The sequence below is a fragment of the Brachyistius frenatus genome, unplaced genomic scaffold, assembly GCF_029030835.1.
Source record: "Brachyistius frenatus isolate BFR_SWC_R1_liver_20210118 unplaced genomic scaffold, ASM2903083v1 Contig_5, whole genome shotgun sequence".
NCBI lineage: Eukaryota > Metazoa > Chordata > Actinopteri > Embiotocidae > Brachyistius > Brachyistius frenatus.
The window spans coordinates 1014920-1159098 of record NW_027210604.1 but is presented as its reverse complement, the minus strand read 5'-3'; the positions used below and the strand labels follow the sequence as shown (position 1 = coordinate 1159098).

Sequence of the window (144179 nt, the reverse complement as noted above, 5' to 3'; positions counted from 1 at the left end):
AAAACATACAAGGAAAATCGACTTGCTGAGGCGTCATCGCTGGGGTTGGGTGTTTGTTTAAAAGTTGGCAATACCATAAATTCCAGAATTAACCCTTTAAAAACACACCTATTTTTTTAGGCCTGTGCTCGAAAATTGCAAAAAGAGTTTATTTACTGCTGTTGCTCATTGACACAATAAGATTTATCCCTGCATGAATGGAGCAAAAGTTTTACGTTTTAAAGCAAAAATATGTTGGTGTGGATGTAGCGCAGGTATTAAAATGTTTTATCAAATGACAAGGCATTTTTTTTAATGCTTGATACAACCGAACCAATTCAGTCAGTGCCATAAAAGTATCAACATTCGGTGCCTAACCTAAATCATGACACAGAATGATTTGTTTGTTTTGTGATGTTGGAACTGCAGTTGACAGCAGGAACCATTTTTTAACTGACCTTGGTCGTGCACTTGGTGGATTATACTCTGGAATAGAAGACATTTTAAGGCCAGTTCAGGCCAAAGATTTGCAATGAGATGATTTTACTCGCAGTTCGCCAGTCTGCAAGATTCTGAAATGTGCCAGTTTCCACCAAAGCAACTAGATAAAACAATTCAACATCCCCATAGCAATGACTCCCTTTCCTTACATTTTAACTGCCGGCTGTTCAACAATAAAAAAACGACAAGGTCGAAAATGTTGAGCCATCCATTGGAGCTTCAATAGAACACCCAGGGGTTTATGCAAATGTCTGCCATGACCTTAAGACGGGAGATCTCTCTCATCTTTTTCCTGGAGCAATTCCGTCGTTTTGAGGAGTTGTTGTCTCCTCTAATAAGCAGAAAACAAACACTACCCAGCCTCACAGTCTAAAACGTAAAAAAAGATCAATCGCAGCCGATAGTAATCTGACCTGAGACGACCTGAGACGGGCCGTTTCAAAATGCTGCAACTTTTTTGTCTCGCTATGAATCTTTGGTTCTGAACTAGGCTTCACAAAATTATTCAGCTAGTTACTATACTGTATTTGAGATCTCAAGAGGTTGTAAATGTATGATCTTAACGCTGACTTTCTGTACATATTTGACACATTTTCAGACTCAATAGAATTTTTTATATTTATATGTAACGACCAGGTGGAAAGAGAGGCGGAAAGTTTGGTTTTACTGCCAGATAAACTGGCTGACAAAAGAAACAGATCATTTAAACTGTGTATTAAATCTTATATATCAGAGCTTGAACAGTCATCCTGCTGCGCTACCATGGGACAAAAATGTAATGGCGACAAGCTAGATGATTTTTGTTCGGCAAGTTCCAAGTTTTTAAGTCCTAACATACCAGATGCTTGGAATTCCAAAGCTTAGTCTGAAAACTCATTCTATTATTAGCAAAACGGGAAGAAAAAAAAAAGCACGGCAATCCTGCAATGATATGCAGTTAATTAGCCAAAGTAATAACCACCTGTATGCCTTGTCCTGACCTCTAAACTCTGCTTAACTCTCAGGTGGCTCTGTAACTCTATAACCACACAATCAGACAAGATAAGTGATTGTGTCAGAGACCAAAGAGATAATTGTGTGCTGCAAGTTAAACTTTTTAAGTTAAAATTAAAATGAAAAGCTTTAATGCTAAAAAAAAAAAAAAAAAAAAATCAGGCAAAGTCGATCATTATCTGCAAATTGAATCCTATAAAGTTTTAATTTCAATTTTAAGTACAGGAAATAAATTAAATATTTAGCAGAGTTGTTGTGACTCTTATTCTGCAATGAGGCTGAAGTGACTCGACAGAGCGACTTTTTCATTTGCAAAAACAGCTTAAGGTTTATCAGGATACGTAACGGTTTTGAACTGATACACCTTGAAACTTTAATGGATTAGTCTCATTCATTACGATGTCTGTCTGCTCTACTTAGCAAGACACGTGTTTATCTTCGAAAAAGGAGAGAAGGTTATCAAGCTCGTGGTAAATATTTTTTTTCTGTGACACTGCAGCTTTATGGTGATATTCAAGGTAAGGGAAAATTGAAATTTTAATGAATTAGTTCTACATGCTGCATTATGGCTGGTTTATGCACATAGATGGGTCAGGCGGGGGTTATCAAGATGATGATAAATCACGGGGTGTGAAGACACTCAAGGTGAGGGCACCACTGCTGTCCTCTGAGGAGAAGTATGGGGCTGAAACTTGGCTTTTAAATCCTCACAGCATCCAATCTGATGCACCGACACTCAGCTGTGAACACACTCTCGATGAAACATGCAACACCTGCGTTCCCAGAGGGACTGGGACAAACAAAGGGATTGGACAAATGGATGAAACAACGAGGGGGAATAGACGTCCCACTTTAGTTAAAGCTGTGTGTCTGGCGAAGCTGCAGCTCTTCTCTCGTAAGCAGAAAGCTGTGTAATCTGGGCGAAAAAGGGACTAGTTTATTTTTAAAATAGGCGCTGTCTCACAATGAAACACAACATGTGTCGGCACGATGAGGCAGCTTCAGCTCCTCGGGAGGTTATGGACAGGACGTAAACAGCAGTGAGTTGTAGCTGTCAGGGAACTGAAGGTCAGCCCCGCCGTGCTTTTATGTGTCCATCATCCAAATGCACCTTTTTATACATCAGTTAATGTCACTCGGAAAATAGTGTGAAGTCAATTTTCTGATCCATCAACTTAAAGGTTAATTCCATTAAGGCTGCGAGAGGAAGCGATCCATACATGTTTATACAGTCCAATCTTTTAAAACAATGTCTTCAGTGCCACAGGGTTGCAGTAAACAGCTTTTACAGACTAGATCTATTAAATGTTGAATGCTGAACTGCTTTAATTCCTTTTTGCACTCTGAAGTACAAAACGTCAAAACAGGATATCATAAATCAGCAGCTTAGAACGCTGTTTCTGCTGACATTTGCTTACTCACACGTAGAGTAACCATGGAGCAACATCGTCAGTATTTTGAAGTCGTGTTTGTGGCCACCTGGTGAATGTAAGTCCAATACGAGAGTGAATCAGAAAGTTCAGAGATTGCTCCTGTTGCGCGTGAACGGTACGCAGCACTGTGACGTGCACGGAGAACAGATAAGCGATGATATTCATGAGAGAGCATTCCAAGTTGAATCACTTGACCAACACCAGCACCGGAGTTACACACATTTTTGTGAGAGCTGCTCTGGTGCATCTGTGATTTTTTAAAAAAAAATTTAGGCACCCGAAACTCGAAACAGAGAGCGCACGTCAAAGTGTGACAAATTATTGGAGAACAGAAAGAACTTTCAGAGAGTCAAATTGAGTAGGGGTGTCGGCAACGATTGTGTTGTTGTGGGCAAGAAACTTGTGAGTTTTCAAGCGGGCGAGTTGCCTTGTTGTGCCATCGCGAGGTGACCCGTAGAATGTTTCCCCTCAGATGCCTCAGAGTGTAACAGTAGAACTCGGTATTGACAGTCTGACCCAGAGGGAAAAATCTATGGTGCACCACCTCACGAATGTCAAAGACAACTCAACTGGATGTGCGCCTGACCTAATGTGCCTTTTGGACAGTGACCTTCCGCCTCTTGGAAACACGAATGTCACTCAGAACACTCCTCCAGGCTCATTGCTTCATAGCCGTTGGCTTTCTGAAGCTTTTCAAGGATCTCCGTTGCCGATTGCAAGAGGTTGACACAAAATTTGATGTGGGTCCCCTGGTCGTGTTCACGGAAAAATCACAGACACCACTCGTAGCATTCCTCTCAAAATCATCTGTAACTAAAGTGCTGATTTTGATCAAGCGATGAAACTTGGAATACTTAGTCACGAAGGTTATAGCCTCCCTGTGCTCTGTGCACGTCACAATGCTACACATCATTAACTTGGTCATTTGGTTCTGGACAAGCAGCAACTTGATTGTTGAAAACAGCTGCACCCTTCTGCTGGAATGGAACTGAAAAAAGTTTTGATATTGAACCGATTGCTAAAATTGCAATAAAACCACAAGTAAAAGCTAAAAGAGGCTAAAAAGCTTCTGAAAAGCTGAAAAGATTTGGTGACTGTTTCACCTTCTGTGATGAAAGTAAAAAAAAAAATTGTCTTTCCCGATATACAAAGCCATTCAAAGCTAATAGTCTGTTACAAAGCTTAAGGATATACAAAGCCATTCAAAGCTAATAGTCTGTTACAAAGCTTAAGGATGGATGTAATAGCTCAGAAAGGGGCGTCGCAGTAAACCACAGTTGACAGCACCCAAGAGAAAATCGTAAATATTGATGAATCATGAGTGAGGTCATAAAAATGTAAAGATGACCAAATGTAAATGATGGTTAGAGTAATTTGCATAACCTGCATTGTCCTTGATTCATCTACAAAATACTTGGCCTTCTGCCAAGAGACAAGATGCCGTCTCAAAAAGGAAAATACCGACAAGTCCCCCAGATATTGAAATTACAGTTAAAGTTTGAGATGACCACACTGAAATGTCTATTGCTCAATCAAGGTGTCATTAGGACACCTTTAAACCCTGCAAAAGGTATTTTATATTCTAAAGTTTTTGTGTTGAGTATCCCTTTAAATAGTGCATTATTTGGGCCGGTAGGTCTGAGTACAGACCTTATGGGTTTTCCCAGCTGGTATTATTACTTTTTGGGGGTTGGATATTTATTTGATAGTTATCCCATGCCTCCTACACAGGAGACATGGGAGGGAGGAGCGAAAGAGAAGGGTACTGCTCCCACTTAGCGATACAACCAGGTTTCCTCACTCGTATTTTTCTTTCCCTTTTTGTTACATTTCATTACATTACATTTGTTACAATTTCCTATCACGTTAGACCCTCAAAGACTTGATCACTGAAATCCCTTTTAACCATCAACAAGACTGTATTGCATCATGTGCATGAGTGCTCTGAAGCAACATCTGGTACCATTGGTGGTACCAGAGAGCCCCTGCAGCTGCTTGAAGTGAGGTAGCAGCTGTTTAGGTCTGAGGTAAACCATCTAAAGCCTAAACTCCACTTCTCAGTTGGGTAACCGAAACATCGTCCAACCCTTTATATTAAACAACTCTGCTGTCCGACGTCAGGAGGAGCCAACTCCCCGGCCTGTCAGTTGTAATCAGGCAACCCCCCGTTGTACTCCGCTTCCCTGCTCCACCCGGACAGTGGTGGTTGTCAGCGGTAGAAGGGAAATGTAATCGACATTCAGCTGCGATTGAAACGTCGCCACAGTCGCTCTCGCCCTCCAATTGCTTTCTCCCCCTGGTAAATAATTGGGATCGGCCTTCAAGCCGTGCTACTGCAGCCAAAATGAACCCGCGGTCAACACCGTTGTTCATCTCGTCTCCCGGCTGCGTCGCCCGCACTCTGGGCCCCGACCGCCTACATGACGGCGGAGGCATCTGACGTCCGCTCCAGTCGGAGGTCGATCGAGTTCAACTGGACGACATGGATTAAAAACCTCCATTCAAAAAGTATCCCTCGGTCGTAATTATATTTCGTTCAATTTCAATGGATCAGTCATGTCACTCAAATCCTGTTTGGTTTTCAGGGCCAAATGAACCTCCTAGGGGGCCCCACGGTAACAATTGGATATTAGGCCCATACTGACCCCCAGTAAACATGTCAGTTTGATTATTTCTTCCAGACTCCCAGAAACCAACCAATTCTCTGAGTGGAGCTGAAATGATTTGTTGATTAATCAGTTAGCTGACTGACAGAAAATTCATATTGTGATTAAGTGTTTGTTGTCTTTGAAGTAGAAATATTTGTTTGTCTGTCTTAATTTGCGTCTTTCCTGATTTCCGATCATAGTAAACCCACAATTTGAAGGGGTTTTTGTCTGTTGACCAGAAAAAACTTAAACAACTTGCATGTTTAGCTGAATTTAAACAGTAATGGCAGGATTATTTTAGTATTTTTTTGACATTTTAAACACCAAATCAACTATTTATTCAAGAAAGTAGCTGCAAGATTTATTCATAATTAAAATAATTGCTGGTTGCAGCCGCACAGCAGGTCTAGGATCAAGTAGTACCAGCTTTCCCGAGGTTTTGTGTTAATTACTTGACACGTTGAAAAAATGAAAACACTTTGATATAACTCAATTTATAACAAGTGACCTCAACATGCACTAAACAATTTAGCTCAGTGATGACGCCCATAGTTGATTTCAGTAGAAGCTGCTGACAAATTTGCAAAAGGAAAGTGAGAATTGTGTGTTAAAGAGTTCAAATAAATCGGCAACTCACTGTGTCGTCATCTGTTAGTGTGTATTGTTTTGTCTTGACTCGCCATCTTGGTTGTTTTAAAGCCAGTATTGACCATATTTGGACAAGCTGGGGAAAACCAGGAGTGAATTTGACTGAGAATTCAAGGACACAATGCCCAACCACCTATACTGTCAGCCTGACAGCACCCCTGGCATTTGAAAATGTATAATATAATGCCTTTGAATTCCATCGGAGAATTAGACGCTTTTTGAATGGGAGTCCATTGGACTCAGCTGCCCTCGGTCATATTGCACTCTATGGCACTTCTGCATTGGTTTCATTTTTCCGACCTGAGGCCTAAATCCATTTATATAAACGGTCTATGGTTAAAACGTTGTTTTCTCTGTAATTGTGCTGGTGCTGCGGTCGCAGGGTGTTTTATTACCTCAAAGCTCTTCATATTAAGTCGCAGAAAACGTGTTTAATGAGAGGGAGTCGAGTCTTCCAATCTGTTTTTCCTTAAATTGTCTTGCTATTGATTTTTGGAATGAAAGTAAGCTTTCATTCCCTTCGGGTTTAAACTTCAAATCAGGCACAAGCAGTACCATCACCTTCACAGGAATACAATCATCTCACAGACGAGAGACAGCAGCTCAATGCAGCCCTTATTTTCACATTGTTGCCACAACAACAACAACAAACTTTTCTCCATACTCTGAGACTGCTCATCCCTGGAGATCTGTGTGGACTCCCGCTGTTGCTCTCTGCCTCTACCTTTCTATTTTCCTTCTCTCTCTGCAGTTACAGTCGGATGGGATGTGGCTCTCGGCTCTCAGAGACCCTCTGGCTCCCAGTTATCATAAAGGCTCTAATCTCTACGTCCAGGAGCAGCCTTGGTATGTGAGCTGGTCCTTTTTATCACAGCACAGAGAACAGGCAGGTTACACACCTGCTGTAACATACAGCGAAAGATCAGCATACAGTAAGCTTGCAGTGGATTTATACACATCACTGTGTAACAAATTTTTGATGCAGTTAGCATTTTGTAATAAGCAATGTTGAGTCTGCTGAGGACACGTGTGAACCCAGAAAGGGCTGTTTAAAGTATCCCAAAGTCCAATCTATCATCGTGTAAATCCTGTTACAACCTAAAGAGTTTGACTAACGTGTCTTTAGGTCACTGTTGTCCTTGTTTCTGCTGAATTCTGCAGATATGTTAACTATAACCTGTATGAAATGGTACCCTATATGTCAGTATCCTTTGTAACGCCGTAACCACTGACTGATACTAAACATTCAGACCATTTTTAGCATAGCTCATGAGAAAATTTCCAAATTTGGACAAATGTCCTTAAATTATGAAAAACAACAATCTTATTTTAAAACATTATTATTGTACATATTTGGGTGAAGATGTTACTTTAAATGGAACATCTCTTTTGTTTTATTTTATTTTGTAAGTCCTCTATCTCTGGTGTTATTTGGACTTTTACTTCCTGCCATTGTTCAGTTTCCCGCCAATTTCTGTGCTTCCATGTGCCGTGTTATCCTATCAATTATAGTGTGCACATATAGCTCAACTTACCATTGTCTTGGCACACCTTGCAGTCAAGTCTTCCAGAAAGTCCTTTGAAGAAAGCAAGAAAAGTCTTTACTGCTTTGAGCCTAAAATTTTCATCATGAAATATAACTTTGTTTTAAAATGGTTTATAAATACCGTTTGAATGATGAGAATTTGTGCTTTCAATCAGTCTATAATTTGGATGCCATCCAACATATTGAAATATATATATTTATTATTATTATTATTATTATTATTATTGGCCTCTTTTCACCCCGGTGAACACAAATCTAATGAAAATAAGTCACAGAAAAAAAAAAAAAAGTGCTTTATTTTTACTGACTGGAAACTACAGTATTTTGTGAAATAATATAGGTTTTTTTTTTTAAGTGACACAAGCTTGTTAACCACTGACTTCATGGAAAATAAATCTCATGCATTTCCCCAATGCAGGACTCTCCAGGAGTTAAACTCTTCCTTCTCATTTCTTCTTACGAGAGTCGTGTTTTGATTCTGCTGAAGCAGGGAGTTTGAGTTTCGCCTCAGACGTTTCCTCCTGTTCAAACCATCAGACTGTGTAAACAACAGTCTGTGGGCGATTAATTATGCCTGGTGGGGCAACGCACAGATGAATGGAAAAGGGGCCCAAGATGGAGAGAAGAGTATTCTGGGGTATAAATAAAAATAATGTGCGAATGTGTTTGATAGCAGATGAAGAAGACGGAGTGTGAGGAGAAGATAACATTTGAACAGGTTTGTGTCCTCTGAGCACCACCTGCTTGTCTTTCCAATTAGTACGAAATAATCAAAATATTTAAAAGTAAAATACTAAGTGTTTCAAATCGAGGTACTATTTTTTTTATTAGTCAATAAAAGTAATACAAATGTGTTAAGATCAGGATATTAAATTCCTCTGATATCCTATCGAACAAGCTGCAACTAAACAAATCTCAGGACAAATGAATGAAGAAATAAAGCTCTTATTAGTTGGTGTTACTTCCAAAATATTAGGAAGTTCTAAGAGAAAAAGACACACTTTCTGCAAAAGTAAAATAAGCAAATTTTAGGGGAGTCCTGTTATGAGCCCTCAAATTCCTCTGCTTTTTATCTTGAAGCAGAACATCCTGATAAATGAGCTTAAAAATGTTTGATCTCAAGTCTGGGGTTTTGTGAATTTTACTCAAATCCGTTGTCCTCAGGATTTATGTCTTTTGCATATAAACATGTATTAACCAGAACACATGAATCATAAATACAAATGAATTCATGAATAAGACATATTTCATGTACCTCTTTATTTTTTTCTTGCTTTTCTTTTGGCACTCGGTGCGCAGTAATCAGATAGCTGTTTCGAGTGTTTGACATTCAAGTGTAATCACAGCAAACAGCGAATTGTGCCTCTGAAACGCTCCATTTCACAGTGACATATTCACCATCTGAAAATGAGCTGCCTTTTCCAACAAAATCATTTTTTGGCATGAAAGTGGAACTGTCTGTGGTGGGGGTATTGAAGTGATTTGCAAAGTGGGACGCTTTAGTCACAAAGTAGTAGCATTTTCAAAGACACAATCCACTGCTGCGCTGGACTATTGAGTCTTGAGCAGCGCATTTCTCCCCTTAAATTGAAGTGCAGCGTTTTGTGGTGAACCCATGAGTTATTCATGACTGTGGTTATCCGTACCTCCGCTGGAAGGTTCGGGTGATTAGGGGAAGTATACGGCGGGAGGCTTCTCGCTGTTGTGATGTATGTTTGAGAAAGACATCGAAAAATATAATCACCAGTTTTGGTTTTGCTTTATGTTGCCGTGTTGTCCTTCTGCCATCACAGGAACCGTTCAAGGAACGGTGTTTGAGGAACTTTTGGGAAAAGTTATCTGCAGTTTTTAAAAGGAAAAAAAGCTCATGTTCTGGTTCTTTGGGTATCGTTCTGTGAAATATAGATATGTTGATTGGCAGACTGGAAGCAGAAATGTGCGCCTTGTGCGAGATGAAAAAACTGGCCGTGACTAGTTTCAACATCTCGTGAGATGCACTGTTGTAGGCCATGGCAAGATTTGAGAGACAATACTTCCCAGTATGGTGTGAATGCTTGCTTATAAGAAAATGCTTAACCTTGCTCGGGGTCCATTTATTCTCACAAGCTGTTAGTCCAACATATGTGCATTAATAACAGCCAGAAAAACAACCTCTCTTTGTGAATCTTCATTTTATTGCAGACTTTCCACAACAGAAGACCTTTTAAAATTGCAGAGGAGCTGTTGGGAGGAATTCTTTCAGCCCTTTGCTCAACTTTTAGCATGCTTTGGAAGTGTAAAAGCAGTACTGGTTGATATTTGGATAACAGATAGGAGTTTTTTTTTTTTTTAGGGAATTAGTGTTTAAACAATAGACATGTAGCTGACTTTTGGACTAGTCTAAAAAACAAACAAAAAAAAAACAGTATTTATACACATTTGAAAAATCCAAAGATTATTCAAATTCAAATAATTTTGCGTATTCTATAACGTTTATTTGTATTGTGTGTCACCAATGGCGACGACAACATGGACAACAAAAAACTCCTTGTTGTCGCCATCCAGAAGCCACCGAGGCCAAACGTTTTGTGAGCCAGCAGGCAGGCAACATAATGTGGAAAAGATGAGGCTGTTGGGGACATCATTTTAAATTACACAGAAAAATTCATTGTGCCTAAAATTACAACATATCAATTTACTATCCAATGAAAAATGAACTCCCACGACTACAGCCTTTTCTGAAAAAATGTCAGAAAACACATCTGTGAATACCACAAGAGGTTTGCATTCATATGGACTCTTCTCGTGAATTTAAAGGCAGCAAGAGACTGTATCAACATGTCAATAAGGTGATATACAAAAAAACTGAGCAAGCAGTTGCTTATTTATACATCCTGAGGGGAAATATTTGGCTCACTTGGCTTCTTATAAGGTTCTGATCGTGTGAAAATAAAGATGACCCGTTAATGGAGCAGCAACAAGGTATTTCTTTATGCTAATGATCAAGGGTCACATTTACTGACGCTCTTCAACGCACGTTTACTCATGCACAGGTTGCATTAATGAAGTGTAAAAAAGCAATTTACGACAAGTGTGTTCAGCTGAGATGGTTCGGTGAACCCGACGGGAAGAAGAAGCCTCGAGACTCAGCTTCATCGGTTCAGGTTGAGAGTACGTAAACGTTCTTGCATGAAGGCCGATGTGTTTGGTATCACACGCCACTAACGCACACCGTCGCTAAATGATGAAGCGGCGTGTTACACCTGTTGTTGGTTTGCACACTTGGATTCCAGTGTCTGACTCTTCTATTTATGCCTGGACTTGCCTCGGTCACGAAGGATTCTGTGTTTTCCATCATGGTTTTTGGTCTTCGTCCCTCACAACTGCCGGTCAGGTCAGACCACAGCTGGCTGGAGGAGCCGAACTGTCCGTTATCCCTCATTATCATCATACATCAGCAGCAGTTATTGTCACAGAGGTCCCCTACTTTTTCACTTGTGTAACGCTCAGTTCATCACTTAAATCTGACAATGGATGCTGACGCTCAACTAGAAGGGATTTGATGCCATAATGGTGCACGGTGTGTGGTCTATGCGAGTGAATGAAAAGCCATTAGAAATTTTTCATACCAAATCAAATGCCTGAAATTGTTTGTCTGTATTAATCCTGCAATTTTCCCCTGAAATGAATTCAATCATTTTTAACCAATGATATCGCTGTTGTCTCTAAAATAATGATGCTTTAATGTGGTTGCGTGGGTGTTTCCTTGCTATTATTCATATAGTTAACTCCAGAAAAGCTAAACGGCGTATTCCGCATAAATCTGAACTGTTTCAGATTATATTACACTTGATAAAAAATGGAAAGGCAACACGTTTCTTTTTGCTCCTTTTTGTTTTTGTACAAGTTGATGTTCAACTATGTTTTCAGTAAAATGTGAACAATATTCTCCTGGTTCCACCTAATTCTTTCTGAGAGATAGAGACGGTTATAATCACCTAATGATACGAAATTACAAAAAAACTGTTGAAGATTCAAGACGTTCAAACAACAATTTTAAACGCCATCTTTGATCTCTGTTAGTGGTTTTTACGCCGATCAATAGTGTATGATTTCTTTCATGTAATTCCCTTTTTACTCAACCACCAACAACTGCATTAATATGCCAAGTGTTTATATGTTTATGCTCTCTCGCCGACTCGATCTCGAAATCTCGCTGCATGAGAGGGAATTATTAATCAGATACTCGTTTCTCTTGCTGCGTCCCACTGTTGTACATTAACTGATTCATCACGGGCTCTTGGTGCAGCTTACGAGTCGAGGATGTGGTCTCCTCGGTGTATTGCTTCTACATGTGGGAGGAGGAGAAGGAATACCCTTCAAACAGGAAAAAAAAAAAAAAACTCCACACATCCCGAACGGAATGACATCCTCTCGTCTTTGTAGTAATTTGTAAACAGCAACTGTACAGAAGCTGGATTTATTTTTGCCCAGAAATAAGAGCTAAAAATATTGATGGTTTTAAGAAGTGTCCGGGTGAGTTATTGACATATTTGAAGTCGATAGTCATTTTTGTGTCTCAAAGTTTTACATTTAAAAGTCAGTTTGTTTGTTTAAAATTTGATTTTTGATTTAGAAGTGTTTGAAATATTCTCCCAAAACGGACACATACATAATTAACTAAGTCCAATTGCGAAGCAGTTTGATTGAAAAATGTTATCTTCTTTCAAGAACATGTTACGTCAGATAATACTGATTGCAGATAAATGTGTACTATAATATCACAGGGATGATGTCCTAGTCCAGTTTGCGAGTGTCTATTTGTAGATTTCCACACAGAATCTGTTTGGTGCGATTTAGGCGAATTCTGGTGCTCCTCTTTATCATCTAATTTGTCAACAAGGCAATTTCTATAAACCCTGTATGTATTTGTGCATCATCTAGTAGCCATGGTAACGTGGATTAGCATGTGAGTGCAGGTCTTTCCTCTCATCCGTCAGAGATAAAGAGTTAAAGTAGAGCGTCATGGTCCTTCTGTCTCATTCTAGATATTTTGTAAACAAAGTGATCAGACAGCAACTGTGATATCATGGGACACATTTATCTTTTTTGTTAGTATTTACGACGTATGACGTCTAGTTATTAATTCTTATCTCGTATATCATCGTAGGTTTTTGTTTCTCTGAGCTCTTTGAGAACACCAGGAAGAGATACAAAAAAAATACAGTACTCTAAAGTTAGATTTCTCTTCGTGCATCCATTTGCTGTTGATAATGCAGGTTTACAGTCACTTTACTGCCCAATAAATGAGTCAAAACTGGTCGGAGCACTTACGTTTCTGTTTTTTTTTGCCATTTGAAGTGTTTTAAAGCATATTTTTGTACGATCGAGAGGTGGACAGTAAAAAGGCGGGATCACATATATGTAGATCCCTGGCTGGATTTGATTTTTGGGGTGTTGCAACATATAAGGTAAACATTTGAGTCCATATAGGTCATACTACAGGTCATAACTTCAAATTTGCAGGTCTTGATTTATTTGTATTTCTGAACATGAAACATCAGAACTGTAAGGCAATGTTGTGTTTTTTCCATTGTATAAATGAACCTAACTTCAGGTTGCGCAACAGTTCTTTGTTTGCAATTGTCTTTGTTTTGACACGTCAACTTCTTACCTGTTAAAACCTGACAATAAAAATGACTGACTTTGCACCTGTAGACGAGCTTGTTGGCTTCAGATTCTTATCGTTAACCAGCTGGAAGTGCAGGATCACATTCAGATGGATTGAGATTTCTTTGACTTTAATTCGTCAAAAACTCTGATTTCAATCTTGAATCATCCAGTTGGTGACAGGAAATGAAACCATTTTGTGGCAGCTTTGAAGTGATGAGCCAATAAATAAGTTGTAAAAGTTGCAGGATCAGCAGCTTGTGAGGGTGATGATAATGACGCTGAGGAGGATGCTGTGGGCTTCAACGTTTTGATTATTGCTTATGCAGTCGGCTGTCAGCTCTTTTTTCCTGCCTCAGCAGCCTTTTGGCATCTGACAAAGCCCCGGGTTTAAAATTTTGAGTGAAGCATTGTTTCCATCGACATAAAACTCACTGATTCTCATTGGACTGCCGTGTTCCCGTTGATCTGCTGGACTTCCTCCCAGGGGGGCTTCCCCTCAGTGTTGTCATCGTGGTGCCGTCCTCGTGAACGTGATATCTCAGGAATGCCTGAATGGAATTCATTCAAATCTGACACAATCGTTCACTTGGCCTCAAGAGTAAATCGATTAGAGTTTGGTGGTCAAAGGTCAAAGTTCAAGGTCCTCATGACCTCTTGTCCCTCTCATCCGTCTGTCCTGTTCTCGTGAATGCAGTATCTCAAGAATGCTTTGAGGGAATTTCTTTAAACTTGGCAAAAGCATGTGTTTGGTACCAACGATGAAGTGATTCAGTTTTTGTGGTCAAAGGTCAAAGGTCAAGGTCACTATCCCATAACATTGGCTCATGCTCGTGAATGCAATATTTCAGGAACGTCCGCAGGGAATTTCTTGAAATTTGACTCAAATTTTTACTTTTGCTCAAGGATGAACTGATAAAATTTTGCTGCTCAAAGGTCAAAGACATAAACTGCATGGACGCTAAAACTTGAGATGTTAGTGCAGGCATACAGCTGACAGGTGTAATTCAAGTTTGCACCTTATTTCAGCCCCAAAATGACTTTGAAATTATGCACAGATTTGCTACTTTTTGAGGGGATGAATTGTTATTTTTGCAGCTTGCAATTCAGCTGGAAATACTTAACTGACTGAATAACGTATTGACAAACCCCATGACATAATCCATCTTGTACAAAGGAAACGTTTTTAATTGCCTGCTCCTTCGTGGAGGACAAAAGCTCTAAGCACCTCAAATTCCCAGCATTTCTAATAATGCTGTTCATAGAGATTGGTGATAGAATTTCCACAGACACGTCCCGCGTTATATCCACTTTTATAGTTTGTCTGTATTCCAGCTATTTTGTAAACATATTAGATGACCCTTACCATCAAACATACACAGTTCCCTCCGCCCACAGACACTCGCTGCTTCCGCACTGACACCTCGTACTGTAGTCTTGCCCTGTCTATACAAAAGACCAGTGAGATGATGAATGTTGTTGTCATTTCTCCACAACGCTGCAGTTCTGGCGAGAGGAGGAATCAATGTGAACCCCCCCCCCCCCCCAACCCCAGGGACCAATCCGGCTCTCTATATCCCTGCCACAGCACACACACACACACACACACACACACACACAGACAGCGTGACAGTCCCAACAGCAGCTCATTCATCATTCAGTCTTTCGGTGTCAAGCCTGTGTGAAAGACAATGATCAGACATTTTTCACCTTGAATTACAGTGTGCGACTCATGTGCTTAGTTCTGTCTTGTAAGTTTGAAAGCATACCCTGCGCTCACGGTCGGGCAGTAAAATGACACTGTGGTTACTGCTTCCTGATTATGATGTCTCAAAACTGTATTAGAAACACTTAATGGTCTTTTGATAGTTTACTACGGAAGCCAAGGTCTGCAGTACATCAAAATCACAGGCTAATTATATTATTTTGAACGAAAACCAGCTTTGTTATCTCTCCATTAATGACTCGTTATCACAAGAAAAACAAAACGTCTCCTTTTATTTCATATGATGTTGGCTGAAGCAGACAGATGGAAGTTGGTCAACTTCTCATCTCTGGCTACTATAAAAAAAAAAAAAAAAAAATTAATCTTCTGTAATACTTTCTGCTCTAATTGTGCAGAAACAAAATTTCACATTTATACTTTGGCTTACTGTTCAGTTCTTCCCCAAGCGTCGTGATGTCCAACATAATTCCTGTTCTCTTTGTGTTTGCCTTGTCTGCTTGCATTGTGGCTCTACATTACTTTACATTACACATTACAGGGCTTTGTCGTCACCGTTGACTTCCAACCGACTGCTTGAATACTCTCCTCTAACTTTTAACTCTTGGTTCAACTTACTTTCTCCAGATTTTCCTCATTTTGATTTCAAGTTGCCTGTTTTATTATTAGTGTCGAATCTAAAGGATTTGTTTGAATATCCTTGTTCGCTTTCTTTTCAAGAGTTAGATGAAAAAGTCGATACAGCTCTCATGCCATTGTGCTAAATGTGTAGCTACAGCAACCAGGTTCGCCTACCACTAAGACTGGATGGAGGCAGGAAGGATTCATTTAAAGCAAGTATATCTCTGGCTTAACTCTCTCTGCATTGTGTCAAGCTGTTCCTTTATAGGCTCTACCCCACTATGTATTTATTCTGGTAAATTAGATCTCTGGTTGAGGGTAGAAGAAGCTATTTTAGGAATAACACGTCACTCCTTGGACTGCTAAGAACAATAAAAATGCCAATTCTAAACAGGTGCGACAAGTACAAGAAGCCACACCCACAAAGCACAGAGGAGATGTCGCACCCTGTTTGGACTGTTTTATTTTAGCAGTCGGGTATCAGGTAGTTGTGTCGAGCCCCGCCTGTTTCACTTCCCAGCTTGAGTCTTCCTGACTTCACTTCTTTATCTGCCTGTTTGTTTGTGTTTTTGTGGGGGGTTTTGAGATTCTGCTCCAGCCTGCATCCTGTTTTCATAATCCTGCCTTCTTTCTAGTAGACCAGCCTTTTTGTGAGTAAAGCTTGCTTTCCCCTTTTCATGACTGGCTCAGCTTTGTGCATGTGAGTCCTCCTTCTTCTTCTTGTGAAGCGAACAGTCGAGGCCTTATCAGGGAATAAGTGACAATGCCTGCCTGAGTGGACTACACGTGTGCAGGGGCTTTTAATATATGCAGACATCAGCATGAAAGTATATTTTCAAGCGAAGAAAATTCTTGTGGTATTCTTCTGAAGGTCAGCTGGAAGTCTGCGCACTGTCGCTGCCAAGCTTGTGACTAAATGTACAATTTTGTCTTGTCTTCCACACTGTGGGATCTTTTTCTCTGGTGTCTCCCCCCTTTACAGTGTCCTGTTCAGACTTCATAAAAGAACAGAAACACCTCAGATGAATAAAAGAAAACAACTTTTCCTCGGCACAGAAGCACCCTGAGCTCATGGCGGCTGGCAGAAATCAGTGTGATATCAGGCAACGCGACATGATTCCTCTTTTATCGTAACGGTAATATTCTCTGAAATGTGAGACCTGCGGTTCAGTTCTCACCTTTGATCTCATTAAAGACGATTCTCCTGTGATGCTGCTGTTTTTTATTTTCCCACGCTGTGAGCGAGACGTGGTCTGGAGTTTTATTGACATCTGACGGCGTAGCCTGTTTGTTTTGTGGTGAGGGATTGTCGGCAGGCGGTCTGTTATCTTTTCTGACTGAGCCTTGTATCGTCATTCACTGACCAAAGAAACAAGACGTAAGAGTCAGAGGAGTCACCTGCCTGCCGTTCCACGTCCTCAGAGACAAACACTTTCCCCAAACCGGAGGAAACAGCCGAAACGCAAACACACTGCAGCTGGAGAATCCTCTTTACAGTTGCTTCACATTATTGCAGATCCAAATCGCACCGAGATATTTTTTTTTTGCCGGAGAATCTTGCTCAGGATTCCTGCAGTGTCTCATTATAAAGGGCACTGAGCTAACTTCTGTTTACTATCGCACCCTCTGTGTTGCTTTATAGCAGAGACAAAGGGAAGGGAAAGATTTGATTTTGTTTAGTGCAGCTTTCACAGTGCTGTTATGGTGCGCCCATGAGCAATTGGGAAAAGGGAACGTTCCAACCTCCGAGTGGGAAAATACACCGGAAACGTCTGTCGAACTCGGACTATCCCAGTTGCTTGGAAATGACTAGGAAAGTGGGAGCTTTTGAGAGTTTTAAGAAGTAGATTCGATGTCACTTGACATTGAAACGTTTTTTTGTGTGGTGGTAGGAACCTACAAAGTTTGCTAGCTGTGTCAAAACGTGTAGAAATATATTTTACAGATAATATGGACCTCCTTTTGAACTCCATTTCGAACTTGTGTTGGTTTATATGGATGATAACGAGACTGTTATTCACTTTTCTGTAGACTGACAGCAGACATCCTCGGGGCGACCATATTGCCTGTTGTGTCAGTGTGTGTGGAGGAGAAGGGGTGAGGGTAGGGCAGTAATCATGGATAAGTAAATAAGTATCTGACTTGTTATCGTAGCAAAACTGCAAAGCATGTCCCTGAGCTATGACATATGCTATAGGTATTAAAAGTAAGTGCTACAAGATGAATAGATAATAGAGTAAAAACACACACACAGTTCCTCGTGCAAAGAGGTTCATGTGGTGCATGTAGTGCAGACATGAGTTCGTATACAACTCTATAGTGTTTTATCCCAACGACGTGCTGCTAAGGTTGTTAAATTCTTCACCATCGAGGGCCAATCAAGTTCCATTTTTTTTTATTTTTTTGCCAGATAAAGCTTCATAGATAACGGATTCAGTAGTTTAGGAGATCAGTTGTCATTGATTTTGGTCAGAAAGAACCTTTTGGTGGCATCAGAGGAAAGTCAGCGGGTCACCCAACTTAATAACTTAATAAACAGCCTCTATTGTGACAATCCATAGTAATTTAATTCCATCCTGACCAGTGATTTTCCTCATCTTATTGTTACGTTTTGGGTGGATGAAGTGCCATTTCTACTTTCAGTAGCAATGTAAAGATCTTACCAGGCCGTAGACATTACACTGCACTGGCAAATTAGATATCCTAACAGCAGAGGGAATAAAATGGGCACTTGGTTCTTTTTACTGCCTGAAAATGTGTTGGGTTTTTTTTGCACTTCAGAGTTTTATATCCTCCAGGACGCATGTCCAGGCTCCAAAATCATCTGGAATATAATGTGGTCTCCTTAATATATCCACAGTCCTTCTCCCGCTCCTTAGAGCTGGTGTGACAAGTTGAGCATTATATGACATCCCACGAGACTCCGGGAAATGGGCCACACTGCAAAAAAACGCAATATCACTCCAGCTATGAAGACATCACTGATAGCTACGGACTATCAGAGTTTATAGCACGCCAAGGGAAATGATTATGGGATTAACATTTAGAGAAACTGTGCCTGAGCTTCATCAGTGAGGGAGACGATTAAAGTAATATAAAACCAACAACAAGGAGTGACAAGGGAAGGAAATTAGAAAAGCTGTGGGCAGTAAATGTTCCCAGAGAATTTATTTAAAAACAACAATCACGTCTGGAGTGATGGAAGAGAGCGGAAGGAGGAGAGAAAGACGATAAATATTTGCCTGTGAGAGAGCAAATTCGAAAAGGACAATAGAGGAGCGGATGTTAGAAGCAGTTCTGATCCAATATTCAGCTGTTACATCTGTTTGTATTGTTGTATGATATATTTATCTCATGGGAAATTAATTATGTCTAAATCTAGCCTTATAGGTTGTTGTTTTTTTTATGATGAGAGAGAAATGCTCTGCATTACTACCAGATCCAATGCAGATATTTAATTTAATTATTCATTCAATTATAATGGGAATCCCAGAGTATACATGTACTTTATTTTGCAGTCAACTGTGGAAATGTAGTTCTTAGTTGTAGTTCAAATACATTGAGAGATTCACAGATACATATTATCACAAAAATGGAGAAAAGACCAAAACAGAAAGCAATCAGGAAATCAAAGCTTTTGAAAATTTTAACTAACTAACTTGCTGTAATTGCAATTAATTAGAATTGTGTGATGAAAAATGATTGTAAAAAAAAAACCAACAACAACAAAGTAAACACACATCTGACTATGAAATGTAGAACATTATGTTAGAATTTTGAATTCACCGTCATGTAGAAATGGTGAAAATTATATTTTTTTTGTTTCTTAATTGATACTCGTACCAGGAATATTTTTTTTTTATAAACGAAGAGCAACAGACAAACATCGGTATCTGTGAATTCTGCATTTTGCTGAGGAGAGAGATGGAACAGCGCTGACTGACCCTGGCAGAATTTAAGTATTGATCACTGAGACAGTTTCCCCGAGGAGGAGATAAGTACCAACGAGACCAGCGTCACAGCTCTACTTGTTCACTCTCTGCCAACAAGCTCTGCATCTTTCACCTTTTACTCTGCTCAGTAGAGAAATAAAATCAAAGTCAGCAGAATTTTTTTTTATTAATGCATTTCATTGAATTCTGTGAGACATATTCTTGGAAATGCCTGAAGTGATTTTCGAGTTGTAAACGTTCTCGGAACAAAGCAAAGCAGTTTATCCAAAACTAAATTCATCCAAAACAAATGTGACCTCTGACATCATCCTTTGGCTTCAATGATGAAATGATTAAACTGCAGAGATCTGTAGTTTGAGTTGTAGTGAGTCACCAGAAAGCGACTGTAGCCCGTCTCCACAGGAATTCACCGTTTAAGGATTCAAATGGGCCCTTTATCGATCAATATATAAAAAACTAAAATGGCAAAACATCGATATTATACCTTCAAACTGTCCGAAAGCCGCCGAGCCACTGCAGCTCAAAAATCTGTGCCCGAAAGTGTCACGAGGGAGCCAAAGTGCACCGACTGTTAAATCAAACAGCTCAGCCACTGGCAGGAAGCTGCACATGTCTGTGTTTGCATTTCATTTAAGATCAATTTGTATTTCGGTATTTGTTTTAAGTGCTCGCTCATCCTATATAAATACAGACACTGCTGGCATGATATTTCTCAGTCTGCTTCAAGGATTGTAATGTTTTCTGTTTTGAAGCATTACCATCTGGAAACCCATACTGTATCGTGAGAAGGTGCATTGATAAGGTATAATGTAGAAACCCTTGAATCCCATTTAGATTCTGCAGACGGACAAAGTTAGTGACTTGTAAAAAGTGGAGCATCCAGCCGCTAAAGAGATAAATATCAGAGAGGCATAGTGAATAAAACAGCAGAAGGATGTGCAAATACATAAAATGCTTTTCAACCTGTTAACCATGACAGATTGCAAAAAGTTATATAGTCAAGGTTGTCAGTCTGCAGCTTGTTGTGAAGTTAATCTGCCACCAAATGGTCACAAATATCAATGCAACTTCATTAAGTACAGAAAGACAACTTCCACACACTGTTTTTTTTTATTTTTATTTAGTTGGGTGTTTTTTTTAAATATTCTGTTCTTGCTTGTCATCAAACTGAGCATTAGATGAAGAGATCAATATCAATCAATGTGTTTCATTTACTGAAACATGTTATATCACAATTTGAAGTGCAGAACTAGCCTTCCCACCTGACTATGTGTAGGAGCGTAAAAAAAAAAAATCATAATTCCCCATATTTTCCTCGCCAGGATTCCTGTTTGACTAAAACATCAACAACGTGTTCAATAAATCCAGACAACATGATTAAACGGTAAATTAATTTTTGCTGCTATGGCGATAAATCCATCAGAATCACTCTGGGTTTGTCCAGCCACGTAAACCCCAACACGCATTTCCTTGCACCATGCCATCAAAAAACAGGTAGTCCAGATGCCAACTGTAAACCTGAGTCGCTAGCTTCAGTGGCGACTGCTGTGTTACATTCAGACTGTGAAGGCGCAGGATGGCGTACATGCCAAGCCGGGGCACACGGAGCAGATGTTTCAATCTAATCAGGCGCTTCTACTGAGGCCTTTTTATTACATCAATACCAAGCAGATTATATGGGTTTAATGAGCAGGTGGCCACAGGGTAGCACATGTGGGAGGTTTAAAATGCCTGGCTCCGGGCCACGGGCGTTATTTGGAACGGTTCATGAAGAAAGAAGAAACGGTCTTTGGACGGCTAGTGTCAGTCTACAGTTTCTTTATCCTTTTTAAATGTGTTAACTTGAGATAACACATTTCAGTCTCATGTCACTCTCCATCAACCCATCAGATGCTCCAAGTCACGTGACTACTACACCCACCACACCTGTTTCCCATTTCCCAAACACCCCTCAATAGTATACACAGTACCGGACATCTATCACTTGTTCTTTTCCTGTGCGGTAAATAATCTACTTTTCTTTGACCTTGTATTTTTTACAGGTTAAGAGTTCTAACTTTGACTTTTTTTCCCATGTTACTCAACGCAGTCAGCCTTTCTTGCAGCGTTCGGGTGCAGCGGCTGCATGCTCCACATGCAGGACATCACTTTCCTTTATATGCTGGGTCAGTAACACGCTTTGCATTATACTGCAGTGCAGTGTCAATCATGGAGTTCTCATTGATTGGTTTCATGGCGGGAGAAAGCAGAATCCCCGCTCCTCACCGGGGAATCAAAATGATAGATGTAACTCACACGTTCAGTCACTCATACAGACCAGCGTATCGTATGGGATTGACGCTTTAGCACGTATCGGTCTTCATATGGGTTTAATGGGGACAGTGGCAACAACATCTGGGAGTCTGGGTAATGAAGGTCCGTGTACACACACACACACACACACACACACACACACACACACACACACACACACACACAGTCAAACACTTTAAGCCTTGAGGGATAGCTGTAGGAGTTTAATGGGATTATAAGCAGATGCTGCAGTCTGTAAAAGTCATATGAAACCTGTAAAGCTGAAAGAAGGTCAAGAATTTCATTAAATTATATTTTGTGAAGATTACTTTTGTTCTATTTTAAATTTGTCATAATTTCCTTATAAAAAAGAACCAAAGTACAAGAGAAAAATAAAATGTGTTTCGGGCTCATTATTCTGATCAGGCCTCGGAGACCGTGAACTGCTCGCGTCCTTTTGAATACATTATATTACACAGCAGATTAATGATGCTTTGAGCACATGTAAACATACCTTAAACCTGAGCCTTTCTGCTTTTTTTATTACATTGAACAATTTTTTTACAACTGTAAACCAGACTTACGACAAATCAGCACCATTTTCAGAACCGCATAAGCAACCTGGAAAACAGAGAATAAATCAATATAATAAACTAATAAATAATAATAATAAAAAAACTACTCTAAATAGCTGATATTTTGAGTTTCACAGATTTTTGGAGACAGTTTTTGGGGCCAGAAATAAGTGTCCTATTATTTAATTAATCCTGATGTCCAAACCAGCCCAGAAATGTCCAGCCAAATAACCCAACTGTTGAATTCATCCTATGACAAAATTCCCTCCCTGATTTTGGCATTACAAAAAAGCCAGCTGTATCTCTTGGCCTGTATCAATACTCCTGTTTTACATGCTGCAGACATGTATCGGGTTGTCCGTGGGCAAAGATTAGTCACATTAAGAGAGTGGCCACGAAGTCCAGATGTCTTGGAATCACTCTCCACACTAATCCCGTTCTCTGTATTCCTGCTCAGGACTCGTAGAGAGATAATGGCTCATTCCTCCCTCGTTCTTCCTCGTCTCTACCAGCCTGAGTTGTGACAATTCAATCTGTTCGGCTTCTTCCAGCATGAATTATGGATGAACGCTGCAACCTCTGAGTGTGGTGGGGATTTACGTGGATCGAGCAGCCCTTCGTTTTATGACTCCTCCTGTTCGTGTCACGGGGCTCAGTGTGGATTTGAAAAGGGTCAGAAAAAAAAAGAAAAATTAAGGTAATTTGCGCAGCATCAAAGCACAGCATCGTGTTAGCATGCAGTCATTCCCCAGGTGGCTGAGCAACAATTGACTATAGTGAGCTGAAACCCATTAACTGTGTTCATCCTGCCATCAAGCCCCCTCTGATAAACAATTAGTAAGTGTCGGTCCACTTAAGCAGACAATGCTGTGATGGTGCTGCCCTGGTCAGGTAAATAAAAGCCACTGATTTGTAAAGAGATGCTTTTATGTTTTAATCTAGTCGAGTGCAATTACAAAACATTTTGAAAGTGAAAACCGCGGTTATAACGACACTCAAAGACATCAAAGCAAAAAGTTGTAAGGGAGTGCTTGTTTCCAGAACAGCAAGCCTTTCATTGCTTCTGTGTTTCAGCCTTGCTTGTGCAATGTTCTCCAGAGATGGAAATGTTGATCTGTTGGTTAGTCAGTCGGCCCACCACTCTGCTTTGCAACATGAAAATGTTTGACTGGAAGTACAGACGATGAAGACCAGTGGCTGAAAGCTATGGTGATACCTGTCCTTTCTTGTTTTACCACCAGCTGGTGATAGTTTTCAGTGATTCCAAAAATATTTCTATGTTTACTTCACAGGTTGGCACAAAATGTGGAGCAAAAAATTAATGCTTCCTAGCGGATGTCTCCTCATGACTTTGGTGATCCCCTAACTTTTCCTTTTACAGCACCACAACAAAGTTCAGCCATTAAGCCTATTGGATAGATTGCCATGAAATTCAGCAGTTACATTCACACTTCAATGGCCTTTCTGTAAACGCCAACAAATACGTCGCAACTCGTGAACTCGAAGGCTTATGGAAGAAATTGAGTTCCTTCATCGTGAATACTACAAGAGGGCGCCGTTCATATGCACTTTTCTCGCGTACAAAATAAATACTTATTTAATAAAAACTCAATCAACTTCAGAAAATAAATGTCCATATTATTATCAGTTGATAACCTTTTCCTGCAGACCAGCAACATAAATCTAAATTTATTTTACACATAGCAGCTTACAGAAAATTTCCAAACTGTTGTGTTAAGGCAGCAGCTACTGTTTATCGTGGTAGCGTAGCCAGAAATAGAGTAGGTGGACCCATCGTTATGCAAACAATCTAGAAAAGAACGACTTGCACCGGAGAAGCCACGGAGAGTGTAAATCCAGAATAAATGTACACACACAGACAAAAGACCAACACATCCACAATTATATGTACAGAAGGGCAACAAAACACTAGCAGTAAAACAAATCAATGAGTTTGCCAGACAAAAACACCACACAGTCAGACACCTGTAGAAGCAGCGACATTTATGCCTAATAAATTCACTGAAACAGCAGCATAAATCTGCACCCATGTGCAGAATAAACTACCGTTTGATAGTAAACTCGACCCACCTGTAAATAGCCCACGTGTGATGATCGCACTGAAATGATTTCACTATTGTGATGCAGGGAAGTACAGAAAGAGGTCAGTCTGTGAGTCATTACCGACGATCCAATGCCAGGTCTTCATTAGACTGACACTGGAGACAAGTGACATCACCGTGCAGTTTGTCATGTAGGTTGACCAGGGCCTTTAGGACACTATTCATCTTGACAAATATGTCACTGGGGCTTAACTTTATGTTCGGGGCTTAGAGTGATGAAGAGCATGAGCTGACAGGTTGATTAAAGGATAAGTTCAAATTTTTTTCATGCCTTTGTGAAATACAACACTCCCGTGACCATATGTAGTGCAAGTTTTTGCCGCTGTGATTGTTCACGTTGGCTGTGATGCGATTCTGACACACTTCTAGTGTAAGAAATCTTCATTGTGTGCCAAAATACATTTTTGCGTTGTAGTTCAGGGGCTTCATCGATCTGTTTTAGACAAAAGAAAGGGATGTCTTACAAATTCACAGTCTATTCTGACAACCCAGTATAACGTGGGAGGAGGGGTGGCTTGGTGGAATTAGTCACTGACTGCCATGTGGGAGGTGACATACTTTTTCTTTACTTGTTTTTTTTTGTTTGTCTTACCCCAACTATGTTCTTTTTTATTTTATTTTTTTTAAACCCTAACCATAGCTCCCCCCTGCCCCCCTACACCAAACCTGCTGTGATCGGCTGTGTCTATTTCACGCTTTGCCACGATACCGTGTTGGTTCTCAGGTGCAGTGGAGGGAGCAGGCGTTAAACGGCACAATAATCACAGGATCAAACATTAAAAAGTATTTATTGGGTTTTTTATTTTATTTGTTCGGTATTGTCACTGTGTGTTACAAGGCCTGCTCTTACAGAAAGAAAAAAACATGTGGGGTACATGTGATCACATGAATGACACATGTTTACCACATGTTGCAACATATAGTAACATGGGGAAAATATATGGAAAAGGTTTCACGTGGAAAATGAAAATGTTCCAAAACCAGATGTTTTCCATGGGCCAAATACACATTTCACACGTGTACACATACAGACGCGTACGTGGGCACATGTGATCACGGGTTTTTGCACATGTGAAATTCATGTGCTTCTGGTGATTTTGTTCAGTTTGCACTTCAGTGTGAGCTTACTCTTACCCACATGAATCCTTCATGTGATTCCACCCAAAACCTTTTGTGGGCATTAAAAAAAATTCTTCGCTCGTCTTCGAGTAGCTTTGTCTACGTTTTCAAACCAAAATGGCTTATTTATTAAATCATCATTATCTAACATTTCCATATGCAAACAGGGAATAATGGCTTGCCCATTTCATGCTACTCTCCCATAATCCAATTCTGGTAGAGCAATGTAATCTTCGCATAATACAGTAATGAACCTCCATTTGAGATTTTGTGCTCAGGTTCGCATGCCAGCACGCTCGCTGCCGTGTGGTTTTCTAAAAATGCTCTCAGAGAAGGTTCTTTTTCACGTTTTCGTTCCTGCTCCTGCATTTGATGCCTTTTGTTGTGTCAGCCACACTCCTCTGTCTCGACTCCCATTGATTTTTGCCAAGCACTTTTTAAATCCATAACTCTGCAGCTTGCATACAGAGACACAGAGGCAGCGGCGGTGTGGTGCTCGCAGGCACCAGGTATAACACTGATGCAACAAACAACGAAGAAAAGAGAGTCAGTAGGCGTGGAGAAGAACATCACCATACAGAATGAAAGGCTCTTCTTCTCCCCTCTTTCTGTGCTGGTTTTCTTTAGTAAAACCAACATCAAAATCCTCATTTATTTCCTGGACGTCTACTTATACAGTATCTAAGAGTGGTACTTAGTAGTGTGTGGCCTAACTACCCCCCAGTCACCTACCAGTAAAAGCCCATGCAAAGACATCCAGCATGCAACCTTGAACCTTTGCATGGAGCCAAGAGGAAAAGTTTGACTTGCAAGGCATTTTGGGATTCCAGATTTAGACCACCTATCCCCCCAAAAAGGGAAGATTTGGATGCTAGAAGACGAGAAATATTTTATTTCAGTGCGAACTTTGTCAACTTTTTCTTTTGGACCAAAAAACTGACAACAGTGATGCAGTGGTGGGTCAGGAAGTTCATTCATTACTTCCTGCGGATACATAGCCATTGAGGAGAAGATCATTATTGTATGGTGTTAATTTTACGCCCGAACGTCCAACTTGGCCAACTCATAGAATCAATGTTAATTAGCTGTAGCTGAATTAGCTGTCATTAAAGCTGGCTAAATCAATGGTAGCTGAAAAATTTCACGTCGGATGCTTATGAATACACTTATAATTACTGTGAGGCTGCACGCAAGGCTTTGTTATTTGAAAAACTGCACTTTGCTAGAGACTTTGATGGAAAATAGTTAATCATTCAGCTCTGCTATTCTCCTTTGAATACAAAACTTTTCCCCACTAACAAGGCGAATTTTGGAAAATCTACACTAACACGTGCTTTCATTCAGCTCACAACAAATACAGGCTTTGTTCTGTGCCTGAAGTGTTGCGGCTGCTTGGATTTCCATCAGAGACAAAATTAGCTTCATTTCTTCCAACCGCTGGCTCCGGCTCAACTGCAGGACAAACCTGATGAACAGATGCTTGTTATTTTGGACCATATTGAAGCGGTAAATACCTTCTTCAGCGTGCAGTACGACGGCTTTCTTTTGATAGCATTTCCAACAGCAGTGAGAATTTGTCATGAATGAGTGAGATATTTTCAGTAGTTTGTCATTACAAAGTTGGATTTATATCCACTGAAGTGTCAAACATTTTAAAGCAGATTAGATGAATCAATACTTACAGATTTTTACTATTTATTGTAACATTCGCCAAGCTTTTTTAAGAGCAGTTTCTCAGCTGCATTTATCTTGTACACCACAAAGTGAAAGCTTTATGTGCATCTCAAATCCACCAAGATGGAGACACAAATTCTGGGAGGTATCAGCTAACCATCCCGAGCGCTGAACTACTGTTTGTCAGATTTTGTACAGTGTATATATATATATATATATATATATATATATATATATATCTTGCGCGCAGTGTTCTGCCGTGACATCGCTGAATAAAGAAGTCACCACAGTTATTCCCTGCTGAGTGGCAAACACAAAACAGCGAGCGTCTGCCATTGTGGATTCCCAAATGCTGCATAAAACGATAAGAGCTGCCTGTGCAGTACAACAGCACAAACATATTCAGAAAGATCCAATTTGAACTCATTGGCAAACTACTGCAGGGTTTTCCCCGTGGTTTCTGGAGGGGTTAAGTGCTGTGGACTTTGGACTATTATCATCACCAAACACTGGTAAAACAAAGCTTATAGTGAAGCTGTAGTGGTTTGGGTGTTGTGAAAAACGCTTGAGTGCTGCACTGAAGTGTTGCGTAATGAAGCGATATCTAAACATTTTTCGAATCCCTCTGCAGACAACCACGAAATGCTTTAAATTCTCTGCAGTTTTGATCCAGCTGATAAATCCCAGGTAGGTGTATACGTCATAAGTTCATGGGCGCCAAGCCACACATCGTCTGTGTGCTAATGGGTGACAAATGAAATGAAAAAGAAACAACATGAAGTGTCGTTCCACCATGGATCTTTAGAACTGCTTCGGCACTGTTTGGCATTAATTGTCCAATCTGAAACGTTACTTGAAGGACGGACACTTTTTTCTTCCAAAGGATACCTCATTTAATGTTGCTTCAAAAATCTCCCGGTGGCGGTCAGCTGAGGAGGAGACTCACGAGGTCGTAACTCATGATTCACATCATTTTATTTTTATTTTTTACTCTCTCGGTCCTGTACGATAGCATCTGGACAATATTAACTGTGTTTAGACAGCCCATTTATCCATATTTTTCTGGTCACATTTCAGCTTCCACAGACGAGTGACTGATGTCCAATGCAGGGATCATTGCCAAACTTTATTGGCCATTACTTTTTCTAGTTTCCTCTCACAAAACTGGAAATCCCTTTTTTACTTCTGTAGTTTTCAGACCCTACATGGAAATTAGTGAACAGATTCAGTGTCACTGCAAATTTAGTAGTGACAGGGAAGCACATTCAAAAAGATCTGACAACAGGATGTGAAGGTTTGTACCTCAATTAAAAAACTTTATTACAGACTCCAGATAAAAGACAAAACCATCACATAAACCAAAAGATATAAAAGTATCTTAATAAGATACAGCTGTCCTCGTCAGTGTCTTCACAGCTGAGATTGGCAGTACTAAACCATATGTGTGATTTCATTTTATGAGTCATTTAGCCGACAAATAAACAAGTAATACTCTCATGGCATCAATATACGCTATTTGAAATCTGTGAAAGCTTGCGTCACTGTAGTTTGCCCACAAAAGTGCAGTGTAAAGCGGTCTACAATATGCTCTGAACAGAGAAGTCTTCACTCCATCTGGGCACAAACCACATTTGTGTGAGAACATGTTTGCTTGTGCAAACATCATATGGGCATGCCTATGAATACCATCATCACGTGTTCATTGTTCTGTTATAAAAACGACCAAGATGTTTTACCTCATGGCAGAAACCGAGGTTATTATAAGACCTTATTATAAAGTCAGGAAAAAGTCTGTACGTGCCATTTTATATATTAGTCAGGCAATACCGTCAACTGAGTCTAACCAAATCAAATCAACTGGTTTCATTCGTATGGTAGCACATTTTTTTAATACAAGTTCTTTCCTAAAGTGAATTTTCAATAGCAAACAGCGTTTGTCTAATTTCCGAGGCGCATTTGAAGGCAGCACAAGTCGTCAGCTGGTCAAATAACTTTACGTGGTGATTTAGTTACGCTCGGCGGGGCTGTGATTACACAAGGGGAACTCAATGTATCTCAGAGTCCTGACATCCCATTAAAAAACAAAAAAAAACAAAATAATCCTCCCAAAAAAAAAAAAAAAAAAAAAAAAAAAAGAGTCCTCTAATGTCTGTTGTCCTCCTCCTCCTCCTCCTCCGGTTTTTACTGCTCCCTCTAGCGGCAAAGCTCGCCGCCGCGGAGCGTCACAGCGCCGGTGCCCAGTCAGAGTGAAAGTTGTCTCCGCTTGGCGAAGCGGGGGTTCGGGACTCGCCAGTTTAGCACCGCCGCTGCTTCGCTCGCTTTCCTGCCGGAGAGATGAGGCGGAAGGAGAAGAGGCTGCTGCAGTTCGCCGGGCTGCTCATAGCGGCTCTTCTTTTCCTCCCCAACGTCGGACTGTGGTCTTTGTACAGGGACCGAGTGTTCGACAACTCGCCCGACACGGTGGACGGACCGGGCGGTATCCCCCCGATACAGGTAAAGGGAGGAGGAGGAGGAGGAGGAGGAGGAGGGGGGGGTGTCGTCTCCTCAGCGTCGCGGCCGTTTTGCTGGGTTTTCAGACGGCTGTCTTGGTGGTGAAACGGCGGAGACGACATGCGGTCGGGAACACTTCACGCGTTTAGTTTGGTCGCGGTCGTTGTTATTCGGCCGTTTAACCCCCCGGCGCGTCAACCTGGCGCTACATTCCCATACTGTGTTGCGTATTGTGTGTGCGTAAGAGAGAGAGAGAGACACAGAGATTCACGGGGTGTTTCAAGCTCAAGCGTGGCGGGTCAACTGCCTTTTGCCGCCACCGGGATGAACAGGGGAGCCACGTAGCTCTGCTAACCCGGAGCTAAGCGTCGCAGCGAAGTTACAACCACACGCACTTCAGGAAGTTGTCCGAAAAGTGTGGAGCGGGCGGTGCTGCGTTCACAGGTTGACAGCGCGCAGTTAAAGGTCACGCGGTCTCGGTTATGTGTTCACATGGCCGCACGCTCACGTTAAAGAGACATATGCTTTATTTTTAATTTTTTTTTTTTTTTTTTTTTTAAAGAAAATAATGTGCAGGATCATCTTTGTTTTTGGAAATTACTAAAAAAGTTTTACCAAAAAAACAAAACAACAACAAAAAAAAAGCCACCGTGTTGTGTAAGCATTACGGCGAGGTGACTTTCTTTGAATTTTTAAAAAATATCTGCCAATAAGAAAATGAAATTTAGCACAGCACAAGGTGGCAACTTTAAATTGCTTGTGAGCCCCAAAGGTACTTCAATTACAGTCAGCTAAAACATAAAAGCAGCAGCAATGTTTTGCATTTCAGATGCTGGAAAACCAATGGATTCTTGGCATTTTTCCATAGTAAACTATAACTAGTAGCTACCTCGTTATAACCTTCGAATGATTCTGGCCACACGTGTTATCGTGTGTTGAGAGATGAAAGAAGAAATGAAATGTTGCCGTCATCGTGGTACCGAAGTCCCAAATTTTGAAATCCCACTAAGACGCAAGCTCCTGCAAGTTTTTACTTTGGTTATCGAGAAATAAGAAACGTCTTAAGATCTTGTAACACGTTTACCGCCGGCACAAAAACTACACCGTAGTTTATAGAGTCGATGAGAGGTTTAAAATTGTGTCACGAGTTGTGATTTGATCTCGAGCTGAATCGGCATCCGAAGCATTTCATGTATTTGCTGATCTGATGCTTCAAAGTTTGACTTTCAGGTTCATTAATGCGCATAAATGCTTTTTCTTACGGCATTCATCAGGATTTTGCAGCGCTGTCTTGTTTTGTCACTTCCTGTTTTGCAGTTTTTTTTTGGCATGTGGTTTGTTTTGAGGGTGAATGGAGAGGTTGAAGAGCCTCGAAGACTGTAAATGAGGAGTTCTTTTGGTTAATAAAGCTGTTTTTTTTTGTTTGGAAAGGTTTCCCTCGTGCCCTAGTTTCTTCCACAGAGCCTGCGTTGAGTACTTTAACGTGGAGAAATCCCGACAATTCAGCAAAATTTGTGGAAACTGGAAGAATTTGCGTTAAATTCTTTGCGATCGCGGGACAGCGATGTCCTGGAGTCACGTTTTGATCTTGAAAAGGAGATAGACCGTTACCGGTTGCTATCTTTTGTTTATTTGAAGGGATAGATTTAGGAAAAAGATTTCAGAAATAAGGTCGGATTTTCATGCTCCGACGGCTGTTTATCTTTGGAGGGAAGCTTGTTTGTGGCTCGAGCTAAAATCAATGCAAAAGTCTTTGGAAATTAAAAAAAAAAAAAATACAAAAATGAGAGGCCCAAGCTGGTGCTGGGTGTGTTGTTGTGATGTTGGCCCACACAAAACCCTATATTTTTTTTTGTTTTTTTTGAGGAAATTGAAAGACCCCACCACAAACAGACCCCATTTGGCAGACAATAGCAGCTTCTCTAATTCAAATGAGGCAAAATCTGCTGAATGGAGGCTTTCATGGGTGGTGTGTGTGTGTGTGTGTGTGTGTTAGTGTGAGTTTTTGGGTGATGGTGGTGTTTGTCCAAATCCAGCAAACTTGCTTGGCCCGAGTTAGACAGAAGGGGGGTGGGGGGGTGGGGGGTGGCAACTGACGGCAGAGTTCACTTTTTGATGCATTAGCTGGAGCTGGTTTGCATGTTGTTTTTCTTCGAAGAAGAATAAGACCGCATCAGATAGCTCCTTCAACAATTATTGTCTTTGTCGGTTCATTGTTCGGTCCGTGAATGTTGATGAATCCGCAGAGGTTTCCTCTGTGTCCCGTCGTTATCATGGAATTACACCAAATAACGCCATCTTATTTTGCACCGATCTCCTCCAAGGATTACGTTTCCTCACTCTCGGTGTGTGTTTCTATATCTTAAACGACAACGAGATGTTTATGAATGGGAGATTTAAAGAATATCCGCGAGGAAGGGAAACGCGTGGGAACGTGGGAGCAAACTGCGCGATAACAGCTGTCAACGTCCGGAGCGGGTTTGATAACGTCGAGGCCAACTTTCCTCGAGAACAGAGCAGCTTTTAAAGGGACCAGAAAGTCCATTAAGGTGTGTCTCCAATAAAGAGGCCAACTGGCAGCGACTACTTACTTTTTTTTTTTTTTTTTCACAGCTCGCTGATTTAAAAAAAGAAAAAGAAACCAAAAAAAAACAAACGGCGTGATGTTTCTCAAAGGCGTTGATTCCCCCCCCCGCCCCCCCACCGTGCTAACGCGGTGATACCCGACGCCCCGTACGAGCAGCGTAAGCTGCGATCGCGTGCCCGTGCACACGGCGCCTCGGTGAGAATTTCATACCTGCTCTGGCAAAGACAAAGCCGGCTCGGCGCTTCCCCGCAGTGACAGTGACAGAAAGGTAATTTGCACATTTCCTGTCTTTTATTAGGGGGTGCCTGTCGAAGCAGAGGCGGCTCGGCGTCCTCCCGCCTGCTCCAGCAGCTCAGGTTAAGTGCAGGTTAGAGAAGATGAGAGCGGCGGCTGGAATTAAAAAAAAAGAGGCTGCCGCCCCGGCTACGTGTCCGACTGACTGGACAGGTCGGCATAAAAAAAAAAAAAAAAAAAAAAAGGCATTCATGCTAAACCCGCCTGCCCGATTTTAGTGGAACCGACGTAGCAAATTAAATTATTTATTTATTTATTTTTCAAACTTATTCAAAATGATCCGCCGCGATGGATGGGAGAGCTTCGAGGTTTGAACTGGTCCGCCAAAGTTGAGGCCCAATTTGACGCTCGCGGCATAAATCTGGGTATTAGCCAGCCTGTGCCGTCACTGATGTCATTACGTCAGTGGAGGTCGGAGCCTCTCTTCCTCAAGTTCATTTTGCAAATGTGATGTACATTGTGCAGCACTTGAGTGTAACTAAATAAAGCTGGTGTTACTAAGCAGCCTCCTGTGACTGTAACTCAACATTTCCTGAAGCTGCTTCACTGGCAGAGTCTTTGAAACGAGACGGCAGTCTCCGAAAGGAAACCGACGTCTTTTGGCATCAAGCACTGGCTGATGAAACTGCATGAATTATGGATTGATTAACTCGAAAACATTATTAGCATCTACTGTTTTTATCCCCCACCGTCTCGGACGTGAGAAGGTGCAATTCTATGCTAATTAAAACCAATTCGAAGCCAGGAAACAAGCATTAGTTTTGGCTTTGATTTACTCGATAGTTGTTTGTTACCGCGTTTATGCGGTTACAACGAAACGGTAATCAATTCTTTTTTTTAAATGATCTGTAGGTTAAAATTGTGATAACTACTTCAGCCTGCCCTGTTCAAGTCCTGTGGGAAACAAAGCTAGAACATGACTGATACTGGATCCTGGGTTGATGCCAATACCAATATTAGAAGGAAGCACATGTTGATATATCGACCAGGATGTGTTTATCAAACACTGGTGACAAAGAGAGAGGAGACAGGTTATTTTACAGCTTTAATGATATTCCTTTAACACCAGGTCACTGAAACGATTATGTAATTTAATTATGTAATAATTACACATAACTTTACTGTAAATAGTACCTCCCCCCCCACCCCAATTTTTTTTTTTTTCCTGCATTATATTCTACATAAATACATCATGTATAAAGTTTTCACAAAGTATGTGGCCAGTGCCCGAAGCAGAAATCCTTGAGGGGGCGAGGCGCGTCGTCACTGGATGTAACTGCAGTTCTATGAGTACGTCCACATTTGGTTTCTTTCCCAGGACAACAGTAGGCGAAACGCTGATGCCAATACCACATATTTGTGATAAAAAAAAAAATGTGTTGGTGCTCTTGAAAAAAAACTAGATCAGACTTCTATACGTTTTTATATCCGCATACTTTTATTTTTCTTTACGTATCCACAGGTCAGGTTCCATTTCTGTGCCGTCTCCCTCCGGTGGATTTTCCTCCCGCTAACTGGATGTAATCAGTTCTGATAAAAGTCCAGAAGATAAACTGCGCTCTCCAAAAGAAAGTTGGCCGAGACTCACGGCCTCCGTCGCAGAGAAATGAGAATCGCACCGGCTTCTGTACACTGGAGGCTGCACTTATGAACCGCGCACGCACACACACACACACACACACACACACACACACACACACACACACACACACACACACACACACACACACACACACACACTGAATTACTGTTCATTCATCACTGCGGGACCTTGTGTGTTTCTGCTTCTGACATGTACAGTACAGTGAGTCAGACATCTGAGAGACACACACACACACACTCTTGCATATACTGCTTTTATAGCCTGCAGAAGGTCAGTCTGCGACAGTCTGGTCTTATTAATGAGCACAACTCAAAGTAAACAAGGACGTTCATGAAGAACATCTCAGGAAAAAGGAAAAAAAAATAACAGAGCTGAAGAAAAATACTGCGAGAACCAGATTTTTTTTTAAAATTTCTTCCTACGAAGCTGTGGATTTTTGAACCAGATCCTACTGGACAAATTATTCGAGAACAATCTGGTTTTCCGAATAAAACCCCCCCAGTGCTCCAGTGTGATTTTGAATTCCCCCGCTGTCTGCTCGTGATGTATTCCTTGCCCACAGTCAGAATGCAAATCAGCTATTTGTTTGACCCCTCTGTCCGCCAGGCCTCCCCGGGGCCTTAAAAAACATTGAAAGTCTGACATTTGTCCTATTGAGGAAAATAAACAAACCTTTAATGCTTTATTCATTTACTTGTTATGTATTCAAAACCTTTTGAAGAACTCGCGTTGGCTGCAGCTGCGTGGAGGCGTGATAGAACCCAACGTCGGTTAATCGCAATTTAGTTTTCATTCCACATCGTTATAAGAAGACAAGCTGATATTTTCGTAGCGGGATATCGTAAAGAAAAAGAACTCGGTCTGTACGTATTAACATAATGTTGGTGTTAATTATGCCGCCACTTGACAAACAGTACGACCTGTCAAATTAAAGATTTCTCCTTCGGCAGCTGGACCCGCAAAAGCGTGTGTGGTGTTGCAAGAAGGAGTTGACATTTTTCTCATTTCTAAAACTAAATTCCAGGAACTGGGCCAGCTCGACGTATAGAGTCATCAAAATGCCCCAGATTCTGATGCGTCGGTACGATCGTCTTTAAAACCCGGTCGCCTTCCTTTTTTTTTTTTTTTTTTTTTTTTTTTCTTCGTCCCTGCGGCGGCATCGAACCGTTTGACCCGCGGCTCTTCTGTTTCCTTTTCTGTTGCTATTCTGATAAACGTTGAAGTGGAATAAGAGTTTAGCCCGTGGTCCTGTGAAAAAAAACTCTCCTCGCCGCTCTATTGACATAACGTGGGAGAGCGGGAAGGATGCTTCATGCCAATAGCGAGCGGCGTTTTCAGAGCGCTCGGGAACCTCGAGGCTGAGCCGGCAGGAAAAATGAATCCAAAGTGCCCGAGGGAAAAAAAAAAAAAAAAAAAAAGGTAAATTGAGTGGATTGAAGTTGCTCTCGCAAAACAACACTCCCAGATTGCACGCAGATCGGCTTCCTTGAGGCACTTTTTTTTTTTTTTTTTTAAATTGGGAGTAATTTCAGGCTGCAATGAATTTCCTCGTGTGACAGCAAACAAGGACATAGAGGCTTCTCTGCAATTAAGGGAATCACATCAGCGCTGTGGATCCAGCGAGGTGGGTTGCAATTAGAGAGGCTGTGAGAGCCGGATTAAGACAGTTTAACGTGGTTTCTGAAAACTGTTGTGGGTTCTTTACGCCGCACACGTCTGCTTTGTTGTGTTTTAGTGAAAGATAATCGTTTATCACGGCCTCAACGTTGCACGCGCCAACTTCAGCTTCGAGGACGGTCCTTGTGGGTGTCGTCCGTGGACGCCCGTTTCCTTTGCGGTTCTGGATTTTATACCGACTTTCGCTCAAACGGAAAGGTTTTACACGAACCCGACTAAACTGTCGGCTCCTTCGCGACCCAACTCGTCGCCCGGCTGCGTTCGTCAGGATTTGCTTTGGAAATGTTGGTGTGCCGGAACATTTTGAGCACCTTCAGTGAGCACCGTGTTTCCGTTTTGTTGGCCGGAAGTTGTAGCGTTTGGATTTATCTTTGAACTCCAACGCGCACAAGCTGGATTTAGATTTGAAGTACCCTGGAAGATTTAACATAAAGACGCGTGGAGCCCATTTCTTCTTTTGGGTTTTTGAATTGATTAATAGAGAAGTTAATTGGAAGATCAATCGGCTAAGGTCAAAAAGGTCACCGCGACCTTCCAAAAACACGTTTGTGTCCATAGCTCGGGAATGAATTCGCTAGTTGTGACAACATATGGTACTAATGTCTGACAGGATAATGTTGTGGTGTATCTAAAAGGTCAAAGGTCACTGTGACACGCTAACGATTTGCACATCCACTTTCCTGAACATTATTCGATGCCATAACGCGGGAACAGAAAGGCGAAGCTGTGACTATATTTCACAATCGGTCCGATACTGAATCGGTGACGCTAATTTTGAAAATGATTATTATTACGTCGACGTTGCGCGCCGTCGGGTTGAAGATGCGCGCGAAGCATTTGTAGCCCCTTCGCTGCAACAACCCGCATTCGAAGCGTCGTCCGCCGTCGTGGCTCCAACAGTGTGTTCGACTGGAGTCGGCTTTACCCCTTCAAAGTGAACCTCCGTACCTGATGGCGTCTCGCCGAGCTGTGGGCTAGCTGTGCTGCAGGACTGGGAAATGAGATTTTATCTTTAATGTGCTAAGCCTCTGGAAACGAGGGAGACTGAGGGGTGAAAGTCATTTGCAAAGACAAGTGGAGTTACTCGCTGCAGACTTAAGTCGTTGCACTTTATCACTCCGTGCTGAGAGAGAGAGAGAGCGAGAGAGAGAGAGAGAGAGAGAGCGAGGGAGGGGGGATGAAAACACCTCGGGAGGAAAAAAAAAAAAAAAAAAAAGGCAGAGCGAGCGGGTAAAAAAGAGGTGTTTGTTCACGGGGCCGACTTTGTTGGAGAGCGTTTCCTCCCCAGGTTCACCACACAAGGCAGACGTTGACTCGCTGCTGGCTGCGGCACAGACTGAGCGCGTGCAGGAGCTGCTCTGTATGCCTGTCGGGGATCCGCTGCCCCAGATCAGAGCGAGGAGCCAATTGAGGGACAGGTGCAGCAGACAGCCCGTGGATACAGAGCGACGAGTCGGGCTTTTAATTACAGCCACGCGGGTTATGAAGCCGCTTTTTTTTTTTCCTTTTTTTTTTTTAATGTTCGGATGATTAAGTTAATCCCTGGATGCTAATTTAAGGCCCCGCTCCGTACTTCGCTGTGCCGAGCCTCGCAGAGAATAAGATGCACTCTGATGTTTTATGCAGAGTTTCGATTTTGTTTTTGTACGGTGCAGTCGCGGGATTGTGGAGTCTTGTCTGTTTTGAGCAGGGGGCTATTTTCGGCGTAGAGCTGCTTGAAATATACACACAGTCACACTAACCCGGGTTCAGATGTGAACTTTTCCGGCCTCCCGATCGACTCTTCATGAAGCCCCGCGTGTGCGTTGTTCAGCAGATTTACGGAGTAGTTCACAGAAATGATGTCCTCATTATGACGTGACATAAAAACACCAGAGTGTCCTTGATAACTTCAAATGCCAAAGTTGTATGTCAATTTTAAGCAGGACGCCTGTGTTACTAAGTTTGAAAGATGTGAGCATTTAACAGGTGAAGTCTCGCATAGCCAGAAGACCATTCTCCGCTGTGCCGGAAAACGCTCTGACTGCACCCTTATACATCACAGGGGAAAAAGGGCTTCTGACTTGTTTGTGTTTCTTTAAATCGATCACAATCGCCTCGGGCCGAGCTGAGTCCAGGATGCAGTGATGGTGCCGTGCAGAATAGTGTTAGAGGGGAACGACCCTGCAAAAGACTGAAAAGAACCGAGCGGGCCGGCCTTACCGCATTAACCAAATGTTTGTCAAAACGTCCTGTTTTCAGGGTCTAGGCTGCTCGCTCGCACACTCGTGCTGTCGCTTCCTGTTGCTACGGCGATTTTGAAAATATAACGGTTGACCAATGGCAGGTTTTTTTTTTTTTTTTTTACAAAAAAAAATGTATCAGTAGAGACTAGGGAATGTCCAAAATGAAAGATGCTATTGTAGCAAATGAGATACATCAGTGTAAACTAACCAAGCATCTAAATCTGATTCATCGTGCCAATGGCATAACAAATTTATGATTATAAGAAACATAACAACTGGTAACAATCTAGTTTGTTTGCAGTTCCTTTCACAGATATCTTTATAATGGTGGTCAATGGGGAAAAGGTTTTTTTCGGGCCCCCTGGCAGCTTTTTTTGTTGTTGCAGGTTTTTTTTTTTTTTTTTTTTTCACACTGCAGATTATTTCTTCTATTTATACAAATCTTGTGCTGTGGATTTTCTGTTTCTCTTGCAGCTCTCCCCGTTTATTATATTTACTATCTGTGCACCAATCGGGGCCCTTTGTCCTCCTCATTACCAGCTGCTAGTAATTGTAATGATGAAATAGGAATTAAAGGTCACCTACTGGTAACTGCGTTGGCCATCGCTATTACCCGTCAGCTGAACTGTGAAATGTCCCTGATTAACTCGTAGCATTGACAATACGTTATTAACTGCTGGTAAATGGACCGGAGCTGCTCCTGTTGGCGTCAGCTCGTCCTTCGCTGATGATGTACGTGCTCGGAGAATTGTGTCTCCTCCCCTGGCCCACGACGAGTTGATCTTTCTCGAGGGAAACGCACCAGTGTCGTTTTTTCCAGCGAGATTATTGTGTTCATGTTCTTTGCTTTGATGCGTGACGCGTGTTTCTTTTCTGGAGCTCGTACTCTCGAAGTCTGCGGCGTTTAAAGGCACTCCGCTGTGGGCTTTGTGCATACGAGATGAAAGTGCTTCGTGTGTGTGTGTGTGTGTGTGTGTGTGCGTGCGTGTGCGCGTACAAAAGACAAAGCAGTATCTTTTTCACATCACCTGCATGGCTGAACAGCACTAAAGATCAGCTGATAAGGCGAACCGCAGTCATTGGAGTTAAACCAGCCAAGCAACACCAGTGAGTGTTGCTACTCAAGTACGCCGTTTGGAACAACATCACTTTTTGCAGGTTCAAGTATTCAGTAAAAAAACAAACATCTGGCGTTACGCACGCACTTTAAAGTGGCTGCAGATACGTGCTCCTAATGTAACGTCTCAGGCACGAGGCCTGCATCACCCCCAGGTTACCCACGAGACCACCTTCCGAAAGGCGAAGCCTCGAACTGCAGCAAATGTTTCTGCACGTTTATTGTAAGGTCTCCGATAAGGTGGAGTTTGAGGGTTTTGTCTTTCTTCCTGCAATAAAAAGACTCGGTAAAAACTTGGTCGACTTTTATTTCGGTGTTCCCCGCTGATTACCCAGAATAATCTCCTCTTCCTTTCATGTCTGAGTGAGTGTAAACGCGGCGATGAAGGCATCGGCTCGCTCCTCGGCAGCGCGAGCTTTGTTCGACCTCCCCTCTCGCCCACGCACCCACCGTCGCGATTCAAAACTGACCCAAGTTTCCCCGGAATGAAACCTTTCTTCTCGCACCATTATGCTCCCGCCGTCCTGTTTTGCTGTGAAGTGTGCGACGACTTTGTTTCATCTCTGACAGTTCACGGGGTGCGATAGATGTTTCCTTTGGCGCAGACGGGCTTCAGGGGGAAAGGTGTGAACCGAGGCAGTCGGCCTCGTTTTCTGGGCTTAAAGTACTTTTCGGCACAAAGACCGGCGCCACGCTGCCGCTTCTTGAACAGCTGTTTGAAGATTGACGCGCTGTCTCCACAAGAAATTGCTGCATTTTTTTTTTTTTTGCTCTGCTAGACCGTGGCCTTCCTTGCCGACCTACTCGAAGGAACAGCAGGTGATGTCACCGTCACATATATTTATGAGGCTTGGATCGTAAACCCCCCCCTCCCGACCTGACTTCACTTTGGATCATTGTCAAGGGAAATCTCTAATTATTTTTTTTTTCTTGGCTTGTAAAATATTTTCATTGGCATCGATCGGGGACACAAAATTATGTGTCCAAAAATTCAAGCCGTGTGCATGAGCAGAAGGGAAAAAAAAGCTATTGTGAATGCTGGGATTAATTTTATTTTTTTTCTAAGCTCAGGAAATGGTTGAGGTGGCAGCTGATGAAATGTAGGAAAAGTCCAATTTAATGTCAGCACTTCTGTCACTCAACAGCTGGTTTGCTGAATACACTGGATGGATTTTTGCAGAGTTGCACTGGATAACACGCCGACCCCCCTTTAATTCAGCGGGGTCAAATTGATCCAACCATCGCTGTTAGAAATGGCTCTGTAACCGTGGTGATGAGTTGATAATGTTTGGGGTGTGCAGAGGCTAATGTCGTCATGGTTTTCGGTGCTTTTTTATGACTGAAAAGTTCAGCTTATTGATAGCAAACCTGAATGGAGAAAGGTCCTCCTTTTATTTACTCTGCATTATGTTAGTTTAATTGCTTAAATGGATCTTTTTTTTTTTTTTTAAAGCTAGTTTTCAGGGTTGCAAGGTTTCCTGATAGTTGAAACATTCACTTTTGTGTGACAACTCGAAGCAGGTAAATATTATTTAGAGAGAGCAACACCAGTCAAGTATACAGCTGCACTTTCACCATTTAAAGTCAATAAAACTGAAGTGGCTAAAATGTCCAACACCAACTGTTGAATTATGTTAGGAAAGAACATAGAACATAAAATCCAGCCAGAAGTTAGAAGTACAAAGTACAAATATTAAGATACGGTACCGGGCAAACTAAGATAAACAGATTATATACACGCACAGCTTCTGTTTTAGTTTGTTCATAACTATTAGTTTAACTGGTGTTAGGTCAGACCCTGCAAGCAAAACTGATGAAAATCACTTTTTCTACATGTTTCGGCTTTTTTGAATTCGTGATTTTTAAAGTTCTTATTGGCTTTTTGCGCTCGAGGGTTTTATTGCACTTCCAGAAACAAATCGTATCTACAAATCGTTTGATTGTTTCCAGTGAATATCGAGTAGTATTTTTGCTTAAAATTCCCATTCCTCGTCTGAAATAGGTCGTTTTAATGGAAGATTTACACATTTTGAAATCAAAGGACGTTATACACCTTGGCAGGCTGCCAGAGTAGAGCCTATGTGTGGAAAACCCTGCGGGAAACACCAACTTTCCAGTGTGTCTCTCTGCACATTCAAGGTCAACAAGGTCAGGACAGTTTGCTGTTGGTCGACTGCACAAATTCTCATGTCACTGTTCACTGAAGTAGAAACTGCATGGATTTCTGAAGAGAGGTGACAGGCTTATTATTGTTTTGAAGCGTAAAGAAAGTTATATTCTGTCATCAGCACTATTCGTACTAAGGTTTTAATGTTGTTTTGACGTTAATTCTTTGTCCCGTACAGAGAAAAGAAAAGGGATTTTTAAGTCAAGTCAGGTGTTGATTCAACTCTTTGTCCATTTTTGGAGCTTTAGTTTGTCAAATTGTTAGTTAGCTTGTAGACTTTTCCCGTTCCTGTATAACATTACATGTATTTTCACTGCAACCATACATACTGTTTGCAAATGATGTTTAGGTGATGCTTCAGATTATTTGGTGTCTTTTTACAGCCATAAATTTTAACTGCCAATGTGTGACTGACAGGTGAATTAAGATCATGACGAATATGTCAGGCCGTGAGAAAAATAACTCGCCTCCTTAACTGTCATCAAATTCTATCATACTTCCTCTTGGGAGACTTCAGATGTCACCAATATCAACAAGTTTCTAATTGTGGGGACTGAAAGGGGTTCGCTGATATACAGTGGGTACGGAAAGTATTCAGACCCCTTTACATTTTTCACTCTTTGTTTCATTGCAGCCATTTGCTAAAATCAAAAAGTTCATTTTATTTCTCATTAATGTACACTCAGCACCCCATCTTGACAGAAAAAAACAGAAATGTAGAAATTTGTGAAAATTTATTAAAAAGACAAACTGAAATATCACATGGTCGTAAGTATTCAGACCCTTTGCTGTGACACTCATATTTAACTCACATGCTGTCCATTTCTTCTGATCCTCCTTGAGATGGTTCTACTCCTTCATTGGAGTCCAGCTGTGTTTAATTAAACTGATTGGACTTGATAAGGAAAGGCACACACCTGTCTATATAAGACCTTACAGCTCACAGTGCATGTCAGAGCAAATGAGAATCATGAGGTCGAAGGAACTGTCCAAGGAGCTCAGAGACAGAATTGTGGCAAGGCACAGATCTGGCCAAGGTTCTGGTATCAATTGCTTCCTTTTTTGAGGTGTTGAGCTGCTGAATCACTGTTATTGAGACAGTTGAGCACCCTTTCGGTTCTGTGAAACTGTGGCACAAAATTTGATGTACGTTTTCAAACATGTTAATTGTTCTGCACAGCTGTGGACCACAAGGGCTGTTCCACAGATGTAAAAACCTTACAAGCTGATAGCAATACATGTCCTATTTCTTTAAAAAAAAATATATATATATTATTAAAACAACGAAACGACAACGTCAAACATTTTTTTATTTTTTTAAACAAAACATTAATTTGGCTCTAATGATGTGCCATGCGGAGAGTTTCTGATTTGTGTTCAAGTCTTAAAGAATCAACCTCTGAAACATCAGGAAGTGAATTGGGTTTCAACTGTGCAGCTCAAAACCACAACTTTGTCCTGGTCAATAAAAAAAGAAACACCTGACATTACAATGACGTAAAGATTAATTGCTGGTCATTTAAATATTTTAGAAATAAAATGTGCCCGTGCTAGGCCACATAGGCTGACATCACATCATGTCCGACATAATGTTGGCTTGACATAGTTGAAAATATCTTTTGTGGGAAATGGCCCCCTGGGAAATTTGGTTTGTTACATAGTCGTAGACAAAAGGTCTGATCTTTAATCTCTAAGAGTTGTTGTGGATTGCAGATTAATCCGTTGTGTATATATATATATTTTTGTATTTACTGAAATGCCTGAAAAATAAGGACAAATGTTCACCAAGTACTGAAAGACAAAGGCGACGTTTTCTAATGGATATTTTGTCTCAAGTTCAAGTTACATAATTTGCTTTGGAAGCCTACGAGAAGCAGTTCACATATCAGGGAAGCGTGACGATTGAGATTTGATAAGTCTCGTATGTATTTAAAACAAAACATTAATTTGGCTCTAATGATGTGCCATGCGGAGAGTTTCTGATTTGTGTTCAAGTCTTAAAGAATCAACCTCTGAAACATCAGGAAGTGAATTGGGTTTCAACTGTGCAGCTCAAAACCACAACTTTGTCCTGGTCAATAAAAACAAAAGAAACACCTGACGTTACATTAATTGTTGATCATTTAAATATTTTAGCAATAAAATGTGCCCGTGCTAGGCCACATAGGCTGACATCACATCATGTCCGACATAATGTTGGCTTGACATAGTTGAAAATATCTTTCGTGGGAAATGGCCCCTGGGACATTTGGTTTGTTACATAGTCGTAGATAAAAGGTCTGATCTTTAATCTCTAAGAGTTGTTGTGGATTGCAGATTAATCCGTTGTGTGTATATATATATTTTTGTATTTACTGAAATGCCTGAAAAATAAGGACAAATGTTCACCAAGTACTGAAAGACAAAGGCGACGTTTTCTAATGGATATTTTGTCTCAAGTTCAAGTTACATAATTTGCTTTGGAAGCCTACGAGAAGCAGTTCACATATCAGGGAAGCGTGACGATTGAGATTTGATAAGTCTCGTATGTATTTAAAACAAAACATTAATTTGGCTCTAATGATGTGCCATGCGGAGAGTTTCTGATTTGTGTTTAAGTCTTAAAGAATCAACCTCTGAAACATCAGGAAGTGAATTGGGTTTCAACTGTGCAGCTCAAAACCACAACTTTGTCCTGGTCAATAAAAACAAAAGAAACACCTGACGTTACATTAATTGTTGATCATTTAAATATTTTAGAAATAAAATGTGCCCGTGCTAGGCCACATAGGCTGACATCACATCATGTCCGACATAATGTTGGCTTGACATAGTTGAAAATATCTTTCGTGGGAAATGGCCCCTGGGACATTTGGTTTGTTACATAGTCGTAGATAAAAGGTCTGATCTTTAATCTCTAAGAGTTGTTGTGGATTGCAGATTAATCCGTTGGGTATATATATATATATATTTGTATTTACTGAAATGCCTGAAAAATAAGGACAAATGTTCACCAAGTACTGAAAGACAAAGGCGACGTTTTCTAATGGATATTTTGTCCCAAGTTACATAATTTGCTTTGGAAGCCTACGAGAAGCAGTTCAAATATCAGGGAAGCGTGACGATTGAGATTTGATAAGTCTCTTGTAAAGAGAACTGACTTAACAGACTTTTACTGACGTTAAGCAACGCAAACACATGTCCACTTCCTGCATTGACCTGAGGTAGCAGGACACCCGTCAAAAGACAAACACCAAAAAACCTGGACAAATATACTGTGTTCTGTAGCTACAGGCCACCGGAGTTACAGCGAGAGTGAAACTATGAACAGATTTTCTTGAAGCATCGTGGCTTCTTTTCGTATCTTTTGAGTCTGATTCACCATTTCTGCTTCCACTGTTTCCTTTATTGCTCAGGTGAACCGGTGCTTGTCATGAGTCTTTGTTCCCAGCGCCGATGTGCGCGGCGGGCTGAAACGAGTGGGTGGATGTACAGCTTGTTATTGTATTATGAACCAGCTAATGAATGTGGGTCTTTCTAAAAGCTCACAAAGCGTCGCCTCTCCTTGCTTTGTTTCACGTTACACTCTCTTATTGGACTGTTGAACCCCGAGCCGTCATCCGGTGGCCTGATTGGCCCCTTACTGACAAATGTTGATAATTGCCTTCCAGTGGAGCTGTAACTGCCCCCTCTCCCCCTGAGCCCATTGATTCACTCTTCCTAACCAGTGGTGGGAAGGAGCAATGCGCCTCGGGCTCTCCGGATCGGCACGGCACAGTAAAGCTTGGCGCAGCGTGACGAGGCAGCCGCGGGGAGATGTGCGGAGGGATGCTAGCAGGATTAGGGCCGCCGACACGACTGATTTGCTGATCATTATGTAAACCACATCTGTCCTCCGTCCCCTCGGTGGCACCCGGCCTCCCACGCTGAACGCAGCCAAAAACCCAGCAGCAACACGAGGAGACGAGGTGCCGAGGTGCTGCTTACAGAGTGGAAGCTATGGGATGGCGTTGGGGGGAGGAGGAGGAGGAGAAGGAGGGGCTGAACATACTCTTGGCTGCAGGTCGTGAAAACATGAAGCAGATGATGAGGGTAACCAGAAAAATGATGTTCATGTAATGACAGAAAGTGGGACCAGCCAATTGCCTTCAATTCCAGTAAAGAAGCCCACAGACAGATACAGTAATTCACTTTTTTCTGGATATAGTGATGCAAGACAGTTGTTTTCTGCAGGGATTAGTCTGTTTTGTTTATCATTTATTCTGGAATTTGCAGTTTTCCCAGAATCCGAGGCTCACATTTGAAAAGTGTCGGTCCTGGGAAATTTTGCAATTTAGCTTGATACATGACTCACATTTCGTGTTATTGTACTATTACCTTGTGTCTGAATTTTTGCTCTTTCAACACAATGTATTCTCCACAGTGTTGTAATAGTTCATTTTTATTTCATTTCTGGGCTGTCTGGAGTGGTGTTCAGGTAATAGGTTCATTTCCATCACACAAAACGATGTTCTTTCTTCTCCAACACAAGAAAAGCTATTATTTTTTTCTGTGAAAATTCCATTCAATTGCATTGTGTCTGGTATTGAATAGTCAGAACTGAAATTTTTATATAACTTAGTAATAATAACGTTAACTGCGTTTGAACAAATGTTCGAATTTCGCCTAAAACGTGACAGCCCTCGTCTCTGTTGGACTTCTTGGGGGGTGAATGACATGTAGCGTCATACAGAGGTGTCCGTGAGAGGCATCAATGGACAGAGCCAAGGATCCATCGGTGCACATGGTTTCTACCTCTCTACCTCGACTCCGCTACTCTACTCAAGCTACGAGGATCACAAAACGACGACATCAAACGGCTCCAAAAGATGCTCTTTGAGCTAGCAGCTTCATGGCTCAGCACTTAATGGCCACCGTACATTATTTCCCTGCTTCCTCTCCCTCAGATGTGATAATAAGGGGCTTGTCTGACTGACAGTTTGCTCAGATCGGTTTGGACTAGAGCCAGGTGAGGCCGCGATCACGGCCACGCCAACAAGTTACCAGTGAAACCCCTTAAACATCCATCAGACCACGTCTCCTCTTAAAATTAAATTTCGTACTAAGTGGCGTGAGGGAATCTCTTGCACATTGTTGGCTCCAGTTTTGATTCTACTCTATTGCTTTTATCCTTCTCATAGCCTCTTAATTAAGGGACGTTATGATTTTTCTTTCTGCTCTTTTGATTGATTTCCCCACGTTATTTATTCTCCAGTGCTTAACGTTTGTTTGCGTGGTGATGAATTGGTCTAGGACAAATGTTGTGCTGCTGAACAAAGTCTCATAAATCCTGCAAGAACAGTTGATGGACTGCTTTCCTTTTGTTTGGCAGCAGATTGGTTTAGATACGGCGAGCACTCGGATAATCACTGACTCGCCGGTTGTGCTGCAGAATAAACACCCGGCAAAAGGGGGTGAAACCGTTCACACGACATGAAAGTCTCCAAATTACCGTTTATTTGTGTCATGCATCCAAGAATTAAGCACAGCCCCGCGCCTGCAGAAGCCAGAGACGCCGCCATCTGCCATGGCCTTTGTCCAGTGCTCTGCTCGGTATCTCCGGTTGCAGCAGAGCTGTGGATAATGACTCCCGTTGGTGGACGAGTTTGTGTGGCAGCGCTGCTGGGTTCCTCTTCCAGGGAGCTCTCAGTGCCTCGATCTTCGCCCAGAGGTATTAAGCTTCAGCAGCAAAGAGCAGTGGAAGCCGGATGCCAGGGGACGAGTGGACATTTGGAGAAGGTCCCCAGTCAAAACTCCCGACTGGCTTCTCTGTAACTCACTATTTTCCTGCTGATTGAGAAAACTGCAAATGAGAATTAGTTAAGAGATGCTCTCACTGCTCTCCTTAATGTTGTCAATGTTGTTGTTTTTTGGAGGGGGGGGTGGAAGGAAGGACTTTTTTTTCCTTTTCGTTTTCTTTGCCATTTGTCTAAGATTTTACTGCTTGTCTTGTTTTTTTTCTCTCGGTACTCCCACTCTTCATCGCCTGAGTCTCAACACCTGTAGGACGCTATTTGTCTGGAAACAAGATTTTATTTTCCTTTTTTACATGGATTCGTTGAACATCTTTGTCGAAGGGATGTTATCAGGGATGATGATGAATTCCACCGCATTTTGGCATTTTCCAAACTACAATAGTTTACGGCACATAAGGAGACCGTTTGCCAGCCAACCAGGTGATGTGATTCACCTCTGTTTTACAGCTGTAGCAACAGCTCGTTGGATGTGTAACTGGAGGACGTGCAGGCTGCTGCTGGGTACAGTGGTACGGTGTCCTATTTTTAGAAAGTGTGGTTTGGTAGCTGCTTATGTTCCAGTGTGATGAGGTAGGACAGCGAGGGGCAAATTGACTCGCCTGTGAAGTGGTTGAGGAAGAGGAAGAGGTGGAGGAGGGAGGAGGAGGAGCAGAGGGTGAGCTGAAACAGGAGAGACAGGTAATTGTGTCTCTCGGGGGTTGAGGTGGGTCTGCCTGTGATCTCACAAAACAGGAAGGGGTAGGAGGAAAAGAACAGGCAAGTTTCTTCTCCTCACTCCCAGCTTCTGTCAGCTCACAGCGGGAGGAGAGGAAACGGAAAAGGGAAGTATTGACCCAAGGTGGTCTGATTCGCCGTCCTCAGAGAATGAAGGGGCACCTCTGTTCTTATCAGACACACCGCACTGCCGGTAAGTCTTCCTTCTACTTCAAAGGTAGTCCAACATTACCCCAAAAACAAGAATATGGGTTTTTAATTTCTTTTTCCACGAAACCCTGAAGAGCTCTTTACAAACTGAGGATATCTTTCTGTCTTTCTACTGTGGGATCCTGCGTTGGCCTCAGAAGGTAGTCACACTCCTTCACTTTCTGCCCACTTTATTTTGGGATACATTACTGTTTTAAATTGATAGAATTGCCATTTTACCCCCTCAATTTACACTTGGGAGTCCATAATGATGAAGTAAAAACATAGTTTTAGAAATTTTGGCAAATTTATTACCGTAAACAAATAAATCAAACTTACAAAAGTATTCCGATCCCTAAATCGGTACTTTGTAGAAAAAAAAAACCTTGGTGGCAACTCCAAGCAGGCTGTCATAGCTTTTACTCAAGAGTGGCTTCCTTTTTTCTTCTTTTTTTTAAGACTATTTTTTGGGTATTTTGCAGTAGAAACCAAAAGGAAATGTCGTAATGGCCCAGCCAGCCGGGATTCGAACCGAGGACTTAGTGTTGATGGTCATTACGATAAAGGCCCGATTGATGAAGTGCTGAGATGCTGAACTAGTCGTGTTTCTGAATTCTCTGTTGGAGTGACGGTTCGTCTCCTGGTCACCTTCCTAAACCGAAGCTATTCTCGCTCTGTTCCTCAGTTTGGCCAGATGGTAGGAACCGTCCTGCTGGTCCATTTCACAGTCAGCGAGGCCACGGAGCTCTGGGAAACATTCGAAGCTTTGGAAATGGTTTTATAACGGGGCCTCAGTTTTATCCTGGCGGTCTAGAGGTTCTGTGGTCTTGGGGTTTGGCCTGCCATGCAGTGTGAATCATTTATGTACATGTACAAAGGTGTGAGCCTTTCTAAACGATCTCCAATTGGTACAGTTTGCACAGATATCCCGTTCTAGACATGATTATTTCCACATCGACGGGTCTAGCTGCCCTCACTTTGTCATTATTAGGTACTGTATGTAGACTGTCGGGCAAATGTTTTCATCTAAAATTAAATCACAAGTCTGAATACTTCCTGAAGCGACTGTTTTTCCAGCTGCAGGTTTGGATATTTCCTTCTTGCTCCTGAAGTACTAAGTATAAGAACCGCATTGATCATCACTGACTGTCTGAGCACAAGCCTGGAGACTTCATTCACATTCATTTGACTGTGACTGAGCATTTGTTGTTGTAATAGCCGAACTGAGGAATGTTCTTTGTTTGTTTTTATGCTTCACTGTGGTTTTAGTACCAGAAAACATGTAACCAATTGTTGTGAACTCGGCAAGAAGCTTCCAGCTTTTCTGACATTTTCATTGAACTTACTCAACACGTTAACTTAGTGTTGCTGTATCACCACATGCAAAAATACACGCATGTCATTTAAATGGGATTTGTAGTGCTACCATCCAACAATAACAATATCAACTCAAATCAGTTATATGATATGGTGTTTGCTTGTTTGTTTGTTTGTTTGGTTCTGCATGATAATCAATAGTTTAAGACTAATTAAAGACATGTTTAAAAGTATTATGAACGCTATGTGGTGCCACGAACAGAACCGATACCGGCAGAAAACCACAGTTGTGTGTTGCTGGTGTCGACTTCACACCTCAGGTCTTCAGTCAAGTCTAAAGGCTGAAGGTGTCAGGCAACCGGCGAGAAAATGAATTTGTAAATGAGAAGAGAAGAAGAAGGAAAAAAAAAATAAAAAATGAAGCTTTGTATTACTCTCCGGAGTTCTTATTTTTTTTCTCCTTCCTTTCAGCAGCACCTTTAAGGTGATCATTCATGGGTGACGGCAGTATTACCTGGCCACTGTACCTCTAAAAATGAAAGACCACTCTGAAAACATTCTAGCAGCCGGCCTTCTATTCGCAGCGGTTTTCTGCCTTCGATGGTGCCGTGACCTCAGAGCAGGGGGCCTGAATGCAGGGAAAGTAAAGCCAAGGACAGGGTTTTGTCCAACGTTCCAGACAGATACATCAAATAAGGACGATAATACAAAATCTCAACTTCAGTGACAAGGCTGCAATAAATAAAAACATCAATAGTCCTTCCCTGACATTAAAGACTACCCCCAGGCAGGTTTTCCAGCCGAGGATGGATGGTGAACGTGGTGAAGTCGGGGGAGAAAGGAATGTCTGCCAAACACGACCTAAACTCCTGAGCGAATCGAAAGAAGAAGAAGAAAAAAAAAAAAAATAAAAAAAAAATTGCGACTTTCGACAGCGTCTCTCTGGCATGATGATGCTGCATTACTGTGTAATGTCCCGCATCAGCTGCTGACGGCCTAAACTCCCAGCAGCAGCATCAATCCCACTCTATCTGACCGAATAGCAAACATAATCTGCTGTTGAGCAGATTAGCAGAAGACCACAGCAGCATGGAAATGAGGTTATGCAGCCATCGTTTCCAAGAGGCTCGCCGTAATCTGCAAATCCCTCCATCGAGGTCAGCCGGAGGAAAAAGTACGGACGGACCAATGACTTCGATTTCAGTCGAAATGATGTCCGTGATGTCCAAATTCAGGTGGTGCCCACAGTGTAAGGCCGTGTATGTCATCGTGACTGCAATTCTGTCCCGTTCCATTTCCTGGTATTTACAGAGAAATGATGACTTTTGCCTGATTGCAGGAGGCAGAAGAATCAGCGTCCTCCTTGATCTCTGCGATATTGGATGTAGGTCACGAGAGACCACTGCTACATTAAATTACACCCACGGCCATGGAAAAATACTTGTTTCTGATTGGCTGGAAGATTAAGTCCTTTAAGAGGACTCCTCACCTCTCCATTTTGGCTCCAATTGAACTCCATTTTAAGCATATGTTTGCTGACATTTTGGCAAATTGGTGTTCATAAAAGTCTCCCAAACTAGGTCTGAAAACCCGCGATGATCTGTGGAACGTTCTGGCGTGATAAGGATCCTCCTTTTGTCTGTGATTCCTTGGTGGATTTACGGTTTATTTATATTCCTTGGGAAGTGTGTATCACACCGAATCTAAGTCTACAGCGTCATTGGACGGAGCTGAGTCTCTGAGGAAACAGTTTTGACGCACCTGTCCCTTCTCAGCTCACGCAATTGGTCCCTTTCTTTCCCACCTGTCCTTACTTACCCCACGTGCCGAGGTGCACTTCATGGTCTTAGTTAAAGCGATGGAAAAAAAAAAAAACTTTCAAGAACTTGATGCTTTGAACACAGCTGCTGTTTTGACCAGCGTTTAAACATGATAATACACTCGGACGTGTTGTGAGACAGAAACTAATGAACCTGTCCAGGATGTGAAAAACAGAAGCCAGCACACACTTTCTGTTTTTTGTCGTTGCTTGTTAACCGTGTGAACATGTTCATCACCGCACTACGATGAAAACCAACCTGGTGCTTTGTGTGTTCGTGAAATTTGACAATTTGTAGTGTTAAACTCAGCCAGAACGTACCCAAGATATTTAGAATACGTTGTTGGCTTTTTCGAGGCAGCCACCTGATGGGTAGATCTGCAAATATTAGTTTTTTACAAGCTGTATGGGACCACCTGAACGCACCATCTGCCCCTGCCTGTGTGAACTTGCCGCAAAGCTGTTGAATGTTCTGCAAGTCTGATTTTGGGAGGGGGGGAGTTGCAGCTGTGATATGCTCAGTATTTCAAAGGACACGCCTCAATAGACTGGTGTACCCTTAAAGAGATAGGTCCTGAAGTTTGGACAGAGCTGATGAGTCATTTTTACTCAGATTAAGTGACGCCCTCGTGTGTTCCGCGAACATGGACACACATTTGCGAACCGACGCTCTCAGTGTGTCTTTTATGAATGTGAGTGAAAACACTGACTGACGTGTGGCCTTTTGTCATCAGCTGAATAGACCACTAAAAGGCTACATTAAATTTAAAGAGGGATCCTGCTGCCAGGTGACAGGAGCTACAGCGCTGTCCTTTCTCTCACTGTGCTTTCCCCCTCGTTCTTTAGCAGAACATGTGCTCCTTTTTCTACCCCCCCCCCCACAAATAAAAAATAAAACATACATTTTGGGGGTCCGTCAGTTTAATGGCAGAAGGCTCAATGGAGACAATACACCCGCGTGTGGATCGAATCGTCCCCCCTCCTTCGATGTCCTATCAGGCGTGTTTCTGCTAACTCCGTCTTGAATATTAATAGAGCAGAAAAGTGCCCAGAGTGGATTGGCAGCATGGAGCTGAGCCTTCTGATGGTGGTGATTAGTGGAGTAGAGGAAGGCAATACGCCGCTGTGTAGTACAGCAGTGTGGCGCTGCCGTATTTTCAGCTCCCTTTTCACGGTGTGTGTGTGTGTGTGTGTGTGTGTGTGTGTGTGTGTGTGTGTGTGTGTGTGTGTGTGTGTGTGTGTGTGTGTCGACACTGAAAATGCATTCTTATGAGCTAGTCTGAGATGAAACTAAAGCCTGCTTGCAATTACTTTTTTGCATCACATTTACCACACTTGTATTAAATATATTGAAAGGTACTCGGTGGGGTTTTATTAGAAACAAATTACTTTTTCTTTTTTTTCTTCTTTTTTTTCTTTTTACATTCAACTTACCTCACTATAAAGTTCTGCTTCCTGATAGGAAATGAGACTCAGCCGACATCCTGTGAGAATGAAACGCAAACATACAGCATATCCCATGATTGTATATCACAATGCGTAATGTTTATTGATACCGATTTGGCTCCAAATGCATTATAAAGATTCGGCGCATTTTGACATCAATCAAAAGGCCTGTTACTATTATTAGATAACCGCTGTAATCATTTCTATTCATTTGTATAAAAACAGCTGGATGAAACTCACAGATAGTCATATTTACATCACTTGATGTTTTACTGGTGTTCATTTAATGATGTCATCTTGGTGCGCCCCGTTTTTTTCTGCTATTGTTTTTGATGGCACGTGACTGGGAGAAGTAGCGCCACCAACTGTTTATCTCGGGATGCTTAACTTCTAATATTGGCACATATTGACATTAACATCACGGACTTAGCTGCAAATAATGTCTCCTCTTTATGAGTTGTATGTGTCTTATTAAACTCTGATGAGGTTTTATTATAATAGTGAATTGAAGCCAGAGCTGCTTGACGCTACACACAGCGTGACTCGGTGTGAGAAAAAAAAAAAAAGAAGCCTACGAGGCTTCAGATTCAGAGTCCTTCTACTTGTCTCATCCTACTTTCATCACACACGTGCGATCGCATCCTCCATCTGGTCCTCATGATTATTCTGTCTTCTCTGTACTCATCCTCTCTCCGCTGTCTGTCTCAATTGCCTTTCTTTTATTTCAGCACCCGCCCACGGTCTGCTTCCACAAAACTAAACATGTGCACACATTAGCTGGAAAAAAAAAAAAAAAGTTTTCCTCTCTCCTTGGCTTGTTTTTCAAGGTCTCGTCGAGCGGCGAGAGAAAAAAAGCCCCAGAGGAATATCGCGGTGACGTGCGCTGAAATTTTAATCGGGAGGAAATGGGGCGGCACAATCTCCCAACTTCTTTTTTTTTCGTATAAATTTGCACAGATGGACTCTCGCTGCTTGTCAGGTCCTCGTGTGATGCGCTGAGGCTGTCTGCCGGTGATAGGGAGAGGGGAGGTGGCGTCGAAGGGTTCGAGGAGGAGGAGGAAAGAAGGAGCAGAGAGCTGAAGGGATTTTTTTATTTTTTTATTATTATTGGGCTCCTTACACACCAATTCTCTGTCCAAGTGGAGGCCAGTCATTCGTCACAAAAGGAGGATGAAGGTTTTCTATTTGAAATGCACAGCTGGATGCTGTATGGAGGGATGGTGTCGAGACGCACATGCTATGAAAGCTCACAGAGTCAGACGTAAACATTGAGTCGTGAATGATTAAACGCTTCCTTTAAACTGATGTGAAACAGCAGGAAGCATCATCATAAAGGTATATTTTTTTCATATTTATTCCACTAGAGCAGACCATCTATGCAAATTGCCCCTTAGAGTTGGAAATGTGAATACTTCACAGCATGTGGTGGCGAGGAGCGACATTCAGGATTAGCATAATAAAATGGAAGGCTAAATCTGCCACTTGTGATATTGTCTTTGCCATTTTATTACCAGATGTTAGAGGGATACTATTACATCCATCTGGCAAAGGTTTTTTTTTTTTTCTCCCAAAGTTGCTTACTTGCTACAGTAGAAAACTTTGGGGGAAAATATCACTTCTTTCCCCACGTAGACATGAGGAGTAATTTGGTACTCCCGCTCGAAGACAGTTTGACAGTCCAGGGTTCAACCATCAATCCTGAGAATAAAGGCCAACATCATGTACTTCTTGAGCTGCTTTTTGCCTCCAAAACTGAAACATACAGCATTTAAGCAGCAACCACCCACTGGCTGGTTAACTGCCGTTTGCATGGCATTTTTGGTTGTCGCCATCTTGTTTTTTTTGCTACCAGAAGTGGCCATACTTGGACTGGTTTGGGAGGAGTAAGGGGGGTGCACTTATTGGGAATACGAGGACACGACACCCGCCCACCTGTACTGGAAACCTGACTGCACCAGTCACCATATGACACCATATTGACTCGTGGAAAAAATGTATTGATTTATTATTTCATTAGAGGAGAAGTTTAATCTTTTTGAAAGGGACTTTGCTAGAGCCGAAGGTTTTTTGGAGCCAGCCCCTACTGGCCCTCAGTGGTATTGCACTTCTGCATATGCGTCACTTTTAGGACCTTGAAACTACGTCCAACTTTACACACAGTCCATGCGCTAAATTTGTTTGTAATATTTAGTTGATTTTACCTTTCATACATTTTGTTTGTTTGTTTTTAGTATAGTTGATATCAAACCCTCTGTAATTTCTGAAAATATTTTGTTAATCTTGTGAAGCTTTTTTTTTTTTAACAGATATTTGTACCTACCGAGTGATACTGTAAACCTTTAACCCATAAAACCTCAACTTTAATTATCAGATTGATGAAGTGAGAACCACTACAAAATGGCCTCACTTTCCAAAAGAATTTTCACAGTCAGCGTCTAAAAACTTGATCCACATTAAGACCCACGACACTCCCGCCTGTACCAACAGCCCTCAAACCCAACCTCTCTGGTGATATACTGTACGTTAGTTTGTTATTCAGGGTCATATTCCTCTAAGGCAGCAGTCTGATTAATAATTCATGGTATTTCATGCAGTCAGTGGTGCCATTTGTATTTAAAGTGTTTCACTAATTGCCCCCTCCCATCGAGCTAATTATTTCTCCATTGTGCTGTGATCCTGTAATTCACGATGCAGGAGTCACTGAAAGTCACCGAGTGTGTAGAATGACTAAGTACAAGAAAACAGCCTCTACCTTTGTATGCTGCAGTATATCTGTCCGTGCGGTTGTGTATATAAAGCCTCCATAGAGTTGTGTGTGTGTGTGTGTGTGTGTGTGTGTGTGTGCGTGTGCGTGTGCGCGTGTGTCAATCTATTGATATTCTCCTCACAGGGTTGTCAAGCATGAAATAGAAGAGTACACTTTCTGTGGATAAACTCTCGGCAGAGCGCTGTTAGATAGCGAGAGCTGATTCTCTGGAGAAATCTGTTAGCCGACACGGATACCGGCAGAGCGCGAAAAAAAAAAAAAAAAAAAAATTCATATTGTAGGTGGCGCACCGTCGTATAACCATGGAGAAGGCTTTAAAGGTGCACACGGCTGGTTGTGTGCTAACAGATGCTGCACTTGAAATTCAGCTGTAGACAATTTTCCAAACAATTGTCGATGATTGTTTAAAAACAGCATTCATGCACTTACTTTAAAAAAATAAAAATAAAATAAAATTATTGTTTCTATTGAAAAGAAAATGTAAATAAAAAAAAATAAAAAATGCATTCATGCACTTCAACGAATCTACAGTTTTAACTTTTTACTTCCAGACAGATCGCTGAGATCTATTTGAGGGATATCAGAGACACTTGTAATCAATCGCCCTCACCTTTCCATTATGATGTATGTATTTACTTAATGGAGCTATCGCCATGTTATCATTAAAAATGGCAAACAAGAACTTTTATAAAAAAAAAAAATTCCTGAGGTGCATTTATAGACGCGCTGACATCCGAGCGTATAATCGGCTGCCAAACGTGACTTTTCTCCATTCAAGAGATGGCGAAAAATAGATGAACTGTTTCACAGTGTTCATGTGTGCTGGGTTTTGTACTCGTTGCGTTTGTTTTCACAGCACAGCTCATTCATTTTTTATTCACTGCTGATAACGAGCTCTTAAGTGTCAGATGTTTGGATGTCATTGAACGCACCAGGACAGCTGTTTTTTTTCTTTTTTAAACATTTGCTCTGCTTTACCATTCGGTCATAACGCAGCTTGAACCCCAACATGTGAAGATCCGTTAAATCAGCCTGAAAACTTTTGGTCTATCCGAGGTTATAACGGAGGGAAACTTAATATGTATTTAGTTTGCAGGTTATTGGCATTACGGCATCGATAAATGATCATTTTAGACCAGCTTTCAGAGCAGAACAAAGGCAGAAGTGTGTCCATGTGTATGACCGCCTCAGTCTGTGTTTGTGTTTTTGCTCAGGTGAACCGGATGGGGAAGGACTCTCAGGTGGGACGCGATGGCGTGCGGAGGAAAGACTGGCACGACTATGATGCGATCAAAAGAGACGCGTCTCGAGCCGGTAGGTCCAAAAACCTCCTCTTCGTCCCTCCTCATAAATATTCTCCCAAATGTAGACGAGACCTGCACGACATATTCATCGTGTACTCAGTGTTCACTTGTGCAAAAATATAATTTACTAAAGAAACACTGATTTACGGTATACACACTTTATGTTCTCACACACACACACACACACACACACACACACACACACACACACACACACACACACACACACACACACACACACACACACACACACACACACCGCCCTGCTCTGAAAGGTCTCACAGCACCACTCTCCAGATCTGCAGGCAGTGCTGTAAATCTGTGCTTTTCAATGCACTTCTGGCGTCGTAAATACAGTTTATATTCGACTATAATCACCAACTGGGTTTAATTTTCTGTTCAGGAAAATCAGCTTTCATACACACTATAAATATCCCCGAAATGAGCCGTTAAATGCTACGAGATATTTTCCACACTTGTTACCTTTAGGAGGAAATGTGGATAATTTCTGCCTAATGAAACGTGTATTTTTGTTGATGATGTGGGTTGTTTTTGTTCTCTGTGAATCCACAGGCCACCGCCAAGTCTTCTTTAATGAAACTTCACAATGTGATGCTATAAAAATGTGAAAAGTTCAGCCATTACAGTTCAATCATGAGGGGATTTTTTTTTTTTTTTTACTCCGAAAGGCCAAGCTTTGATTTATGCAGACAAAGGTAGCAAACAAATATATTTAATTTAGTTATTTTTTACTTTAGTGGACACCGTGTTTGGTTTTAGTCCTTTTTTTTTTTAGTGTATAAAAAGCTGATTAAAACATATAAACAGGAACTAGAAGATGCAATGGGTTTGTTATATAGCTATGAAAAAGAAAGAAAAATCAGTCAGCCCACCATCTTATTCTTTTTTTTTTTTTTTCATAATGAAATTTGCCCAATTTTACAGGGATATTGACTTTAAAACATCTTGAAACGTGTCTGACCTCCACGCCACAGCTTTGGTGTGGCAGCACTGACGGTAAATGATGAGATTTCTGTTGAGTTCCTGATGTTTGTCGAGTCTTAGAGCAGAAACACACCCAGTCTCGAGTCAAACTATTTTTCCAGACCGTTTGTAGAAGCATTACGGTGTGGCGCAATTCGGTTTTTGCACGTGTCTTCATTGTATAATGTTTTTTTTTTAAATGGGTCTCACGTAGGTAACGGCGAACAGGGGAAGCCGTTCCCCCTGACCGACGCTGACCGGGTCGACCAGGCCTACCGGGAGAACGGCTTCAATATTTATGTCAGCGACCGGATCTCCCTCAACCGCTCTGTCCCCGACATCCGCCATCCAAAGTGAGTCCTCACGTGTGTGTGTGTGTGTGTGTGTGTGTGTGTGTGTGTGTGTGTGTGTGTGTGTGTGTGTGTGTGTGTGTGTGTGTGTGTGTGTGTGTGTGTGTGTGTGTGTGAGACTCAAAGAGCAGAACTGAACTTATTCTCCAACACGTTTTTATGTTTATGGAGATATAAGCAGCTCAAAGGCTCTAACATCACTGTGGATCATAAGGATGGATGTTCCTTCAGAGTTAATGCACACAGTATATATTGCTGTACAACTGAGCTACTGTGCGTCACAATTGACAGCAATACACAGATTTAGCGACTCAACTAGATTAATTGACGATTAAGGTGTTTCTGCAGGGTTATGTTGGTAATTTCCATCCCATCTCAATTTGCCGTCTCAGTCATCTTTATGGACTGTGAAACGGTGACTCGATGAAAAAAACCTCTTCCCTTCCTAAAAAACGGACATTTTTCTATAAAATAGAGGGTAGCTGGGAGGGGGGAGTGGGTGGGGGATCAGAATCGGGACCTCAGCGGGGCCAGGAGTCTGCAGGTTTTTCATTCCAGCCAAAGACCGCAGAAGGTTATTTCACAGATTGGCACTCCATCAACCGGAGAGGAAAAATGAATCACCTGCTGCAGTCTTTAGTTGGATTGAAAACCTGCAGACTCTCTCGGTCCTTCGTGGCAGATGGTTGTCGTCCCTCTCCGAAAAAAAAAAAAAAAAAAAGGGTGGACTGTTGGATGTGAGGGTGGCCAGCAGGACGGACATGGCAAATCTGATGCTACGGGAAGGAGACTTTGAAAAATCAGTGGATAAAAAGTGCTTTGTTACAAGTCACACAGGCACACTCCTACGGACAGTAGAGGTGTAAGAAAATATCATATGCATATGCATTGATTTTTACTTGTTTGCATGCAAAGATTTGTGGCGGACAATGGTACATTTTATGTCGTGTTTAAACCCTTGACCGGCAGACAGCAGTGTTGTTATTTATCTTCACCACTTTGACTCTTCCACGCCAACGTAAGAACGTAAACTGAGACAGGAAGTAGCGTATAGGATGGCAGTTTTCCTTTCCTTAAATTAGACTTTAGAAAATGTAAACTTTCATCGAATTATGATCCGTTTCGTATTGCCAAATATTTGCCAAGGGACGTCCCTAACGGACACAGTCGGTCTGTTTCTAAGTATCTCATCTCGCGTACTTTTGGTCCATTACCTGTTTGCACTGGATACACAGTAGTGGTTGTGAGGTCAAATTCGTCCGAAAAATGAACTGCCTGAACACCTTTTAGACTAATAGTACTTATTTTGGCTTACTGCAAAACCAGGGACTTAGCATGTGCGGTTGTGATATCTTGACCGTTGTGATACTTGATAGCAAAAACATTAAAGTCTTAAATTTTGACCTGATGAAATCCCACAGAGATTTTTTAAATGGAGACAACAGCAGGCAGGCGGATCTTCTGCTGCCACACCGTGTGAATGTTTAACTATTAATCTTCAAAGGACTCTGACTCAGCAATATGATAATACAGTATGGTATTAACATACCTTTGATGATAATGTATATTGTGTGATTTTTTAAGGTTAAAGACCTGGTCTCTCTGACTTTGGAGTTTCTTTGAAAAGGCAGCGAAGCATCAAATACGTGAAACAAAAAATGACTTAGCTGTAAAACAGCTGTGAACCGATGATGGTGTCCAACTATCCTGTCTTAACCAAACCCCACTTCTAGCATTGTTTACACCTTTATTTCCCAGGCTGGTTCTGTCCCAACTCATTACAGCGAGCACTGTTCGGAACAATTGTTCCAATTATCAACCGGCCCGGCTTATTCGCGGGAGAGCCGGAGCTTTACGCTGACAGGGGTTGATAGCGCACCGCTTGCAGCACCTGTGTACTTATAAACCATGTTCTCGACAGCAATTACCAGTGTCATTGATGTCCTCCCGTGTGCTCAAGGTGTGAACAAGTGAGTGTTGATGTGTGCTGTGTTGCACTGGATCAGATTTTTTATTTTGACTGCAGCGGGGTTGTTTCCCCACCACAGTTTCCTCAGGAAGAAGAACAGTTCAGAGAATAAAGGAAGCAGGAAGTCTAGCTTTATTTTTTTTTCTCATATGTCACAGTGAGGCAGAAAAGGAAGTCTGCTAAGCGAGACAAAGTCAAAAGCCCTGCCAGTGACTCCCTTTTTTCCACCGTGGTTATTAAACTCCCCAATATCAAGCAGTTGGATTGGCTGAATGACATATTGATGGTTTTGCTAATATGTGGCCGTGGGGTCATTCAAATCTAAAGGGTTCGTCTCCTCTGGAGCGCTTGTGCAATTGTGGTCGGTTGTATCTCTGTTGCAACGCCTGGCCTCAAAGTTGGTGCCCGCAGAAAGCTCATGGGAGTGTTGAAAGGGTGTGGAGACAGTTTGAACATGTTCAGTGAATTTCATGGCAAACACAGCGAGAAGGTTCAAGGTTCAATCCTTAACTGGGGACGTTCCGTGTAACGTTTGCATGTTCTCCGGTTACTCCGGCTTCCTCCCACCGTCCAAAAAACATGCGTCTAAGGTTTAATCGGTGGTCCTAAATTGTCCGTAGGTGTGAACGAGAGCGTACGTGTCTGTCTGTCTGTCTGTCTGTCTGTGTGTGTCTGTCCGTGACCCTGTTCGTATAAGTATCTTTTGTGGATCCGGCAAAGCTTGAGCCAGTCCGAAAGAACGACGTTGTCAACGCGATCAATTAAGAGGCGGATAATATAACCTCCACCTGCACTCACAGTTGGAGGAGAACGAGTGAGTTCTGACTGACACGCAGAGGTCAGAGGACTTTTAACAAGCGCGACCTGCAACGGGCCTGCAAAACGCTGCAGAGCTTCAGGGGCCGACATCACTTCCAGTAAAGTTCTTGGCGAGAGGCCCAGTGATTGTTGAGATATCTTTCTCGAAGGACGGCCTGTCAATCCAATACTTTGGTCCAGAGTGAAATACTACAATGAATCCTAATTATTGCTCATGAATCTTTGACTTGTTTTCGATCACCACTTAAAGTTCCAATTTTCCTCTTCAGTAGGACTCAAGAGGACATCTCTAAAACTAATGACTTAATCCCCACCGGTCATGCGTTTAAATTACCGCTAATAGATTTATAAGCGATATAGAAGGTATTCTACTGGATTGCACTCTTAACAGTGAAGCGGAAGCAGAGCCTGAAGGCAATCCTCTTTATTTATTAGCCGATTTACATTTCAGCGCTCACCTCCTGTCTTGTAGAGGAGTCAGCTGAGGTTGGTTCAGGGGTCTGATCTGGATGCCTCTTGGATGTCTCCCTTTTTTCTTTTTTGGCACACCTAATAGGAGTAGACCACAACACGCAAAGAAAAGAAAAGAAAGGATCGCATGCTCCATCTGGCCTTGGCATTGCCAAGAAGAAGCTGAAGGATGTGAGAGATAAATGGTAACGTGTCAAAATGCTAGTAAAATGCAGCTCAGACTCCGGCTAAGTTTGGCACGGTAGCGCTGAGCCAGATACATCTGAAAGAGAACCAAAACGAAACTTCATGGATATTTCAGTTGAAGTTCAGGGACACAAAATGTAGTTCCTAATGGACAGACCTGGTGCAGTAAACAAACGTAGAGTAAATCATAACTGTCAAATGAAAAATAAACACCACACAGTCTCGAGGGTTCAAGTTAACACTCTTACATTAAGAACAAATTGGCTCATTAGTAGCTTGATCATCTGTAAATAAGGTGCCACAATATGCTTCTTTGTTTTCTCCCCTTATGTCATTGACTTGAGGCATTTAAGCCGTGTATACATTCAGAGCAGCATTTTCTTAGCAGAATAAAATATGAAAAAGGCAGATGCTGTCGAAACATGTCGAGCCATATGGATCTGCGGTTGTCGTTCAGACCGCTGGACTCCTTCCAGCTCTACTTTGGCTCGTTAAAGAAGAACATACTGAAAATATACACACCGGCAACACTATAAATACCGTCCGCTAAACAGCTTCGGTCCTGCTGACCCCGATTCGTCACAGACCAATCCTTTAGCACTTTCCCCGCTACCTGACGAGCCTTTCTTTTTCCGACCCTGCCCTCACTTTCATGTGGAAAGAACGTTTTAAAGGCTTTATTTCTCAAGGTGTCCTCGGGACAGCGATTCATTTTGTTCCTCCTGTTTTTTTTTTTTTTTTCCTCCCTTCAAATTTATAAATCTCCATCTACGTACATACCGTGACCTTATGAGGAATTCGCCATCAAGCATGTTGTCCGTCTTACGTCCAGCAGCCAGACTCCATCTGTATTGTGGAACAGTCTTATCAAATTAAAACCTGACAGAAAAAGAGTTGCTCGTTCTGAAAGCTGTCAGGAGTTCAACTTTGTAAACTAAACAGTAGAAGCGGCAACGTTGCGAAGCCATTGTGGAATCAAATGTTGGCAAGAAATAGATAAGAAATATTAAGTCAAGATCTTAAAATGTGCTGCTAATGGCAGGGTGATTTTAGAGCTTGAACTATTGTGTGTACAAGTTCCCAGAGAAATATGGATCAATCTAGGTTTGATTTTGGAATTTTCAGCTTTGTGTTGGTTTTTTTTTTTTTACTGATAGCAACAACAAACTATCAATTTTGGAATCCCAAAATGATGGTAACGTCACTGTCACAATTATCGAGTCAATACCAAACAATTACAATATTTTCTCGTTTTGTGTAACATTTTCGGACGTGTCTAAAGCCCGGTTCAGAGCAAAGATTTGTGACAAGACGATACAGGGAAAGGGAAAAGTTGCAGCGGTGTGGAGCGTGGCCCATCTCAGCTCGACTCAAACCAGCTGATGGTGTTGCAGCCGACTCAGCTTGTCAAGTCACCGGAGGGCAGTTTAAGAAAGCAGGTCACTTCTTTCATCAGCTAATCAGCTTGTTGCAAATTCACCGGGTCACATCAGTTACAAACTTTCATCTAATTAAAGTGGCAGAACGTGGATGGGGAAAAGAAAAAAGGATCACCATGTCAATTAATGTCTAAAAATGCAACTGTTGTAAGTAACTCACTATTAATATCCTCTTATCCAATATCCTCCTGCTTATTTAAGCAAATTAATGCTAAATCCTGTCAACCATTGAAAACATTAGGAGCATCATTAAATCAAAAATATGACAAAGGAGACTCTGAACTGTTGAGTAGCTGAAATCCTATTTCAGGCAAGAACGGGACAACATTTCACTGTCAAAACTCTGGTCTCCTCAGTCCTCAAACGTTTACAGAGTGTTGTAAAAATAAGTGATGCAACACAGCGGTAAACAAGACCGCGTCCCAACTTTTTTTTTTTTTAAACGTGTTGCTGACATCAAATTCAAAATGGGCTTAAATAGTCCCAAAAAAAAAACAATACAGTTTCTTAGTTTCAATGTCTGATATGTTGTCTTTGGTTTATTTTCAGTCAAATATGGTTTTACACGATTTGCAAATAATCACATTCTATATTTATTTACATTTTGCACAGCATCCCAGCTTTTTATGGAAACGGGTTGTAGCATATGCCACATTTTATCCAAAGCCTGAAAAGCTGGCAGCTGAAAACGGAATTTCAGAAAGTCGTTGCTACGGAGTTCGTTACATCGTCTCGTTGCTTCGTTGTAAACTGGCAGGTTTCCGAGTGTTGCAGGCGGCATATTGCGAGTAGTTTCAAATCATCACCTCGCAAATCTTCGGTCTGAATTGGTATCTTTGCAAGCTCATCTGTTCTGTGTAATGATAGTCCTTGATTAGCAGACTCTCTGGTTCATGGGAAGGAAACATTTATAGCTCCTCTTTGCTAATATTTGACGGGCTTGAGTCGAAAACCAGGCACGGGCAAACAACATGAAATGTCTAAAATAGCTAAGCACAGGGGCTTTGTTATGTGCCAGACTTAAATATTCTCAGCAGAATCCCAGATGTTAGTCGTCCCACGGGCTCAGCGGGACCGGCACTAGGACCCAGACGCGGTGGGAAGCGGTGCACCGTGTGCTGCAGTGTGGGAAGCCGGTGTGTCCGTGTGGCTGGTCAAAGTGACAGGAGAGTGACAGGTGTCTGGCAACCGTGCGCCACATCGGCTCTCGGCAGGCCCGGATCTCCCGGCAGCATTCGTTCATTCATTCATTCAGTCATTCATTCATTTCACCCTCAGTCACGAACTGACTGACATGACGGAGAGACACAGAGACAGGGAGTTTCAGGCAGCCAAGACAGGCCCGAGAGACTCCGAGATAATTACCGTCTCTACAGATTCCCCTCCTGATCACTCAGAGAGACGGAGGGAAAGAAAAGAGAAAGAGATGGAAGGGCAAGCCAGCAGGTATGCTTCATTACGTCTTATTAAAAGAGCGACACATTGTTCAGGTTGGGCTGCTACACAGCGCCTCGGCACAATGAGGTAAAGGGCAGCGTCGCAGGTTCCGGAAGATTTTCTTCCCTGCTGGCAATTAGCATTTTGAAAATATAAAAAGAAAACAATAACCCCAAAACAGAAACACAGTGAAAAGTACGAGAACTGTACGGTAGCATATAGTAAAGGTTTCAACTTTTTTTTTCTGAGCCTTTGGTCAAATTTGTGTGAGACTCTGTGAGCCTTTCTGGTTATTGTTGTGAAGAAGACTGCAGCCGAAACCAGACCAATAAAGGAAACTTCATCTGCGATGTATCTGGATCAGGGGTCTCCAACAAGTTGCTCGCAAACAGCCAGTAGCTCGCCACTCGTTTCTGAGTACTCACAAATTAGGTAAATAACATCAATACAATATTTTTGCTGTGTAAAAAATAAATTGTTACTAAACATGAGCAGCTCTCGGACACTTTTATTTTGTCCAAGTAGCTCTCAGAGGGGAAAAGGTTGGAGACACCTGATCTAAGGAACTAGTACACTATTGTGGATCGTATTACCTCGCTGCTTCGGCAGCCCAATCTTAGCATTACGTGTGTGTGTGTGTGTGTAAAAACAAATTATCATGGCGCAAGATGAAACCATTCAGTTATTACTCACAGCTTAAGTCTTCGCTGTGATTACAGTCTGGAAACCCTGTTTGCATAAAGGTTTGTTCAGCCGCTCTGAAGGGCGGAGCAGGCGGCGGAAGGCTAAAGCGCGATGACGTCGAATAATCCCAACCGCGGTGGTCGAGTTTGGTTTCACATAATTGTGGTCTGTGCTAAGTGGTTTAAAAGCTGCTGCAGTGGTTTCAAAATGAACTCCCAACAAGTTTTACGCCCATTAGGATGCGACAACTCGCGGGTTTTAGCGGCATAAAGACGAATTATGAAATATGTCCAATACTTGTTGAGGTGTTCCACTCTGGACCGACATTCACCTTTCATGCTTAGCAGGGATGTATCACTCTCGTCTGTTTCCCTCTCTCATTTCTTTCTTTTGTTTTATGTGTGTGTGTGTGTAGCTGTAAACAGAAGCTGTATGAAGACAAGCTGCCCAACACCAGCATCATCATCCCGTTCCATAACGAGGGCTGGTCGTCGCTGCTGAGGACGGTCCACAGCGTGCTCAACCGCTCTCCTCCACAGCTCATCGCCGAGGTCATCCTGGTCGACGACTTCAGCGACAAAGGTACGGAGGGCGGCGCATTCGTCACTGATGAGAAAACACACCTGCGGCAGTGTACAGACACACACACACACACACACACACACACACACACACACACACACACACACACACACAGACGTTGATGAGCACAGCTGCTGTCAGCGGGGTCTGCTAAAAAAAAAAATGGAACTTTAAGTAGAATTTGTCTTTTTTTTGTTTTTTTTCTCCCTATGCTTCATTTGCGCTTTCACACACACACACACACACACACACACACACACACACACACACACACACACACACACACACACACACACACACACACACACGCCCAGAGAAACCACTGAGTCATTTGTTTACAAGTACTGTAGACTGTTGCACAAATAATGAGCCACTAAGAAACAAAACCATTAGCCAGCTTCTGCAGAGGCCCAAATGTGATCTCCAGACATTCGTGTGTGTACATAAATCTTAAACAGACTGAGAGAGGAATAAACGCGCGCACACACACACACACACACACACACACACACACACACACACACACACACACACACACACACACACACACACACACACACACACACACACACACACACACACACACACACACACAGGTGAGTCAGTATCATATCGGCCCAGTCGGCTATTTATGAACAAGACCAGAGAGCAGCTAGCATTCCTGATCTCGATGCTCTCATATGAGTGTGCTGCTGCTTGGCCACGTGCGCCATCGTTTCACCAGTGAACCAGGTCACACCGACGGTCACTGCCGCTCCAATTCTCGATGCAACGGAAGCTCATACCTGACCGCTGATGGGTAAAATGATCCGTGACGGTCCACATTAAAATCTGCAAACCTGCTAAATACATTAATGTTACATTATTATCTGGAGTATGTTGAAAGCAAGGCAGTAAAGTCCACCGCGCTCATATTATAACTCTTATCAGTACAGTGTTTCCCCTACCTTTGGCTTGGCCTGCCAACGGGACCGTAATCACAGAATTGTAGTTACGTCCAGTAACTACTATTTATTTACTTAGCTCCCGTGCACCTGTTTCATTGCTGCTCAGTGTGAGTCAGTAATGCATTTTTCTGTCAAACCCCCCGACAACTAGTAGTGACTACCACTTTTTTTTTTTTTTTTTTTTTTACTTTTTCGGTTTGTATTCTTACCCCCAAACTAAGATTGTAGGTTTTCAATGCCGAGGTCTCCAGCTTCCTCGAGCTGCATGAAAATGATAATATTACTGTTTGTCGTTTAAACCTCTGATTAAAGTGGCGATGACGAGGGTGTTCTGTGACCCTGCATTTAGCGCAGTTAGCGGGCAGAATAATCCAGGTCCTGGTGCGAACCAGTGTCCTCGCACGAGCGGCTTAATCAGTTTGAACTCCGGAGCTAATGTGCAGCTTTGAACCTTTACATAATAAATCGCGGGCGTTATCGTCGGGGCCTGAGTGGAGGCGAGAACAAGATATCCATCACAAAGGCTGGTTCACAGGCGCCGGGCGATGCATAATTTCCTGTTCACTTTTCCATTTCCTTAGATTTTGAATAATGCACTAAAGTTATATGGAGAGAGAGAAAATGAAGGAAGGAGCTTCGGAGCGTTTTTATCGGGCGTTCAGGCGAGAATTGCTGTGTGTTTTTGCGACTTGTTTGTGCAGCATTGCAGAGGTACACATGATGTTAAAGGATGAGCGTTGTAGCCCTCAGTAACACTGTCGCCCTGCTGTATTAACTGGCGCTTGTTTTGTTTTGGTACCCACCGCTGACATAAGGAAGATTAACAATTGATGAGATGTTTTTCGTTTTTATTTTTCTGAGGTGCTAATTAGTTCCCGCTTTCTATGTTGTGTAATTATAGCCTCGCTGCAGAGCCGTGTCTTCTTTTTTTTTTTAAATCATAATTAATGCAACTATTCATATTTGACTCAGAAGCTACCTGATGATTTATATTATATTTGCGAGCTTTGTTTTGTGTTCCGCTCTGCTGCCGTTGCACCGAAGCTAGTTTTTTTGGGTTCAGGGAAAGTCTTTGGCAGATCCTTTTTATTTCAGACTTTTTTTCTTTTTTTTAAAATTTACCTTCTCCTGATATCATTATAAGTGTGTGTGTGTGTATTGAAGTGTGACCTCACTCAGAAAACAGAGATGAGAGGAGCCGAGAAGCGCTGGATGGTTCATGAATCCAGGATCATCCGATTCAAGGCGGAGGTCAGATGGCTTTCATGAGGAATCTCTGTTTGTTTATTCCCCCGCTGCGTGTGTCTTTTTAAAAGTTGTTTGGCTGTTTTTGTTCGCTGCTCGCTCCCAAGTTTTCTGGCCGTCGCCGTCTTAACGGCGCCTGACTCCGCCGTGCATACCGGATAATTCAGAGATGTGCTGATGGAGCCCAGAGGCAGGTTGAGTGAAGCTTGGTCGCTGAAAACATGTAGGCAGCTCGGCAATCGTGGCAGCAAACAGTTGTCGGGTTTATACCGTTACATACATGAAGTAAGCAATTGTTGCTGTCAATCGAGGACGGGAAATCTGTTTCCCGAGGTTATTGTTCAGTGTTTGTACAAAAACAAGTTAACAGAGAAGCTGTCACTCTCAAGAAACCGAACAATTAAACCTTGAAATTGACCTTTAATATTTCAAACTTTAAAAAAAAAAAATGTATTAAACTCCAGCTTCAAGTACCTTGAACAGTGTTGAAAAGTTTTACCTCCTCTTCTCTCTCCTCTCTGTAACAAATTCAAGGCTTCGAGCTAAACTGGCCTTCTCTCACTCACACCGGCTGAGACGCTGCCCTCCAGCTGCAGCAGCAGCATGAAATGGATAAGAATAATAATACAAATGTTATTGTGCCTGCAACAAATTGTGAATTCAATAGAAGGCGCAATACAATACCAGCTCATTCTGTACTATTTCCTGCTTTTCGTCTCGTCTTTATCTCCCTGCGACACAAAATGAAGGCGCAGCAACATTTTAATGGAGTAGTAATGTAAATGATATGCTGTTTGCAGTTAATTGGTCCGGCAGGGTTTATTTTCCTGTTGGACAGAATCACACGATGCCTACTCGCACATATTACAACGCACTGTGGTAACATGGTTTATTTAAAATTGGCATACACAGGTCTGTAAAGCTGGGAGCTAACGTTGCTAAGTTTGCCGAAACCTGTGAAGACCAGACGCTGTAATAAACAGTGTAACACTCACAGATTTGTCAGCCACATTGGGGAACACGCGCTGAATGACTGAATGAATGTGGAGACGGCACACTGAGGTAGATTGGACGTGTGTTAGGGTCGTGTCCTCAGGCAACAGGCAAAAGCACGCAAGAGCGCGAATTGTCATGGGTTTTTTATAATGAGCAGAAATGAACATCCATCCAGAGTTGTCCTGTAGGTAGAAAAATTGATTAAAAAAAAAAAAAAAAGAACGAGTTAGAAGTCACCCGCCAACATAGCTGCAGCTTTAATTATTTTACCCAGAAATCAACGTGTTTTCGTGTCCTCTGTTTAGCACACTCAATAAACACGCCAGCGGCAACAGTGAAAGAGAAACACTTTTCTGCGGTGTCCGGGAACAGCTGCAGCTTCCTCAGACGCCTTCATTTGAAAATTCTTGACGTCGCTGGCCCCGCCCCCTTCCTGTACGTTGCCAAGCCGGCGACCGTTTTGGGTGGAAAGCATCACGGCGCGTCACACTTGAGAGCATCATCCCGGTACTTTGTAGCGCACCGCACGTTTCTGAACCCGACAGCGTGAACGCACTCAAAGCAGGGCGCGTTAGCACTCGAGTACGCCGTTTGAAACGCAGCACAAGTTTCTTAACAACTCTTGCGACAGTCAGGTGCAGTCAAACATCTCAGAGACTTCCCGTTGAGCACCGAGCACGAGAAAGTATGCCAAGTTACAAAGCTTGATCAACATCAGCGCCTGTGTTGTACATGTTTACTCTGTTTGAGCGCAGTAAAAGTCTCTGAACATTTTTGATTGACCCTCATAAGCCAATAAACATTAAAAAAAAAATTAAAAAAAATACATCAAACGAAAACATCCTCTTGGGTTGTGCAGCCAGATGTCCTCAGAACAGCCACGTGAAACCCTGCGGCGCGTTAAAAGGCGACTTCCAGAAAGCTGTCATTTTGAACAGCGGCGGCGCGTGTGATTTGTACAGGAAAGAAAGATCTCCACGCTTTTCCGTTCAAGCTTTTCCCTGCACAATAATGTTTGGATAAGATGTCACCTGTGATTTCAAAGTGATGATTATAATTTCCCGTTCCACCCACGAGTGTGAAGGGGCGACGAAAAAAAAAAAAAAAAAAAACTAAGAGACAACATAGAATTACATCGAGGCAATATTTACATCCGTATTCGTCTGTTTTTCAGTACGTATCACCTCGTCGGGGTAAAATGATCTCGGTCCCTCGCGCTACCTTTCTCGCTGCCGCTCGCCCACGCTCCCCTCCGTGTCGCCGGCGCCGTTCACTCAGGCAGAACGCTGACTCACAGATAACATGCAAACACTGCAACCTGCTGTTTTTATCTGCTGTCTTCCCCTCGTCTTCCTCAGCGTCCCTCGTCTTTTCCTCTTCTCTTTAGCACATCTGTTTTCTTGGTCCCTCTGCTCGGGTTCATTTCTTATTTATGTTGCTCTGTTCTCACCTTTTAAAGTCTTCATTTTGTGTAGTGTTTTTTTTTTTTTTTTAATCTTCAGTTCTTCATGATTTGTCACATTTTATTTCTCAATTATCTACCATCCGTATCCCTAAATTTTCTGCTTTTGTTTTGGCACGTCGTCTTCTTCTTGACATCTCACCACTCCAAAACCTTCCGCCTGGTTTCATTTGTTATCTTCCCTTAATGCGTTTTTGTCCTTTTGTCTTTCCAAGTTTTTTTTTTTTTTTTTTTAAAAGGAGTTTTCTTGCGGTCATTAAACAAGAAAAAAAAAGTGTTTTGTGACTTTTCAGGAAAATTCAAAAAAAAAAAAAAACTTGCATGTGCTCTCTGGAGGGCAAACTATATTATAAATACTAGATATACGCTAAACACAAAGTGGTACCATCGTTATTCCCCCAAACCAACACTGACCTGTTAAACATCGTAGCGCCTCTGTAATTACTAAACAAGATGTAACATCAGCAATTCTGAACCTTTCTCATTTAGCAAGCCTTCAAGTGCAAAGAAATTTATGTCTTCACTGTAATGTTTCAAAGGGATTTCTTGACCAAAAGAAAGCAGGAAGTGGCTCTTGTTTTTATCACTATATGGACTAAATCCAGTCACATTTATGGCTGCAAGTGGCACTTTCAAGCCCCCTACGTGGACAGTAAAAAGGTTTCCTCTGGAATTTCCTTCCAAACAAATTAAGTTAATATTTATTTTTTACCAAAACATATTGTGCGTACCAAGCAAACAGGCAACATCAGGGAGACGTTCAGATCATGTCCGTATGACGTCCGTCATTCCAGACCCACTTTTGTACGTCTGCTGGACGTCCGAGACGAGGTCCATATCTGAACGTCTGAGTAGGACCCTTTTTTAAAGTCAACAGGCGTCCCAAGATGGGTTCGGTATTATTCATGAGCTGATAGAACATTTTCAAAAGTGATTTTTCTTTCAAATTTGAAACGTAAGTCGTCTACATCCGCTTGTACATGAGACCCGTTTTCTCCTTTGCTTCCTTTTCTTGTTCTATTGCTGTATTTGTTGGTGTGCATATTAGGAATTCATAAGGCAAGTGTGAAGACAAACAAAACAATAATCTCTATGTAAAAGTAAAAAAAAAAAAGCTCTAGTGGTCAAAAATTGCACCGGGCACCTTTTAAAAGGCGTTTATGAAGCGCATGCAGGAACCTGCAGCGTGGTTAACAGCGGATTCGTGTATCAGCTTCACGTCACTGCAACAAATGACTTCAACAGAGCAGCAAAGCTGCGTTTGATGCAGAACGAGGCATCTGTTTGTTAAGCAGTAACATTGATCTAACACAATGGATCAGTGCATCGCTGCTGGAGACAACATTTCTAAATTACCAAAACTATCAGCCACCATTTACTCTTGTCTCTTTTGTCTCTTTTTCTGTGATAAGCTAAATTGGTCTGATAATATTGGCCATGCTCATATCTTGGTTTGACTTGGTTGTCTTCTATTTATTTGTTCCTCCTTCCGTCTTCTCTCTCTGCTTTCCGTCTCCTCTCCTCTCCTCTCGTCCCACTCGGACTGCCATATGCGTTATCCGTGGGTGTGAGGATGTCCATCTCCTCCCAGGATAAGATCAACAAAGCTCCCTAAATCTGACTCCGGTAGAATCCGTCGTCCTCAGTGAGCTGCTGGGTGACTGTTGGCTGTCTTGTTACTGACCCTCACTGCTGTCCCCGCTAATCTCTGCCGCTGTTGACTTGGACGACTTTACTCGGCTGAAGACGGTTGGCAACAGTGAATGTCGGGTTTCGGTGTCTGTCTCTCAATCAAACAGCAAGTGTTGCTTCTTTCTCCTTCTCTTTTTTATTTTTTTATTTTTATTTCACCCCCCCCCTTATTCCTTCTGACATTCAGCAATCATACAGGAAGAAATCCATCACGGAAGAAGCAGATGGAGCCATTTTCCCTCCCACAATAGCCTCAATAGAAAATAATACGATGTAGCCACAGCACCTGCTGGGTTTTCATTACAGGCAGGTACTGAAAAAACCCTGAAAAATACCGCTTTTTACTATGATTTCTGTTGCTCAAATATGTTGCTCCCGGCCCAAAATGAAACCTTTCTTCTCCAGATGAAAGGCAATATCATCAGATGAGCTGTCATGGCACGCCCGAGGTTGATTACTAAGTAGAGTGCCGTGCACGCTTTGTTGGTTATGTGGTAAAATAACACACAAAGCATTTTATTGACCTAAATCTTTATCACCCTCAGAGAGGAGGATGCTCGGAGCTCAGAAAGAACAATTCAGAACAATAAATGATTTGATTAAAGAGAAAAGTTCAAAGAACATTATCTTTGAACCGTGTTGTGTTCAGCGTTTTTTCTGGATTCTTTATTTTTTTTTTTTTTTGACAGGTGGCAAAAACTTCAATATAAAAATGAAAAAGTCGCACACCGTCTGTCACGATTGACAAACAAAAGTGTCCATATGGATTTAAATATTACATCAAGACACCTGTCTTAACCTAAAGATGTTAAAATAACCTATTATAGTCTGAGACGTCTTTTTCCTCTCCAGGCCGAGGATTTTTTTTTTTTTTTTTTTTTTTTTTTTTTTTTTAGAAAGAACACAATTATATTCCTCATTTCAATCCTGGAAATGAAACAAAGGAATTATTCTAGACATCAGTGAAAAAAGCGTACCTAAATGGTTAGCGTAGATATTAAACGCGGATGAGGATGTTTTTTTATTTTGTTATTTAATATTGATTTAATTCGTCCACAAGGGGGCGATCCAGATCATCTGCTACAGTCTGCTTTAAAGGAAATACCACGAGACTGCGGGTAGCCGAGGGAGAAGCAACACGTCCTGTTGAAGTTTAGATAGAAAGGATTTGGAGCCTCTTCTGCTGTGTTGGAGTTCGATTTTGGAACTTTATACTCCTGCCTGGTGTCGTTTTTCCTGTTTTTGACACACACAAAAACGACAGCAAATTTGGATGATTTACTCTGCAGGAAGCGGGCTTGGCGAGAACACGTCGGCAATGCAAAGACCTGAAAGAATTGTTTTCCGAGGGCTTTCGGTCATGGCTGAACTCGTGCCGTGAGGATGACGTTCGTGCATTTACATGGGTCACACAGCTGCTCAGAATGAGCCGTCGACCGTCAGCTTTGTCATCGGTTATCACGCTCCTCGTCTTTTTCTCGTAGTCGGCAGAGTATCCCCTCGATTAGAAACGTGTATTATTAATGCTCTCTGCGTTATTAAAGATTTCCAAAAATAAAAAGCCAGCAAAAGGATTTTTTTTTTCTTTTTTTTTGGGTGGGGCGGTATTTTCGTCAGCCGAACAGGAGCTTCGCATTTTCCTTCCATATCTCATCTCTGGCATATTATTGCGCTCAGACGTCTTCATAGCGGAGTTTCATTAAAACGGGGGACAGTGCGAGTCCGGATGAATCCATCATGGTTAACCGTGTTGTGCGCCAGAGACGGGCCTTCTCAGCAGGACCGCCTGGTCCACGCTGCGAGATGCAATGGAAACCTGTCACCTACTTAAGATTGATTGTTCGATTATTCCCTCCAGACCCTGACGGGATCAATTCCACAACTGTCAGGGAAACAAGAGAAGGAGGAATATTTCATTTGGGAACACCGAATTTTTAACACACTGATTCGATTCTCAAATATTTGTGACTGAATGGTTATTTTTTTCTAACATGTAATTAGTTCTTTATACTCAGTTGCCAATTTGTTGCTCGCAATTTGAGACGGTATGACACACCTTTAATGGCGGTTATCGTGTTTTGGCATGGAGAATGAAAGTGCAGGCAGGTGATAAACTAGCATGAGAAATAAAATGTACTCAGGGGGGAGGGGGGGGGCGGCGAAATGGAGCACTCAAGAGGCATGAAACTACATCCAGAGAGGGGGAAGGAGGATGAGAGATAACTCTAATGACAGTGACGGAGATGTGAGCAGGATGCTTTCAAGTGGAATGAAGACATTCAGCACTTTTATCAACCTATTAGTGAACAAAGATGACATCGACAGATCCCCGGCACGTCTGATGCTGACCTGTATTTGACCGCAATGTAAAAGGCACCTTCACGATGGGAGGAATATAATAGTTAATTTGAGGTCCGGGAGAAATATGTAACGAGGAAGCCTCTGAATCGTCGTTTCTGGCGTTTTAGCTTGAGATCAAAGTGTTGAGGTCACATATGCTGGACCATAAAATGTCGATGCAGCGTACAGACCTGAAAGTGAGCCATCGAACGAGACTCCCTGGCAAACAAACAGAACTTAAACCGGATTAGTTTCCTCCCTCTGCGGCCTCGGTAGGTTTAAGTGCCGGACTGGAGCTTTTGGCAGCGAGACGGGGTGAGAAATGAAATAAAAAAAAATTTGGCAAAATGAAAACAAACACTCTCATTTTTGATGGTATAGTCCTGATTTACATTCCTCTTTCCTCACGACGACCACACAATCGTTTGACACCAGCTCGAGTATCGAAATAATTCATCACGAAAATCCGGTTACAGCCAACCACTTTAATTCTGCCGTTGTGAGCGATTTGTTCTCATAAAAACCCGTTTCTGTGTTGGAGGATAAGTGTTAAACGCTGACCACTTGTAGTTTTGAAGGTTGGCTCTGAACGATGTGTTGCTTGCTCCTTCTTTTGAAGGGATCGGCTTGTACGCCAGGTTAAGGCTGAATTCCAGCTGAACCCAGCTGCGACGCAGCCTTCGGAGCTGATTGTGGCCCATTGTAGACTCGAACACTTGTGATTCCACCTGAAGCACAACCAGCACCAGTCGATGCCGCTAATTTGTCCGCCCTTGGACTTTCTTCAGACTATGATGAACCGAAACATCTGTTTTTATTGCTAAATAGCTCGTTCTTTTTCTGATGAGTTTTATAATTTAGTATTATTAGAAGAATTAATTAATTAATTGTTAACAATTCTGGAACCCAAACAAAACAAAAAACCTAATAAGATGATTTTTTTTTTTTTTTTTTTTAAAATCTTTTTATTTAGTTTGGTCATAACAACATATGTAAATAAATAAGACTGGGGATATTATCACAACACTTTTTGCAATGCAGAAATTTGATATAACATATATTGCAATATGTAGTGACTTATTACCTTTACTAACTGCAAAGTAAAACTTTGTCAACATCTGTTGTATCTAGTGAAATAAACAGTTTTAAGTCTGTTCATCTCACTTTAATCTAAACAAAATGACAAACACGGGCACAAAACCGCTACACGTTGCACACATGACAAATGCATTTGTGATCAATACTTGCATGTAAAATACAGCAGTATTATGCCGCATCATTCCCTCCCTCCACCTTTATTTGTTAAAAAAAAAAAAAAAAAGAAGATATTTTGTGCTGAAATCAAATTATCGGTTGTAAATGTGCAAACATATTTTAGTATCATGTTCGGCTTCGTTAAACGCTGACATGCAGATTTTGCGCTGTTGACCTTTGAGAGATCTGTCATGTCAACCGCTCCACAAAAAAAAAAAACACAACAACAAAACAACAACAACAACGGACGTGGCTTCCAGACCGTAATGAGGCGCAGATCCATCTTTTATCGTCCCAGTTATTAAACCGAGCCGACGAGGTAATTGACCGTTAGCGAGCTATACTTCTGAAGGGCCGCTGTGACCGTGACCGTGGCGGACTTGACTAGTTTGTTAGCGCTCAGCTTCCTGGGTTAAACCGGTGGCGGGGCTCATTAAAGGACAGCAGAAAGAGCCATCGAGGAGGGACTGGGTTAAAACGACTGGGGATGAACGCCGTGTCACAACGAAAGAGGTTCGAGTAACGAGGCGCCGCCAGTCTCGGAGAAACCAGTTAGACCTGCCCGGCCACAGTAAATGATGAGCTTCGGCTGGGTGAGAGGAGGGAGGGACGGGGGAGGAGGAGGAGGAGAAGAAGGAGGGCGGGCGGGTGGGGGGGGCAGGCGACAGCGCGGGGGAGGTCAGCTCACTCTTCATTAGGCTGTAATTGAATTTCCGCAGCCCGCGCAGGGAGGATGTTCAGCTCTCGCTCTCCCTGCAGGGGAGCGTTGGCTCGCCACGGCTCCCCAACCTCCCCGATACTTTCAAGGTTAGCTCAGCTAATGGGCCACTTCGCCGTCTGTCGCCCGCATGTCCGACCGCGTAGGCCGGCTGCGGGCCCGCGCTCCGAAACCGAAACGGGGCGCTCGGGAGACGCCGCGGGAGGCCGCCTCCGGACCCGGCGACGGCCGAGGCAGGGAGTCGACGAGGGGCCCGCAGTCGTTGCCGTCAGTGACCACGCGGACCGGCGAGGCCGTTTCATTCTCGTCTCCCGTTGGAGCTTTTCCGGGCGCACGCCGTCGGGTATCGCAGAGGCGGACCGGCTTTTACGCCGCTCGCCTTGTTTTCAGCGCGGAATGAGCGGCGAAACGGGACCGATCAGCAGCCGGGGGAGGCGGTTTGGTAAATAGACGTTGAAGTCGAGTGCCTGTACTTGAAGAGGTCAAATCCGAATGGATTCGTGTTGAAACTGTCGGAGGAGCTCTTTAACCAGAGTTGTACAGGAGAAAGCACCGGAAACGAATTTCAAAGGAGACCCATAAATACGGGGCGAGGCCAACTCAACCTGACTTAACCAGTGAAGGCGACTGAAGGTCCGTCTCAACATTTTTAAGTCTCGATTTGTCCATTTGTTTCCCCTGAATTCACCAGAAGTCTCCATCTGAAGGGTAAATACTCAAAATATTCATCCACGAGAGAGTCAACCTGGACCCTCGTAGCTTTTTCACCTTCGCTATTTATTTTATTTTTTTGCTTCACGCTGAACAGCCGCTACCGACCTGTCTATACAAAAGCGGTGGCCCACGTGGCATATCGTACGTGCAACTGGGAAGGTCCTTGTTTTCCTTCTTCTCCTCTGCAGTCACACTCCAGCTTAATTTTGTTAGCTAATTTTGTTTCTCTAATAAAGCTGTGTTTTGAGGGCCGCGGGGTAAAAGGCGGTGTTTTTTTTATTTTATTTTTTTTTTATTTTTTTTTTACACGAGAGGCAGCTCGAAGCAGTGGCGCATGTTATCATGTTTTAGCAAGTGTTTATTTTTATTTTTTTTCCCCCCCTCCATTTTAATTGGAGTGTACTTTGGAGACGAGAGCTGCTCTCCGGGGAGGCTGACTTCATTAGCACCTGTAAGTGTCCAGACAAGTTAGCGGGAAAGGGAGCGATGGGGGGGGTGGGGTGGGGTGGGATGGGGTAGGAGGGGGGCAGCATTTGGATGTGATATTACAAAACCTGGTCAAAAATGTTCCACCTCTTGCTCTCAGATGAAATTTGTCTGCCTCTGTTAATGTATTCCGTTTCTTTTTCGTTTTAGGATGAACACCAGACGTGTTTTGTTGTTGTTTTGTCTTGTTTCCATAAAGTGCTTATCATTTTGTATTATTTCTTGTTAATTGAAGTTTAAATTGAGAAGTGGAGCTGCTCCCCGATGAGTTTCATTAGCGTCCATAATAGTGGAAGTAACTGAACTGGCATTGTGCCAGCTTAATGAGGGCAATCTTAATACCAAAACAGTCATAAAATGCCAGTTAACCATTAAGCACAAGGCAAGAAGAGAGCAAAGGGAAAGGATATGAGGAATGATAAGAGAAAGGGCCAATAATAGATAGGGTGGTGTTTGAGCCGGAGACTTATTCTCTTATTGTGTTTTAATAGTTCTCCCTGGAGAGCATGAGAGGACTTTTTTTTTTCTTTTTTTTTTGGGCTGTTCAGCAAATTGAAAAAAAAAAAAAAAAAAAAAAGCTCTCAAGGAGAGATTAGAAAAATGCCTTCATGTTGGCAGGATGTCCAGATTTTAAGCTCACGGAGAGCGGTGTTTTATTCATCGGGATACATGCCGGTGTCACATATGCTGCATGTGCTGTGATCTGCACAAAGAAGGCCGCCATGATAAATGAAGATTAGCTTTAATGCACACCCAGCCTTCTTATCCCCCTCTCTCTCTCCCTCCGTGGCCAGTTCTCTTCTCCCTTTTCACTTGCTTTCTTTGTTCCATCTTCTTACCTTTATTCACGGCTCATGCATCTTTTATATGAACGTAGAAAAAAAAAAAAAAGATATCAAGGGTTTGGTTGTCTGAACAGTTTTTTGGGGTGCAGAATTGATGAGAACTCCGGACACAAGTTGAAATATGTGCTTCCTCTTATTCAAAATGTCCTATCTTGTCCTGAGACGCTGAGGCGAGTAGCGGTCAAGCGCTATCAGCGATTTGAATTCTCTGTAAGAAGTGTACGAGTTGGCCTAAAGGTCGTAAAACACGAGGGATTCAAGCAAAAATCCAATTCAAAAAAATACTTGTTGATCCAAACGTCCAGTGGTTTTGATACCAGCTACAAACACTCAACGGACAGTTAAAGGACGGTTTTTAGACCTGCAGCATTAATAGCTTATCGTGAAAAAAATGTCATTTTCTCTCTCTGTGATTCCTCAACATTTGAGCACAGAAAATGTTTTGTCATTTCTGTGATCCATTTAGAGCAATGTTGAGTACTGAAGAACATCCTGTTCTTCTTCATATGTTTGGATTGTTGGGCAGCTCTTATTTTTCTGTTGCCGTGGCTCTTCCTCTTGTTCCCTCATCTCCCTCCAGTATTCGTCAGCTGGACGGCAGCGTCTGTGAGTAAACTCTCCGGTCCGAGCCGCCTGACGGTGGCTTTCTAGGACGAACGGTCCCCGCGGGGATGTTTTTGCGGCGGTACGACGGCGGCGGATCGGGTCTTGTTTACTTAGTGGGACTTCTTGTGAAAACCCAAACGTGCTCCTCTTTAGATTATTCAGTGGTTGAGATTAAGCAGCAGATATTCAACAAACCTCATTTAACAATAAATATTTTTCATGTGCAGGTTCATCAATAAAAAATAAAAAAAAAATACAGAAAAGAACGTAGAAACATAGAAAAACATCTAATTTCCTATTAAGGGAAATAGAAGAAAAACGTAAAATACAAAATAGGGCCTAGAATTGAGAAACCAGTAGAGATGTGAGTGTTTGCTGTGAAGCTGTAAATGTGTGACAGTGCTTGAAGGCAGAGACATGAAATTCTCCGTCCTTTTCTTCTTGCTTATCAAAATGCCGCCTTCATCATTTTTATGATGTGACGGCAAAGTGCACATCTGTAATACATCTCTTATTGCCGGCTCAGTAGCTATTTAAGCTGTGTGTATTTTGTGTGACTTGGGGGTGGAGGGGAAAAAAAAAATCAAACTAAAACTGGCTTATATCATCACAGACGCTCCCTCAGCATCCTTTTCTTGTTTTTAATGACGGTTGCAAAAAAAAAAAAAGCAGCTTCAGATGTTCCCCAGCCTGGCGCTCGGCTAAAGAGGGAGGCTGCGTGACGGAGTTCACAGGAGCAGGAGTCGAATATTTTGGAGGAATAAATTAGCAGCTTGGCTCTTTGGTGCCACGCCAAAACTTCTGGGAAGTAATCCAGCACCTTGGAAAGACAAGATTTGGATGCCATATTGGATCCACAGTAATTTGAGGTTAATTGAATTGAAAATCCCTCTTGCATCGAGCGAAAGGAGGGAACGAGGAAGTGCATATTTATGGATGAAAACGTAGCACGCCTCGGAGGTTTTGCGCCGCTTTGCGAACCAAAAATAGCGAAATTGTCAACAAATGCGTGACACTGACCTAGTTGAATACTTCACCGTGACCTCTTCTTTAGCTCGGAGTCCGTGTTTGTGATTGAGTTGTCACAAACGGCGTGTTTCTGCTGCAGAAACAGATGAGAGGGCAGCGAACGTTTGCTTGTTTGCTAAGCGGGGTCCTCGGCAGCGACCCGGGCGTTGATGATGTCTTGACGCCTCATCGTGTCCCGGATTTCACACTCCTAATAATGACTAATGTGTTTGCCGACGTCGGCCCACTCTCATTAGGGTGATTTATAGCCTCGCCAATTTTTTCAGTAAACCAAGAGAAGCCGCATTCCAATTTATTCGGGTCAAATTAACCATTCGTAATTAGACGCGGTAACCTTTCCCCGCTCCCTGCTCCTGCTCTGAGTGCGCTGTACATGCGATGTAAATGTTCATTGTTTAATCTCTCTGCCTGCCATTAGGAAGGTTATGTAAGAATCACCCCGTGCAGGGCAAAAGTTTAGCCTGAATCAATCTCCGGACGGTTAATAACTAATGGGCTGATTTATTGCCATGTAACGAAGGTGAAGTCCCGCCTTTTTCTCAGAGGGTGACTTTGACCCTACTGAGCTCCTCAGCTATTATTCCAAATGTCAAAACCCTGCAGCATATTTTAATACTGCCATAAGTCATTGTAATTTATAGGTGATATAACTTTATTTTGCTAGACTCAGCTGTGAGGGATTATCTGAGTGGGTTGTGAGTGCAAAATTGGTACGAAGTCTAAAACGAGCTGTGTAACATGAAATCTGGTGGTTTCTCTTTATTAAAAATGGATATTAAGAAGGCTAGGTCAAATCCAACAAGGCTAAACTGTGTATGAGACGCCAGGCTTTTCATTTAAAATGAGGGCTTTTAATTTGAAAATAATACAGGAAGTCATAGCAGTCAGGTGACCGATGGTGCAGCTTTATCACTCAATCATTTCACACAATCACAAATTTAGCAGACATGAAGTAATGCTCTTGATCATTATTTATGATCATGAATTAGATTAAACATTCAAAGAACATCAGAATATAACATAAAAAGATACACAAAGCCATAGAAGGATAGAGAACCATACATGCCACAATCACATACAGCAAGCAGTTGATTTTGTCTCCCCCTTCTGCCAGGAAGAGTAATTACCAAAACCCTTCCGGCACGTGATTACATCATAGGCTCCACCGTAGCTTTTTTTTTCCCATCGCTGCTTGCTGTTGTGGCTGTAAATGGTGGATAAATGACATAAAAGGCGTCTCAACCCCTGAAAAAGGAATCGGAATTCGATCCGTTCGCTCCGATAACTTGAGAAAGGTCTAGAAAAGCTCCATAATTTAATTGTAGGCCTTAACCAGAAGTTAGCCAGCTCGGACGGCAGAAGTCTCCAGTGCACACGCTCTCACTTTTCAGCACGGCCAGATTGAATTAATTTAGCAAGTGCAGGAGTGTCACCTCGGGAAACATATGTATACTGTATACTGTGAAATACGGAGAGATTTATCTGGCGGTGACGGGCTTTAATCAGCATTGTGTGAACTTGTTGGCAAGGCTTTGAACGGAACAGACATTCATGTACGTGTAAAAGTACTGCTCTATAGCTTGAGTAGCAGTGGATTGTGTTATAAATTGCGTGATGTACAGTGCTTTCAAAAAGTATGAAAAAAAGCCAGTCACCTGACCCCGATCCTACCGATCATGCGTTTCCCTCGTGACGATCAGACTGAAGAAATTTAAATTGCTATAGTTCGAGCATCACAAAGTCGGCTCATATGTCATCTCATGTAACACAGCTGATCCAACCGAATTTTCTTGCTCCAGAAATTTGTGGTGTTTTCGGCCGCCCTCAGCTCAAAGCTCTACCACACATAACGGGGGGCTAATTTGAGGCAGACCACTTCAGGCGAGCTGCATCCCGAACGGGGGCCTTCAGGCTTAACCAGCAGAGACCTCTGACAGTTTGATAGACAGCGCTCCTCACTCAGGTGTTGATTACTGCTCTTTTTCTAATTTGCTTTGCTCGCCTTCAATAATGTCTGATTGGATTTGGTCTTGTCCAAACAGTCTGGTTCAGACTGAGCTGTCAGGGGAAGGAGGAGTGATGGTGGGTTTTGTTGCTGTTTGACTTGATGAGATCGACTGTCATTTACTCGGGGCTCGTAAAGAATACATCACAGGCGGATTGGAGGGAGGGCGGAGGAGGGAGGGCGAAGGCGGAGAGGCAGATCGCAGGGCCTGGCCGGCTCCAGCTTTTGTCGGTTTTTGGCCGGTCCGGGGCGTCTTCGGTGCGTCAGCTGTCCGTCGGGATCAGGAGCAGCTTCCCCGAGAGGCAACGGCTGCCAAGCGGCATCAAAGACCGAAGGGCGAGATGAATGAGCAAGGAAAGACGAAGCGAAGCGACAAAGGGAGGAAACAGATAAGTAAAAGAAAGACCAAAGCAGGAAGGAAACAACAGAGTGCTGGGGATAAAGACATCCTGTCTGTCAGTGTAGCCGCTTCAGTTTGTGCTGTAAAGGTGTGAAAGGACTGCTGCCTGTCCTCCATCCTCTCCTCTGATATTCAGAATCCAATTAGCGCTGGTGTTTGAGGAGGGCTCCTTTGTGCCAGTGGGCCATTTGTAACAACCGCTATCAATGAGGAACACGGACATAGGTAATATTTTATTAATGCTTGTGCTGTCTGCCTGTATTCTGCAAATAATGGACCCGGTTTTCAGGCCTTCAAACTTTTCTTGTTTAAGCTTCGTGGTGCAGAGAAGATGACGAAACAAAACTGTTAACGGAAAGATGAAAACCGTTCAGTAGTCTTATTGTTGGAATTTGACTTGTTGCCAAACCGGCGAGTGGGAGTGGTGAGAGACGGCGAGAAACTTGCACATTTTCAACGCACCGTGAGCGGACATGTCGTTGTGTTGGAGAACCCATTTGCCATCGTACGATAGTTCAGGTTGTTTGTACCGAATGTTTCCTGTCAAACCCCCTTAAGAACGTCAGAAGGTGGCGGTTAGCGATTTTTAATCAAATAGTAATTTGGTTTGAAATGTCCGTCCCTACTTGAAACGCAAGTGACACTGAAAACGGCTCATTGCTTAACTGCCGCAGACTTTCGGAAGCATTTCTACAGTCTCGGTGACCAATTTACAGAGTTTGACAAAATAATGCAAGGAATGCTGAAGTCCATTGTAAAAGTGCCAAATCCGCCAACGCCAACACTTTCTGTGTGTGGTGATATAGACTGAAAAAGGATTAAAGTTCAACACCGGGTCATAAAGGCGGTCGGGTGAAATAGCACATGCCGTACTGCTGATAAGCTGGAGGGAGTAAAATCCACTTGTGGTGTCGATAACAAAACAGGAACACGTCAATAAATGCGGCTTTTTGACATTGTTTTTTGGTGACAGGGGCCATTATCGATGATGTAAAGATGACACAACACCCTCTCAGTCCAGAAAGTAGATTTGCTAAACCGACAATAATAACTGCACTCATCGTGAGACATTTCTCGAGGCAGTTTTAATGTGTTATGGAGCTGGAACGCGAAGCCTCGGCAGAGTCACTGTAGACGGCAGCTTTGGATGCAATTAAACATTTTTTGCATTCCAGGAGACAGATGGATTATAAAAGACACTGCTGAGTCATGTCTGTCTGGTGGAGACGAGCGTTTAGGCATAACATTTTGTTTGTTTTGCTTTTTAAAGGTTTTTTTGTGTCTACTTAAGGTGTGCATCATCGCATATTGCAACCATTCTTGGGTGGTTCTTTTTGCACTTTAGGGTATTTTATGAAGACATTCTCTGCTCCAGATGACATTAAATGGAAAGGAATTTGAATGAGATGTTGAGGATTGAATCAGGGACCGTAAACCAGATGATGGAGGGTCTCAGATGTCTTCACACAATAGATGGATGGATGGATGAATAGATTGCATTAGATTTGACTGTATATTTGCCTTATAGATATTGGCCTTTCATGGTGTTTCTCTGATGGTCGACTGCTTTGTAAAACAAAGCAACTGCAGACAGACGACCAATGAAACATGACATGAAGTGTGACTCCAATTTTTGTATTGTTTTTCATTGACCTGTCAGATCCGACTTGACATGCGAGTAGAAAAAGATTTAACGGCTCCATTTAAGGCAGGATTGATTTCTCTCAAAGGCAGCTGTGATGAAACATTGAAGAGAAATATATGTAGGTATTGCCCTTTTTTTTTTTTTTTTTTTTATTGATTGATGCTTTCTTACAAAGTCGACCTGCCTTTTATGCATGTCTGTACCATATTCCAGTATTTTTGCTGTTTTAGCCGTAGGAACTGGCCGTTTTGGCTGAAATCTCCCCCCTGGGTTGAGATGTAGCTCACATTTTTTCAATAAACTTTTTAAAAGCTCGCAGACAAACTGAACCAATAATTGGAGGACACGGTATCCCTCCTAGGCAGTTATGACATTTTGGTAAAATGATGAGCGTCGTCATAATTTCCGAGGAAGCACTGTTTTTGTCCCAAAAGGCTTTATGGCTGCACATGTTGGGAGGGGAGCTGGTTTAATTCCTTTTCATTTCCCACAGTTGGATTGTTCCTCTTGAGGGTAGTAGCATTCTGTCTAATGACTGCAGTAAAGACATAAAAAAAAAAAAAAGAAATCAGTGATTGCAGACTAGTAAGTGAAAATATTTGATTTTTTTTTTGCCACAGTATGGGTGAGAGTGTGTTATGATGTGAAGGCCTAAAGGGGAACATTTCAGTCTGGAGCATGTGGCAGCGGCACATGTCTTGTTTGATGGTCTTCTCTCTTTGCAAGAGAGTATTTGCCATTTGTGGTCAACGTTTTGAAGCAGCGCCGAGTTCCTGCGATGATTTATCGGACATGTACACATTATTGTTCTGATGTTTTCTGCCGTCTCTCCGTCGATGTCTTTCCAGAACACCTGAAGGTGGCGCTGGAGGAGTACATGGTGCGGCTGCCGAAGGTTCGCATCCTCCGGACCAAGAAGAGGGAGGGTCTGATAAGGACTCGCTTGCTCGGAGCCGCCGCCGCCAAGGGAGAAGTCATCACCTACCTGGACTCCCACTGTGAGGCCAACGTCAACTGGCTGCCTCCACTGCTGGGTGAGGAACAGAGTCTTCTTCACTATAAGATGCCTCCGCTGAATCTTTACGCCCAATCATTGTTCTAACATCACCCTCAGACCCAGGTTATAAGCTTAATGATGGCAAGTCATCACACACGTGACAGCAAATGTCAGATTTACTTTATTTTGCCAAAACAGTCTTGAAGCTCATTAAGGGAGAATTAGACGCCAGCAAATCTCACATATGTAAATAGTCGAGGTAAAGTGTGTTTCGACCATATGCTGTATATAAAAATGGACATAATCTTTGAGTGAAGTGCGGAAGTGCAAGGCCACCGAGGGCCACTAGGGGCTGGCTCCAAAAAAAACTTTGGCTTCAAATATACTTCCATTCAAAAAGCATCAAATTCTCTCATGAAATGCAAAGTCAGTACATCGAAGAGAGGTTTGTTTTGAGGCGTACTTGGTTTGAGTGACACGTCTCGGGTGCAGTCAGGATTCCAGTATAGGTAGGCGGGGCTCTTCTTCGGCTCGCCCAAATATGGTCACTTCTGGCTCCAAAAAACCAAGATGGCGGAAGTCAAAATGCCAGACTGAAGGGTTTTAAAAAATGACGGTTCACAAACCAGTGGGTGACGTCACGGTGGGTTGCCACTTGGTTCAGACCGTTGGGAAATATGTGCCTGCCATCTGGTCCATCAGACAATTGCCAATAAACATCACATTGAACATGTAAGACATTTTGGATTGGGTTGTGACAACACAATGCCGCGCACATCTCCATCATCAATCATCAAAGAATTGAGTCATCTCTGTCAGTGACTCATTAAAAGCAATAAATAAAACGTTTAGAAATCAAGGTGGAGGCTGGGTGCAGCTGATGAAGACAGAGAACGCAACCAGTCAAGCAAGTAAAACACACATTTTCAACCCACATTTTTTTTACCTAAAGAATTGATCGTTAATAAAATTGTCAACTGGATAAATTTGGATTATTAGCGTGCAGGTCTCGGGGTCAACAGATAAATATCTTTAAGGAAAACTTAAAACAATATAATCACTTCCTATAGCACAGTCAGGATGATCCATTTTGTTTGTGAGATGATTATCAGAGGAAAAAATATTTCCGTCCTCTTCCCTTCGTTTGAAATACCTCCTGGGCTCGTTTGATAAGTTCACAGCTCGCAGACATCTGCAGTCTGCGAAGGAGGAGTGTGCGAGTAGGCACCGCTTGGCTATGGAACTATTTATCCGCACCATCTGTTGTCATTAACTGTCTAAACCAAACCTGTCTGCCCTCCGTCTCTCAGACCGAATCGCCCAGAACAGGAAGACCATCGTGTGTCCGATGATCGACGTCATCGACCACGACAACTTCGGCTACGAAACTCAGGCGGGCGACGCCATGCGGGGGGCCTTCGACTGGGAGATGTACTACAAACGGATCCCCATCCCCACAGAGCTGCAGAAGGACGACCCGAGTGAACCCTTCGAGTGAGTGGGAGATACTTTTGACACAAGGGACATTTTTGTCCTGATTATCTGATTGTGCCGTGAGTGCGTACATCTGTGGCACGAGTGGTCCCAGCGGGAGCCGAAACCTTTAATCTGGGCGCGCTAGTTCCGCAAGACTTTGTAATACTGATTATGCACTGGAGGCATTTGTCAGAACTGCTCTGCTTGTACACACATTTACACCCGTTTTAAACTGATAAATCTGAAAATGAATCCTTCACATTTACTTTTTGGTATTCTGTGCACTTTAAGCATTCAAAATTGAGCTTAAATTGTTTTTATTTATTTTTTAAGTGGATAAAATGCCAAAATTCTGGCCTCCCAAGGAAGCTTCTTCACGTCAGTGAACTTGTGTGGCAGGAAAGTCTGTCTCAGACTTTGATTGATGCTTTTTAACGCCTTTACAGGCAACAAACAACGAGTCATTAACCTGCATTTATGGACGGAGATCTTGAAGAAGTTACCCAGAAACACCAATTGAAATGCAGTTTTTCGAAATAGTGTGGCTTCAATTTAACAGTCAGCAGTCATTCATTTTCTGCAACATTAGCTCCATAAATCAGTTCCTGTGAAACTCCCTTATGTAAAAAATTCACCCACAAATTACTCACCATATTTCTTCATATGCAGAGATCACATCATGAAATTATTAGTCACCACAGTTTGGTAGTCCAAGAAAATATAGTCTTTTTAATATAATATGATGTTGATTTTCACATATTTATATTGCTCAGCGGGCCGTAGCTGGTTAACATTATTAACAGCACATAATTAAATTTGCACCCGGAATTAAAACAATTTGTAGATTTCCAGAAAAATGATAAACGAGTCATTTAACAAGCAGCTGGTCGCAGCTTCTCGGATGTAAGAATTTGCTGCTTTTTCTGTTTTATACCATTTTAAATTGAACAGTTCGGGGGTTCTGTTACTTCAACAGATTGAGCTGTTTGATTTCCTCACCTTGGGTGTTTGAGAAGTCTGCATTTTTTTTTTACAGTTTAACACTTTTATGGGTTAAACGATGAATCACAAAAATGTTATAAGGAAGATTATGACAGGTTGCACTTTTGATGCTTGTTTCAATTGCATAACACACTTATTCATTGGAGAATTACCTTAAAATGTATCTTGAGCAAAAGCAAATCAAAGATAAATGGATATGCTACCACATGACATCTGATCCCAAGGTGATGTTACCTGATGGTTTTTCATTACGGTGTCCTTCGTCAGCACAAAGATGCATACAGCAGGTAACCTTTCAGTAATGGAAGCCGGAGTAAATAAGATACACTTTTGCTATTTGTAACACCAAAATAACTCTGCATGTGATGCCAGACGCTCCATTTGTGAGTCTTGAGGGATTAGTTAGTCAACATTTGTTTATGTTTGGATGCCGAAGACTATTTGGCCGTCCTGGGAAAAATACAGTAGGTTTTTATCAGGCGGGGCGGCGGTGCGGGCAGATAAGAAACTAAAGAAGAAGAAATGAGCTGCAGAACAATCCGAATCAATCCTCATTTGGTGAATTAGTCTGCTCTTCTTGCCCAATGAAATGACCTTCATCAGTGCAAATCCAATTTGAGTCGCAAAGATTTTCATTTTCATTCTGATTGACATTGCCGCAGCGGAGGATGAGGCACGGTGGGATGGCAAAATCCATCTTGGAGGTGTGCGTGTCTGTGTGTTTGCGTGCAGTGGAGTATGAGTTTATCCCTGTTTTCATGCCTCTGTCAGTGTCTCTTATGTCAATGCCACCACCTCTCTCCGTTCCTGTCTGTCTTTCCGTCTCTCTCTCTTCCTCCTTCGGGGGTTCACCGGCTTTGACTCTCTTTCCTCAAGGTTAGTGGACTGAAATGGAAAATATCAACTTGAGCATTTCTAATTAAATCTCAATTCTGGGTTGGAATATTCATGGCCCATTGAGTTAGATCTTTTTTCGTTTTTCCCCTCCAGCAGACTGCCTCTCGTCAGTGATTTGGGAACACCAGCAGAGATTTTGTCGATGTGAAGGAACCGATACCTTCTCCCAGAAAAGAGTGTAAAATTACCATTGTCAACAGGAATTATTAATAACAGAATAACTAAAGAAAAGTAAAAAAAAAAAAAGTCCAGAAAAGTATGTGGACACGCAGAAAACAGAGGGGTAGGACCAAGGGGGAGAATTGACATTGGGCTTAAATGTCAGTTTTTAGTGTTTGCTTCGGATTTAGTTTGGGACAGAAATTAGGAATCTTAACTGCACAGTGTTTGGAATAAATAAATAAAAAAACTTCAAATCCTCCAAAAGTATTTTTTTGAAATCGGCTATTTTATAAAAAGCCGATCAATGAATAATTAATACTATGAATCATTGCATATTTCTGACATCAATCTATTAAGCTTTGATAATCCAGCCGTAAACAAATGTTGGACCCAGTATTTTACTTTTAAAATTGCGTTCTTCTAGTTGTTGAGATCACTTTAGTCAATGCTGGTCAACATTAATTCAGTGAAGCTGCAGACTGACTGAAAGTCCGTAGTCGTGATGTGAAATCCACTTGGCCACTGTACTTGCAATGTGATTTCCCTTTTTTGAAAAGAAATATGACACCAAAAGCCATTAGAAGGTTATTACAGCCATTCAGAGCTGCACTTTTTCTTGAGAGACTACAGGAATAAATATTCCAGAAACTTTGCCTGACATACTTGTGAACCGTCGTTCAGGTCGATGTTCAGCTTGTACCTCACGGTGTGTGTGTGAGCAGGTAATCAAAAGAAGTGCTGGTCCTAACAGATGGTCTCCCTTTGCAGACTATCTTGTGTACATGTGTGATGTTTGTCCAATAGAAAAGTAATGGCAGCTTAAAAACGACAGCAAGTGTACAGCCAGGTCAGAGTCTCTGTGGGGCGTGGAGGTAAATACTAATGGTAGCAATGCTAACATGCTCATGATGGCAGTGCTTCCATTGTAATGTTTACCATGTTCTCATCTTAGCATCGTATCGCGTCATGTTAATATTGGCACTGATTAACCATGTACATCTGCGTTTGATAGGAAAGAAGGTGGTATTTAATTATAAACCAAAATATTTGAAAGAATTCATGTAACTTTTTTTATAACCGATAGATTAGACATTTAACTCAAAACTGTATGTCAGCCTTTTGTTGGTACTGAGAGAGAACTCGGGGGTTTTACCATCGTGATTATACGTTGACTCGGAATCACAATTGCATGCACAAAATTGGATGCAAATCTATCCTGTGTATTTGGGGATTTTTCACTGATACGCAGTGCTGTTGCTGGAGGAAAAGGATCATTAAAGTCTGGCAAAATGAATGTCAGCACTATATTTCCTGGCAACAAATCTAGTTGTGGAAATAATTTGTCTGGACCGAAGTGCTGGAGTGACTGACTGCTAATAACGGTTTAAATTGCCACTAATTTAAGCACTAAACTACACATGTTCACGCTTCTCTTTGGATAGTTCGTACACGTTCATTTCTTTGTTTAGAAATATTCTTTTTTAAGAAATGTCTTCCTTTACAATGGTCTTTCATCAAAAAGTCGTTTCTGTACTGCTGCAAAACAAAAGTAGTTGCCAAGCAACACAAGAGCCAGCAGTGTGAGTGGTGACTTGGGGTTAACTCATTATCATTTTAAATTCGGTGTTACAGGTGTTTTTGTCTGGTTTTGAGTCATGGCTCATTGTTTGATAATCTGCCGTTTCTTTATGGAGTTATTTCTAATGTTAATACGTTTGTCAACAACTAGCATTCCCAATATATTAATAAGAAGATTTTTCAGGAAATCCATAATTCATCATATGGCAAATTTATTCAGAATTACATAGAATTGTACTTTCAAAATAAAAAGTCTCGTCTCTATAATGCCTTCCTCAATGTTGTTTTAGTGCGCCTGCATTTCATGTTAACAAGTAAAGTTATTGTAACTCACCACTAGTAAAGTTTCAACAATTCCACTATTTATGTGTATTTACATTTGCCATTTTTACAACGGCTGCCTAAATTATTTGTAGTATACGATGACCAAATAATAAATACTTTACTTTGGTTTAAGCCTACTACACATTTGAACACATTTGTAATATTAACCTGAAACTATTTATGATTTAAAATAAAATATACTTGTGATTTAAGGAAATGGAGAAATTCACATGGTCAGGTATCTTTTAATATCAACAGTTATCAGCTTCCTGGTACAAAAATATCAAATTATTTATCAATATTATGATTAAAAAAATTCTGTGGTTTTCTAGCCCTGTTAGCAATTGCAACTAAGATTGTAATAGCTACTGTAATTAAATAGTTTTGATCTGTTGTGTAAAAGGAAAGACAAAAAAAAAAAGCTCTCTAGCTTTTATTGTGAAGGAGTAGAAGGAAATGCAATGTGTTTGTCAGGATGTTAGTGGAGTTACCTATATAACCCCACATTCAGCAGGTCGTCAGTGTCAGGATGCCAGGATAGAGGGAATGAGTTGCAACCGAGATATTAGCCCAATCGTTTCTTGAGGTAAAGCTAAAATTGTTGAACAGGGATTTTTTTTTTTTTTTTTTATCAGTGTTTCTGAACATGCCTGTGGTTGTTATCCGTCTAAATTAAACTTTAACTTGTGGTTAAATGATTGCTCGTGTTCAGTAGCTTGTGAGGCACCACTGCCGTCTCTCCTGGAGCCGCAGTGTGTTTCACTCCACAGAAGTCGTGGGAGGTGGAGTGTGTTTGTGTTTTCTCCCTCCGGTGAACGAGAGCTAACAATCTCCACCCCACAAATCAGTGCCCACACAGTGTCTGTGCTCTCACACACTCCACTGACCATACCCACCATCACCACACACACCGATCCTCCGTCCCCCTGCAGCTACTCGTGTTTATTCATTGCCTTCTGATGAAAGTCTGTCCAGGACATTTCATTCAGCACGACTCCAGGAAGGCAGAGTGTGTGTGTGTGTGTGTGTGTGTGTGTGTGTGTGTGTGTGTGTGTGTGTGTGTGTGTGTGTGTGTGTGTGTGTGTGTGTGCGTGTGTGTGTGCGCGTGTGTGTGTGGGGCAGCGTATTGTTTGCTTCTTTCTCGAGCGTACAACAGTTACCGGTTATGGACACTGAACCATTCAGACACACTGTTAGGCAGTCAGGCGAGTCAAGGAAGTCTGTGTGCGAAAAATATTTAAAGAGCTGCAGAGAGAAGCAGTGTGGCCTTCTGGTCTCAGCGATGCTGTCCATCATACTGTCTGAACAAAGGGAGGCGGGGAAGGAAGGATGTGAAATTGATGTTCTCACCTCCTGTTTTCTATGTGATTGAGAGTCTGTTTCCTTCTCGGCTTAATGAGGTTGGAGCCTCGCCGATACAAGATGTTCTTTAAAGTTGGAGTTTCTTTTTCTTTTCTTTTTTTCACACTACTTTCTTTTGTGTCGATCACAGTAGGCACATGAAAGGATGGTTGGTCACCAAGATCGCATCTGTCTTGTACGACTTCAGAGTTCAATACACAAAAAAAGTTTCTTTCTCTCCACGCCTGCTCCTTTGGTTTTTCTCCGTGTTGACACTGGTGTCCTGATGTGAAGCTGTTCAATAACACTTCCACTCGCCTCCACTGCAGGGAGGAGCTCCCACTGCACTCTCGAGCTGAGGACCATTATGTAGTTTGGCACCGCTGAGCTTGTCATACCAGTCAGAATTCTCAGCGGTTCAGATGGGTTAATTGGTTTTTCACTGTGCAGAGTTTCACTGGGTTCCTAAACACACAGAGGAGCATAAAAAGACAACAACACAGTTCTGTTGACCAAAACAGCCCGAGGCATCTCGTATGCTTTTATCTTGACTTAATCCTGCGTGATAAAAAAAAAAAAAAAAAAAAAAAAAATCTTGTTTTGATTTATTGGGCTATTGGATGGAACGGAGTTATGTACAACTCTGGTTTAGATGCTTGAGCACAAACCTCCCCATTATATACATAACTTTGACTTGTCATGGTTTAAAGAATGACTGGAACCAAATGCTAACATTATTCAATTTCATTAATATTGGTTAGATCAACGCCATTATCACGGGACCACTGGGTGAGCGTACCGTTAAGTGTCACTTAATCAAAAATATTTTCAATACTTGCGTTCTTTAAAACTGGCTGTTGAAGGACTGAAGTGTAGAATTTAGAAGGCTTTATTGACAGAAATGTAAAATAATATTCATATTAAATTGTTCCCCTTGCCATGGAGCAGCGGAGGTGAAGCAAAAGTACGAGCAATTTTCTTAAATCATTTTTCCTTTTAGCGCGTGTGTGTGTGTGTGTGTGTGTGTGTGTGTGTGTGTGTGTGTGTGTGTGTGTGTGTGTGTGTGTGTGTGTGTGTGTGTGTGTGTGTGTGTGTGTGTGTGAACAAAAGGTTTTGTGCACTCATGTTTCTATGGCTCTGCTAGCAGAAGGACTCTTTAGGCCCAAGTACATCCTGTATGGTACATTATAATAAGCAGTACATATACATAACTGTTACCTAACATAATAAACAACAGTTATTGACATTTGGTGAACAAAAAATACAATATGTATATACATACAACCACCCATATGCATTAAAATCTGAAAGTTCAAACGTGATTTGACTGACAAGCTGTACGTTTCATTGTTTGACCCACATAGCGACTCTTCGCCATTTCCATTGCAAGACGTTGCATTTTACATATCTGAAAATCACAGTGGGGAATCTCTAGACCTGTCAGGGATGATTCATAAGCGCCTGAGCTCTCAGCTACCCTGTCGCCATAAAATAAACCAATAAGTGTCGGTTATAGAGATAAAAGTAGATGGTGGATGGTGGAAGGATTTCAGCCTCGCGCTCGTCTTGTCCTTGTTTTAAAGACCTCACACTGTTATTACATTCTCTGATGTCCCTCAAAAAGGTGCACGGTACAGAATGTGATGACCGCTGAGATGATGAAGGAAAAAGACGCATTTCAAATCATTCTTGCTCCTTTTTTCTTTCTTTTTTTGTTAGTTCTATCTGACTGTATATTTTCTGTGTCTTCCAGGTCACCGGTGATGGCAGGTGGACTGTTTGCCGTGGACAGGAAGTGGTTTTGGGAGCTGGGAGGATATGACACCGGTCTAGAAATCTGGGGAGGAGAACAGTACGAGATCTCCTTCAAGGTAATGAAGCAAATTTTTTATTGTAAACAATAATCAACTGTGTCAGTTAGACCGCTGAGAAGAGTGTTGACTCAAATCCCCCCAAAAAATGTTGTATCCTTCAACAGTTTCCATTTAGTGTATCAGGGTGTTCAAACTTCTGGTATATTTTTTTACTGAGTATACTACACTGTTATTGGACTCTTTACATAATAACCAGTGTGAAATACACACAGTGGACTTGTGATGCAATTTGAGTAATTTTCCCCAAACTTTTTTCAAAAACTGGTCAAAGACATGAGCAGAATTTGAATTTGCCGACTTGACAGTATAGACAGCAATCATATTTTTGCATTCGACCGCTTTTGAAGAATTTGGTCCCCTATGTTTCTTTCGATGTTTTGTTTATCCACAGCTTTTAAAATATCTGTCTAAAAGTCTTGTTTAACAACAGGAGACATTCCTTGATATGGTTTCAACCGTTTAGCTAAACGTAATCTTTTGCATCGACAACTCGCCACATTAATCACGCTCAGGACTCCACATTGAATTATGTTTTTTTTTTTTTTTTTTTTTTTTTTTTGGTCTGCTGCTTCAGCATGAATTGTTCCGCAGCGTAGATTTAACTGCTCGTGACTTGGCCGGTAGGTTGAGGAGTAATCTTTTCTCTCCCCCTCTGTCAGTGAGCTCCGGACAGACAAAACAGCCCGTCACCGTAATTGAATCCTGGTTTGAATGAGTAAGGACTTTTGTCGTCTCACTCAATTAAGCACAGAGGCCGCTGCTGGGTGCTTTGATTGGACTGGACATATGCCGCAATGTAATACTCCTCTGATTGTTACTCGGAGTGAAATTTCCAGCACGGTGGTTTTGTTGTTTACTCAAATTGGTCACATAAATCTAATTTACCGTCACAGTTATTTTACTTTCAGCTGCTTCTTTGTATTAATACTCGGTTTGTTACTTGCTGCTAAATCAAGTTGAATAACAGTGATTCAACACAGATGTAACGCATGAGCTCCTTTACATGTTTTGAACAAAAGGAAATAATTGACTGTGAAGCATCTCGCTTTGCTGAGGCCTCAGTAGGAATATAAAAGAGCAGAACAGAAAGGAGCTGTAGTCCTTGTTTTTGTTTTTTTGAAGGATATAGATTTTATATGAATAATAGTCTCCTTTGAATTTAACTATGATTTAAAAAGACAACAGAAAACACTTTAAACACTCAGCAAGTTTAGTCCAAATGTTTTATGTTGTTGACGATCCAAAGTTTAGACAAACGACTTCTTGATCTAATAACTTGTTACAGGGAGTGTTCTTACCTTCAGAAAAGGTGTTCCACATGGGTCTATCCTCGGGCTGTTGTCGTTTACCTTACACGCAAATAACAAAATCCCTAAGTCAATTCCTCAGTGTCCATTTTTTTGCAGATGATACCATGTTGTATCCCGCAGGCTCCACCCCAGCCCACACTCTGAAAGGTCCTCAGTTTGCCTTTAATGTTTTTCAATTAACACTTCTTGAACACAGACCAGACTACATGGTATTCTCGAACCTCCTCCAGTGACTCGCTCCCATGTTAATCTTACCGAGTTGTTCAAAATACTTGGAGATTTGAAATTCCTATTCAAGACCTAAAAATCAAACTAGTCCTCTTATTTAGAATCAAAGAATGCCTTTCTCCTTCTGTCCGTAAAACTGTTGTACAGTCAACCTTCACGTGTGTCCTTGAACACGGAGCGACTATGTACCGTCATGCTGCCCCGTCAACCCTTCAGCAGTTAAACTCTGTGTATCATAGTGCGAGATGCTTTATCACCGTTGACAGATTTTGTACTCATCACTGTCTGCATCACACGATTGGATGAACTTCCCTCACAGTCAAGTATAAATGGTATAAAATCATGCTGCTACATCTCTTCTCCCATTTAAATCCAGTAACTTCAGTACACAATCCAGTAACTCCTCATTTTTAGATGTCCGTCATGGACACACTAAAGTCATCACAACTGGTTTCAGATACGTTGCGCCTTTTAAATGGAACTGCAAACGTACCCCACTTGGATTTAAAAGTTTTATCAGGTGTTTGTTTTTTGTTTTTTTTATTTTATGATTCTTTTAGTTCTTGTTTTAATTCCTTGTTTGTTGTGTTTTTGTGTTTTTTGTGGAAGTTTCTGGCTCTTAGGTCTCTCTCGGAAAACAGATCTCAATCTCAGTGAGACGGCCTGATTAAATAGAAACTAACAGCCCTATAAGTGCATTTAGCAGAATAAACTTAATTGAAAGAACTTTCAAAAGATTGAGTTCGGGGGACTCGGGGGATTTGAGTTTTGAGTTAAAATCGCTTCTAAATTCAAAAATACAGGGAGATGTTTGCTCTTCTGTGTATCAGGCTTCAGTATCTTTAGTATAAATGCTTCATTCAGTTTGCCATTATTGGGCAAACCTACTCTGCTTAATCGGAAACGGTCTTATTTAGTAGCTAAAGGTTTACATTTGTGACGAAGATTGAGGCATTTTATTGCTCCAACATAACCTTTTCCGATCTTACTGTGTTGTCGCCGCCGGATTTATTTCCCCGTCTTTGTCCTTTAAATGAAAAGACTTCAAAGCTTATTTGCAATGCAGAGGTGGTAAAATGATTTAAGTGCTGCACAGCTTTCATCCATGTTTGTTTACTAGCTCACTGGTAGTGTTGAAACGCTCCACTGGGAATGCATGGCAGCACATTCACGCATTAAGTAGTCTCATAACTTCCTAAAGGAAACTACGTGTCAAAAAAATGAGATTATTGCACAAGACAGGTAAAGTCTGATTAATTCTTCGCGTGTGATTAAATATGCATGTGTGATTAGGTGGATTGCGTTGCTTTGATGGCATCGATGGAACTGCATTCGATAAATAAAGTTATCATTTTCAAAAGGAGATAGAAACTCCGTTCTGTGCCGAGGGGTTTTTCGTGCTCTCGTTCTGAGGTGAGCAGATTGTAGAGGTTGCATGCTGGAGGTGAGTGATAAGACTTTTAATTTAATTTGACCCGCTCTGAACTCCAAGCTGTTGATCCCTCCTGCAGCTAGAACTCTCTCCCTCCACCCCCTGTTATTAAGCTCAAGTGTTTCAGTATGGGGATGAAGGGGATGGAAGGGGATTGGAGCAGCAGGTCAGACCTTCCCCACAGCGCGATGTGGAGAGGGTGGATTCAATCTGTTATTTCCCCCGATTCTGTTTGTCCAAGCTGGAGTGCGGCAACAGACTTGACAAGGAGTAATTGAATTGAAATAGCAGCCAGCTGATGTCCACTCTGGAGAATCAGGGAAGGGAGCGTGATGCAGAATATCAACATTCTGACTGGAAAATTACCATGTTCCATCTCAGTATTAAGTGACTGAGCTTTTTGTGTGGGCGGTCTGTGTCCATCATCCGGCGGGTTTCTTTGAGAAAGACCCGGAAAAACTCCAAACGTGCAGGTTATTCTGGACGAGGGTAATTGAATTGAATGGAAAACTTTTTGTTTCGTTTTGAAAAACGGGAACCTGTAACTTGAAAAATGTCGGTTATGTCAAAGAAGTTGTGGTCACGACAGAAGTAGGCGTAGGTCGCTGGATTTGGGAGGATGCGGAGGACGCAGTGCTGCGAGCTGCCAAGAGAAATCAAAGAAAGTTTGGAAGTCATGTTTTGCTGTTAGGTTGAACATTATTGTTTTGGATATGATTTATTTATACGACAGGAAATACACCAACAACTCAGATGAAAAAAAGGAGCATTCCAGCGGGCTGATCGATAATTTGCATGCCTATAACTTCCAACTGTATCCTCTTCTGTCTGTTGTTATAAACGTCAAGCTGCTATTGGAGTCGTATCTGCTTCTGTAAATATTATTTAGCTTGTCTTGAAAGGATTAGTTGATGGGATGAAAATTGAAGATTGAATTAAAGATCCCCTCCAGAATTAGAATCTCTTTTATTTTGACAAAGCAGGTTACACGTACCGTAAATGAGTGTTGGTGCGTGCGTGCCTATCTGACATGTAACATATAAAACAGACCACACAAGTACCTACGCTATTTACATAAGAGAAAGTTAGACATTAAATGAGGACAAAATAAGAATACGGTAAATAGAGTAAAGCTAAGAGAGTACATCTAAAAGAGCCAGAGTGAAGGAGCCAAAAGAAAGTGTTTCCATGAAATTGTTCAGGTACCCGGTTAGAAAATCTTAAAATGGCATCTATGCCTCCTCCCATCATTTAACAATGATTGTTTATGTCAACATTTTTACCACAGGACATGTCTTCTACTTCACTGTCCTCACTGAAATTCCATTCATGTTGTATGCGTGATGGAAGCATCAAGTATCACCTTGGAAGTCTTTTCTGAAACTTTCGACTTCCAGGAGATAAATCTGACAACAGTCATTTCGTGTAAAACTCTGAAGGTAGGAGAGAAGAAACAATAAACAAAATATACTTCTGACTGGAGGAGGCGATGTAATCGATAATAATAATTTGTGGGTGGAGCCACACAACTTACAAAGTACTAACATGTGTTTGAATAAAATTGTTCCTTAAGTGTGCATTGAATTTGTGACATCATTGTTGTTTAATTCTACATTCAATGCAGGCTGATGATGTAAATTCATCACAATGTCATGTTGATAATAACCAATTCATTCGTGTCCATTTGTTTATACTGTTTGGGAAGTAACGGAAACCAATGGCTTTCTGGAAGAGTCCGGGGTTTTTTTTTTCAGACTGTGCGGCAGTGTTTGCAGAGTGGTGAACCGTGATGTGAACAGTAATATACTGTTTGCGTGTATTTGATGGGGAAAAACAGGGTTCAGTGTTGGAACTTCAAAGCGTCTGTCCACCTGCTCACCGAAGTTCTGTCACACTTTTAAAGACTTCTTGCTGGAGAGAAAATGAGTCCGGGTCAACAACGGAGCACTGCTTTAGATACGCGGAGAATAAATTCTAAACTTGCAGAAAAGAAAAGAAAAAAAATCATCCATGAGAGTTTTCGCGCTGACTTTGACTGTCTGACCTTTTGACCTCAAACTCTTCCCATTAAGTTTAAATTAATACAGCAACCAAACTGCGGCTTTAAATTCTCAAACACGCGCGCCCCGCAGACTTGAAAGGTGGCTGCGCTTTCATTAAGCAGCATAACAAATCCAATTTCAGTCTTTGTCATTTAGCTAAGCGTGATTGACTCGACTTGTTCTCTTCGGTGTAATTTAGCCCGTCTGGTCTCGGCGCAATCTAGAAACACATGAACTTTTTGAACGATGTTATCACCCCCGCGGTCTTCATAGAATAGGATTATCATCTGCAATTTTCTGAGGCTTAAACCTAATCTAAGATAATGTTAATCTCTCAGGCCGTCAACATGACTCCCGACTGTCTGCTCTGAATGATTTCTTTCCTCTATTCTCTCCGCTTCATGAAATCTCTTTTTTTTTCTTTTTTTTTTATTCCTCCGTCCTCGGGGTCGCGACCCTGCAGCCCCGTGCATACATGTCCGCGCGTTTAGGACTCATCCTCCCACTCCATCCTTCCCTCCGTTGTCTTTACATTTTTGACCCCGTCTGCTCTCCATCGCTTTTGCCTTCATCGCGTCTTCCCACGCTTTTGTCTTTTTTTCTCACATTGCCTTTGTTTTTTCTTCTCGGATTCCGATGACCCCGTTCATCTGATATTCACGCTGTTCGGTTACACAAACGCCGCAAACCCACCTCCTCCCCGTGATATAATCTTTATCGCTCCCTCTGTGACTCTGCAGGTGTGGATGTGTGGTGGTCGGATGGAGGACATCCCTTGCTCCAGGGTAGGACACATCTACAGGAAGTATGTTCCCTACAAAGTCCCTGGTGGTGTCAGCCTGGCCCGGGTGAGTCTCGCATCATTTTATAGCATGTTAACGTGAACACATGGAACGACTGTCTTCAGTGTTGTGAGAGAAAAAAACAAACAAAAAACACTGTTTCTGTGCCAAAATCTAGATCTTAAATGTCTTACAATGCATGTATAGAGGTTTGCGTATAAATTACCTGAGTGGTATCTTGTCCTGCTGATAGGTTCAGTTGTTGTTGTTTTTTGCAGAGGTTTTTTTTTTAGCTCTCTTGCTGCCCGTAGCGCAGAATGCCTGTAGATAAGGATGCAAACTGCCAACAGTGAGTTTTGGGCATCACGCAGAGTAGAACAAACCTTTTTCTCTCTTGGAAGGAGATGCGGCCGTGGAGTATTTCTGTATATTTTAATTGCAATCGGGTGGTGGCAGAAGCATTAGTGTAAGATAGCGCCTGACTGTCAAACCTCAGCACCAACCAAAATATACTTATTGCATATAGCAATGGTTCTCAACTGGTTTTAGGACCTACATATTTCATGTTTATTATTTTGACCATAGTTTTTTTTTCATTTTATTTCACAAAAAAATATAAATAGTGCAGAAATACGGAATTCCTTCATGCATTGTTAGAAACAAGATATCAACAAAAAGTGCATCTGAAGTGCAAATGTGGCAAAAAAAAATAAACTAAAATTTAAATGCAGACTAACAATCAAACAAGGTTGTTTTTTTTAAGTCTGAATTTAATTGCATTAAATGTGAATTTAAAAAGCAGACTTATCTTGGACTAAATAAAAAGCCAGATTTACCTAATCCTACACCTGCTTACGAAGGCTAACTACTAATGTGACAATGTTAGTTTTAGTCGTTATCGTCAAGACAACGCTGGCAGCAAATGGCTACTGCGCACGATTCATTATCAGAGACGCAAACAAAAGCGCAACAACTGAAGTTTGACTTTCTTTTCTCTTTTTTTTTTTCTCCCGTGCACACATTCACGACCCACTTTTGGGTCGCAACCCACCAATTGAGAAACGCTGGCTAAGAGCATCAAAAACGGCAAACAAAACACCAAAGAGGAGCATTGAATGAGAGACCACTAAATTTACCACCACAGTGACAAGAACACACCTCTCACACCTTCTGTGCTCGTTGCTTCGCAGTCGTAAAATGTGTCAACAAAATCTGTAGCCTTCACAGTTTTCCAGAAATTATTTCACCTTCCTGTGTTCCACTGGAGCTGTAACGCTTTTACACAGTACGAGTGTTAAAAAACAACAACAACAAAAAACAAAGGTCATCTGGCCTGTAGCTGAACATTATTCATTATGCATGACTCAGCTTCAGTCTGACACCTGGCTCTGTTTGGCTCACCTGAATGTGTAATTAAACCTCTTGGCCTCTGTTTTTGCCTTCTTGATCTGACCATTAGCCCTTCGTGAGAGCTGTATTGAATACTGATATCAAACAGGCAGCAGATTTAACAAAACTGAAATATTTACTGTACCTCTGGCTGTGATGAGCTCCGTTTAATACCTTGTGTCTTTCTCCGTGTAGCAATTTAAAAAGATTTAAACCCAAAAACTAGCCTTGGATGGGACTGTAGTCTAAATAGCTGAACATGTAGTGATTTAAAATGGAAATAGTAATGTTATAACTTGTACATTTATCATAAAGTGGCCTGAACTCACTGACATGTTGTTAAATATGAGGTTTAGCTTGGCGAAACCAGAGTTTGGACTACGAAAAAGTAAAAAGAGCCGAACCGAGCTGAGCTGTCCTAAATGGGAGCATGCTTCGCTTAAATGGGTTTTCACAAAGACTCAGACACAAAACTATTGAACCTATTTTCTTCTGAAAATGTTTTTCAAAGAATGTCGGACAAGAGAATCGCCACAGACTGGACACTCGAGATGCATCAGAAAGAAGCTTTATTGAAAGTTTGGGAGCAGATGAAGAGTTCGGGGAGGGAGATCTTCGCAGGAAAGCTTTTTGTTGTCGGCCGACTGAAAGAGGAGAAGGAGGTAAAAGAGTTTCAGACACGTTGTAAGTGTGGATGAAAAAGGTCATGAAAACCACTTCAAAATGTGGCATTTTCCTACAAATCACACTGAGATTACCCCTTCATTCTACCTAAAAGCAGCAGCTCTTTTAAAAGCATAGTGTGGGATGTTGGTGGGGGAGTGTTGCGCCAGTTAGATGATGAAATGCATGCAAGGAAGGGCTGGTTTTAGTAATGGTAATTTAAATAATGAGTTTACATAATATGTAATGAGCTTTAACCCCTTTAGCCCTCGGTTAATTTTTTTTTTTTTTAATTTTTCCACCTGAAAAACCATCCCGGAATTTAGTCAGCAACAGCTCCAAAACTGTGAGGCCAAAATGAACACACCTCTCCTCTGTAAGATACTTGGGGTAGTTTTGAAATACAATTAGTCTCCTTTTCTCCATCACCAGGCCAGAGTAAGGCCAGAAGAAATTGTCATTTTTCAATCTACCTAATCAGAACTGTAAATTAAAGAGTGAATGACCGTATTTCACTTTTTTTAAACGACACATTTGTCTGAATTGCTGGACGTCCATAACTGAGTGACGACGCGAGGCTGCTGCCGATAAGCTGCAAATGAGGCGTTTAGGGGACATCTGTGTGTTGAAGTTGCACTCCCACTCTCTAAACTGCATCGAGCTGTATCGTGCATTACAATCATTGACAGGTGAATCGAAATCGAACCTCGAGTCCAGTGAGGATTCACATCTCTTGTACAGAGCTGTCGTACCTTATCTGCAAGCGTCCTAAAAGTCAGAAGTTTTTTTTTTGCCAGTTATGGACACAGAGAACTCCTACAAGGGAAATCAATAAAGAGTTTATTTAGAGGATTTAGTCGCAGTTCACAAGAAGGCGTTTCAGTCACGATCTCAAAGTTCTTTGCCTCAGGTGAGAATTAAAGTCTTTCTTTTCTGTAGGCTGTTCCAATACTAAACTAGTGTTAGTTTTGTGTGCATTTCTCGTCCATATAATCATTGTAAGTGAAACATTTTTCTTAATGAAGGTGCATAGAGGATATTACCTACTCTTAAAGTTACCATAGTTGTACAAATGGCCAAAGAACCCTCAGCAGGTCTGTGCAGACACATTCACAGACAATCCCGTGTGTGCATCAGAGGATCCCCCCCCCCCCCCACCTCCAAACCCCCTTCTGAGTCGAGTCAACATGCAGGGAAATAGAACCAGTGAACTACTCTTCACCTTGAGAGCACAGAGCCTGAGTTTTCGCTGCAGGCAATAAGCTGTTCCACGGGGAGTGAGTATCTGGCTGGAGGCTTTGTTCCACTACACCTGCACCTCCAAGGGCTGCAGGATTTTTGCTTTTTATTCTTTCCAGGGAGGATTGCTTAAAAGCGCTATTCTCGTTCATTTCCCCATCCGTACCTCCAAGGCTGTTACCGTCTGTTTTCCCAGACATGCGTGCCTACCTACCTACCTGGGAGGCTTTGTGCTTTTTACACCTCAAAGGCTTCAGAAAGATGGATTTCCCATCGCTCGGGTGCAAATCTTTCATGTTTGCAATTGAAGGGAAACTTAAAGAACCTGTTGAAGAAGTTATCCGTGTATCAAATTAAAATGTATAACTGCGTATCTTTTATAGATGGAGGTTGACCGAAACAAATGGGTAGTACTTTCTGTATGCGATAAAATCAAAAAATGGGTAGTTTAGTTGCTTAATTGTAAACCATTGACTGTATATAAAAGTGGACCTAGCTTCCGAATCTGAAAAATGAGGCCAATGCGGAAGTGCCTTAAGCTGCAATACCACCAAGTGCCACTAGAGGTTGGCTCCAAAAAGCCTTCAGCTCCATAGACTCTCATTCAACTAGTCCTATAAAATTAAGTCAATTCTGACCCTAACCCATTTTTTGCACAATTTATTTCAGTTTTGTCAGCTAAAGTCACTCCATCTAATTAGTTTACTGTTGGTCCATCTGAAAATCGTCCTTTTTTTAATTAGAAAATAAGCTTAAAAAAGCCGTATATTTGGGGGCGTGTTTGTTTGATTGACAGGCCTTTTGTTGCAGTCAGGTTACGGCTATCGCTGGGCGGGACGTGGTTATTGTCGGGTAGGTAATCAGATCGAGTTAGTTACACCGCTTGCTCCTCCCCCAGCTCGTCCAAATATGGTCACTTCCTGTTCCGAACTAGCAAGATGGCGCCGGCCAAAATCCAAACTCGAGGCTTCATTACAGCCTTTCATAAACCAACGGGTGACCATTGTTGGCTGCTGCTTCATGTACACAGAATAATCCACTTCAACCAGTGGATGTCGATATTTAAGCTTTTTTTTGCAAGCTTCTCCCATTAAGTCTCTGCATAGACATCTTTTGCCAAATCAAGGACACATACCAGCACATTTTGAGTCCCCTCAACAGCTTTGTTGTCGTCAAGTGAAAACACTTCCGATATAAATACATTTAAAGATTAAAGAGGAACGCAAAAAAAGAGCACTCGAGATCCAAAACCTAGAAGGAATTCTCACCCAAAAAAACCAGCAAAAATGCACACAAAATCAGCTCAAATCCCAGCGCTCTTCATTTGCTTGTATCATTTATATGTAGGCCACACCAACACGCAGATTATACAATGTAAAAAAAGGGCAGTGATGGAGTTTTCCTTTTTCCACCCTAAACACTGAAACAGTTTCTTGGCACTTTATGTTCAAGATGTCAGAGTATTTACACCAGATCTGCAGGTGGTGCAGGTTTAAAGGGAAGTGAAACAATGAGGCTTCCTGCTTCTTAATTCCTTCTCTTTATGCTCCAGGTTTCTATGAGTCTTGCCAATCTCACAGTTTCCCATTCACTATGCTTTAATGACTGCGCTGCTACATCCAACCGACAAGCGCAGAACAGGGATGTGCACAGAGCAAAGGGAAGCAATTACTTTTTTTATGTGTTCCAAGTTACGTCAATTGATCAACATCAGCACCTACGTGTTTTTGTGACCACTGGTTTGTGCACATTCGCGATTTCACCATGGACTTGAGCAGAGAGCGCACATCACATGTTGTGTCCAACTCCGGGCAGCGGAAATCCTAAAAATGCTTCAGCAACGGAGCAATGTGCTGTGGAATTTGTTCCGAGTGGTATTTGCGTTTTAAGACTGTCCAAGACCGAAGAGGGTGCATCAGGTCAGGAGCTCAACCAGGTTGGTTTTTCTTGGACATTCACGGGGTTGTGCACCAAGAATTCATCTGCGCAGGGTCAGACTGTCAACACCGAGTTCTACTGTGACGTTCTAAAGGCGTCTGAAGGAAAAACATTCACCGCGAACGACCTGAATTGTGACGCGGTGACAATTGGGTTCTCCAAGTTTCTCACCCACAACACTGCAATCATCGTTACTTTCCCCCTACGCCGCCAACATAGCCGCTGAATTTGGCTCCCTACTACTTTTCTTTTCTTTTTTTTTTAGTTCCCCAAAACATCTGCTCCAAGTTTCAGGTCCACGGAGAAATCACGAATATTCACGTACCGGTGGGAAGACTTCCTTGAGGAGTTTCGTTGGGATGGGATCCAGATGAGGAAATACTTGGCAGTTAGCTCAGACAGCTCAACAGGAGAGAAATGTTCAAGGTGTAAATCTGGTCCCACGGTCGCTTCCAGGGCTGCTGTGCTTTTAGCAACACATCAGTGGCAGGAAGGGTCGGCCCGATTCTCTCCGTCATGGTAACAATTTTATTGGTGAAGAAGTTGATACTGCTGAGAGCTGAAGGGATAGACGGCTCAGCAGAGCTGTGACTCTTCGTCAGCCTGGCTACAGTGCTGAAAAGAAACCTGGGGTTGTTTTTGTTTTCCTCCATTAATGATGAATAATATGCAGTTCTGGCCTCACGAAGAGCTTGTTTATATGATATGAAATGATCCTTCCAGGCCAGGTGAAATTCTTCTTAATTAGTGGAACGCCACTTCCTTTCCAGCTTTTGAGTTGCCTGCTTAGAGCGCAATGGTGAGTTGTACCAAGGAGACAGCCTCCTCTGGTTCATGACTCTCTTCTTCCGAGGGGCGACATTATCTAGAGTTGTGCTGCACTCAGTTCATCAGCAACAAAAGTTGTCTCCAAACTTTTTGATATCACTTGTATTAAGGGACTTAAGTTATATACATTTTCCCAGATGTCTAAGTGGTCACATGGTCTCCCCTCCACTTTAAATATTGCAAATTTCTCAGTCAGTTGCTTCACAGATCTACATAATGTTTCAGAACCGCGTAGAATGACGAGACATAATCAGACATCACAGCTTCCTCAGACCAGATATATAAAAAGAGGTAACGCTGAAACATTTCAGTCTTTTATTAAGGCACCTTGTAAATTAGCACATAATTCAGTTCAGTGTTGTATCCCGCTTTCATGACTAGAGACAAGTCGCTTCTGTTTTTTTTTCCATCATCACTCGCCTCCCGACGCTCGACGACAGGTCCTGTATGATGACTGGCCTCCTTTCCACTGAGCGGCTTTGATCATTTTGTCATGTCAAATCAATCAAAACATCAAGGATGGCACGAAGTACAAATGGCGGCTCAGCCTGCGTTTCAGTGGCGACACGACGCCCAGAAACATCCGCCGCTAACGGACCACTCGAGTTTCAGCCGTTGAAGTGGATTTCATTCCCTCCCAGAAGATTTCCGTTCGCATCGACAATCGCTGTTGATATTTTTTGCACGTGATGTAAATGTTAGCCGGTACAAACACAACGGGTAGCCTTGGCTGTGCTCTATTATGAAGTCCACCAACACATTACTTGTATTATTCTGCATCCTGCTTTTCCTCTTCCTCTCAAACGTGGGCTCTTGAAAATTCAAGTGTGTTAAATATAAACTGTAGCACCACGAAACGAAAGCTGGATCGTCCGACAAGTTGTTAGGAACAAATCTACTGGGAATCACTTGACTCTGAGGGTTTGAATGGATTAACGATGTTGAAGTGAAACTGAGCCCCAACTTGTCACCTTATCCTCAAGGAAAGAGGACTTAATACGCGTTGGTATTACCAGTGGATTTCACGAATTTGCAGAGTCGAATGAAAATTCTCGGCGGGTTTACTGTTGCACGCACGCCCCGTCACATCACACACGTTCCCGCAGCTCCGAGTCCCCAATCTCAATTCGTTGCTTTCACTTCACGACCTGCCGTTTTACTGCTTTAATTCACTGTACGTCACCTGCTCATCATGCAACATCCAGCGCTAAAGAGCCCTGATTTTACCTCAACGGGACCAAAATCAGAGCTGAAAGCTGATTACTGAAAGAGTAAATGTTGCCCATCGGGCCACTACATACACACGTATGTGTCATGCGTGTAAATAGGCTGTTTTCTGGTAAAAAAAAAAAAAAAGAAAGAAGAATGTGGTGACTGAGTCGTGTGTGTTTTTCTGAAGAGGTCGCTGTGTTTGAATCGCTGCTCATTGTGGATTTTGTATATTATGTTGTGTATGTTTCGGTTTAATGTTAGTGAAATTGTACGGCTGCTATCTCGGCCAGGTCTCCCTCGTAAAAGAGATTTTGATCTCAATGGGACTTCCTTGGTCAAATAAAAATGCCATAACTCCATCATGAGGTGATAATACTCAACGTCAATGTTGCGTTGACAGTTTGTCGCGCTGCTCCAAAAACCAAAGTGATGCCGTGTTCATCACGTTCGCACTGAATTAGCAAAGTTTCCCCTTTGGGAGAAACTGCAATCATCTGCTTCTTATTTAAAGAATCAACTCCATCACAGCAAAGTTATTCCGGTCTGCGTCCGTGGATGAAGCTCCCGAGCCAAACCGAGTTACCGCCGAGCCTCATCAGAGCAAAAAGAGCACCTAAGATTTGGAGTAAAATATGCACTTATTGTCATTCCAGAACCTGAAGCGCGTGGCCGAGGTGTGGATGGACGAGTACGCCGAGTACATCTACCAGCGGCGGCCCGAGTACCGCCACCTGTCGGCGGGAGACATGACGCTGCAGAAGGAGCTCAGGAACCGACTCAACTGCAAGAGCTTCAAGTGGTTCATGAGCGAGGTGGCCTGGGATCTGCCCAAACACTACCCACCGGTGGAGCCTCCTGCTGCTGCATGGGGAGAGGTACAGCCTGTTAACAAATGCTTTATAACAAGCCAATGGAAAGAGTAGATCAAGATCGACGAGACACAGCATCGTGAACATCAGATAAAAACAGCTTGAGCTCATTTGTTTGGTCCCACGTTAAGCTGCTTTTTCTCTCTAAATGTATTTTAGATATGTTGGCTCGTGAGCCAGCGCTTCAGTCTGAAGATCATTTTTTCCCTTTTTCTTGTTATTAGCGTCTCGTTGTTTTTTTCTCCAGTGGTGTGTCATGGCGGGCGGGAAGATTCCGATCATTAGCAGCAGCTTCTTCAAAAATGACTCGAGAAGCAGTCAAAAAAAAAAAAAAAGAATGCCATTTGGCTCCAACAGTCCCGACTGGTCTGTCGTACCAGACTGCTGCCGGGAAATGTGCTCGGATCGCACCCTATTCAACAAGAACAGGAGCTTAATTGGGATCGTCCATGCTTCTCAAAATACATCAAATTTGGGGTGTAACACTGCTTTAAATCTGCCTCGGCGGTTTGACGCCTTTTTTTTTCTTCATATTCTTGAAGGACTTCAAACTGTTCCTGGATGAATGACGATGGCTCCTGCTGACTGACCCCTCGACACCCGTGTCCTTTTGTGTTGACGTGACTTTCTGTGCGTGTTTGTGTTCGTAGATCCGTAACGTGGGCAGCGGCATGTGTATGGAGAGTAAACACTTTGTGTCCGGGAGTCCCATCCGCATGGAGAGCTGCGTGAAGGGTCGGGGCGACGTGAGCTGGAGCCACGGACAGGTGAGCAGCCAAAACCTGTGTTTTGATTTGAAAGTATGACTTGTTAACCTCGTTCCAACTCCTCAGAGCTCAGTTTTCATTTTGAAGCTTGAACGGGTATAAAGTAATGCAGAAGACGGGCAGGCAGAAGTTGACGGAACATTTTCGCGCGGACGGGGCAGTATCAAAGAAAGCATGCGAAATAACACAAAAATACGCCCGAGAAGTTCCTAAACACACGCAAACGTGTTCATTTATAATGTTTCCAAAAGAAGGAAATGCATGTTCAATATTTTGACTCGTTTATTATAACTATGAAATCACTGGATCAAGTCGATGCACACGTCGCTGTGAGCATCTTCTTTGAAAAGCTCACACGGAGGTCTAATGAGAATAAAGTAAAACTGGGTTTATTTTTAAACCTGCTTTTGTATAGATGACGCATTCTTCGGTCTCTGCCCCGTTAATTTCCTGCTGGCTAATGTGACACGGTGTTTGAAGAGCCGTGGGCCGGACGGGCAGCTTCACCGCGATCCGTCTCTTTTCTGTAGGCGGCTGACTGAGGCTTGTGTAATCACCACACGTTAAACAATCTAAAGTATTTCTCGTTGATCATTAATTCATTTGTCGAAAGGGAGAACAGCGCAGGGGGAAACGAGCACAACCTCGTGGGCAGCGAAGTACGCTTGACGTGCTTCCCGCCGATCCGCCGTGGGCGGCGCGAAAGGAAATCTCTAATCCGCAGAATTAACAAACTGCTACTGTGGGTATCGATGAGAAAACGCCCGTCTTCACTGGAATAAAAGCCACGAATGAAACCCCGGCGTTTCCTTTAGGATGCATGAGCTGATTTGCGAGTGTATTTGAGCAGATTCGGCGCGCCGGCGTCCGGGCCTCCGCCGCTCTTGCGGGCCGACCTGCAGCGGTTCTGGCTCGATGGCCGGAGTGACGAGCCAGAACTGAGCCTTTTTTTTTTTTTTTTTCGGTCTACCTTCGTTTATAGCGAGACGCACGGACACTCGCACCGAGAGAGGGAATCGTTTGGGGCGGCCCACATGTTGCTGAAGGCGAGGCAGGAGTTCAGAATCTCCTAAGAATGGAAACGGGTTGATCTGCCCAGACTCTCTTTGATTTGATTTGCTGCAGCAGTCATCCTTCAGTCCAATACTGAGATCACGGGACATAAAAAGGGTCCGAAGGAAACTTCTTTTTTTTTTTTAAATCTCAGTCGAAACTTTTGGGTCGTGAGACAGATTTTCTGTGTCTTTCCGAAGAGGAATCCCAAAACTTTCGGTTTCTCTCCTGAGATTTGACTGTTGTTTACATATTGTCTCTTTAGTAATTGTGTTTCTTCAGCTAAACACACATAAATATCACGCACAAAGAGCGCTCGCAGCAGAGGCTTTATTATCTTCGCATTGTTCCGAAGGACTCTGTTTGTACTCGCACGTCAGACTGAAGGCCTTTAAGCCCGGCTCATAATACAACCTTAATGGATTGAATGTCCCCTTTTGTTTCCACAGCTGAAATACTGCGCCTCAGAGCTCTGACAGTTTAATTGCTTTAATCTGAAGATGCATTGTAGTTTAATTTGTGTCACAGTTGCGATCTGCATTCGGAGCCAGCGAGAAATGGATTCGCTGCAAATCACTGGAGGCCTCTGGCAGCTGTCCTTGTCAGGGCTTTTTGGTTCCGTACAAGAGGAGATGATGATGACGAAAGTTTGTGGAGCTGCTTCAGTCCATCACGATCACGGAAAATGAAATAATAATAATAACTTTATTTATATAGCACCTTTAAAAACAGAGTTTACAAAGTGCTCTACAGAGAAGCAAAGCATAGTCGTACATAACGTCAATACCGGTAAACATTTAAGAAAACAGGAGGCAAAAAAAGACCAAACCATAAAGGTAATGAATGCAAGAAAACCAAACAAATAACCAAGACGAGCAAACGGAATAGAAAACAAACAAATGAATAAAACAAACAAACAAAAACAGGGGAACAAAAGAACTGCATAACCAAACAAGGACGACGTCACTTAAAAGCAATTCTATAAAAATGTTTTTTAAGAAGTGATTTAAAAGAAGTCAGTGATTCTGCGAGCCTTATCTCCTCAGGTGGGTCGTTCCAAAGTCGAGGGGCTAACTAAGGACTAGTTGGAGGCGGGAGAGAGATTTTTGGTTCATGCCAGAAAGGAGGGAGTTGCAGTGGTCGAGTCGAGAGAAAATGAGTGCATGAATTCCTTTTTCCAGGTCAGAGTGTGAATGGGTTTGATTCTGGAGATGGTTCTTAATTGAAGGAAGCAGGACTGGACCATTTTTTTGGATCCGCGTTTCAAAGCTTAACCGAGAGTCAAACATTACTCCCAAGTTTCTGGCGACAGGTTTAATGAGAGAAATAATGCCACACATGATCAACAAAATGCCGATGAATAATGAATGCGAAGTACCACAATAATACTCAAATAGTTTGCCAAGTCGGGGGGAACCTCCTCGACACCTTTTTTTTTTTTTTTTTTAGATTTCCTCCACAAATTTAGAAAAGCATCACGGTACAAAGGAGCTTTAATTTGGTTCAGCCAATAAGTGTGAGGGCTAAAGCCGGGGGAGGAAGAAAGTATTGTATTAATGTATAGTGTCAAAAAATATTTTTGACATTTTTACTCTAAAAGGCGGGATCAAAAAAGTTCAAGGTTTCTGTTGGGCACAGACCGAGTACATCCACAGTCAGGTGCACGGAGCACTTGCAATTATAACACGGACCTGAAACGGGGAGAAAGAAAAAAAAAGCCTCGGGACCTTTTTTCGTTGCCGCTTTTTCATAGTTGAAATGTCTTACTTGAAAAATAATTAAAATAGGAATAAAAAAAAATTAAAAAAAGGTCCAATTGGTTCACTGCAGGCACAAAACTTCGAACTACACGCATTGTGTTTCTAACTTTGAAAGACTTTAACGTCTCCCTCCGGTCCGTTTCCTTCACGTCGCCGTTGAGCGGTCCCTTTTTTTTTTTTTTTTTTCCCCCTTTCGCTTCACACGCGAGAACAAATGTGACAACCCGACACGACTGTGTTCCCCCGCAGGTGTTCACCTTCGGCTGGAGGGAGGACATCCGGGTGGGCGACCCCATGCACACTAAAAAAGTCTGCTTCGACGCCATCTCCCACAACAGCCCCGTCACCCTGTACGACTGTCACGGCATGAAGGGCAACCAGCTGTGGCGCTACAGAAAGGTGCGTCAGAGACGCGTCGTCTTTACGCCTTCGTATTTCAGAACATATTGTTCTCTCCCTCCGCTTTCATTTCAAAACGTCTAAATGCAAATCGCTTCAAAAACGAATGACTCCGAGGCCAATTCATCATCCGCCGAAGTCTTTGCACATTTTGGAAGGGAATCGGAATCTACCCCGAAGCTGATTGAATATTAATAGGACCTCGTTATGCAGCTGTAAGCTCCCGTCATAACACTACGTGTCATACGGGAGGGGCCACGTTGGTGGGACTTAATGCGGTCACAAACGAGCGTGTTCGCAGCAGTAAACAACCAAATGGAAAAGCTTCATTTCTGTAAAAAAAAAATGATTTCGAATGCATGTCGAAGTCCCTCGGCATAACAAAGCGTTTCCTCTTGAATGGTGTAAGTGCTTGATTGTCCTCGATCCGGGCCGTAATGCTTCAAAGTTAACAGAGTTAGCTAAAAAACCTGCACTTTAAGCTCATCTAATGGACCCATGTTGTATCAATTCAGATTTCCATTTTTTTTTTTTTATTACAAAGCGGATCTTGGTGCTGTAATACATACGGTGTCGGAGTGTAAATGCTCTCAATCCGTGATTGGTTATTCAGAAAAGAGTCAGCCAATCAGAAGAGAGGGCCGGTGATATTAATTGTGCCTTAAAGACAAAAGACACAAAACCAAATTTTCTTGGAAGGGCTCCAGAGATGAGCTTAAAAACGCAGATGTAAAACTGCGCCGAGACTCAAATCCACAAAAATATCTTTCTTCTGGAAATCAAAGCTGCAAATACAACGCTCGATCAGCGTAAAGCCTCGGACCTTTAAAAACAGAAATATAATAGTGGTGGGTTTTTTTTTAAACCGAGAGCGGTTTGTAAATTCTTTCAAAAGAGATCACAATCTACAAAATAAGGATCAAATTTCTAACTTATATTACCGGTACTTGGTTCCAGTACGGGCCAAAACTGGAATCAAACTCGGTACGCGGCGTCCCGCCTGTGACGTCGTGGCTTCGCGTCACGGCGTTTACGATTTCCTTCCCCCTCTCCCCTTTTCTTCGCCCTCCAGGATAAGAGTCTGTACCACCACGTCAGTAACAGCTGCATCGACAGCAACCCGAGCGAGCGGCGGGTCTTCATGAACACGTGCGACCCGTCCTCCCCCGGCCAGCAGTGGCTGTTCGAGAGAACCAACGGCACCGTGCTGGAGCGCTTCAACCGGGCCGCCAACTGAAAGACCCCCGTCGCATCCGAGAGGAAAGGACTCGCGCAGACGTGCAGCTTGCTGGGGTGTCGTCTCCTCCTCCTCCTCCTCCTCCTCCTCCTCCTCCTCCTCCCCCCCTTTACCTCACGCTGAGGTGACAGCTTTTTCTCTTTGTGGGTGCCGGGACACCGTGGTGGTGGTTGGTTGGTGGGTGGGTGGGTGAGGGGGGGGGGGGGGGGGGGGTGTGTTGGTTAAACGCATCACTTTGCGGAAAAGACTTGAAGAGTTGAGCTCTGATGGACGGGTTCGTGTCGAAAAGCGACTTTGTGTGAGTCGTTCTGTCACAGTGGTGCCGTGGCAGCGATTAGCTGACATTCCTCCTCGTTCCTTTTTTTTTTTTTTTTTTTTATTTTTTTATTTCCTCCGCCTTTACCCGTTGTCTTTCTTTCCAGTAGTTTTGTTCCTCCCTCTGTCCACCTACCTTTTATTTGTCTTTTTTTTTTTTTATCCTCCGTCTCTCTCGTCTCTTCTGCTCTGCCTCTGCCTTCGTGTCCGTCTCTATCTCGCCTGCATGACTGCACCTTTGCCCGCCTCCACTCTCCCTCTCAAATCCCCTTATGTCTCCTCCAGCTCTGACAACCTCCCTGGAGGGAGGGGGGGAGGAGGGGGAGGGGGGGGGGGGGGGGGGGTCTCCTGCTGAGCCAAAGTCATCCTGACACCTGGGTGAAGCCAGGCAGAACCACTCTGAAAATCACCTGGTGAATTGATTCTCCTTTGCAACCCCCTTATCCACCCGTCTGTCCCCTCCCTCGGCTTGTACCCCCACCCACCCCTACCACCCACACCCACCCCTACAACCCACCCACCCACCGGTCTGCGGGCGGAGCTGCCTCGAATGTAGCTGGTGGAAAAGATGACGAAGAGAGCGGAAAGGAAAAGCTATCGCCACCTTTTGCCACCACGCGCCTCGCTTCTTACTTTTTTTCCTTTTCTTCTCGTGCCCTCCTCGCCGTATTTATCGATGAGTCGACTCACGTGCCCCCCCCCCCCCACCCCGCCACCATGAGGACCCGTTTGCCGTTGTGGTTGTGATAGTGCGGGCAGGAGCTGCCATTACACCTCTTTGACTCCCCACCCCTCCACCCCCCCCCCACCTCTCTGCTTGCTGTGCGCTTTTTTTTTGCCGCCTCCCAACCAGTCACCGGAACGACCTGGTCACGGGCGGCCGAGCCGAGGGGTGGGGGTGGGAGGGGGGGAGTCCAGTCACTCCACAAAACAGACGCCCGGCCCCGGACGACTCGCTGTGCGTGACTGGCAGGCCAGCTGATTCACAGCGGGGTGCCGCCGCCCGATTGGCCGGCAGCCGAGCGCTGACACATGACTTTAGCGTAGAGTGTGAGCAGGAGGAGAGACGGGTAGAGGGGGCGGGGTGGGGGGGGGGGAGGAACTATTCCTGATGGGCTCGCCAAAGGTAGATCTGGGATTGAGACGAACGTGGGGGGGTGGTGCGGGAGGGGTCGGGGGGAAAGCATAAAGCACTTACAGGATGATAAACTTGAATGAATTCTTAGTGCCTTGTTGGAAGAGGACTAGATGTTGTGTGGTGTGTGTTTGTTTTGTGTGTGTGGGGGGGAGGAGGGGGGGGGGGTCCAACAGGACGGGTCCAGAGCAACATGAGGGAACAATTCACTCAATTCAGGAAGTCACCGTTTTGTTCGAAAGTCAGTGAAAAATCGTTTGTTTGCCATCCAACAAACAAAACAAACAAAAAAAGGTTGGGATTGAAGATGACCTGCGGTGCAGGACATCGAACGCACCGCCGGCTTCCTAAGCGAACGCACACGTAACCGCTCGCTGTGAATAAAGCTGAAGACGTCTTTGTCCACCATAGTTGCTCCCGCCTGCGAAGGTTAACTTCCAACCCTCAGAGGACCCGCGTCGTATTTTAAATCATGACATCGATGTTGTGGTGTTGTCCCCCCCCCCCCCGCTCCCCCTCCACTCCCCCGCCCTGTTCAATCCAAAGTACTTTAATGGGGGAAAGGGAATTAACCGTTGCCGTTTACCAATGTTGCCACCCACCTTTATAAATCCCTCTGACTTCTCGTTTGTTTCTTCCCGCGTTTTAATGAAATGTCTTTTGTTCGGAGGCTGCGCTTCAGCTGACTTTTTGATTGATTTTTGTTTGAAACCCTCCCCCCCCGTTTGACATGATGTTCTGGGATGTTCTGGGATGTCCCGGTCCGTCGCCTGCACCGGGCCTCTGATCCGATTTGGCGAGGCAGAACAAATGTACAGCGTTCGCCATTTTAAATCGTCACATCCCGGCGTTGTGCTCCGCGTCCATTCTAGCAGTCGGCAGGAGACCAAAAGAAAAGAAAAAAAAAGTCATATCCTCTCACAGACCTTACTGCAAAAGTATATTTTTTAACCGCACATTAGGCCATCGGCAATTTATATGCAACGTTTCTCCTGCCTTCTAAATAATTCATCATACAGTATGTGTCTATAGGGCTGGGTCCCAAACTTTAATACTATCTAGTATAAAAAAAAAAATTTTTTTTTTTTTTTTTAAATGCCTCATCATTAGGTTCAAACTTTTATGGTTTTGTTATAAAAAATAAAAAAATAAAAAAAAAAAAGGCACAACGTTTTCTACCTTTACACAGAAGCAAATCTCAGAGGTAGTGAGTCACAGCTTCCCCCGTACGCAGCCTCCCCGGCCGTCCTCGGGCGGCTCGGCTCGCCCGCGTGGATCAAAGCGCTCCGTTTCAGCCGAGGCGGATCTGCGTCTGATTTCTCTCACTTCGGCAACACGGACGTACGGGTCGCGCGACGGCGGACAGCGGACGTTATCGTCTTGGCGTTGACTTTGGGCGCCGTCGTCGCTCCACGGCGAATAATTCGCTCGGCCCGAACACGCACCGACGGGCGTTTTTTTGGGGGGGGAAACGTCGGTAAAACGCATCGTCTTGCGTGTGAAGCGTTTTTTTTCCCCGACATCAGAAAATAACCCGGTTTACACTCATCCCCAAACTGCGTTAAAAAAAAAAAAAAATGAAAGATTTCTACCATTAAAACGTGATTTTCTTTCTTAAAAAAATTATTTTCATACAATTACTATTCAGGAACTGGTATTAAAAATTCAGAATGATAATCAGCCCTGTAAATGTGATTTGGCCTATAAACAACAGTCTCGCGCCTCGTTTTGTTTTAAACATCGCCCCCTCGGTCTGTTTCCAAACTCTCACTTTTGCTCTCCTGACCACGGAGCATAATAAGAGCGAATAATGATGATAATGGTAACAAGCTGTTCTGTGGGACAGGATCCAGGGGATTTTGAGAATACTAGACATCAGTATGTTTATGAACCTCTGTACCCGTTGCTGTTCTACACAAAACCCACGTAGCCACTGACAGAAGTTAAACTTCATAAAAGAAAAAAAAAAAAAAAAAAATCCGGTTTCACTGAAGATACTGAACTGATCTCTCGGGAGTAATTGCCCAAAATAGCGCTAACTCGATCCCTTGGAATAATGCTTATTAAAATGAAGCTTTTGAAAGTTGTTGTTGTTTTGTTTGTTTGTTTTTTTTTTCCTTAGAGTACTTTGTACCTTTCCTTTGCACATGTGAAGTATGTTTTTATTACATGAAAGTGTAACTTTGGTGGAGTTTTGAGTCTTTTGGGTGACAGTTTACATTTGCTTTATTCCAGTTTTAATCCGCTGTGGTCAAGTATTTAAAAGACATTATAAGTACGACATGAAATACTCCTCGATACTCACGCTACAGCATTAAAAAAAAAAAAATTTACAGTTTAAGTACACAAACATCTTTTCACAAACACACAATACTTTTCCACAGTTAGTGGGATAGGGCCATTGTAAATATGCTGCCACTTTTTTTTTTATTTAAATTTTTTTTTATTGTAATGTCAAAATAAGTGGTGATTTATTTGTTTTCCTCCCCCGTGTTGTCATGTTCAAACTAAAGTTTGCAGAGCAATGTAACACAATCTTATTTTATAAGAGCAAAGGTTTTTAATGTCAACGGCCGGCGTCGGCCCGTCACACGATGTTGTGTGCGTTTTGATGTGTAGGGAAGTGTACATTTTGTATCTCCAAAAAAAAAAAAAAAATATCCAATATTTTTTTCTACTGACATTGCAACTGTAAAAGTGTATTTAGGTATTTAACAAGCTGTACAATTAAAACTGGAATTGTATGATATTTTTGCTGAATTGTAAAATAAAAAGGTTTCTATATTTGGATGAAAAGCTGTCTTGTGAGAAATGAAAAACTAAACTTGATGAACACAAGCCGCCATGTTGGACAAAAGTAACCTCGATACTATGTTTTTGTTTTAAAACAAGCTTGTGTGCATTTCCTGGTTTTTGTCCTCTAAAAATGGCAAATTGACTTAACGAATGTGGGCTTAGATTTGATTCATTATATAGCCAAATGACACAAATTTGCCCTAAAGGGGCTTTTCCATCTGTATCGCGTGACACCCTCTGACGTTAGACCCTCGTCAGTCGTTCTTTCTGAGCGCTCGCCCCCGCAGACTTCATGTCACCCGACTCTGGCTTCATGTATTTATTTATTCAGAAAATGGTCAGCGTGATCGATCCCCTCCAAAAAAAAAAAAAAAAAAATTGTTGCCAGAAATCTTACCATTTTTAGGGTCCCGAGCACCGATGGTTATTTGTTTTTATTTTAGTGGAGTCGTGAGTGGGCGTGGCCAAATCCCCCTCCCTATCCCCCCTTTACGTTCTTGTCATTATTCTCGTCTCGTTTCTTTGATAATAGCAAATAAAACGTTTTAGAACTGATGGCGGACGGACAGATCGACTTTTCTGGTAAGTAAAACTTGAAATTGGAAAATTGTTCGAGCAACCCCACTCGTGGGTTTTGTTTTTTGAAGACTTCCTTGATACCCTAACCCTCTGAGCCCGGTTCTGTTGGAGGCTTCTTCCGGTTAAAAAAGGGGGAGTTGTTTTTGTTTTTTTCCTCCTTGGAGGCGGCGGCGATAACGGAGCACCAGGTGGACGGAGAGGCGGCTCATTCCGGCCTCAATCGTTTCCCCTAAATAACTTCGGCGTGGGACGTCTGCGGCCCAGAGCTTTCTAATTCTCCCCCCCCCCCCGTCCCCTTTGTCGCTTGTTGTTGTAGGTTTTGTGTTACTTTAATCGCCTCCGTGACTGATGGCGCAAAAACACACTTTTCCACAAGCATTAATCCCATAATCATTTCCTCCGGCGTCTTACGGCTTTCAGGTTTCGGTGATTCATCGGTGGCTGGAGTGATATTGCTTTTGCGAGTTGGCCCATTTCTGGGAGTCTCCCGGGACGTCGCGTAACGCCCAGCTTGTCACGGCAGTTCTGAAAAAGATAGAGAGAGAGACAGAGAGAACCTTCGGGTTCGGTACGCTGTGGTGAGAACGCTTTATGGCATCCAATGTTATTGGAGCTATCAGGTAATTACAAACAAACAAACAAAAATCACAGTAAACCGAACAGTTTTGCAGTAAAATGCTAATTGAGTCGCATTTGAAAAAAAAAAATGTTTTAAAAAAAAAAAAGTCTTGTTTTATTATTGGAACCCTGGTTTTAACATTTCTCGGTGTGTGCTAACCAGACTGATGCGATCAGCTTCATAGCTTGTGTTTTTGTTTTTTTTACTATTTGTATTTATTTCCAGTCGATTAGCAAATAATCGGCGTTCCCTCAGACTCGAGAGGTTTAAGTGGGACAGAGATCAGGTTATTACATTAGCACGGTGTCCCACTAAAGATATCCATTACGTTTCTTTATTGGGCTCAGCACCATTATAAAAAAAAAAAAGGAAAAAGCCAATCCAATTGTCTTCCGTAATTTACTAATACCCTCCTTCTCTCTCTCTCTCTCTCTCTCTCGGCCAAGAGCTCCCTCACCATTACGCAGCAAAAAAAAAAAAAAATATGGGAAGATGTTTCAATGACAGCGTGTCACTGTTTTTTCGTTGCACGAGGCTTTTTTTTTTCCAGATTATTTTTGACTTCAGTGCCTTTGTGGGAGACAACAAAATTATGAGAGACAAGAAAGTTTAGGGAGGAGGAGGAGGAGGAGGAGGAGTGATGTGCAGGAAAGGTCACGAGTCTTAAATGTCAGTTGCATGTAAAGCAAACCAGAAGAACAAAAATGATAGTCTTACTGGCCGATGCGGAAGAGTCTTCAGCTGCAGTACCACAGGGTGCCACTAGAGGTTGGTTCTAAGAAAGCCTCCGGCTCCATAGACTCTCATTCGACTAATCTCGTAAAAATCTAAGTCAGGAAAAGTTCACCACCTGTTATTTCAGGGAGATTTTTTTTGTTTTGTTGTTGTTTTTTTAGCTAAAGTCACTCCTTCTTATTAGTTTTCTGGAGGTCCATCGGAAGATGTATCCGTTTGATTGACAGGCCTGTGGTGCAGTCAGGTTACGGTTATCTGTGGGCGGGACGTAGCGTCGTCGGGTTTCCAATCGGATCCAGTCACTGCTTGCTCCCCCCCCCCCCCCCGGCTCGTCCAAATATGGTCACTTCCTGCTCCAAACTAGCAAAATGGCGACGGCCAAAAATCCGAACTCGTGGCTTCTGAAACCAACAGGTGACGTCACTGTCGGTTGCCGCTACGGCCGACGGAGCTACCCAACTCCAGATTCAGACTTCCAGTATCTTGACAGTACACAATCGGTTTAAAAAAGGAGACCGAAATAATGAATGTGTTGATGGAAAAAGTTCTGAAGACAGCTCGGCAGTCAGGTTTGGTCTCACTGGCCTCGGCTTTGGTCGTGTCCGACTATCATAACGGCTTCTCCCTGCAGCAACACGCTTTGAAAGGGAGGCGGCCTCCGAGAAAGTCTGTGGAGCTATTTCCTACTGCATTAAGTAGACTTCCAGTCAACCCGACTGTTGAGCCGTCTTCATAACTTTTCCATCAACGCATTCATTATTTTGGTCTCCTTTAAAACAATGCAGTGGACAAGAGAAGTACCAGAAATGAAAAGTGTACTCTGGATTAAATAATGGGTTGTTTTTTTTATTGCAATTATTTGTGTTCGTTTCTCTCCCTTCGTCTCTCTCGGCTTGTCGGCTCTTTGTTCCGCGGTGTTATGTTGTTGTTGTTTTTTTGGGGGGAATCGGCAAAAGATAATACAACCCCAGACTGGAGCGATGAAACGTCTCCAACCAAACCTCGCTTCAAAACAAACTAACAAGCTCCGAGACCGACACGCCGACTGGTCCGGACCGTGAAATTCAAAACGACGCCGAGCTTCTGAGCCGAAGCAGAAACCCGTCCGTCCGTCCGTCCGTCCGTCGATTCCTTGTTAGCGAGAGCAGCCGACGTGAGAAAGTAGAGGCGCCACTTCATTGTTTGAGACGAGAAGGAAAACCTTTTTCTTTTGAACTTCAGCCAAATATGGGCGCTCCGTCTGTGATCCAGTTCTCTGCCGTACACACACGCACACACGCACACACACACACACACACACACACACACACACACTCCAATTAAAACCAAAAGCAGAATTGTGATGCTGAATGAGTCCACGCCGAGGTTGATCTTATTTCCTCAAAACCACTGACATCCGAGCCTGGTTCTGTTCGAGGTTTTCTCCCTGTTAAAGAAGAGTTTTTCCTTCCCTCTGTTGGACGTCTTTTCTCCCTTAAAAAGGGGAGTTTTTTCCCCTCCTACCTTACGTGGGAATTGTCGGGTTCCTCTGTATAATGCTGTAAAGTTCGGCTGGAAGGACTTTAATATGTTAAGTGCCATGAAATAAAGCCGCGTTGTGATTTTGGCCCCTGCAGAAACCAAACTGAATTGAATCCGTGTCCATGAAACGTTGTGTTTCGATGCCATGTCATGATGCGTTTTATAAATCTAGAATATTTCCGCCGGAAGTCAGACGAACCTCTGACAAAAATCAAAGAAGTGGGTTCACGCGCGTTCCTCAACAGGTGCAAGATAAACGGCTTTGGATCCTTTTAATTGGATCCATTAAGATAAAGTAAACAAACACTTCAGTATGAACTGAACATAATGAACACCTGGACTTCTTCGTGTGAACATTTGTTCCCTCAAAGTTTCCTCCAATGATCCGACGCTGGGCTTGAAGGAGCTCCAAGGTAATAAAAACAAGAAAAGCGAGTTTGTAATCTCCTTGCATTGATTAAATAAAAAGGTCAAACATTTATTTATAGAACCATGACACTCTGAAATACTGATGCTCAATTGATTTTTTTGATTTTTTTTCCAGCTGGTTCTGATTGATGAATGGGGCCCATTGTGATTCTCATGCCGTGGTCATTGGGGCCGTGCTGTGGCAGTAAGAGCGGGAGGAGTCTCCACTGATTTCACATTGATTCTTTCTGCTGCTAGAAACTGCAGCTATGTGCAGAATTGACAGCGACATTCATCATCGTCTGAGCTGTTTAAAACAACAGAGTCGGGACAAAGTTTGAGGTGGAAGCGCTGTAGTGACCGAGTGTGGAAGTAGAAGTCGGAAGGATGCTGCGGACGGCGTAGGACCTGCCTGTCCACGACTAGAAAATTAAGTAAAACCTTTTCTTTTTTTTTTAAACTATAATTCTTTACTTTAAAACATTCACAAGTTGGCTAAACTTATCCACAGTAAGTGGAGAAATAGCGTTTTTGGACGTTTTTTTGTTGTTGTTTTGTCCAAGACCCCGGCCGTTTGTTCGCGTAATACCACTTTCTACCACGAGATGGTGCGGTGAGTCGCCGTAAGCTTCCGTTTTGACGTCAGCTCAACACGTGGGGAAGAAGAGGAGGTGCGTTTCTGCAGATGCCAACATCTGGTTATGACGAATGGAAGTCGTGACCATGACAGACGAAGAGTGCGGAGTTGGTTGGAGAGGAAAAGGAATGACGTTTAATGCCCTGAACTCCTCGTGTTCCCGGTGAGTAAGCAGCGTTTGACAGCCGCATCTTGCAGGACGGTCCTCTCCGAGTGTCTGGGATTCAAAGCGAGCGCATTGGAGCTGGTTCAGGGTCAACTTATCTTTATTTACACTGTACTGCCTCTGTATAACGTTACTGGTGTGTTAAGTTTTACTGTTTGTTAAATACGCGGTTCAGCGCAGTTGTAGCAACTTTTTTTTTTTTTTTTCTTGCAGCAAACAAACAAGCAGCTGAAGTTGGCTTCCCGTTCGTCACTTCAATTGGGAAAGTTACTGTTTTACAGTTAAATCTGTTTTTTTTGCACCATATAAATGCTTTAAAAAAAAAAAAAAAGCAATAAAAAGCCTTAGCTAGATCTAGAACCCACTCAATTTTTTGTTTTTACTTTTTCTGAAAATGCAGCAAAGGGACGGAAGGGGGGGGGCTAAATAACCTGACGCACATCTGCATCTCAAATGAATCTTCAGGTTCCAGCTTTCCAGATGTTGCGCAACACTTTTATATGTGGTATAAAGTGTTGAGCTGCTATCACCCCCCTCCCCGCACCACTAAAAAAAAAAATATCGCTCTACGGTGGTTCTTTTACGTGTTAAGGGCTGAAAAAACAAACCCAATAAACAGAGTATGATATATGCAGACGGTCACCCATTACTAACTGTTAGTTTGATGCTTCGATGCTCTCGGTTTGCCGGCGAATACCCAAGTATGTCGGTGGTCGCTGCGTTCATCATCATGATATTTTGATCAAACCTGGCTTTCATAACAGTCCGTGCATAACTGCTGTTGTATAATGCGTGTGTACTCGCGTATGCCTGCTTTGTGACTAAACAGCAGTGTAGGCGGTAGCTGTTGTATCATTGTTTATTGTGTAAATCTGGCTTTTCCGACGAGCCAGTGCCCAGCCTATACATGTTGTGCACGTTTTCTTGCATCATTATTTTTTTTTTTCTCCCTTTTAATAGACAAATATAGTGTGTTTTACAGCATATATATCGTGTACACCGACCTTTCTCATACGGGTGTTGTCGCAGTTCACACACACACACACACACACACACAGCGGCATCCCCCAACCACACCCTTCACTGGAAACACGTTCCCACGGTTACGGTTTACTGGAGCAGCGTCTGGCGAAGTGTCGGGAAATGAGCACGACGTCTAGATATGTTAAATGACTTGAGAAGTGACCAATCCTTTCCCCCAGCGTGAAAGAATTACACGACTGGGAACAGGTAGGAAGTAGTTTGACGTTTAAAATAGTGGCTGGGAAGCGGGAGGATGCAGATTAACTCTCGGACGACTTCGGGTTCAGCGAGTTTGACCGAATAACTAGAATTGATCAGAAACGTGGACTTTCGTTGGCAAATTTGTCTCTTGGTGAAGTTCCCCCAAATAATGTCAAACTTCAGGGTGAGGACTTCTTCTGTTAGGCGGAGGGTAGAAGGTCAGGGGTCGGAGTTTGGCATGCGGTTGTGTAAGCTGTTGCTCAGTTAGAAAAACAGGCTGCCCACTTATTACAAAGTCGGCGGTCTGATTCATCCCGTCATCATTTTCGAGATGTCTTTATAGGCCGCTGCCTTTGCTTGTAGCTCACAGTGTGTGTGAATATTTGAAAGTGCTTTGGGTGAAAGTACCACATAAATGCAATCCATTTAAGCGGTAATGGTAATTCTCATCTCCTGGTGAATCGTGTCTGTCTGAATGACAAAAAGAGATTTCAGTCAGGTTGCAGGATCACTACTTTGTTGCAGCTTATTGCACCGCGGTTGATAAATAGTGCGAACAAATGGTTTCCTCAAATGTGCACTGAATACCGAGAAGCTATTGTTGTAAAATAGCATATTGTGTCCAGCGGGAAAAGCCTGTTGATATTCTCGGTACAAATATCTGCATCGCAATAAAAGTCAGAATGATTATTCTACTTTATGAGATTCTCCACAAAGGAGACAAAGTCAGGAGTTGTTAAGGCGGAAATGTAAACACCGCAACGTGCAGAAAGGAAAAAAGACCGACGGGAGAAAGGAATGAAAGAGAAATGAGGATCGGCATTGACGTGTTTAAGTGTCATTAACAGGCTTGATTTAATAGAGCTGATGGTTCAATGGACCAAGAAGAAGAAGACTAATGAAAAGGGTTAAGAAATGACACACACAAAAAAAAAAGATTGGGCAAATGACAGAAACTTAAAAGAAGAACCAGAAGATGAGATATGAAAAAAAAAAAAAAAGTCAAGTTCAAAGACTTAAAGAAAGAAGTAATGACAGAAAGAGATGGTGGCAACAAGTGGAGATCACACAGTGAAATGGAGACACAGAAATATATCAGGCGGATAAAAAATGTTTTTAAAAAAAAGAAAGAATGGGGGTAAATAGATAAAGACAACCAGACAGTTCAAATATTCTCGGGATGAAGAGACGTACGGCCTCATTCGTTTCCTTCCGTCGCCGCCCTCCGTGCTCAATTCAGAGCCGCCGCTCATATCGAATGTCTGCCGTCGGGTTTGCAGCCGCGACACGAACCGACGGCGACACGTGTGGGCGCAGCGACAGTAACGCGAGATGTCGCGTCCGTTTTTCCGCCCTCGCTCAACGATGCATTTCGGTCGCGGTATCCGTCGGCGGTTGCGGATCGGAGGGAGCCTCCTCGATTACCGGGGCAGGAAGCTCCCCCGCTTCCTTCCGGCTCCTTTCCGAGCCGGCTCGGCCGGAAGCTGCCGACTCGATGATTTTTATGAATCATAAAAAAAAGGTTTAGTCGCGACTGTGCTTTAAACATTCCCCAAATTCATGTTTCGTATACGTGTTGGTGGCACGCTCTGGAATCTTTATTTTAAAACATCTAAACCATTGGATGAAAAACCAAAAATGAAAAAGAAAAAGAAGCACATTAGAATTTGAGGAGAATGAAGATGTAATTTACAGAGGACGTAAACATGAAAGATAAATGAAAGTCACGTTTCAACATCCGAGAGGCTTTTTGGTACAAATGCACAAGGATTTTTTTTTTTTTGGAAACATTTACGAATATTAAATGCAAACTAGCGTACTCAACGACATAGCGGAGTATTTTTCAAAAAAAAATTTGCAATTAAAAAAAAAAAAATGCTTTTAAAAGGTTTTTTTTGCAGTAAAATTATAGAAATTTGAAAAATTATAAAAACTAATTTAACATACGGTATTCCTGTTGTCGACAACATTTTCAAAGATAGATCGCAGCGTTTTTGTTTTCTCTCCCTAAAAGATTCATCTTAAAAATGTTGTAATACGCGTTGTTTGTACACTTAAAAAAAAAAAAAACAACGTGTCCAATCCGTTTGGTTTCTGACCAAAAAGCCTGCAAAGCCGGCGTTCCCAGCGGCCCCCCGTTTGAACTCCAGCCGGGATGTTTTTCATGTTCATCCAGCCTCAGACATCAATACATCGTCTTCGTGCGCGTGTTAGCATTTTAGCTCGGAAGGCTTTTTGCCGGCCGAGTACCACCTCGCAGAGCGGCCGACACGTCTGTAGCCTCTTAGTCTCGTATTACAAAGTCGACGCCGATCAGCGTTAAGGGAACTTACTCATTTGGAAACGAAGTCTCGTTTCCACCCCGTCGAGCGACTCGAAGCGGCAAAAACACGCCGTGCCGCCGCTCCGACACACTGAGAGGAAAGAGCGTCGGCCTGGAGGGAGAGTGAGCGGAGTGGTGCATTTCTTTTTTTCTTATTCCAGGTTTTTATGTGTGTCTTTAGAAAAGAACGGAGCTCTTCTGCTGCGGAGAGTAACCGTCGAGAAACCAGACAAATATCCTTCTGAGCTTAGAGTCTGCTTACTGTCAAAATTCACCTAAAAAAAAAAAAAGAATTATTTAATTCGGCGCCGACTTCAGCCCGGTCAGATTTGTCTTCCGGCGACATCTAGTGGCCGGAAGAGAAACCGCAACTGAAGATTCTTTCGTAGGTCACCCACCTTTTTCCCTCGCCCGCTCCCGGACGGAGGGAACGGCGCGCCGAGGCCGAGGGAGGACGGCGAGCCTTGCGTCCGAGAGGGCTCTTTCGTCAGACGGCCCGCCGCGGAGGGGCGATCCCGTCGGATGGCTCCGGGCCCGGAGGGCGACGCTGCTCGCTCTCTCGCTCTCCGACGGGGAGAGAACAAAACTTGTCGGGTGGCCGTCACCCTCGCGGGCCTTTGTTTATTAGACTGTCAGAGCGAAAGCTGGATGTTTATGTGAAGAGCGCAACCCGCCTTATCCGCCGTAAATCGCAAGCCGAGCGCTCCTAATTGGGACACGGAGGGGTGGGAGAGAAAAAAATAAAAGAAATGAAACGCTCGTGCCGAGGAGGGAAAAAAAAAAATCCTCTGCCGAGGAAGACACGGATCACATTTTAGGAGCAAAATACAGAGCGACAAGAGAGCAACACACAGCTGCTGTGCTTTAAGATGGACTTTAGGCTCCATGTTTATTCTGTCTGGTTTCTTCTTTAAAAAAAAAAAAAACTGAAAATATAACCAGGAATATCTGCACACAAATGAGTTTACTGGCGTCGGATTACAGGGTCGTCGTATCGCCACGCTTGTTGATACGGGTCACTTACAAACTCGAAACGAGGCAGATTACAGCAGGAGGGGTGGCACATGACTTAAATTCAAAAATTTTTTTTTTAAAAATGCCGCTGATTTTACCGGCAACTGGTTGTAAAGCGTTACTCCGGTCAGAAGGTGGCGGTAACGCGCCTAAAAAGACGTCTTTTTTAAGCCGCCATTAAAACCACGCGAGGAAATCGATTTTTCATTGAATAGTCCCGACCGCATTTCGACGTCGTATAATTTTGCCTGAAAACGCCCATCACGGCGGAGAAGTGGTGGACCGGCTGTCGAAGCAAATTTCCAGCAAGCACTTGCACGTCCACTTTTTGCCGATATACCGAGTCAGGCACTCTTCGACGTGCGGTACCTCAGCGATCCCCCGGCTTCCCTTCCAGGACCACCTTAAAGCTCGGGCACGTTTCCATTTATCTCTGCTGCTCAGTGGAAAGCTTTTAAAAAAAAAAGTTTGACGTCGGTGAAGTCCGCAGCGACGCGGGACGCTCCGCCGGAACGTTTTGGCGAAGAGGGGGGGGGGGGTGGAGTCGAAGAGGCGAAGCTTTCGGTTCACCGGTCGGCCCACGATCCGAAGCTCGCCCACGAGCTCGGTAAGCTCGGAGGGAAACGGGGAAACCGAGTAGAACGTTTGACTCGTGTCCCGGAGGATGAATGCGATATCTGTGGTGATCCCTTTTTTTTTTTTTTTTTTACGCGGAGCGCCACCATCAGGTCACTTTTGCCGCAGGAGCAAATGCTAATGAGAACTAACGAGAGCTCCGGGTAACCTTCAGCTGCGTTTTGTGCTTCGTGCCAATTACTACATTTTCAGATTAAGGATTATTACACTCGCTTAACTTGTCACTCTGAGAATATTCACATTAGTATTTAGCTCACAGCTGTTCGGTTGTGAGGCTTTGATAAATGAGCTCCACGAGCAGTCGTTTATTAACCATGTTGTCATTTCGGCACCAAAAGTAATGCGATTACTTGCGGTCTCATAAGTCGGAGACGGCGATGAGTAATGACGTGTTGAGGTTCACTCTTTGTCCCGCTGCTGTTGTTTGTCCCCCGTCGCCACGCGTTGCGGCCGAACGTCGGCGAGTCGCACCGGTCGGCGCCACCCGTCTCCGCTGCAGAGACCCTTTGTTCTCGTCCAGGTGCGCTCGTGCTCTCGTCGTCGTGGCGACGACCACGCGCAACAGCAACGTCGAAACTGGCTCGTGTCATTTAAGCCTCTTGTCGTTTCGAATCTTCGATTAAAGGAATTGAGATGAAAAACACTTGCTGCTTACAATTAAAAAAAAAAAGGCGTTTATAGTAGTGAGGATGTCATGTAAATTACTTTAAAAAAAAATAATAATAAAATAAATAAATGAAGGCGACATCTTGATGTAATGGAGTTGAGGGTGATGTAATGGGATCACATTCAGTAGCTGTAAGGCAGCGAAGATGTAAATGTCACCAGTTGGGCTGATGGCTTCGGACACGTGGAGGCCGCTGCTGCCGTTATCGCGGCGAGGAGGAAATGCAGTCAGGATGTTTGCGATTCTGCATTTAACTTGATTATCCGAGCGCGGGTATGAGGTAAATAAGAAAACGTTGACAATAAAACACCCTCGTACTCCATTTCCATTCGGAGCAAATTCAATCTTTCACGTCCTTCCTCTCGGTGTGGTTCGCTTCACGCCGAGCAGATAACTGCCAGCCTTCCTCTCATTTACCACCTTATTTCCTCCCCACTGACGTTCTTTTTTTTAAATATATATATACACATATACACACACACACACACACACACACACACACTTTTTTTTTTAATACCTTCATCAGCCTCTAAACAAATGACAGCAATAATGGTTTCGTCTGATGTCCGTGAGCCTGCGAAGCTCAATTTAAAAAGGGAATTTCTCAGAAGATTCTTCTGACCCGTTATTCCCCCAGCCGAGTTAAAGCTGCAGTGATTCTGACGGCACGCAACAGCAACATTTTCCACCATTTAGTCGTGCAGATATTTGTTGTTGTTGTTTTTTTATCTATCCAGATTTTCAGACATCCGTTTGAGATTTCTGCATCTGCTCGAATCCACTGAAGGTAAACAGAAGTGTTTGTGGTCCTCGTGACATCCAAGAAAAATACACAAGTGCTGTCTTGTCTGTATTTCCAGAAACAAAAGCGACGGCGTGTGATATCCGTAAGACCTCTCCGAGCCGGAGGAGGAGGAGGAGTGTGAACCGGTTTGCTGCCGGGATTCGCAGTTTGTTTAGCATCGTTGTCATAAACCTTAGGCGACTTGATGATGATGATGATGATGATGAAGACTGTCTTAAACCACCTTTGGCTCTCTGTAATGAGACTGGAGAGGAGTACAAGGGAATTTCAGCGAATGCCCAGTAATGAGTGACAAAGTCGAATATCAAAGTACTTTTCTACAACCTTAATGCAACCACCAAAAAAAAAAAAAAAGGAACATTAGTTTATTTTTTTATGAGTAGATTTTCAATTTAAATTGAAGTGACTACTGTCTGGATTAACTACCTGACATCACCACATAACAAATAATGTTAACCAGCAAGCAAACCCTTGCTTCTGTAGGCTGGCGGTCAAGGTCGCATAGGAGGCAATTAAATATATAATAGGTGGATACAGCAGACGTACGAGTTCAATTTCGATCTAGAAATCCCATCAAAATGTCACCGTTAATGAATTATTTTGTGCAAGGAACACGGGAGCAGACCAGGCTGATGAGGAAACCGGTGAATCTCCAGGGTTTAAGGTGAGGTTCCAATTACAAATTATAGTTTGGAATTATAGAGGCATCAGAATTTAAAGTTAGTCGGAGGATGTTCAGCAGGTATAACTTTTCAAAGTCAATGTATTTGGCTACGAGTTTATTTTTTTAGGAAAAGAATCTTTACTGTTTGTAAGATGGCGCCGCGCTAGCGGCAGCCTGTTACAGCAGCTCCCCCCCGAGTGTGTTTTGTTTTAAGTATTTTTAAGCCTTCCTCCTCTTCAAAATTGTTGTTTTCTGTTCTTCACGCGTGTTAAGTAAACGGTCAGACAGTGGACCGTAATTTTTCCACTTTTCTGGTTGGGGGCATCGTTATTGTTTACTCGCGTGATCAGCTGATCGCGCTGAGTCGGCCTCTACTGCTGCTGCCCGGAAGCGAGGCCTGAAATCCCGGACGAACTTCGGAGAAGACGTCGGGGTTGCAGAGCCGGAGCTAAGCTAAAGGCGGAAAGGAGGAAATATAAACCAGCGGTACCGGCGATCTTAATGGGGAACGTGAGGTCGTTGGCCAACAAGACGGACGAGCTCGGCGCGCTGGTCAAGACCCAGCGGGAGTACCGGGAGTGCAGCACCATGTGTTTCACCGAGACGTGGCTGCACTCACATTTCCCGGACCACAGCGCGGCCGTACCCGGCTTCAGGACTGTTCGGAGCGGTAAGAAGAAAGGTGGAGGGATTGCGGTCTATGTGAACGAGAGGTGGTGCAATCCCGACCACGTGTGCGTGAAGGAACGTTTCTGTAGCCCGGACATTGAACTTCTGAAGACCTGCGCCGTCCAGCTGGCTGAGGTCCTACACCTCTTCAACCTGAGCCTGAAGCAGGAGGAGGTCCCGGTGCTGTGGAAGACGTCCTGCCTGGTTCCTGTCCCTAAGAAGAAGACTCCATCCGGCCTCAACGACTACCGACCGGTTGCCCTCACATCTCATGTGATGAAGGTGCTGGAGAGGCTGGTCTTGGCCCACCTCAGGCCGCTGGTGAAATCTTCTCTGGACCCTCTGCAATTTGCGTACCAGCCTCGTGTGGGAGTGGACGACGCCATCATCTACCTGCTGCAACGAGCTCAGTCTCACCTGGATGGAACCGGTGACTCTGAGAATCACTTTCTTTGATTTCTCCAGTGCATTCAACACCATCCAACCACTGCTGCTGAGTGAGAAGATGCAGGTGGTGGGGGTGGACGCGTCCACCGTCTCCTGGATCACCGACTACCTGACAGGCAGACTACAGTTTGTCCGTCTGGGCAGTGTGCTGTCTGATACGGTGGTCAGTGGTACTGGAGCTCCTCAGGGAACTGTTCTGTCTCCCTTCCTGTTCACCTTATACACAACTGACTTCCAGTACAACTCAGAGTCCTGCCATCTGCAGAAGTTCTCTGATGACTCTGCAGTGGTCGGGTGTATAAGGGATGGACGGGAGGACGAGTACAGGACAGTAGTGGAGGACTTTGTGGAGTGGGCGGGAAGAAATCACCTGCTCCTGAACGTGGCCAAGACCAGCGAGATGGCGGTCGACTTCAGGAGGAAGACGACGGCTCCACAACCGCTGAGAGTTCTGGGAGAGGAGGTGGACATGGTTGAGGAGGACAAGTACCTGGGTGTGTCCGTCAACAACAGACTGAACTGGAAGACATCAACGCTGTCTACAAGAAGGGGATGAGTCGACTCTTTTTCTTGAGGAAACTCCGATCCTTCAATGTGTGCAGCGAGATGTTGGAGATGTTCTACCAGTCTGTTGTGGCCAGTGCATTGTACTTCGCTGTGGTCTGCTGGGGGAGCAGCATTAGGGCGGCACGGTGGTGCAGTGGTTAGCACTGTCACCTCACAGCAAAAAAAAAAGGTTCCGGGTTCGAATCCGGTCCTTTCTGTGCAGAGTTTGCATGTTCTCCCTGTGCTTGCGTGGGTTCTCTCCGGGTTCTCCGGCTTCCTCCCATCATCCAAAAACATGCACCTCAGGTCAGGTTACCTGGCGCCGCGCTATAGTGGCAGCCTGCTGCAGCAGCTCCCCCCTGAGACCCCCCTGCTGCAGTGAAGAAATTTCCCCTCGGGGATTAATAAAGTGTATAAAATAAAATTGGAGCCGGTGACACCAACAGACTTAACAAGCTGGTTAAGAAGGCCGGCTCCATCATCGGCTACAATCTGGATAGTCTGGAAAAGGTGGTGGAGAGGAGGACGCTGAACAAACTATTATCCATATTGGATAATCCTGACCACCCTCTCCACCACCTGCTGCAGGGACAGAGGAGCACTTTCTCCAAAAGACTCCTCCAGCTCCGCTGTCACAAGGACAGATACAGGAGATCATTCCTGCCGACCGCAATAAGACTGTACAATAACACTGTTGACTGTGTTTCTTGGTTGTTTGTATACAATATATATAGATATATACACTGTACTGTATATACTGTGCATTTGATATTTTATAGTTTTTATTGCTTTTCTATTGTTTCATTATTATCTTATTGCTTCTGTAGCGAAAAAATTTCCCCTCGGGGATTAATAAAGTAACTACCTAACCTAACTTAGAGGAGGAGGGAGGGGGGAGCAGCATTGGAGCCGGAGACACCAACAGACTTAACAAACTGGTTAAGAAGGCCGGCTCCATCATTGGCTGCAAACTGGACAGTCTGGAAAAGGAGGTGGCGAGGAGGATGCTGAACAAACTATTATCCATATTGGATAATCCTGACCACCCTCTCCACCACCTGCTGCAGGGACAGCGGAGCACTTTCTCCAAAAGACTCCTCCAGCTCCGCTGTCACAAGGACAGATACAGGAGATCATTCCTGCCGACCGCAGTAAGATTGTACAATAACTCACCTCTGGCAAAATCCATCACATAACAATAACACTGTTGACTGTGTTTCTTGGTTGTTTGTATGTTTGATCGATCGATATAGATAGATAGATAGATAGATAGATACTGTACATACTGTATATACTGTGCATTTTATATTTAATATTTTTTTACTGCTATTTTATTGCTTTTTATTATTCTATCATTATCTTATTGCTTACTGTATGCTGCTGTAGCGGAAAAAAAAAAAGTCCCCTTGGGGATTAATAAAGTAACTACCTACCTTCAGGGGTTCAGGTGAGGTCTTTAAAATGATAAGTCTTGACAAGAAAGCAAATAAATCAGTTCTCCCTTCAAGTTTGTACCGTCTGTAAGGATGTTCAAAATTCAAATCTGGGCAGTGTTGATAAATAAAAATGTCGCTGTAGCTGTAATTTGAATCGAGGTTTCAGCCACTGCTGAGCTTTGGGGAGGAGGTCGCTGTCCGTGGTGCTGAATGTGACATGGACACTGCTGGCAGTCGCTGTCTCTGGTGCTGAACTTCACAATCGAGAGTTCGCTTCGTAGAGCCATTTTAAGATTTTCCGAAATGGTTCACATAACGAAAGGTATGCGCTTTGTATTTTCTGGTAAAGTTTGTTTGTGCTCGAGTCCTTCATACTCATGAACAGTTTGAATAATTCCACCGAACAAGACTGAGCAATTGAAAAAGTGAAGAAGCGCTGATGAACACAGAAGTGGAGGGAAGGATGAAAAAAAAAAAAAAAAAACGGTTTGCTGTGGGTGACGTGAACAAAGACTTGCAGAAGGTGCTACAGTGCAAACACATAAGTATTTTGAATTGAGCTGCTATATATTATTCATCCAAGTCAAGTGATGCAGGCCCACATCTGACACTCCTTGTTGTGCGAGTGACCTTGTGAGTGTGAAAGAGTTTCGTGTTGTTGTTTTTTTACACTTTCTGTACAAAGCAGTTCAAAGTCGCCTCCCCCCCCTTTCTCTCTCTCCCACAGACAAAACCAGCTATAGAGCCTCACTTCATCTGCATGAAGCCATATTAGGGCGAGATATGAACTATCACACAGAAGGAAATCTGAATAAAATGAACTCATGAATAAGAAATATTTCATGCTTATTCTTTTTTTCCTCACCGCTTCTGTTTTCCCTGGTGTTGCATGAAAGCTGAGGGAAGTGAGCGTTTCTCCAGCCGGGGAAAAAAAAAAAAAAAAAGAAAAGAAAAAAGTCTGAATGATAATCAGATAGCGGCTGCAACGACTGTCTGATTGGTTTGATATTCAGCTTTAATCACAGAGAATGCCGAATTCATTATTTATACATTTTATTCGTTCCTTTGTAGTTATGGCCTCAGAAACATTGAACTTTGTGAGACGTGTAATTAACGGTTTGCCATGCTGTGCTCTGGATTCACAATGGCAGCCTCTGCACGCATGTGTGTGTGATTGTGATGTGGCTGTGTGTGTGATGTCGGTGTGTGTGATGTCAGTGTGTGTGAGGGAGATAGAGAAAAATCAAAGACGAATACCAACAGATGTCTCAAAATGATATCATGATGGGTTTTGCCTCTAAATGTCACTGCCTCATAAACAGAGAAGAAACGGATTAAAAAGGGAGAAACTGACAGATGTTTCAAAACTTCCCACCATCACTGTGAGCTCCTTAAAGAAATGGAAAATTGTGTGCTACTTAACCAAGTGAAATTAGAAAAAGGTTCTGATAAAACAAATGTCTTATGTGGGGTGACTTTTTGTCCTAAGTAACAGACTGGGAAGGGAAAAGTTCATCAAACCCAAAACCTGATACACCACTAATGCCTTTTTTCTAGAACGACTGTTGATACTGGGCAATTATGAGAAACGACACTATTTAAAAGCAAGACAGTGGTGATAAATAAAGACGCGAGGGTACGATTAGGCAACTCAAACCCACTGGTTCACTTTAAGTAAAGATCAGGGTTAAAAGAAATATAGGAACGTGCCGTTCCCAGCCGAGATCATTACCGAAACCTTAACCGACAAGTGTTATTCTGGCAATGACCAAACATTCATTCTTAGTTTAATTAACTTGAGCCATAATCTTTCCCCTTCCACGTCATATGTGTACCGAAATCCAACCAAACATCAACCGTGGTGGACTTTTTCCATCAGTGAGGGTGCTTTCAAAAACCATTAACAAACTAATCCTGCCAATAAGGCCATTACATCAAAAACACCTCAACGCATTGTTCCAGCTGGCATGGATAAATAATCCATTTTATTTGGAGTACCTAATTGCCTCCTTGAAATTCATGCACGACCAATTTTGTTATCCCAAATATAGTTTGTGGCAAACAAACTATATTTGCCTGGATTATGGCAGCATCAGTGCGTGTAGGAAGTGCAGCGTTTCTGTTCTGCATGCGAGTCACGAGTCATTCAGAGTCAAACTTTGACACCAGAGGGGGGGGGGGCGGTTTCTGATGCCGAGCGCTTCTGTTTAGGCAACACATGCCCTTTGGTTAAGATTAGGAAGAGGTTGTGCTTTTAATTCTGATAAACAGATCGATATGGAAATCAGGAGTACGAGTATGAAATTAATTGGCATTCGTCGTTATTTAAGAAATGGAAGATCCAAATGAAAGTGCTTGTGGTCTTCCTGTAGCTGCATAGACTCCAAAACCAAATAAATACATTTTTTTTAAAAAGTCTATATTTAAGCTGCTTGGCCTCGGAGGTGACAGAACAGTTAATCCTGGTAGCTGTAGAGTCACCACCATTTAAGCCACACAGAGTCAAAGCCGTTTGTGCGGTTCGGGTCGGTCTGCCAGCCGCTTCTCAAATTGATGCATAAGCCGTTGTCCAGAACAAGGCCAGTTACTGCGCTTATTAAGGATTCTGTGTTCTCCATTGTGTTTCTTGGTCTTTGTCCCTCACAGCTGTTGGTCAAGCCTGAACACAGCAGGCGGAATGAGCCCAGCTGTCCATTATCCTCAACTCAAGTCTTGCTGCTACACAACAACAACAACAACAGCGGGTTTATTGTCACTGTGGGTCTTCACTCCTAAATAAGCACAGCTAACCAAATTTTCTCTGATAATTGAACTAAATAGACAAACAGATGTTGACATTTATGGATTACATCTGGTAGCAGAGCAAAATCACTGATAAACAACTTGTTTTAGACATGAATTGTTAAATGTACTGAAGCCTGTAAAGATGCCAGAAGTCAGAGTCTGAAACTAGCAGGTCCGCAGCCTGGTAGGATAAATGTAGGCGGGGGAAATGGGAAAGTTGCACCCGCCCCTACCAGCATGCCCAGTGTCCTTGAGCAAGGCGGTTAACCCTCAACTGATACTGATCAGAGGCCCGTAGATCAGACTGTGGTGTTCCTGAGAACTCCCCTGAATAGATAGAACATTAAAATGTGCATGTTTTATCAGGATGTGACGGCTGATTAAATAGCTTGCATTTAGCTGAAACTAAATAGAGTTCAGGTTGTTTTAAATGTTTGTTTTTGTTTTTTTCAAAATCGATAAACACCAAAATGCACTAATTTGTTCTCTTGCCGTTGGACTCGGCTTTTCCCACATCCAATTTAAACTAAATAGAGATGCACAAATATTAATTGGACGCATACATTTTACATACTTTAGTCATTTCAAAATCAATTAAAAAAAACAACAACCTCTCCTTGTTCTTTTTTCTACATCTGCAAGAGTTCACAGTTTTTATTTGTTATTTATTGATGAACTTTTATTGCTGCCGTTTCACATCAAACGTGTTCCACCCAACAGTGGGAAACAGTAGTGAGATGTCTCAGGAATGTACTCCCACAGATTACATGTTGTCACAACTCTGGTCCTTCCAACAAACGTGATTCGGAGCAAAATGCGGCAATTTGGATTATCGCCCCACATCAGAAAACATCTGTCACAGGTGCAACTTCAGAGCAAACACATTTACCAGGATTTTGACAGTTTTTAAATGGCAACACGTCTGATCAGAGAAGCAACTTGGTATAAAATCTTATAAAAAAAAAAAAAAAAAAAGTCTTGGAGCTAAAATTGCTTGTGATCGAAAGTAATCGTCAGCAGCTCCATGTTCATTTTATACAAATCAACAAGAGAGAAGGGTGTCATCATTTTCACTGCAAAACTAATTTATCCCCCGTTTTATTATACTCTAATAAAAGCGTAATGGAAAACCCATGTGGGCTGCGTAATCCTCCACAGAGCAAAGTACACCATATGAATGCACCTTGTTGTCAAGATAGAGGAAGTGGTACAGGATTTAATTTCATAATCTCTGCTAGAGGCCTGTAAAATGTACCTTTTATTTTGACCGAGAGTGGAAATCCTCTCTTCTCTGCCCCAAACTGGAAATAATATATGAATGCTGCTTTCTGCAGTTTGTTTGTGACCATATTTAGTTACTTTATTTGGTGAACTTTCAGTGCTGGAGACTTGTCGAGCAGCACACCGAAAGCTAAATCTCAGTTTATAGACGTTACCTTGATATATTGGTGCTAGTCAGAGGACTCAAATTGACATTTAATAAAAGAGACACGAGAGTTATCTTATCATTTAACTCCTGGCACGAAAAGCAAATCAATCTATTTTTAAAAACTGTCAAACCTTCCCTTTTAATTTGCATCTTCTGTAAGGATGTTAAAGCTGTTTTTCATACTTCACTTTACTGTTTGCAACTGCCCTAAAAAGTCTGGTGAAATGTGACTCATTGTTTGGAGCTGATGAAATGTTACATCCAATTCTGAGTATGCAGCATTGATAAATAGAAATGTCCCTGCAGCTGTTAATGCAGTCTGCAAGTTCAGACAGTTTCACTTTCCACTGCTGAGGTGGTCGCTGTCCATGGTGCTGAAATTGTCATGGACATTGAAAGCTATGGCTGTTGCTGTCTGTGGTGCTGAAGCTCAGCTTTGTAGAGTGAAAAAGAACACCAACTAATTTAGGATTATCAACATTTTTTTGTGTCAGTCTCCAGTTATAAAATATTCATAGCTTTAACTATTGCTCCACTGTTTTTGTTTGTTGGTATCCTGAGATAGAAACTTAAGAGGGTATTCTTGCCACATACTGTAGGATGGTTTTGTGACTTGAGTGTGGGGGACTATAGTATTTTTAGTATTAAAAAAATAACATGCTGCAAAAGATTTGTAGAGGAAAACTTAATTTAAAGGTCCTTTTAAGAATGAATTTAGGGGCTGTCTGTTGTAAATTACAACAAGAGGCTTACCTGTGGTCCATCCTTGGAAATATGGTATTTCATTTCAGGTATAATTGTTTACAACACTGACCTTTCTGTACATTCAAATTTTATGGAGATTAGTTTATTTAGCATGTGACAAACAATCCAGCTTCTGCACTGAAGCACTGTAATTTGGTACTCGGGCAAAAGGAAAAGTAATTTGTTTTTTTTTTGGACTGAAATTCCAACCTTCAAAACTTTGTTTCTCTGTGTGCATGTATTACCTTGCAGGAGCAGGTGAGCTGTGCCCATACATGTGTTAGTAATTGTGTGCATTTGTGGGGTTTCGCATTAAGGTGCGTTTGTGTGTGTGCAACCTGCCTGGGTTCTGGGTTCTGATAAAAAGGCCAGCTGCCACCTCAGCTCTCTGCCATATGGAGCCCGACCAAGGCTGCTCCTGGACGGAGAGATTAGAGAATAAAATGACTGATAACTGGAAGCCAGAAGGGCTCCGGGAGCACCACATCCTACTGTAACTGCAGGGAAGACAAAGAGCTTTAAAAGGGAGGGAGATGAATAAAAAAAAAAAAAAAGGAGAGGGATGGATACAGAGTATAATTTAAAGAGGAGAAGAGTCTAAAGGAGACAGCTGGATAGCAATGCGACACGGGGCTCCAGGGTTTAACACTGCAAGAAAATATATCATCCTTCCCTTTATTACTTTCCTTCTGTTACGCCCAGAGTTTCACCATCACATGCACCGGGAGCATTCAAGAGCTCTAAACAAGCTTCTGTACCTGAATCCTGACTGACAGCCGGACACCGAGGGAAAATGGTCGTGGGTTTTTATTTTGCTTGGATTTTTGCCACCGTGTAATGACGGTTTGTGATTTATCAGAATTGTATTTTTTTCCCCAGCCAGCCTACTGCTTGTTAAGAATGTTTTTGTGAAACAGTACTGTCCCATTTTCCAAACAAAAGCTATAATCTGCCTGTGCCACATTACAGACTATTTTTGATAACAATACGTACCACTACCACCAGTCTCTGAATCTATAAAAAGGCAAAATGAAGGCAGAACAGATAAAAATCCAAACAATGCGAGAGCCTTTTCAATGAGCAGACGTGGTCATTGTGGGGCCGACTTGTTCTAATCCCTTTCACAGCAGAATGAAGGTGCTTTCACACCTGGTGTGTTTGGGAGCAGTTGAATGCAAATCTAAAGCCATTTGGCTGAGGGGAAGTGTGGTTCAACTGTACCGTCGGTGAAGCCACACGCAGACGTTTTAGCTGCTCGGTGTTACGACGCGCTTCCCAGCATTGTCACAACAAATAATGTATAAAAAAAAAGAAAAAAGGCGTCAGTTAGTTTAGACCGTTCTAGCACACCATGACAGTTCAGTTTATCATTGAGCAGAGGATTGCGTATATATTGACCAAGGACAGCACCTTTATAGATTTACAATGTTTTGATAGAGGTTTACAAGTGACCAAGATGAACATTATTACACCTATAAAAGTTCAAGATAAATGTGTAAAACAAACCACGAGGCTTGAAGTAACTTCACACTTTGTGAGTGTTTTATTGATTGCCCCAACAAAGTCTGAGGATGTGTCACCTGGAAAGGAAATGTCAAAAAAAAAAAAAAAAATTTTAAATAGTTTTTTTTTTTTTAAAGAAACATCCCTTATGACCTGGAAATATCTGTTCTTTAGACATGTCCTCAGATGTGCTCACACCCTGGTCATCTGTGGAGAATTCGTTTTGTTTTTTTGTCTAGTAAAAGGGTTTCGTATAGGCAAGACACTTCAAAGCTCTGTATTGTGTTTTTTGTTTCCCCCCCTCTGTCCTTGTGGGCCTGATGGTGTAGGGTTCTGATAGCTCCCAGCTTGTGCACCAGTGGGTGGTGAGAATCAAAAAAAAGGTTACATATTGATCTGTGTTTGTGTGGGGATTTTCTGGAAACTTCCATGCTGAGGCTTTGTCTTCAAAAAAAAAAATGCACCACACAGTCCAAAAATGGCCAGACTATTTCCTCAGGCATTGTCCCCGAGTGAACTTGATGCTGCGGTTTACTGCATTTGATGTGCTCTGTGAAGGCCTCCCTCTTCCCGTTTGGATTTCGACATGGGTGTCTTCCATGTACCTAAACCAGAGATCAGGGCATTGCTCTCTACTTCTTCCGTAAAGCGATTGACCACTGTTGAAGACACCAGTGAGCCCATCGCACAGCCGTGCTTCTGTCTGTAGAAACCGTCATTATACTGGAAATAGTTGGGCAGCGGTCGTGCAGGGATACGTACAGTATGTGGACTGGGCGGGTTGGTTTTGTGAGTCAGAGTGCTGCTCTGTAGCTGTTGCAGTCTTTACTGCTTCTACGGTGGGAAAGCACGAGAAGAGTAAAGTGACATCGTAGGACTAGATGTTTTCATCCAAGTCCAGCTGTACGTCCATGATGCGTTTTGGCGTGTTACCGGCCAGATGAGCCGGGACAGTGGCTTGGTGTTTGCCGATGTTGTAGGCAACTCTGTTTATGCGGCTGTTTTTGCCGAGGGTCTGAGTGGGGCCGCTACTTTGTGTCTTCCCTTTGGGTACAGGAGCTAATAGAGTGGTTGGACAATGGCTTTTACCGATGAGCTGCTGTCGTATCAGTGTTTCATAGGTGGCTGGGTTTTTTTTTAGGGTAGATTGGTTCACTCTCGGTGTGGTAGTCCACTGGGTTTAGGCACCACCGTGCCTCTTCCTTTATTGGCCGGCGAGATTGGGATCTTCCGTGCCTCTTGGGTGGTGAGGTTGGAAGGCAGGTGTGTTCATACTGCCGAGGGCGGCCGATGCCTTCAGTCCAAGGTGTCTGTATCTGCCAGATTGTTGTTCCTCATGGCCGAGTCCGTGGCCACACAATTCAATTTCTTGGCAAGGACATCCTTTCCTGGTTGGGTGAGTATTCTGTTGGATAAGTTCTCCACCCACCACTCGTGAATGTCCAGCTGTGTGGTGTTGTCATCCTTTTTCCCCTCTGGGTCAGTTCCTCTGTGCTTAAAAGGGAATTTGCCAAGTTGTGTCTGTAATGTTTGGAATTTGTTTGGCTGTCTCTTGTGATGTTTCTGCCTTTTGAGCAAAACTTGGAGAATTCCTCCGGGACTTGATCCTGTAGATGAAATGTCAGTTCCTTGAGCGTCTGCTCAATGGTGAAATGAACTCGTCTCTCTTCCACTGAGCAGCTGCTCCTGAAAATTCCTCCGGCTTAAGGTTAGCTGAGGATAAAACTTAGAAATACCATGACCTGAATTGACTGAGAATCTTCAGATCATTCTTAGGATTGCCGTTAATATGTAAAAAAAACAAAACAACAACAACAAAAAAAGCTACATGGCACAACAGCTTCCGTCAGCCGTACATGTCAAAAGAAAATGTGTTTAAATTTGAACTGTAGGATTGGTTTTATTGTGTCCCTGTAACTCCTGCTAAATTGTGTTATAAAAACAAAATAGGCACAGTGTTTGAGAGATAGGAAACGGGTTTGTACGTAAAATAAGTTTCTGAAAGAAGTGCTAGCCATTAGCCAGTTCTAAATGTCTGAAGCAGCTTACGTGCTTTTCCAAGAACCACCTATCTTCTTGGAAGGTAAGATCCCGGCTTGACAAAGCCAGTTCCCAGTCAATAAATGGTTTTGGAAAGACGGGGACTGCATGCGTTGTATTTTTTTTCTACAGCTGCTTCAACACCAATTTCCATTGGGGGAACAGTAAAATAAAGAGAGCAATGAATGCTCTCCTCCCAAATGTATCCTTCAGGATCTCATCTCAAAGTTCTATACCTGAAGTGCTTTTTATCTTTTTCTCAACGGTAGCTACATGTACAACACAAGCCCGCTTGTTGTTCTGCTACAGAAATCACAGCACACCTCGAGAAAAGTCACGTGCTGGTCTTTAAATGGGAGAAAATGTTGAGAACGTGTATGTCACACACACACACACATCATGGAGTCCCACAGTGGAGGCGGCAGATTAGAGGACCAGCGTAGAAACAATTTTCTGCAAAGTGCAGCCGATCTTTATTTCCCCGACAGCTACAACCTCCCTGCCGTTTACGTTTTGTCCATAACTTCCCGACGAGCTGCAGCTGCCTCGCTTTGCTGCGTCGATTATTTGTGTGTCTGCTGGTGCATCAGTGAGGCAGTGCTGTGCATTGAAGGTGGTTTTGTCTCAGATGCAAATTTTGTTGCGCCGTCCTCACTTTGTAGTGGTTTCCGTTTGACGTCGCAGAATCACAGCCTCACCAGGATCATACCATTTTTTTTTTTTTTTTTTTTTAAATGGTAGGTTGTCTCTCCCCCTGCATTGTTTCGTATATTTATTCAGTCGCCGAGAGTCTCCGAAGCAGTCAAGGTGTGATCGCCTGCGTTGCGTGTTTCACCGAGAGCGTGCTCACAGCTGAGTGTTGGTGCACCAGATCAGATGGTGTGAAGTTATCTGCCCTCACCTCAAATGGCTCTTTGCTGGTGTGATTTATTTTCCTCATCCCGATAACAACGATGTCTGAAGCACTAAAACGAGATCGTGTTGCATGTACCGCCATTCGTGGAAGTTTTAGTGGCCCCTCACCTGCAGTAAAAAAAAAAAAAAAAAACTAATTCACAGTCTTTATTCGTTGTTGATATAGAGCCATTAAAGCAAGTAAAACCATTCCAATATTGAGAGGAGTGCGTTTGAAAAAAAAAAAAAACACCCGGATCCCCACAAACCCACCCAAACCCAAAAAGAACTCAAATTCCTCCAAACCCACACCATAAATCCATGTAAACATGACTAGTGTAGTTTTTAAATTAGCAGTGTAGCCCAGTGTGTGCGCACATGCACCGTTTTCCCAGTGATTTTATACACCATTAAATGGTTTTGATAAGAGTGTAGCTTAAATGCTCTTATTACACTCTTCATTTATATGCTTATTGCCTTTTTTCTGCACTTAATGGAAATAAAATTAATTGAACTTAATTCTCAATTAACATCTTTCCCTAAAAGCCAAAAGATCCAACCAAATCATCTATAATATCGATTCAAAAACCATCCAAATGGGGCGAGAGTCATTAAGCCAAATACAAAAAAGCACCAGGAGCTCATTCACAGATCAATGTGTGAGGCAGAAAGATGTGACTTGCTAAATATTCCCTTTTGTCTTGGGATTTTGCTTCGTGATTGGTTTTCTCAGATTCAAAACAACCAATGAGTAGTTGAGCCAGACGCTCACAAGTGGAATCCATTTACGTAAATGACACCTTGAGAGTCTAGATGTCTTTTCGGGTTTTTTTTGGGGGGGGAAGCACAGGTAACACAAATTTTCATTAGTGAGGACTCAGTGTGCCAACATGCACAACAGCAAGGAAATTCATTTTAAATGGAATTAAATGATTTCTAATGTTTCATTCAGGTGTACATTTGTGTATTTTTTACATGGAAACATGTGACAGCCACAACTAAACATTTGGTTCAACCTTGTGACCACCAAGAGGACTGTGTAGCTGATGACCAGCCAGACAAAAAGTAACTTTTGGTTTTTAATTAACAGCAAAACTTAACCAAAACTATGAGAGTCAGGACACAGGCCGAAAAGAATCAAAAAGATGGGAGGAAGTCCAGGCCAGCCACACAATGGGCCGTCGCACCCGGAGCTTCCTCCCCTAAATTAACCGAGACAGGTCAACTAAACTAAAACAGAAAACCAAAATAAAAAAAAACAGTGCTACCAGACCTCCATCCTCAAAAAAAAGAAAGAAAGAAAGAAAAAAACCCACAAATGAGACCACACAGTCACAGGGCTGCGTCATCTAGTGAGCTCCTTCGCCTCCACCCTCCCTTAAATAAAATAAGGTGGGCGGGGCCATCCACTCATCACAGATCAGAAACACCTGATGACATAGAGAGAGATGGAAGAACTCAAACAGGAGAACTCATCATAAATTAAAAATGATTACAATGCACAACAGCTGCCTTTTAGTAGATCTAATGATCACAGGAGCTTCACTCGTAAAGGGTCCCACTCGTCCTCTAAACACAAATTCAATTTCACTTTATTCTTCAGTCTGTTTTTATGAGTCAATTTGGGTTTTGAATAGGTTGTGTTTCATTTGCTAGTAGCTAGTACTTACTCTGAGCAGTAAATGTTTTTCAGACTCACTGCAAAAAATATGTCCCAATATGAGTTATTTTATCAGTAAGTGAAGTTACAGAAACCTTGTTGCCCTTTTGTGGCCATTTTTCTGTCGCTCTGATCGTCTTCATTGTCTATAACCTCGGACACGATTCTCCACCAAAGGAAACAACAAAATAAGTGTTTTTTTGTTGTTGTTATTTAGCCATTAAATCAACACGTATATGCATTTATGGATATGTCTGCAGCGTGACTTCATAAACCAATTCTAAGAGACAGATTGTAGTTTGTGTTTCCTGATTGTTCAGGAAAACAAATCACATATTCTATCTTTGCTCCTGGTGAACAAGAGTCATCATTCCTGAGGCATTTGAACATGTCATTATTGTTTATTTGCTGAAACAACTAATGCTGTTGTTTATCACGAGAGGATTGGTACTTATATTTCAAGCAGCACACATCAACTGAGTTGTTTGCTCCAGAAAAATTACCACCAGCCATCCTTTTTTTAATTTTTATTATTATTATTATTTATTTCCCATTTACCCCGAAAAACTGCCATCATCAAGTCAAATAAACAGCAACGGGCCAAAACTATGACTAAGGGAATGTGCCAGAGACAGAGACAGACTGTTAATGTGTGACGGTGAGTCGAACATTCAACTTGGCAACGGTCCTTGGCAGCTTCCGTTGGCATTTC

At 42.6% G+C, this 144179-nt stretch overlaps 1 protein-coding gene across 1 annotated transcript; it reads left to right on the top strand.

The window, feature by feature from the left end:
* Window positions 1-29597: 29597 nt before the first annotated feature.
* LOC138631313 (polypeptide N-acetylgalactosaminyltransferase 10-like) lies at window positions 29598-113156 on the top strand. The gene is made up of 12 exons (XM_069716163.1): window positions 29598-29970; window positions 56878-56977; window positions 58166-58304; window positions 65722-65888; window positions 85121-85306; window positions 86580-86763; window positions 93803-93920; window positions 99676-99783; window positions 107640-107861; window positions 108506-108622; window positions 111685-111834; window positions 112907-113156. The coding sequence occupies exons 1-12, from the start codon at window positions 29812-29814 to the stop codon at window positions 113069-113071; spliced, it is 1815 nt and encodes a 604-aa protein (XP_069572264.1). The 5' UTR covers window positions 29598-29811; the 3' UTR covers window positions 113072-113156.
* The last annotated feature ends 31023 nt before the right edge of the window (window positions 113157-144179 follow it).

Bases quoted from the DNA above. Each gene is read 5' to 3' on its own strand.
- LOC138631313 (XM_069716163.1), top strand. From the start codon at position 29,812: ATGAGGCGGAAGGAGAAGAGGCTGCTGCAGTTCGCCGGGCTGCTCATA. The intron at 29,971-56,877 runs GTAAAGGGAGGA...GTTTTTGCTCAG, and splicing joins GCGGTATCCCCCCGATACAG to GTGAACCGGATGGGGAAGGA. The intron at 85,307-86,579 runs GTGAGGAACAGA...TCCGTCTCTCAG, and splicing joins CTGGCTGCCTCCACTGCTGG to ACCGAATCGCCCAGAACAGG.